This window comes from Ursus americanus, chromosome 12, assembly GCF_024610735.1.
Source record: "Ursus americanus isolate L20-20 chromosome 12, mUrsAme1.1.p, whole genome shotgun sequence".
Lineage (NCBI taxonomy): Eukaryota > Metazoa > Chordata > Mammalia > Carnivora > Ursidae > Ursus > Ursus americanus.
Genome location: NC_142138.1, coordinates 58,637,305 through 58,780,899, shown reverse-complemented (window position 1 = coordinate 58,780,899; position 143,595 = coordinate 58,637,305). Strand labels below are relative to the sequence as shown.

Below are 143,595 nucleotides of genomic sequence, written 5' to 3'. Positions count from 1 at the left end.
AGAAGGAGATTGCCAGCTCATGGAAATTTTTGTGACATTATTGCCTTACCCAGTCACTCCATGGGTCTTTAAGAGCATCTGTGCTCAAAAACACATTAGAATATAATTTTGTCCCTCATAAAAGCTGTAGCCCTTTCTCTAAGGTCCTAAATCATTCACAAAACTAAAATGGATAGTGATTCAGGCTTACAGCAAAATGCAAATGAGTCTAAGTTACACATATCATTTAGCTTTGCCAGAACAAAGACTTCACTGTTGAGCTCAACTGCACATCTTGGATGTTGAAAGGTATACATATGTCTGTGTGTACAAAAGATTCATGGGAGAAGGTGTGACTGGATCAGTGCACGTCTATCAGCACCCTGGGGAAAATGTATTTACCCTACAGCTGGTGAGTCCAGAGATGAAAACAACATTGTTATTTAGTTCTTTTATGGTGCTTTCAACTGATATTATACCACATTTTGGTACCCACCAACGGGGGTGACGTAATCACAAACAGCTACTCATAAGAGGCAGCATTATATCAGTTATTTCTAAATTTTGAGACAAAATTTCTGGGATTGAAATTTTAAATGCAGAGTATGAAGAAATTTGTTACTTACCTCTTTGGCATAAAATGTACTCAAGCAAGTGCTCTGGTGATAATATATAGATTCAATATATATAATACCAATCATTTTTTCCTTTAAGAACCATAACTATAATTTAATGACTTCCATACATTTAAAATTTCCACATTTTCTACAGCACTTCCAAGTCCTTCCCACCTCTCAGCTGTGAATAGAAGTGATAACCCCTCCCACTAAGAAATGCAAAGAAGCACAAGTGCCCCCCCACTCCCCAGTCTGAAGACTTATGGAAACACTGTGAGATAGAGGTGAGGAACGTAAGAATGGGGCAGAGGATATCTAGGGCTTGCATTTTAGGGTGGGGCTTTTCTTTCTGTCTTTTATTTCACCTCTTCAACAGAGGATAAGACTATTATTTCCGTGCTATTGATTTTCTGTATTTCGTTTGACAATTTTATATGTTAATGAAGTCACTTGTTTTCTATAACTTGCAGGGAATGGTTGAAAACCTTTGAGAGAGGGCAAATCAGGGGAGGCAGGAAGAAGGAAGGGAAGCCATGCAGAGCCCAAACCGTGTGCTATCATGACTCAGCTCCTAAGCTCCTGCCAGAAAATGGCCATTGCTATAGAATATATGAGAATAATATTCTTCATATTCTCACATTCACCTTGCAAATTTAATTTAAATGATTCAGACAGGTTAGAAAGTTTTCAGATATTTGTCTTTGTCTTCAGTGATGCTGTAAACTAATTTTGTCTTTGGAATTATAAAGAAAAAACATTTTACAAAGAAACGTTTTCATGGTTTTTCTCTTTCCCCCCACCTTCTTTGTACTGAATGTGTTTTTCCTTTCATTTCAAAGTTTGCACCATTAACTATCAAATACATTAAAGAGGAGATCTAGAAAAATGGCTCCATCATTTTCTTGGAAGCCATTTTATTATTGTTGCAGTCTAAATAGTGCTGAATAGGAGCTCTAGCCTGAAAGGTAAATCCTGGGATTCTGGTTGTTAGTAGGGTAGCATTAAATGAATGAAAAATGTTTCATTGTGTCTGAAGAACGTTTAGAATAAATTTGTGCGTGCAGGGCTCTGACTTTGCAGATACAGGGATCATACCCCCAACCTACTGGTAAAGAGTGGAGAGAAGCTTTTTCTTTTCCAGGGAGCCCCCGACATTACCCGCACCCCTTTCATCAGAGCACAAAGTCTCTTGGGAAGCTCTGTTGAGATCCCCACTGACTTTTTAGAATGAAAGCTAGCATTGAATTTATGTGTTATATGTCAATCAGCACTTCTATTTCACTGGTTTTTTGTTAAGTTTATTTTAAGCTCCTGTTCTTTATGGGAATTCTCTCTGAATCCTAAGGTTCTTATTTTTATACATTTAAACGTGTTCTTTAAATTAAAGCATGTGATTTAATTTGGAAGAGAAGCCAGTGAGGGTAATTTGTTACATACACACACACACACACACACACACACACACACACTCACACACCCCTCACCTGTTATTTTCTATCCTAAGATATATTTCTTTTCTGTCTACAGATCTAAACAGTCTAAAATTGGTGAATTTCCAAAATACTGGTTTTCATTCATATGTGCTGCACAGAGATTTACAAAGCATTTCTTATAGCCTTGCTTAAAAGGCAGATTTATTGCCTAGCATTCTCACTGTATTTATTAATGTAATAGTAGATTCATAAAAGTAGTAAATACATTCAGTCTGTCACTGAGCTTAGTCATTTCACCTCCAAAAAGTAATCTACTTTTCAACATCACACGCTACTATCATCTCTATCCAAAATAAGCGTGAAGGTCTCTTAACTGGCCTCACTACATTTCCTATTCTCCACCTGATAGCCAAAAGCATCATTTGAGACTCAAGTCTAATTACATCACCTGCCTCTGCTTAAAATTCTTTTAAGATCTTTTCCTTGTCTTTAGGATAAAGACCCAAAGGCTTAACACAGCCTTCATGGCCCTACATGATCTATCTCGGCCCTGATCTTCTAGTTAGGGGTTAAGCTACCTTTCCCCCTTAACCTGCGGGGGATTCTTGCAGATACTGCCACTGCCAGCTCCCTCTTCACTTCATTACCTTCTATTTTTGCTTCAATATTCCCTCCAAGATATCTCTCATGACTCTGGTTTTATCAATTCCCCTATTATGGTACATTTCATCAAATTTGAGGAGCCTTCCATTATAAGGAACGCCATTATTCTATGCGCCATTGAGAAAAGAAAAGCTGCCAATTTTAAGGGAAAGTACCAGGGATTTTAAGGTACATCCCAATTTCATAGATGTTCAAATCTGAAAAAGTATGTCTTAGAATGAACTGAATATAGTATTGCTCTTGACATAGCTTTCATTTTATATTTATTTGTGTTATATGATTAATGTCTCTTCTATGAGAGTAAGGACTGTATCACTCTTTGTTCATCATTGAATCCCTTCCCTTTTTCTCCCAAATCTGCTCCAAACAGACTTTCACCCCTGTCACTTCACCAAAAGTGTACTTTTCAAGGTCACTGGTGACCTCCTATAGCTAACCCCAGTGGTCATTTCTCAGTGTTCATTTCATTTGACCCATCAGAACCATTTGGTGCTATGGGATACTTCTTCCCTCCCGGGAAGAAGTTCTTCATTGGACTTCAGGGCATGACACTCTGTATTTTCTTACTACCTCTCTGGCCTCTCCTTCTCAATCTCTTTTACTGGGTCTTCCTCATTTCCCCTGAATCTTAATGTTTGAGAGCCCATGGGCCACAGCTTAGTCCTTAGACCTCTTTCCTTTTTCTTTAGGTCTTATTCTCATAGCTTTAGACTATCTATATGTAAATTTCTCTCTCCCACCTGAACGTCTCCCCTGAACTTCAGATTGAATGTCTCCCCTGAACTTCAGATTGAATTTCCAACTACCTACTTGACATCTCTACTTGGATATCAGATGGATATTTCAAACTTAATATGTCCAAAACTGAGCTTCCCTCTCCTCCCTGACCCTTGCCACCAAACCTATGTCTCTTGCCCTTTTCCCCCTCTCTATCACTGTAACTTCAATTTTCAGTTGCTCAAGCTAAAATCCTTGGAATTCTCCTAGATTCCTCTCTTTCTGTCATACTCCTTACCCAGGCTATTGGCAAATCCTGTTGGCCCCACTCTTAAAATGTTTCCAGTCTTACTTCTGCAGCCACTTATTCTAAGCCATCATTATCTCTCACCTGGATTTTTAGGGTACCCTCCTGACTGGTCCCCAGCTTCCATCCTTTCCCCTGCTTGAGTCTATTCTCAACATAGCAGCCAGAGAAAACCCTTTAAAACACTTGTCAGGTCGTGTAACCTCTTGGTGGCAAAACCCCTGTCTGGCTCTCCGTTTCACACAGGCACGCCCCACCTACTCTACCTTGCCTTACCCTTCTGACCTCCTTTCTGACTCCACTCCCGTTGTGCCAGCGTCCTTGCTCTTCCTCAAACAGACCAAGAGTGCACTACCTCGGGGCTTTGTACCTGCGGTTCCACCTGCCTGCAATGCTCTGACGTCTGATATCTGCATGGCTCGCCCCATCACCTCCTTAGGGGACTCCATCTCAGCGAGGCCTTCCCTGGCCTCTCTGTTTAAATGTGCAGCCCCCACAACACTCTCCTTCATCCTGTCTCTGCTTTGTTTTCTCCTCTAACATTAGGTATTTTACTTACTTTGTTTATTGTCCATCTGCCCTTCCCTTGCCTGAGAGTAAGGACTTTTTGTCTGTTCGTTGCTACTGTTTCCCTCAAGACCTGGAATAAAGTTGGTGCTTCTTAAGTATTTGCTCAAGGGGCACCTGGGTGGCTCAGTCGTTAAGCGTCTGCCTTCGGCTCAGGGCCTGATCTCAGAGTCCTGGGATCGAGCCCCACATCAGGCTCCTCCGCTGGGGGCCTGCTTCTTCCTCTCCCAATCCCCCTGCTTGTGTTCCCTCTCTTGCTGACTGTCTCTCTCTCTCTGTTAAATAAATAAATAAAAAATCTTAAAAAGAAATCTATTTGTTCAAGGAAGGAATGAGAGGCTGGAAATTCCGATTTGAGTGTTTTTAGACTAATAGCAAAATGTTCGTGTCGTGTATCTGTGCTTCGTTCTAGCACTGTGAGGCTTATACTCCTCATCATAGCCTTTTAGATAAAATTTCTTGTACCTGGTTCACTGGAGAAGGCTTCCATTTGGTAAAACATGCGCCAGCAGGTTTTCCCCCACAAAGTACTATCCAGTTAAGGAGTGGAACTCCTTAACATGAATAATTTAAATATAATTTAATATAAAATAATTTAAATATAACATTATATTAATCGCCATGGCTACCTGGAGTTGGAATGCTTCACAGAGACTGCTTCCTACCTAGCAGCTAATAAAGCACTATTTGTAAATGATACTCAGTAAACATTTGTTGACTCATTGGCTTACATAGTACAGCAAAAATCAGAACAAATAAGTGATATTTCCAGGAATTTACTATCTAGCAGACATTCTAAGACACTTTGCTATAAGGTCAGTCTTGGTTTTAGTTAATGGTGAGTCCTAAAATACCTATAGGGTTTTCATTACTGAAAGCTGATTGAATAGACATCAGATATTTCATCAATGAATCACCTTAAGGAATTACATTACTATAGATCTGGCCTTACACAATAAAATAATTTCTTTTACAAAATAGCTTAATTTTTTAGAAGATTTCACTTATTTGAGAGAGAGAGCACGAGCAGGGGGAGGGGCAGAGGGAGAGGGAGAAGCAGTCTCCCCGCTGAGCAGGGAGCCCCATGCGGGACTGGATCCCAGGACACTGAGATCACCTGACCTGAGCTAAAGGCAGCTGCTTAACCAAACGAGCCACCCAGGCGCCCCTAAAATAACTTAAATTTTTATATAATTGTCAAGTTATATGGGAGGATCACAAAGATTGGTTATTTTTTAAAGTGACTTTCTCATATATGAAAGAAGAGGGGGTTCTCAGAGTGACTTTCATTTATTTTTTTAAAAGATTTTATTTATTTATTTGATAGAGAGAGAGAGTGACAGCCATCGAGAGAGGGAACATAAGCAGGGGGAGTGGGAGAGGAAGAAGCAGGCTCCCAGCAGAGCAGGGAGCCCAATGCGGGGCTCGATCCCAGGACTCTGGGATCATGCCCTGAGCCGAAGGCAGACACTTAAGGCTGAGCCACCCAGACGCCCCTCAGAGTGACTTTTATAATGGTGAAACTTAGGTCATTTCTACATAAAATAGGTGAGAGGCACCAATAGCATATGTTGGTATTGGGAAATTCCCAGAAGCTTTGAAAAACCAACATGTGTAGTATGGAACCACTGAGACTAAATTAAAGCATTGCTATGAAGGAGGACTGCTGTGAGTTTAGGTAATATCATGACAGATGCACTTCCCTGTGCAGGAGGAAATGCGGATTCTCCGCATATGAACAGAAAGGAACCTTTTCCACACCCCTTCTGCATTTTCTCTTCTCCCTGGGTTTCTCAGGCACATCAGACCAGACCTAGGTCTGGGTGTTACCTCTGTACATCTACGTGGAACAATTTCCTTACTAAGCATGCCACTAAATTAAAGAAAACTAGAGCGTGTGCTTGAGATTACATATATAGACCAATAGAAGTTAGAAATTCATTTCACCTTCCATCACTTTATACAGTTAAGCCCACAGAGGACAGAGATCGTTTCTCTTTTGAGGACACGCTGTCAGGACTTTTTAAAGGAATGACACAAAATAGAGAATTGAAATGAATAATTTTCATTTCTTATTTTTTCATGGTTTTTTTTTCTGGTTTGGAGTGATGAATTAGAATGTTTATTTTTGTTATTTAACCCAATATGGGTTTTACTGGATTTTCTGTTATAAACTGGAATAGCCGATGTATTAGAAATTCTAAGAGGCAGTCTCACATGCCATTACATTTTATACTTACCTCATGTATGACTACAGGACAAAACATGTTCAGTTATTCACCAATAGATTACCTCTATAAGAAATTATCATAAAAAGCGTGTTAAACAAGGGTGACTCTATGCTGGATTTCAAAATGTAGTGGGTGACTGCAAACCACAGACAGAAATAATTTCTGCCGGTGAGAACCGTGTTTGGAATTGCTTTCTACCTCTATTCTAGAAATCTTTTACCTGCAAGCATCTTAACCGATTGCAAAAGATCAGTTTGTTTTACCAGGCCGCAGTGTGAATTGAGGATATTTGTTATTAGTAGACCTACATACTGCTCAGAGTAGCAGTGATTACACCTCAAACTCATTTTCCCATGACTTTCTACATTTTTGACAAAGCTCACGTCTTAGCACATTACCGACTTTAATTACCGAGTGAGTTTAAACTTTTTTTTTGCTTGCCAAGAGGACATAATTTCCAAGAAGCCAATCAGAGAATTACACATAATTGAACGAGAAATGTTTCTAGTCCTTGGGCTAATTCATTACCATTCCTTTGGCAGAAATTATCGAGCTTGCTGGTGTGCGGCCAACTCTAAGTGGTTTAGTACATGGCGTGGTACAGACACATTAAAACAAAGTTCCCATAAAGTTCCGTGCTGTGGAATGATCGCAGCCTCTTTCCCCGTCAAAGACAGAGTTAAGGAAGCTCGGTTTCTGTACCTCTTTTGTTTAGGCCTTGGTAGAGGTGTTACTTACGTCTTCACAAGCTTCATAATTAAAGAAATGTGACCGTTCTTATGCTCTTTTCTTGCTTCATATGTTAGCACATTTATTTGGTCAAATATCTTCAATTATAGGTCTCACCATTTTCTATTACACTGCCTCTCTGTATTCGTGGAGTTGATTTTGATATTTAAGTCAAGGGCCAATCTTGGTTCCTAGCCACTAATGTAAACATTATGATTACCCTTCACATGTCATTTTGATTTCTTATTTCTGTTAAATTGCAACTCCCTCCACACCACCAGTGCATTAGGATGCCGAGCTATACCGTACTTGCTTAATAGTCCCAAGAGCCTTGAGGCAGGTATTGACACATGAGGTTAAGATGTCATAGTAGCAAGACCAGAACAGCTTACTAAAACCATGTCAACGTAACCAAAGCTACAGTAGCATTGAGCAGAAGCTAGGCACTTAGGAAATGAAGTGGGTGCCAGATCATTCATGTGACTTGTAATTTCTTATAGTTAGTAGTCATTACTAGCTTTTTGACCATCGTAATTTTCAAATTCTCATCATGAAAATTAAGAATACTGTGATGCAGCGGCGCCTGGGTGGCACAGCAGTTGAGCGTCTGCCTTTGGCTCAGGGCGTGATCCCGGCGTTACGGGATCGAGCCCCACATCAGGCTCCTCCGCTATGAGCCTGCTTCTTCCTCTCCCACTCCCCTGCTTGAGTTCCCTCTCTCACTGGCTCTCTCTATCTCTGTCGAATAAATAAATAAAATCTTTAAAAAAAAAATACTGCGATGCAAAAGTATACTCCTGCTATATGGCCAAAGATTAGTGTTAAGAAGTTGTATCTTTCATGAAGGGTGATCGAGTATAAGTCAAGCCAATAAGGAAAACGTTTCACTAGGTGATTGCCCAGCACACAGTAGGCATACAGCATTAGGTTTAGTAAGTGGGTGATTCTTCTACACAAAGCACATTCAAGTTCCAGATCACCACCGGTAGGCATTTACCACTGAATTTCAGATACCCGCTAAAACCAGGAGTATATATGGGAAACAGTCTTCCCTATGTATTATGATGGATGATACTCACATACTGAAACCTGGAACTGAGTTTAGCAATTTCTATTTGTGTTTATAAGTATCCTTTCTACTACAGTTAGCAAGTTTTTGGAATACATGAATCTAGTTTTTATATATCCACTTATTCACTCAGTGTGTATTTCCTGAGTACTTGCTATGTCAGACACAATGCAGAGTGACAGGGATTTATTCATTCCTTCAACATACAAATTGTCTACTATGTCCAGACACCATTCTAGATTCTAGACATAGCAGTGAACAAGATAGTCGTGCTGCCCTATGCAATTTTTAAGAAACACTTTACTGTTGGCATTTCTAACAATTTTTTTCTAGTTGGTAGAGGAGAGCACCAAACCTTGAACTTTTATTTCTTGGTTCTCCACAGACCCTGGTTAAGCTCTTATTGTCTTAATTGTGATTTCTTGAAGTGGTACATAACTACGTAGAGTTTATATTCTAAAGAATCAACAGAACTGATAGTTATTTGTATAGTGACAAGATAGAGGATAGGCATGATAACTAGAATACAGTCTTCACTATAGTCATTTTGAGACTGTTTCTCCCGCTCTCTCAATCGCTCGCTTTCTCTGCCCCTCTCCTTCTCTCTTCACCCTCTCTCCCTCTCCTTCTCTCCCTCTGCCTCCCCCCCTTCCCTCCCCAATTCTCCATAACACTTATCTGAGCATGGGATTTCCATTCACTTCAAAAGAGTTCTCATCTTAGGTCACCGAAGTGGGATGAACTGCCAGGAAAGAAACCAACCCTTGGAACTACATTGAGAAAATTAAGACATATATTTTTTCTAAAAAACAGTAGGCACTCGAACGTTTCAGGTGGTTCTAAAGGTAAAGATAAATTTTTATGTTCAAAAAGCAAACAATCACATTGGTTTGGACTACCTTTGGAAGCGGGTATTAATAAGGACACAAAGTTCGTAGTTTCAGGGTACTCTGAAACTTTTTCTAGTTGATAAACTAAAAACTTTGATAGGTGCTTGATAAACTTAGAAAATTAAATTGGTTGAACTTTCAGGCTACCAATTAAAAAAAAATCCAAAGTTTTGAAAAGTATAGTGAATAGAATATTTTAAATTGACATAAAGTCTATAATTTTTTAAAACACTAAATATACAGTAAATTATTATTATGCTTACTCTGCCCGACAGATTCCTGAAGAGTCCGGCATAGAGAACCGCAGAGCGTCACTGACCAGTAGGAGGCTCATTTTTAAACCGCCTTTGTCAAGAATGCAGTGTTGGTTCTGTCGCTGGTGGGCGGTGATCTGTCTGCCAGCGCGTGTTGTGTTGTAGGTGACATTAGATAACATGGCTCTGATAAATGCGTTCTATAAAGGAAACAGCGCTAAGCCGGAGGATTCTCTTCCAACTGGGTGCAATGTTAAGCATAGTGATACAGAGATAAAGGAGAACATCAAAAAATATTAAGGGATCATTTCAACCTTTTGACATTTTGATGCAATCAAATCACTCAAAAACTCATCAGTACTGCTGATAAAGAAAACCTAGACGTTTGTTTGTAACAAGCCAACTGGTACTGTTTTCTTCTTTCAGTTAATCGCGGGACGATGTTGAATCATGAGATACAGTGACGTCATCGTCTGTGTTGGGGGTTATGCGCAACCTTATTTGTGAAGGTGTGGTTTGTACCAAAGCCTCTCCTACGTAGATTGGCCCGTTTTACACATAAATAAGTGAGGTCTACACTGTGCCCAGATGAATGGTATTAAACAGACTGGCCTAAAAGAAATGTGCCTTGCTTGATTAAACATTCTTTTATTTTTTTGATTCAAAATGATAGATGTGCGATTAGTCTCATAGGTAGGTTTTAGCTGAACGTAAATTTAAGAATGTATTAGTACTTATTATATGTTTAAGTTATCTATTTTAACTGAAATTTGAGTATTTAGTTGTAGTTTTCAGCAGTTCATATATAATATACTCATTCAAGTTAGTTTTCATGCGATGTTTGGTGTGGTGAGACAAAGCACATTCTTAAAGATATAGTATTTCATCTAATGTTTATAGAATTTCCTTCAAAATTATATCTGTAAAAGGTTTCTTGACTCATTTTCTATTTTTGTATTTTATTCCTTTAGAAATGGAACTTTTTTCAATAAGAAAAGCGCAAAGTTTTAGTTGGAAAAGAGATTTAGGAGGTCATGAAGATAATTTCCCATTTGGGGACATTTCACTTCTGTGCCATTATTAATGTATTTACTGTGACATTTCAGCAGAATGGTAGCTATTTGTATATTATTTAATAAGCCTTATGGAAAGTCAAACTGTGAACATTTGGTATAATGAAGACTTTTTTTCATTTTCATATTTTATTTTTGAAACATACCTGAACAAATGCATAAATAACCAATTTCCTGTCATTCAAGTGCATAACGATGCTAAGTTATAATAAGAGGGCTTGTAGAATTTTAATTACTATCAAAATATTTCAGTAGCAAAGCCAAGATTATAATACTTTTTGATGCCATGTAGAAGGAAATACACCTGATGAGTTTCATTGTTAATATATAAGAACAGGTAACTGAAACCGTCTTAGAGCTACTAGCAGCAACAGGTGGGTAGGGGATATAATCCAGGTAACTTTCTTTGAAGCAATGTCTACAATGAATTTTGTACAGTCTGCTGGTATTTTTTCCTTGGTCAAAATTGTGAGACCAGATCTCTCCAGGAAAAAGTGAAATAAAAGAATGCTAAGTGTCTCAGATTGGAGCTATGTGCACCTCCCATCTGGGCGATTTGTAATTCAAGTGAAAACATAGCCAAAGCCACCACCATGTGTTTGTTCTGTGTTAGCCCACATAGCAGGGACACTGGCCCAGGGAACTGTCAATCCATTCGAGCCACCTAATACTCATAACTGATGATCACAGACTGGTCCACTGTAAAGTACTTCACATCAGCTATTGGGATGATTGAAGCAAAGTAATTCACTGTCCTATAAGGTCTTAGTCATTCAGATGTTTCAGTAAGGATCAGTAGGCATTACAGACATAGACCTAAGTACTACCTTCAGGAAACACCAATGACACAACTTGAAGCATTATGTATTCTTAATATCATATCTGCATTATCACAGGCCACAGTTTCAAACAAAGACAAAACCCGGACTTTGCAATGAAAGCACAGAGTGGCACCAGATAAGTCAACTGTCATATCCAATACGGTTCACCGAATGAGTAGCAAAAATGTAACATTGGTCTAGATATCGTCAGACCAGAGTGCTTACCCACTTTCTACCTGTGGGACGACGCTAGATACATCACCTACCATTGCTAGGCTACCATTTCCTGAATTGCAAGGGGGGTGTGCTAGGTTAAATAATCCCCAAAGCCCTTTCCCAGCCTCCAAATCCTCATTTATATACATTTGAAAAGGCTTTGAAGAATACTTCAAGTACTCAGATTTTCTTATGCATCTCAGAAGGGCAGACTAAATTGAAATAAGATTTAAACCTTGAAAGTATCATAAATATACCATTCTTCAAATTGAGTGTGAGAAGAGGAAATAGGATTTTTTTTTTTCTCCTCTAAGAATTGTCACTGGCCTGTAATGGGATCATGAAAAAGTAGAAAAACCACTCTGCAGAATGGAAACAGATTAATGAAATGCTGGAAAGGAGGGGAGCTTATTTGTTAAATTTAATTAGATGTTAATGTGATTTGAAATTGCATACAAAATGCTAAAAACAGTACCAGAGCTTTCCGCACACTCAACATTATAATCCCAAAGTAGAAGGTGGGGAAAGGTTGGAGGGATGGGACTGTTTACCTTATGATCTCTTGAAATTTTTTTTATTTTTATTTTTTTTGCACGAGAGGTGGTTTGGTAGAGTTTAAGCGGGTGTCTGTGCTTTAGTGCTGGCTCTGCTAATAACCCATGTGCCCTAGGGAAGCCCCTTTGACCTCTCTGAGCCCCAGCTTCTTTATCTGTACAATGAAGACTTTAAATTTATAATCTGTTTCTTTACATCTTTGAAAATTCTAGAACATTTTCAGAATGTTCTGATACACATATACATGGTGCATGTTGCTCCTCTCCAGGCACTTAAGATGCCGCAGATCTCCGCTCACATGACTGAACAGACTGCAAATCCAAATATTCGTATTTCTAATTGACCGTAGCAAGACATTAAAAAAAAAAAAAAACTTTTAATTTTGGCCATGGCTATTATGGTCATCTGTTACAACTTATCATTTCATCTTTGAATGTTGAGTTCATCTAAACAAAATTTCTGTTCCAGTGAACCTCCTGTTGAAATTTTTGTAGTTTAATAAACACTTAGCAAACCAGAATTAAGTATATTATGCTTGCCAATGAACTGTAGCCGATTGCAAGGTGCATTTTTGTCACATTAAGAAGCTAATCCTGTTTTAGTCCCAGAATCAACGGCTATAATTTGAAGTAACATTCACAAAATTTCGTAAATTTTCGTGAATACAAAAGAGGCCTGATAGAGCCATATTATAATTAATTTTGCTCAGGAGTGAGAAACAAAATTCAGGGATAACCCAAACGCTTCTGTTTGGCTTTTGTGGACAGTTGGAAAAAGAACGGTTATAGCTTTTGTACAACATAGCTAAGAGATAATTATACCCATTGAAGAACAAGAGTATATTCTGGTTGCTGGTTTTATGGTAGAAAGAGATAAGGATAGAAAGATGCTAAAATATGAACACTAGGGAAATTGTTAAAATGATAGTCCATTTGAGTAATACAGAAATATTTTGTCATAATGAGAATATTTGTCCAGAGGTTTAGTCTTATATCCTTCCACTCAGAAAAGGGGGCAGTTTTTAAAGGCCTCTATCATAATAGGAAATGTATATTTTAACTAGCCGAGGAATTCATTAAAACATTTAATCTGATGATTTTTGGTTTTGTGAATACAGTTTAGGTGTAATTGAGTCTCTTATGTATTCGTGTTAGTGATATTTGTGAAAAGTAATTTTATCCACTTTTTTTAAAGTTGATGAAATTTGCTCAATGGTGATTCTAGCAAATTGTGTTGATATTGTATCTTGTAACAATTTGTGAACTGACCATACAGAAACAAACCATAGTAGTATCTTTTCCGGTAAATTGTATCCACGGTGTGATCTCTTAATGTTGGGTTTGGGGTGGGAAGGTTAAGTATTTAGTTTATTTAAAACTAATTGTCAAAGTGTTTTTCCTATATGCCATAACATTGTATGATTATAAACCAAATAGTAACATACTCTTCTTTTTTTTCAGTATAGGCCATTTTTGGAACTACCCCATAATATGGTATAATTTCGGTTATAAGTTCCTACAAGGGAAAGCAAACAGTGTATGTAGTATTTCTATGTTGTATGTTAAATGTAATAATAACAGAAATCCATTTTTGAAATCTTGGACAGTAATTACGCAGATACCCAAATACAGGTTTTTCGTAGGGATGTCTAACATTTGTTTATTATGTCATACTTTCCAAAGATCCTTCACATCTTATTTAATCTTTAACATATCCATAGGAAGTGATAATACCGTCTGAAGTTTAGAGATTAAACAACCGATAGAAAGATCAAGTGACTTGCCCAAGATCTTATGGCCAGCAAATGGCTCCAAATCTCATTTTCTTCACCCTGTTCTCCCTCTGTCATGTTCTTTTGCCCCTATCACTGCCATTATCTTTAAAAACTTTAACTGAAAGCTAATTCTAAATGATATGTTAGGAAATTTCAAGTTTGGAGGACAAAGTATTTTTTGCTCTTGTCAGACCTCAGATACTTCCAGAAGATAGCCCTCCCACAGGGTGAGAGCCAAACATTTTCCATCTAGAACGTGTTAAGTCTGCAAACCCTGACCACAGACACCAAATCCATGTGATGTCAGATTGCTAGACTGGAAAGTTATCTTCTTCACTGATGTGATTTTCTTTTTACAAAACCTACCATAATGATGGAACAGTTAAAAGAAGCAATAACCCAAGATACAGCAGACATTCTGATTCAGGGAAAACAATACTGTCGGACCGACCAGAGTCACTGACTTCCAGCCTGTGTTTCCCGTCACACGTATTCTGTGATTAGCAGAGGACAGGCAAGGGGGAGCGGGTAGAAAAACTGTCGTCATTTTAAGTAAACTCCTTATTTCTTGTAACTCTTCAAAAAGAATTGGTTATCAAATATTAGATAACTGTATTTTTACCATTTAGCCATAGTTCAAGTATACGGTAAAGTTCATCCACATATTAGGTAATTTCCCAGGTAAAATTAAAATCTGATGACTGCTCAGTTCGAACATGGAGAAGATTCATGTCTTAAATCATGACAGAATACAACATTTTTATTCTGTTTTTAAACAACAGAGAGGCACTGTTCCTGCTTTCCCTCGTAAATCAACAGTCCGTGATACATTCTGTACTTTTACTGATAGCAATGCAGTGTTTCTGCACGTAATTAAGTGGAGCTTATGCTATATTATATCGGAATTTAAAATTTTCTAACCTTGAATTTAGTTCTCTTTATCAGATAAGTCAAGCAAGTATTATTTTGTATGGAATGAAATAATAATAATTCTCAAATAATGGCATAATAACAAATAATGGAATTCTGAATAAAATGTAAAATCAAACACTTTTCTATATTCATCTTTCGATATTGAATTATGTTAATTTATCGCTTCTTAATGTAAAGTTTAAGTTCTTATGCTGCGTTCTCTAATGTTCTTGTCGTAATAAATTTGAGCCTTCTGTTAAGTAAATACAGTTAATACCTGTGAGTTGATTATGTGATATTTTTATCTGATCCATTTTTTTAAATTTGTCATTGGCTTTAAAGTGTTTTCATTGCAAATGTCATGTGCAGAACTCAATAAAATACCCAAAAAAAAAAAAAAATCCCGTTACTCATATTAGTTCCAAACTCTTTCTTTTCTCTCTCTATCTGCCTTTTCCTGTTTTATTTTTGCAAAAGAGGAAACATCGAAACTGGGGCTATTGTCAGCAGCGTAAGCATCGCCAATCTTTGCGGACTGTTCTGTATCTTCCCACGTGACTTTAGTGAGGGCTTCTGGGCATTACACTTAGCAAGGCTTGCAGATGCCAGCATTGCCTGGGTTTCTTCCCTGGCTCCCTGTCATACATTGTGAAGGGCCCAGAAGGATCTCAAGGAAGAAAACAAGTATTTGTAATAAGCCTGTACCTTCATACTTTGTGTCTGTTACATGAGAAAACGGAAGCAAAGCAAATGTATGAAGGTGGGTACAACAGTGCGCCTGCTCTCAGACAGCTTAGAGTCTAATAGGTGATGTGTAGACATATTTCTAAGCTTGTAGGTTAGGATTCTCATTAGTCAAGGGTTAAATAAGGACATTTTGCTTGCGATGTGTATTCGCTATTAAGTCCAGTATTTTTTTTTTGCACCATGACAGACTATAATTTCTACTAATCAGCCTGTCCATACCCATTGTTCTTATTTTGTGCTTAGCAATGTTGATCTTAATTCTTTTCCCTAATAGCAGCTAGTTACTCAAACGTGTTTGTGCTTTCAGAATGTCAACACATGCTACATCACCAAAACAGAGGCCCTCTTGTTTCCATCTGGAATTTTACTTTGTCTTAAAAAAAAAAAAAAGTGCAGATTTAGGCTGCCTTACACATGTAGCAATTAGCTACTAAAGAGCAAAACATATTTTTCTAAGCCTCTGGTTACTATAAGAAAGAGCTGTTTTTAAGCTTTCTGGTCGTGCCGTTTTGGTGGTGGACTCCATGAGCCATAATCTGTATTTCATATTAAGGAACTAAATCTTTAAAGCCTTCGAGAACATTGACAGAGTGAATTAAGAGATGTAGGATTACAAATATCCTCTTTGAACCAAGCCTTCCTCCAAGAGAATTCGCACTTTTCTATTGGACTTAGGAGACGCCAATTAGTACATGATTATCGTTGTTGTGCACCTTCTGTGGGTTAGGGCCCGCTCAATCCTCAGTTCACTTTCCTGTACTTTCTTTTGCGTTATAACCTTTATCAATATTGTGCCTTTCTCTCCCTTAGGCCCATTTATCATGTATTTATAAGTTCCATTAATCACAGCCAAATGGGTTACATTATTTTTTTAAAAAATCCTTCTTCATTCTCTCTAAATGGTACCTGATAACTTGAGTCATAGCAGAGGAGAAAAAGCCAAATGAAGAACTAAACCCTCTGGGAAAGACACTGTCTTTTAAAATTTAAGGTCAGTGAAACCATTGTTTTGGAAACGAAGCCACAAGGGGAGAAACAAAGAAATAACCCAGAAATCTGATTTCAAAGCATACCACCGACAAGGAAATGAGTGTATACGCATGCTCCCTCACCCGTGTCTGGTCCAATTTGGCAAAATAAATGCTTTTAGTTGAAGATGAAGAATGCAAGTTGATTCATAAGCACATCTCATTAACCTTTACAATGTTGGTGAGAAGCGGATGCCAGGTATTCCTGGTTTAATTTATACCTATTATGCCCGCTGCAAAAACAAACACACTTCCACATGACTCAGAATCTAAAAGCAATCAGGTACCGCGTGAGGGACATTAATCCGAGGGCCCAAGTAGGAATCTGGAAGCCGGGCTCAGTGATGAGAAGCATACCCGATGTCTTTAGTTTTCATTTGTCTCTCCAGAGGTGCTGCGGAACTCCGCAGAGGAGAGCGCTTGTGTTGCCTCTTGGTTTCTGGTGATGGAGATGGAAAGCATTAGGAGAGAGAGAGGCATGTGGCATTCATGATGCGGGTGCAAATTTTTGAGGCAGACTTAATTTTTGCCTTCTATTCTCTGGAGGCAATTTATGAAGCTGCTTGCATTTATATGTCTGGTCTTGAGAAAGTAACGAGTTTGTGATTTTAATACGCTTCTCCCTCCAGGCGCTTTCTACACCCGCAGGAATGCGCGCTGCACTCAGGCTGAGCGCTGAACACGTGTAGTCGCCCGGAAGGAACCTGGCAAACAGTATTCCAAGACCATGGTCTACACGTCTGGGTAGTTAGACAGGATTAGACAGCTCCACGGGGCACGACGCGCAGGAAGCCCACATCTTCTGCATGCCCGGAGCAGAAAGTAATGGGGCCTTACTGCTGTCCTGGGCTTTACAATAGTCACAATATTTTAAGTAGGTACAGGTCGATTTATGTTTAAAAGCAATCCGTAAGATATGTAATCTGTTAAAATAGGCAGAGAAGGTATTTTCACACTTCTTACAAATGAAGAAACTAGATGCATAGTTATGCAATTTGTCTAAGGTCATGTGATCAGGACATTTCAGAAAGTGACTGGAATCCAGAGTTTTCCGACTCCTGATCCAAGGGGTTTTTGTGCACAGCCACATTCTCCATCCCTCAGCACCCCTGCTATCTCAGATTCTGGCTGCCCTAAGAGTGAGCCCAAGAGGGAGTTACCATCAGGGTAACTTGAAGAAGAGCAGAAGGAAGGCTTTCCACTGCATTTGTCCTACCTGCATGCAAGCTGGCAAGCCTCCCAGAGGTCCTGCCCAGAACGCTCTCCAGACCCAAGCCTCCTGCCTGAAAGACCCCAAGGGGAGTAGAAAACTAAGCTCTGCAAACTGGCTCAACCACCACTCCATGAGTCTGTTCATTTAGGATTCGAAAATACTTTTTTTTTTAAAGATTTTATTTATTAATTTGACAGAGAGAGACAGCCAGCGAGACAGGGAACACAGCAGGGGCAGTGGCAGAGGAAGAAGCAGGCTCCCAGCGGAGGAGCCCGATGCGGGGCTCGATCCCAGAACGCTGGGATCCCGCCCTGAGCCGAAGGCAGACACTCAACGACTGCACCACCCAGGCGCCCCAAGGATTCGAAAATACTTATCCGGTGCCTCTTATTTGCCATTTCTCCCTCTCCCTTCAGTGGAAACGGCGTCCCAACCCCTGGAGCGCTGGTTCGTCCCATTCAACCTCCTCCCAAACTTGACTGCATCAAATATTGTCCATCTTGGCCGTGTACTCAATATCTCCCCACGCTGGGATGTTACTAGGAAAATGCTTCCTCCACCACGTGTCCATCTTTAGCTCTATTTGCCCCTTTCCACTGAAAGTCAAGCTTTTTAGACAGAAGTTGCGTCTGCTCCCTGCCCCTCATTTATCTGACATTTTATTATCATGTCACCCCAGTGCCATCTGGCTTCCCAGTCATCCCCTCACTGGACAGTCCCCCACTCTTGGTTTCCTTGTCAGCCTTTAGTTCTTGCCCTACCCGATTTCTGTAGAATCCGATACCCTTGACCCCTCCCTCCTTCAGTTTTGTGACACTGTCCTTCTTCTTACCTCTCTTTCCATCTCTTCCTACATGTTCCCTGACCTGTCTTCCTCTCGTCACTTCTTAAAGCCTGCTGCTCCCCAAAATTCTGATCTCAGCCTCTGACCTCTCAGAGTCTAAACTCTCCTCCAGGTTATCTCAACCAATACCTTAGTTTTAACTGCTTCCCCAAATCCTTCTCTCTGGCCCAGATCTAGCTCCCGAGGGCTATTCTTACTGTATCCAGGTATCAGTTGTTTTCTCAGCCAGTCATTTCCTCCCTGCTCACATTTCCTTCTTGGAGAACCTGCCACCCACAGTCTAGAAGGAACAGCCCTGGAACCCACATAAACCCATTCTCTGTCCACCAGTGGTCACCTAATCCACAGTGAGCCGGTTAGATTGTCTCTCCCTGGAATCTGTAATTGAGACTTGAAGACTTAGAGGCAGAAACAATTAAGCAGAGATCTAGGTCTTGTGGACTTGAGCCAAGGTCAGTCTCTTGACAACCCTAAATCCATGCAATCCATGTTCTGGTGAAGCCTAGTAGAGAAGCAAAGAGAATGAAATGGACATAAAGCGGAACAATCGAACTGCCTCAGGCAAAGACAGGCAGTAGCTACAGACAAATTTCCAGTGTGTGGGAACCCCAACTCTAGCTGTTGCTGCTGGGCTCACTGAAATTCTTCTACAACCTTCCCATGGACAGGATTTTGTTTCCCAGCTTTTATGGGGTTTTCAGACCCATACAATTTATCTTTTGTTATCCCAATCTCTTTGCTGGAAATTTCTGATTGTGTGGTCTCCAGGCTACCCAAGGTACCTCACTGTCAACATGTCAAGCCAGAGTGACTCACTTCCCACACTCAGTGCCACACAGCACCCTAACTGTATTTCGTAATCTGGGCAATGGAACCACTTCTCCTTAATGCTATTACTTAGAAGTCTGAAGATCATCTAATCTCAGACTTCTTCTCGCTCACACTTTTTTTTTTAAACATTTTATTTATATTTATTTGACAGACAGCCAGTGAGAGAGGGAACACAGCAGGAGGAGTGGGAGAGGAAGAAGCAGGCTCCAAGCAGAGGAGCCTGATGTGGGGCTCGATCCCAGAACGCTGGGATCACGCCCTGAGCCGAAGGCAGACGCTTAACGACTGAGCCACCCAGGCGCCCCTCGCTCACTCTTTATAGCCAATAAATTTGCCGCAACTTCCTCCACTCCCTCCACCTCTGAGTTGCTTTTGTGTCTTGTAATTTCTTGCCTATTTTGCGGCATAGCCTTGAAAATTTTTCATACTACAGCTAAAGTGATCTCTGGAAACCAAAAATATGCTAATGACTCTCCTGGCTAAAATGCTTCAGTGACTTGTCCTTTATCCCTTTAGAAGAAAGCCCAGATGTTTTAGCATGACATCCAAGGCCCTTCATCATCTAGCTCCTGTTGACCTTTCTAACCTCATTCCTTCTCACTCTATAGTGGATACTCTCTGCTTCAGTCCCCCTGCGTTACTGTGAATTCCTTGTATGCACTGTGCCCTCTCTTCTCTATACCTTCATATCTGCTGCTCCCTCTGCTCACAGGTTTTTCTGCCCCTTGCCACCCATCCATGCTGTTCTCCTCAGCTGGGCGATCGCTACTTCTCTTTCACGACTTACTTTAGGTGACATCTCTTCTGGAAGACCTCGAAAGTGTCCTTCTGATGTACCTTCGGTTGACCTCTATCAAAGAACCTAACACAAAATATAACTGTCCACTCTTCTGTCTCCTTTTCAAAACTGCGAGCAACTGGAAAACTGCCTCTGTGTCCTAGTCATCGTTGTATTCACGGGACCAGCTATCCAGTGGCTGCTTAAGAAACATTTGTGGAACAGATAGGGCACTGAGAAGATGGAATTTTTGTCCTCAAACACCTCACAGAATTAGTGGGAACTGAGAAAGCCTATGAGTAAGGCGTGGTGACAAGTTCTATACCAGGTAGGCTCCGGGTACTAAGAGAAAGAAGAAAAGGACAATTTGCTCAGCTCTGGGGCTTTCCAGAAACAAAACAGAAGTTCAGGCTGGACAAGTAAGTAGAAAGAACTGAGTGAAGCAGAGCAGACGAGGAGGGGGAAGGGTGTTCAGCTCCTTGCAGCCCGGGCCAGGCTACTTGTGCTGCACAAATTGCAAAGCCACATGTTGATATACCACTTTTCAGAGGCTCTCAACTCCAGGTTCATAAAACGAATGCACTCCGAGGACACGAGATGGTTGTCTTATCAGTGGAAAACCTTAAAGAACATGTCAAACTTCTGCAGTACTTAAAAATATTTTGGACTCAATAAAACTCCAAATACGTCTCTCTCTTGGAAATTCTCCCTCTTAATTTTGAAACACATGAGTCGTGCTGAGGAACTTCATCTGTACTTTCAAGTCAGCCACACTTACCTCATCCCGCTGCTGTTTCAGAAGATCTGTTTATTATTCCAGGAACCTTCAAGGTCCTCATTGTAAGCTTTTAGACTTAGAAACAGGAAATCAGATTTTATCTCTAGGGTAATTTTAACCTCAGCACTTACACATTTCCAGTAGTTTCTAGACTTCATCAGAGGGTTACTTCAAATCACCGAACCTTTGAAGTATTCCACTTGGACAAGAGCTCTTGTGTTCAAACTGTACAGAGTTTGCCTGTTGATATTTCTATAAACGCTCAGTCAAAATGATTCCCAGTTCAAAAATAGATACACATTCTCTTATTCATGTGGAATCTACTGGAAGCAAGCCTACAGAAGGCACCAAACTTTAGATTATTACAATCACTAAGCACCATTCACTTAAAGTGAGAGTTTAGTTACTGATAATTCCAAGCAAACGTCTTGACAAAATTTCAAATATGGGTTTTCCTGCTTGTGATGCAAGAGAAAGAATATAGATTTACTGGAAAGGAAAAACTGCTTCTAAAAGTTGCAAATGCGGGGCGCCTGGGTGGCACAGTGGTTAAGCGTCTGCCTTCGGCTCAGGGCGTGATCCTGGCGTTATGGGATCGAGCCCCACATCAGGCTCCTCCGCTATGAGCCTGCTTCTTCCTCTCCCACTCCCCCTGCTTGTGTTCCCTCTCTCGCTGGCTGTCTCTATCTCTGTCGAATAAATAAATAAAATCTTTAAAAAAAATAAAAAATAAATAAAAGTTGCAAATGGGTCTCAATCCATATTATTCATTGCAACTCCTTCAGGCCTATTAAAGAGGAATTTAGGGAACCAAAGAGTAAGATATAATTAATGTAACTTTGTGTTGGTGATTTATTCAGTGACAAATTATAAGGCTGCAACTGTAACAGGTTCCCACTAGCTCAGAAGGAACAAAGCTCTTCTGTTTTAAGGATGGGTCATAATAGCAATTCTCAGATAAATCTTGTTTCATTTTTCCCAATGGTTACATGTCAACCGAGGAGACTTTAATCTGGAATCCTATTTGTGTGGTTTCCATTTGAAAGACTTTTAACATCTAATGCTGCAAAAAAAGAAACCCTTTGTATTTTGAAATAAATATTATTGTCCATCTCTGCCATATTTGCCCATCTCCCGACCGGGTTGCACCTGCAAGGGTTACAGCTGACATTAAAGGGGTAGTTTCCCCTTTGTTGGCATCAGCATCTCTTGATCTGTGGGCCTTTTTTTTGTAAGATTTATTTTTATTTATTTTAGAGAGAGAGAGCATGGTGGGGAGAGGCAGAGAGAGAGGGAGAGAGAAACTCAAGCAGACTCTGCCCTGAGCACAGAGCCTGACTCGGGACTCCATCTCACAACCCTGAGATCATGACCTGAGCCAAAACCAAAAGTCTGACACTCAACCGACTGCATCATCCAGGCGCCCCAATCTGTGGACTTTTTGGAGAGACGACGCAGGCGTTATTTAGTAACCTAGTAGAAACGACTCTACAATGCTGCCTTGCACGAAAGGGGGGTAGATCGCTTGGCTAAAAGCCTAAATCCAACTGAGATGCTCTTTTTAATGAAATGAGCATGTATAGTCTTCCCATGCTGTTTTGAATTATGGCCAATCTCAAATTTAAAGGATACTTCACATTTCTTTGCCTAATGTCACATATTTCTTCAAAGATGGCCCATTCTCCAAAGTGAAGCTCGCAACTACTGGGATTTTAAAATCACACAACTGGTAATTGTGAGTCACTGGCTGATTCATCTTATAAAGTAGCTAAACCTCTCATCTTATAACACGGACCTTTAATTCCTCCACTGGTAATTCAGAAGTGAGCTTGCAGCTGTTACATAGCAGCATTATTGTTAGTTGTTACAAGCATGTCAAGAGTTTTGTTTTGAGGTTTTTTTTTTTTTTAAACAAAGCTTAAACTGAAATAACAGATTGCCAGAGATTTAAAGTAGGAAAGCAGTGCTTTTAAGCGGGAGTTGAAATTTCAAGTTAATGTTTTAATAATTATGTCTTTATTTGGCTCAATTTCATTTGGGTTTCGGTCCAACAATCATCTCTTCCACATATTCTGAATAGATCAATGCCCCCTCCATCCTAAAATGCCACGCTAAAAATGATGGGCTTTATTGGATTCTGAAAACACTTCAAGAACAAAACAAAGCGAGTAATCACACTTGAAAGCAAGAGGAAAGGGCTTATATAATGCAGTCAGGGCACCTCTGAGCTTTCTGGCCAAAAAGCCAGACAATTGCATACAGCTTTACTTGACTTCCTTTGTCAAAAAGATCGCAGGGAAAAAAAAAAAAAGAGGCTTCTAGCTTCCACTGGTAATTCTTTTTTTTTTTTTTTCAAGATTTTATTTATTTATTTGACAGAGAGAGAGACAGCCAGCGAGAGAGGGAACACAAGCAGGGGGAGTGGGAGAGGAAGAAGCAGGCTCATAGCGGAGGAGCCTGATGTGGGGCTCCATCCCAGGACCCTGGGATCATGCCCCGAGCCGAAGGCAGACGCTTAACTACTGAGCCACCCAGGTGCCCCTCCACTGGTAATTCTTAATCTCATTCCTTCATGAGGGCCCAGAGCTATTCCAGCTTTGTATGTGAGTAAGAAATGGGAGGCATCCCTTCCTCTAAACCCACGCCTCTGTTTAAAGTCATCTTTGGGAAGAACTGGACTCAAAAACCTCAGAATCTTGCTACTAAATGGTCCCCAAGGACCAGTGGTATCAGCATCACCTAAAAGCTTGTTAGAAATGCAGAATCCCAGACTCCACCCCAAACCTACTGAATTAGAATCTGAATTTTAATAAAATCATAGGCACCTGAGAGTTTAAGAAGCTGCTGCTATCAGAGGGCTACGACATCACCTCACCCAGAGACTTTCCACCTGTGAGCCATCAGTTTGGCTGAACAATGTCTTAAATTCAAATCAGATTTAAGCTAAAATAATCCACCTTGCTTCTATATAAATTTGTTTTTATAAAGTCCGAAAACAACATGGCAAAGAATGAGTACTTTCATTCGTGAGCACTAAGAATAGAAAAGCTACTACGTTTTTCCATTTATGATCGGATTCTAGTTCTCAGTGCAGTCTAAATGTTTCATCCCATAACAAAATGGCCCTCTTCCAAACCTACCCCTCAATAGATATAAACCCTTGGTAAAGCCCCAGGTTTGCACTAGCCTTCATGAGTGTTGATAAACTGGTAAAACAGTAGTTCTCGTGTATCAAAGGCCAATACTCAATGACAGTAGACACTTTACCAGGCACTGTTCCTAGTCTTCACCTTATTAACTTATTGAATTCTCAAAGCAACCCTAAAAGACAGATTCTATTATTAGTGTCCCCATGTTAGAGATGAGGAAGCTGATCCATGGAGAGGTTAAGTAACTTGCCTCAAGGCATGAAACTAGAGGTTGGCAGAGCTGGGATCTGAAGCGTCCTCTGGAGCCCAAATGCTTAGCCATGTGGCCATATTATCACCAAATGCCTGGGGTACGCTCTCTCTGCCCTACCTATAAGGTAGATAGTGTGCAGTTGAGAACACTGAGGTCTTAGAGCTGGTAAATGATGAAGCCTCTGTGTTTTTCCCCCATGATTCCACCATAGCTTTGAGCCACCTTCCAAACTGCAAATCCCAACTATTCCAAACAGGCTGCTCTATCTCAGCATGATACAATCAGAGCCCAGGACTTCAGTTTCCTCTGTCAGTGTAACAAAGGGAAGAACACCTTATCTCATGCCTCCTCCCTTCCAGCCAAATTCAACATGTATATTTTGTATGTATCCAGCGTGGGATATTTTACAAGCCCGGGTGTTCAGCCCTGTGCACTGTGGTTCTTCATGTATACAGGTCAAACCCTGGTCCTGAACACATATGTCTACCAAAGTGCTTGCCCTGGAGGGCCCCCTCACTGCCGCACTGGAAAGCCATGTTTTAGTCATTAGTATTCTGGTCAGACAGGAGACCTCCCTTGCAGAGCTGCGGTGGAGGGGAATGAAGCTTTGCGCACTATAAATAGTGATTTTATTAAAATGTAGAAAAATTGTTGAGAAACAGAAAAGAGGTGGGAATAGGGGGTTGCCACGGCAACTCAACCCTCCCTCAGTTTTCAAAGAGCAGGGAAGACTAAGGAATAGTAAATAGAGAAAAGGAACTAGAGGAAGTCTGAGTGACATGATCACAAATGGAATGAGACAGATCGGGAGAGACAGAGAGGAGTTTCAGACTGAGTGATGAGCTGGGAAGCAGAGGGTGGGCCTCATGAGGGGATGCCCTTCCTCATAGTGCAAGGAGCCTGGCAGGGGTAAATCTCTGTTATCAGCTTTACCACATGGCTCCTCCACACAGGTCAGCAAGTAACGCGGCCCTCGACCAATGATTTATGGATAAATGAATCTATCTCACAAGGAAGCAGGAATTCTCCTGCCATCCTCCAGAGAACTATCCCCCATGAACTCTGTGCGTATTTTTAGATACTGGTTCTGGAACCACCGTACTTCATCCCCACCCCTTACTCCTGGATGTTGATTGAGTCCAGGCAGATCAAGAAAGATCAGGACTGTCCAGAACTCCACTCACTCATTAGACATTAGATAAATTCACATATAACGAATCCAAAATATATTATTTCAGGAAACTAGGATAAAAAGATAACTTTTATTCAGCACTTTACAGGTTACCGTGTACTTTCACATTCATTTGATGCATGGGAGAGGTGGGCCAGCAATCTGGGATTACTCAACCCTACAGTAGCCCATGGAATTTGGTGTGCAGCACAGACTGAAATTAAGTGAGTACACTCTCTTGCACGCAAGCATTTCCCATCTCTCCTGGAGAATGGGCTTAATGCTGATGGCTTACATCATCTTCAGTCTGTCTTCGTCACACACTGTGACAGCTGTCCCCACTAATTAACACTTTCGCTTTGGGGATGGTGGGGTTGGGGGGTGGAAAGCGTTGGAGGAGAGAGAGAGAGAGATGTCCACATGGATACACACAGGCAGCTCTGCATCTGTTCTGCTCCTGGAGGGGAGCGGTGCTGGAGGTGCACAAGAGATTGTCCAAAAGTCATTTTTAAGACGGAAATGCATGAAATAAATGGTAGTGGAGGCTACCAACAGATATTTGAGTTAATTTTTAAGTGAGATTGCATTTTCCCCCATGCACTCTGAACGAGATAGCAAGAGGAAGTTGGTTAAGGGGAAAGTAGTCTGGGGTTAAAAGCTGGCCCCAGAAAACCCGCAGATCACCTTACAGAGCAGTGAGCCATGCCACATACACCTGGGGTACAGTATTCACATTATTGCCTCCTCACTGGTCAGCCCTCGTGCACATGGGGCAGGGCTCAGGAGCTCCAATGTCATGATGGAAGGGAGGAGTGTTGCCAGACCAAAAACCTGTGTCCCCAGGCAGAGTAAGGGATCCTCAGACTGGAAAAAGATGATGCATGAGAGCAGAGGTTCTGGGTGATATCAATGCATACTTGATCACCATATCCTAGAAAAGCACCCACCTGAGCCAAATACCTCGAGAGGTAAGTTTATTAAGTCCAATGGGCATTCAAAATGGTACATAGTAGGTCGTCAACAGAGAGGAGAAAGCCAACACTTGGAGAAGATAGATCATGAATTTGAACCATACTCCAAATCTTCGGTCTGATGCTCTCAATATTCCTCTCATTTCTTGAGGTAGGGGCTGGAGAGGAGGGGAATAGATAGTCATTGATTAGAACAGCATTGCTACAAAGTCAAAATGAGAGAAACTTGTGGCTCTGGACTATATATTTGCAGGTTTGGCTGGAGAGTTGCAAAGGGGCATCAGTACTCACAAGTGCAAATTGGGAAGCCACAATTTGGTTGGGTTTCCTGTACTGAAGTCAGCCCCTCAGTGGTGAGTGGAATCCATTTCTACCAGTCATTGAATGCTGTCTTTCCCTAGTTTTGTCATCTCTCCCTACACACACACACACACACACACACACACACACACACACACACAGATACACACAGACTTCTGTTATTTCCCTAATTTCCCCTTCTCTTCACTTTTCTCTTTTGTGAAGTCACACACAGTCTCTCACCTCTACATCTGCTGCATTTATCTATCCAGGGCAAGTGTTAGCATCTGTCCAGCTAAATCCCAGGGCCCTGACTGCCCAACTACTCTCTCCAAGACTGTGCTAACAGACAGCCAAGAAAAGCTTATAGTAATGATAGCCAGTATTTATGGAACACCTGCTTATAACGTGCAAAGCACTGGGATAATAGCTCTCGTGCATTCCGATTCCTGAATATCTCATCCAGTACTCACAACAATGCAACAGCCTTGGGAAGTGTTACCATCCCTATTCTATGGATGAAAATCTGAGACAGAGAGGGGTCAGTAACTCTCAGGAAGTCACAGCGATGGTCAAGGGCAAGGTTGGAGAAACATGAACTGCTTCCCTTCTGCCTGCCCAGAATTCTAAATATATTTGATATCATCTAAGTTGTGTTCCTCAAGAATATATGTTTATATTAAAATATTCTAACTCATTCAGTATTCAGTTCATAATCGGGCAATTCTATTTTGTAATTAATCTGTTTTCTCAATGATGAGTTTATATATGCCATCTCCCACTCTCCATTTCGGCCACTCACATCAATTTCTTCATATTCTGGTGTCCAGCAACCAACCAGCCATCTTCTCTTGTTCTCTTTTCTGATCTTAATTTCCTGCATTAGAAAGGTAGGTGGGACAGGGTGAGCTCAGCAGTGCATCTCTTTCTTTAGTCTACAAAGCCTCTCATGTTTCCCATAGCCCTTTGAACCACCTCTTCCTTACACTACCTTACTCTCTCACTCCTTACTTGCCCTTATTCTTAAATGCTCGGTCCTCCCAGAGTCAGTTCTTTTTCAATAACCAACAATTATTTGGACCCTGTCGACATGGCACCATCCCAGAACTGTATGTAGATGGCTCTCAGAGGTCACCAGCAGCCTCCACTGAGCCTCTTCTCGGCTCTTACCCTCTTGATGTCTCCATATTTTTGGCTTCCATGACACTGAACTGCCTTGCTTCTCCTCATTAGTGTTATTCCTCTTTAGTCTTCCTCATGGTTCCTCTTCTTCTGCTTGTCCCATCAGTGTTCTGTCACCAAGGTCCAGCCTTAGTCCTCTTTCCTTGTCCTACAGTCCCTTCCTGGGCCATGATTCATTCCCGTGGTGCGACCCTCTTTGGAGCTAGCTCCCAAATCCACCTCCCTATCCTTAGCCTCTCTCTTTAGTGCCTCTTTTCCAACAGTCTGCAGGTCACTGCCACTGGGATGACTCACTAGCATTTTCAACCCAAACGGTCCAAGTAGAGCAATTTCTGCCTTTTACTTAACCAGCGCCTTCTTCTGACTTCCCTATTTCCAGCAAATAGCACCGCGCCCTTAGTCACCCGGGTAGAAAATTATGTTGTAATCTTTGATTCTCTCATCCTCTTCCTCACCCGCTATATTCTATTAGTTTTAAAATATAAAATGGTTCGACCTCCAATATCTCTTATTACTACTCCGTTCAACGGCCCTCTGTTGCCTGTTGACAAAGTGCGAAGTCTTAATGGCTTTGCATTTCCTCTCTCCGTTGGTAGCCCAAACCAATGCTTCTTATTCCAGTTTGCTTCAACCAAATTAGATTCTTCCCTGTTCTCAAATGCATGCCAAAATTCCCTGCCTCCTCTGATCCATGCTGTTCTTAATACCCACAACATTTCCCTCCAATACACACAAGTCTTTCCTGACCTCCGTACCCACAACTTAATGAGTCTTCCTAAGTTTTTGTGGTATTTTTCATGGTCTACTCTTTGTTTTTATCTGTCTATTTGTTTTGCATCCTAAAGTAGACCGTGGATTCCATGCCTCAAGTATCTCTGTTTTCCCACAACCCTACATAACAAATGCTTGTCAGATTCTCATATATGTTTGATGAGTGGAACTGAGTTGGGACCCAGTGGCCATATAGAAAGCACCAAGTTGCCAGGACCCTCTCCTCTCCTAAAACCAAGCAAATATTCTCTTAATTGTCCCCATCCTAAAAATGAGCCTCCTTTTCCCCCTATGGCCTGAGCACTGCCCATGTGTCTCATGCTGTTCCAAGCATGCACCTCTTTTCACTTCTTGAAACCTCTGAGCAATCCTGTGAAGTAGACACTGTAATCTCTATTTTACAGATGAGGAAACTGAAGCAGAGAGGTTAAATGGTGTGTCTAAATTGAAACAGCTAGTATGGAGGGAGCCAGATTCTCACCCAGACCCTCAGGCACCAGAGCCCATCTCAGACCATATTGTTATAATGAAATGCAGATTCAAAAAGGGGGGATTTTTACTTGTAGGTTTTGATGGTCAAAATCTCAAAACCCACAGCCTGGGTAGGTCTTCCCACATATGGCCAGGTATGTACAGATGTGTAGCTGATGTGAGTGTATGTGCAATGGAAGGAGGGATAGGTCTGTCCTTGCATTTTGCTGTTTTCAGCTGGTGCTTGTGTATTTGCTATTATTTCCCCAACACAAACTTCCTAAGACAAGACAGTATCGTCCAGGACTTTATTCTGCCACTGGCGTCTAATCCAGGGCTTGTCATATAGTAGGTGACCCACAATTTTAGGGCTGAATGATATTTTTATGTATAAAATGCTCAAGCCATGCATCTCCGTTAAAGCTTCTGTTGTCTGCGCCCACTTCTCCCCGCCTCCTGACACACACCCACTCTCTCACAGAGCAGGTGCAGTTCAACAGAACGTAAGCAAATCAGCTCTGAATGTCAAAACAGGATTTTACTCAATTATTAATTTGGGAGAACCAGGAGAACAGCAAGTAAATATCCCAATGAGGTCATGCTATGAAGTATGTGAAACCCTCTCAGATCTAATATTTAATTTAGACTCTACTGTCTGAACAAACTTTCAGCTTTCCAGATTCAAGCCAAAGGCCATCAGACATGGCTTAGAATGATAACTCAGTAGCTATAGAAGCCCAATGCAAAGGCCAAGGCTGAATGAGGGGCAGCTTCCCAGGAACAGGTGCCCAGAGGGCAGAGGCTGAAATGCTTCTCCAAACAGACCAATTAGCTCAAGCACGGGAACCAGAGCCTGAGCCCTGACATCTGGATAAGTTGGGCTACAGGTCAGAGCTTGGCCTAAAGGTTCTGTAGGTGGCCAGGCTCTGGACCAGCATCGGCCTCCTGCTGCTCCGTGCTCTTCAGGCCAGCCAGAAAGGAGATCCAAGCACATGAAATGCCACTGAGGGCTGAGGCAAGTTGGCAGGTTCCTGACAGCTTCTCTCCAGCTGTAATAATCAATACATGTTGGAACCATAGTGAATGTCAAAGAGGACAGGGGAAGAAGACTGGAGGCATGGAGAAGCAATGAGGGAAAGAGATTCAGAGAGTGAAGGCCCTACTCATTCAACTCACCCCACTTCACCTGCCATCCTTGGCACCCATGTCTATAGCCACCATCCTCTGATCCCGACAGGCTGACTTCCTGTGGCCTCCAGACCTGGTGGTCCCTCCCCAGGGACCAAGCCTCTGCCCAGGCCTCTGCCCAGGCATATGTGTTACACACGAGCTGTCTCCCTTGTACTTCTTTGCTCATGAACTGTAGATCCACTCTCTCCTCTCCTCTGATACCTCCCTGAGCAAGGATGTGTCTGCTCTTAGCTCAGCATCCCAAGCACATAAAGCAGACTCGGCTCCTAGAGTCAAGAAATGCATGAAAGCTTAGGACGGAGAAACAAATCTGTCAGTCACCCCACATTGTTTCAGCAGGGGACTTCTTGGGAACCAGCCACCAAAATCTCTCTCATCAGACCTTCTGAAGGGCACCCATAATGCTCAGGCCCCACCCAGAGGGACACCCAGCTCCCAGGCAGGTCCTGACATACTGAAGGCTCTATCACAGAGCTAAGGGATAAGGATGGGTTTGGCTTCCCTGGGACTATTCAGTCTGCAGAGCTGACTGATGAGCTTATGCCAGCTACTGAGGGAGGAAATGCTGCCAGTTAACACAAAGTAATCTTGCAGCAGAAAAGGAAGTGACAGCTAGGGCCGGAACCCCACCTCACCCTGAGCATTTAACGGCCTCCAAGCAGGTGCAAGTTACTCGAGATAACACATTCTTTTTTATTTTTCTAAATTTTTTTGAAGATTTTATTTATTTGTCAGAGAGAGAGTGAGCGAGCAGGGGGAGCAGCAGGCAGAGGGAGAAGCAGGCTTCCTGCTGAGCAAGGAGCCCGACGCGGGGCTCGATCCAAGGACCCTGAGATCATGACCTGAGCTGAAGGCAGACGCTTCACCGACTGACCCACCCAGGGATCCCAAGGTAACACATTCTTTCATGCTCCTCAAAGTTCCTTTCGGACAAAATCTGATTTTCATGAGCATCAAGGGCAGCCCTAAACCAATACCTTTGACTTGGTCATTGGGGAAGGCGCAAGGAGAACTGGCGCATGACTCATTTATTTCAGACATCTTTGGTGGCTTTCCTCTTCTGCAATCCTTGGCTTCTGCAGGTATGGTGTTAATGATGGAGCCCCAAGGTTTGGTGAGACTGTCCCCTCCACTGCTGGACACTCCCGGGCAGCTGAGGTTGGCGAGCTCACACCGAGTGTCCCACTCTGTGTTAGCCACTGTCCAGATCTCTAACTCCATGTCTCTAACTCCACCAGGTCAGTCTTGTTATGATTCCCACATTCAGAAAAGGAAATGGTGGCTTGGAGAGGTTGACTCCCTTGTTGAAGATCACAATTGCTTAAAAGTAGCAAAGCCAGGGTTCAAACCCAGAGCTGTTAACTAGAGCGGGGTTGCAAACTGCGGTCCCTCCACTGTGCGTCAGTGAAACCATGCAGGTGTCAGAAAGGTGGGAGGAGGTGGTACCTGTGATGAACTGGGGTGCAGGTGCCTTATTCCGAGGAGGCAGCTGCCACCCCGGTACTGTTTATTGCTCCATGACAAAACATGTCCCTGGTGCTCAGCCCTTCAGGTTTTTCAAGAGAGGTTATAAATGTAGATTTATAAGCATAATTTCCCAATTTGTATTGGTTACCAATGCAATTTTTTAAAATCACAGTGAAGGTCAACACTGAATGGAACTCATAATCACATGTGTGAGCAGATTCGTGACCATACCCATTGAGCCCAGGGTCTTAACCACTGGGCTTTATTGTGTTAAAATGATTACATAGGTCTGTTTCTGGGGATTTGTAGCTTTTCTTCCTGTTATTTCCAACTGCTGACCTCAGTTCTGCCATCTGGAGCAACAAGGGTTCATTTTCTTCTGTCCTCTTCTCTAGACTAAACATCTCAACAGCCTCAAGCCTTCCCCTCCTGGTTGGTTTGCAGGACTTTGCCATGCTGGCCACTCCTCCAGGTGTGCCCCAGGCACGTTCCCACCTGCTCACATGACTCCCCAGATCCACTGCTTGGAACTGAGCCCTATGTTTGAGGTCTATGTATGACATGTAGAGCAAGGCAGGCTCCCTGCCCCACAAAGACTTGTCCAAGAATGGAACCCAAGGCCACTTGGCTTGTCGGGAGCTAAGGATTTGCCTCAGGTTAAGTGAAGAGACTCTGGTCCCTCTCGCCAGTGAAGGGCTTCTCACTCTCAGAGGTGATTGTCACTGTTGTGGGGAGTGACATCCCCAGTCACCAGCGCTTCCCACCATGGTCTTGAACAATCACCCCAGTCCTTGCAGGGACTGCTCCAGGGTTAGCAAGCTAACACCTATGGCTGTCAAGCCCACCCTTGGCTGACCTTCCTTTCAGAGAAGACTGCGCATGGCATCAAGAATCCATCCCCCTGTGTTGTGAAACAAACCTCACCTTCCTTCCCAGTTCCTCTCTCCTGATATCTGGGGGGAATTTTCCATGATTCAGCATACCCACCCTAAAATTCACCCCCATTTCCTGACCCTCACTGACCAGAGCATACCACGTGCAGTCTAAAAGCCTGGCTGTCACCACCTGTGGTCAGAAACAAAGGGGGTGAGTCAACGGTGAGAACCCAGTGGGTCTGAGGAATAATTCCAACAGCTCGGCCCAAACCCTCCGCACTCAGTAGCTGTGGGCTTTCCCATCTGCCACAGGGTGGGGGCCTCTTTGGTTCTAGACCCACCTCCCAACTTCCCTTCTGAAATCGGGAAATGCAAATCTGGTGAGCTGCTCTGAAAACTGAAAAAAGCAAAGTGGCCTATCTTCTACTCTTGCTCTGCCTGCTGGCCCTTCCCAGTGGCCACTGGGGCCGGGACAGAGCAGACCAGCTGGGTTTTCCCCTGAGCAGTGACTCACAGATGGCGTTTCTCTGGCACAGACTCTCACAAAGGTCCCAGCTGGGAAGGTTTCCTGGTGGCCAAGTGATCCCTCACAGCTGCCAGCCCGGCGACAAGGAATTCCAGCTGGTGCTAGGTGACAAAGAACAGGTCCAGGCTTTATCCCTTGGCCACAGGACCTGTCTGTCCCACTTGCTAGACTCAGGATGTAATTCATCATCGAGGTTACTGTGGAGCACCAGAGCCCTCAGCCCGTCACAACTACTTTAGGAAAATCAGTTTTCTGGAAGGGCAGCACGACCACCACAGAAGAGCGCTGGCTTTTCAGTGAGCTCAGTGCAGAGGGGTCCTGGAGCTGTCCAGTCACTCATCAAGTCATTGACACTCAAACTGACAAGGGCCCACAGATAAGGACACATGACCAAGGACACACTCTATAACACACAACAGCAAAAGGCTTATGCAGGCTAAGGACCAAGTGAGACCACGGATCTTAACATTATTTTGAACAACTGAATCCTCGCTCCAAACAAAATCTCATGCAGAACCACAGTATCCAGGCAGATCCAAGGGTAGGTGCTGGGGTGGACACCAGGATGGAGCCAGGAGCCCATCCCCACTCCGACTCCCTGCAATCCTGCCGGTAGGAAAAGGAAATGAATACACACGTTAGGTTAATTTCAATTTTGTCTCAGCCACTTTCTCGCTGCCTGTACTCAGGCAAGCCCCTGCATCTCAGCTGCTAGATCCAGCGCCACCTGCACTCCTCATCTTAAGGACACCTCACACTCCCCTACGGCCATGTAGTCTGCAGCCCTTTCAGATAACGATGGTTCATTGTCCCCCATGCCCCTCTTCTCAGAGCCACTACCCCCAGCCCTCCTATAAAAACAGCTGCTCTAGTGAAGCTCCTGGGACCTGGCTGAAGCACCAGCTTCCCCTCCTTGTTCAGTGTCTGTCAACAACCTGGTCCCTCTCCAGTCATGGAAAGCCTGGGGCCCTGGCCCTCAGGTCCAGGCATCACCTTGACATGAGGCTCCTGTGCTCTGTCCATTCAGCACCTCTACCTCTTCTACTCCTGGATCCCACATCCCAATTCCATTTGGGCTCCCCACCCAGGGTCACATCCAGGACTTTGATGAGACCTGCTGCTTCTTGGGAATTTTAAACCAACACGCCATCTCACCCAGCCCTCAAGCTCTCCCAACTCCCTCTGCTTGGCTTGGACACCTTATCAACACCCCCTACCTTTGATCACTCTCTTTTCCTCCCAGGCTGTCGCCTTCCTCCTGTCTTCACTCTGGCCAATAGGTGGCCCAGAGCCCTTGATCATTGCTTTAAGTGCTTTCTTGCTGAATTTTCAACTTTAATAACACTCATTGTATTGCTGTCACCCTCCCTCCCCAGCAAATCACACCCCAGAACTGGATGGAGACTACATTGGCTTCCTGACTCCTTTCCCCAGATTACAGAGTCCTGATGGAGAAGATGGCAGAGCCATGAGGATAGGGGTACTGCGCCGTCCTTCTCTTCCACCATGCTCGGACAGAGCTCAGTCTGCCTCAGTGAACAGCTTTCTGCTCTGGGCTGCAGAGCCCCGACTCCACCCCGCCTGGCTCTCAGCAGAGCCCACTTGCCTCTCTCTCATCAAACAAGTGCAACAGGTCCTACCGGATGGCTCTCCCTCCACCTGTGCTCAGCCAGCCTTCCTCCCTCTGGGAATTCTCTTTCCTTACTTCTCCTGCATCCTTAACTGCTCATCCCGTAGCCATTTCCCTCCATGCATTTCTTCCATTCCAAACCAAAAAGCCTCAAACAAAGAAGACTCTTCTTTATTCTGACATCCCCTTCTACCGCTGCCATTTTACTTTTTTCTTTTATATTCAGATTTCTTCAAAGGGTAGCTCTGAGTCCTTTTCCCTGTCTCCTCATATCCCACTCACCCCTTGGCGCATGGCCTAGGCTTCTGCTCCACACTGTCACCTGAAACCACGACCTCCTTGTTGCTGACTCCAGATGCCTGAGCTCAGCTGCTTTTGACTGCCCCCTACCTCTATTAGGACTTCTCCATCATCACTGCCCCCAATCTGTCTTCCGAATCTCTGGACCTGCCTTCTCCATTCCCCTGGCAGCTCCTCCTTCTCCTCCAGGTCCCTAAATGTCCCTGTTACCCTCTCTTCTGCAACCCTGCCGCTAGTGTCCTCTTATCCATGTTGGAGGTCTCATCCGTGCAGACTCCAGATCTCCTTAGGGATCCAGCCCCAGACTGTCTCCTGAGTTCCAGGCAACCTCTAAATCTCACTGCACTCCCCACTCAGGCCTGCCATGGACCCCTCAGACTCTGCAAGGTCCACCCAGGTCACTGAGCCTGTGACCCCACCGCTGCAGTATCTCTTACCAGCTCATGCCCACATGGTGTCTGCGGGGACAAGCAGTAGCTTGCCTTCTGGCTTCTCCTCTGGCCTCCCCACCTCCTGCACCACTCACTCCCATCTGTCTCTCAGCAGCCAGAGTGAATGTCCTTAACAGGAAAATCAAATCATGTCACCCCTCTGCTTAAAATCCCTCCAGGCTATTTGCTCCAATGAAAAGTCCAAATAGCCTTTGCAGAGCCTTCCAGACAGACACTATGAGATCTGGCTCCTGCTACCCTCTCCATGCACCTCTCTGTGTTTTCCTGCATGGGATGCTCTGGTCGTAATGAATTGCTTAAGATACCTGGGCCTTCTATGTTGTCTCCCCTCATGGTTTCACAAGTGCTGATTCCTTTTCCTAATTCTTCCTATGGCTAACTAGCTCCTGCTGGCCCTTTGGTGCTCAACTCCTAGTCACTGATTCTGGAAGCTTCCATGGCCTCCCCCAACCCCTCCCTTTCTGTGTTCCCACAGCACCCTGCACTTTGCTTCCTCATAGCACTTCTCCTGCTCCACAGTAATTGGCTATTCACTAGCCTATGTACCCATTAGGCTTTGAGGGTTTTGAAGACAGGCACTGGGTCTTATCTGTGTGTTCCTACAGGCCTGTCAGTGCTCAACACATTGTTCTGAATGAATGAATGAATGAATGAATGAGGAGATTGCATTTTCTTAGTAAGCCTCAGAAGGCACTAGATTTCCGAGAATAAAAATCCAATTTCCCCAGGGACTTTAGGCTTCTATAGTGTCCTTCCCATCCTGCTCACCAAAGAGCCTCGGGCGCACAGGGGATCTGGATGGTTTCCCCAAGCTTCTCTCCAGGGTACCCCCTGCTGTCATCCCCAGGTGCCATTCACAGACCTCCTTCTTTCTCTCTTTGGCTCATCTGTAATGATTTAAGGGCTTGATGAATGCAGGGCACAGGCCAGAGGAGGAGAAAAGAACTTGCTTTCCTTTGAGGAGAAAAACCTACTCTTGCTCTCCCCTACTGCTGTGACAGGAAACACCTGGAGATTGTTGGTAAAGCATCATGCAAACAGGTAAACCACCAAAGCGGAAACAGAGTGCACTTACCAAGAAAGCAAGTGCTGATGGGGCACTCAACAAGTAAGCCTTCATCTGGTGTCAAACTAGAAGACTTCCTTGAGGTGAGCTCTGGGCTGGGTCTTCAAGGAGGTGAGAGAAAAATAGGGGCAGCAAATAGGAGTATGATGGGTGGGTATTAACAGACAAGGAACAATGTGAGCAAAGGCAGAGAGGACGGGAGGTGTCTCATGAGCCATATTGAGAAACAACAGGCATAAGGTGGTGAACTTTGATGGGGACACATCTTAAGGGCCAAACAGGGGATTCTGGGCCTTCCCAAAAAGCAATATGGGGGTCTGTGGTGGAATGAAGTTGAAAGGAATGTGCTCTGGGAAGGGTTCCGAATAAGGTGACTCCAGAGCAACAGGCTGAAATCTGGGGATTGAAAATTGAAAGGAAGGGGCCAATACCACAGCATTGATTGTAACTCCCAAACAGCGCATCAAGACCAGAGGGGCAGGGTTGGTCCCCTCCTTCTTCAGTGTTTCAGACAGAGACCCTGCGCAGGGTGTGGACCCATCCCTGGCCTGCCTTGGGCCCCGCCATCAGTGGGCTTTGTGCTGCCATCTGGTGGTGGTGTCATGGAAGAACAGTCTTAGTGGTTCCAGGACTCGCAGACTCTTGGGCGTGTGGCCAGGGAGGGTGTTGTCAGTGGATGCTGGAGTTTGCTGAGGCTCTTTGAGCTGCGAAGGTGGTGATACTGGGGTCCTGAAATCCTTACTCTTTCTAAAAGGTGCAATTTCTTTGCTCTTTCAATTGTCTCTTTTTGGCCACTATTTAGCCCAGAGGCTGGCACAGAGTAGGCATTTTCTTTCCTAATAATAATAATAATTAACAACTGGTGAATGCTTACCATGCCCCAGGTACTGAGATATATTATTATCTTAACTATTCCTTATAACAACCTTGAGATGAGTATGTCAAGAATTTTTTAATAGAAGAAAGAACTGATGCCATGAGCAATCTGCTGAGTCACTTGGGAAATGTTTACTGAGCACCATTGTATGTCATAGTGTGCTAGGCACTGGGGACATGGAGGCGACTGCCATGCGTAAGGTCTGCCCTCCTGGAGTTAACAGCCTGGAGGAGGAAAAAGACATTATGCAAACAGTACCATAGTAATTAATTGATTTTATTGTGATTAATAGACTAAAAAGGAGAAAAAGTACAGAGTACTTACAGATGGTGACTAACTTTTGAGTCCACTTGATTAAAAAACGTACGCTTCTTCCAGCCTGACTTGCATACTGCTGCATTACATGAATGAATACTCTTTTCTCTTTTCTTCTTTGGCTTTTACTCCCCGACTTTTGACTCTGTCTCCTCATGGAATCTATATTTTTTTTCTCCCTCTTCCCAATTAAATCCTCTTCTCTGCCCATGCTATGTCTTCTGTCTGCCATTATTATCATTTGTTGACTGCGTGCCTGCATAAATGAATGAGTCAGCGAATTAATGAATGAACTCACGGACATGATTATTGCACAAGCACATGTCACTCATCCACTGCGGGTCAGACACTTGGTGTGCTTATGAAGACATGGGTCCTGCTCTCAAGTTGCTCACAGTCGAGTGAGAACAAAAACATGGCAAGAAACAATCACAAGACTGAATAAGCACACAGGAAAAAGAGAGCAACCATGCTTAGGTACCTAACTGAGCCTGCTTCTCCAGTGATCTGTAAATTCTGGCTGTCACAGCAAATCCTTTGCTCCTTGACACATGTCCTAGGATGGTTACCCCATTTATGTTGTGTCAGAGGTATGAGTGTCCTTCGTAATTTATCTTTCCAGTTTATTGGAATATCTCCCAAACAAGTGGTTCCAAAACTTAGAATCCTTGGGATCACTTGGGAATCTTTAAAAATCACTGGTGCCAGGCTCTTACCCATCCCAAACATTCTGATTTAGTTGATCTGAAACATGGCTTGGATATCAGGAATTTTTTTAACTCTCCCAGGAGATTCTAATGTGCAAGTTTGGGAACACTCTTGCAGATCCTCATGGATCTGGTCTGGGAGGTGAATGAAATCAGATGGGAGTTTGAGGAAAGCAGGTGAGGCCCTGCAGCCAGGCACTTGCTCCCAGGTTTGAAGGGCAAGGCCATGACTCCCAGAGGAAATGGCTCTGCTGGGTTCGAAGTCAATGGACGGCATTGTGAAGTTGTGTCCACTACTTAACAATCATTCTGCACTCACTCTGTGCCTGCTTTGAGCCCAAGTTAGTCCATCTCTGCTCTCAAGGATCTGGTTGGGGGACATGGGTCTAAAACATACAAGACAATCTTGTATGATTGCTGAAAAGATGTGGGATGTCCAGGGACACTACGATGGGACATCTAATCTGGGCTCCCTGCCCTTTACATCATCTGCTCTCCTCCAGCCCTCTACAAAGAGAACTTGACCAATAAAAAATATACAGGGCATCTGTTATATGTTAGGCACCAGGTGCCAAGAAGTGAATGAGGCCCCTGAGGCAGTACGAGGATGAAGAAGATAGATCCCTGCTCAAGGAGTTTACAGACTAGGGTGAAGAATCTTTCTCTTTCATTCCTCTCACACGAAACAGTTTGGGGTGAACCCCATCACAGAGTAGAAAACAGTGCTATGGAATGTAGAGGATGACCAGGTCAGCTCTGACATCTAGCAGCTCTAGATGCTCTGACATCTAGAAGGATCATTGGCAGCAAACCTTAAGATGGGTGGGATTTCTGAGGATGAACATAGAAGAAGAGGAAAGCATTTCACTCCTCCTCGCCTATTTTGCTAGACTCAGGACATGCCCAGGGTGGAGGACAGAGTTGGGGATTGCTTCTTGGTCTTGCATGACCCATGCCCACTAACGTTCCCAGCTGCACACTGCCTTTTCCTGCCCATCGGGGCACATGAGCAGCCTATAATCAGTGAAAAGCCCCATCGACCACAACCATTGTCTGGAAATAATAAGGCTTCATTGGGTAAGGCTCTTGGGAACTAGCAGTGGCTTTTTTTTTTTAATGATTTTTTATTATATTATGTTAGTCACCATACAGTACATCCCAGGTTTCCGATGTAAGGCTCGATGATTCATTAGTTGTGTATAACACCCAGTGCACCATGCAATACGTGCCCTCCTTACTACCCATCACCGGTCTATCCCATTCCCCCACCCCCTCCCCTCTGAGACCCTCAGTTTGTTTCTCATAGTCCATAGTCTCTCATGTTTCATTCCCCCTTCTGATTACCCCCCCCCTTTCTTTATCCCTTTCTTCCCCTACTGATCATCCTAGTTCTTATGTTCATTAGATGAGAGAAATCATATGATAGTTGTCTTTCTCTGCTTGACTTATTTCACTTAGCATTATCTCCTCCAGTGCCGTCCATGTTGTAGCAAATGTTGAGAACTCGTTCTTTCTGATAGCTGAGTAATATTCCATTGTATATATGGACCACAACTTCTTAATCCAGTCATCTGTTGAAGGGCATCTCGGCTCCTTCCACGATTTAGCTATTGTGGACATTGCTGCTATGAACATTGGGGTGCATATGGCCCTTCTCTTTACTACGTCTGTATCTTTGGGGTAAACACCCAGTAGTGCAATGGCTGGATCATAGGGTAGCTCAATTTTTAACTTTTTAAGGGACCTCCACACTGTTTTCCAGAGTGGCTGTACCAACTTGCATTCCCACCAACAATGTAGGAGGGATCCCCTTTCTCCACATCCTCTCCAACAATTGTTGTTTCTTGCCTTGTCTATTTTTGCCATTCTAACTGGCGTAAGGTGGTATCTCAGTGTGGTTTTGATTTGAATTTCCTTGATGGCTAATGATTTTGAACATTTTTTTCATGTGTCTGTTAGCCATTTGTATGTCTTCATTGGAAAAGTGTCTGTTCATATCTTCTGCCCATTTTTTGATTTGTTTATTTGATTCTCGTGTATTGAGTTTGAGAAGTTCTTTGTAGATCTTGGATACCAGTCCTTTATCTGTAGTGTCATTTGCAAATATATTCTCCCATTCCGTGGGCTGCCTCTTAGTTTTTTTTACTGTTTCCTTGGCTGTGCAGAAACTTTTAATCTTGATGAAGTCCCATAAATTCATTTTATCTTTTGTTTCTCTTGCCTTTGGGGATGTATCATGAAAAAGGTTGCTTTGGCCGATGTCGTAGAGGTTGCTGCCTATGTTCTCCTCTAGAATTTTGATGGATTCCTGTCTCACCTCGAGGTCTTTCATCCATTTGGAGTTTATTTTTGTGTATGGTGTGAGATAGTGGTCAAGTTTCATTCTTTTGCATGTAGCTGTCCAATTTTCCCAGCACTATTTATTGAAGAGACTGTCTTTTTCCCACCAGATGTTTTTTCCTGCTTTATCAAATATTAGTTGCCCAAAGAGCCGAGGGTCCATTTCTGGGCTCTCTATTCTGTTCCATTGGTCTATGTGTCTTTTGAATCTCCTTTCAACACCTTATCGAATTCAAGAAAAGGGGAAACTCAACATTGCCCAAGAGCAGCTCCTCTAAATATAAATGTTTCCTCAACGCACAGCACTACTTTCAATACCTCTTTCCCCCCATTCCTGTCCTTGCTATTTCACTTCCTGTCTACCTCATAGGGTTCCTGCTTCTCTCACTTCCTCCTGAAACCAAATCTGGCACCAATGTTTTCTATAATTAAACTAGTTTTTAAGATATCTCTAGTTTTATTTTAGTTTTCTTCTCCTACCTTTTTTCCCCCTTCCCTATTGTCTTTCTTCAGATTTAACTAATCATCAGATTTTCAATGAGCATCTATTAAGTGCCAGGTTTAGTCATGGAGTGTCCACACAGAGAAATGCAGACCTAGTCCTGGTCCTGAGCCCTTACAATCCAATGGATAAGGACACATAGAAGTGGGTAGAGATAACATGGCATTAGCTGGCATGGTAATTGTTGGTGATACCAGGAGGTTTGGGTGGCTAGGATTTTGCATTTCAGGGGAGGGAGACTTCTACATGGGATAGTAGCTGGAGTCTGGAACTACAAACCCTTTGCGACTGGACATTAAGCAAACACTTACTATGTGCCAAGCAATGTGTGGAATGTTTTCTTCCCAGTGTCTCATCTCATCCTTAACAATGTCTTCAAGCAGGAACTGTTTATTATGCCCATTTTACTGGTGGTGAAATTAAAGCTTCTGTAGAGGATGTAGCTTTCCAAAATCACAGAGCCAGGAAGAAGCTGAGCTGGGAGCCTAGCCCAGGCCCATGTGACCCCAGATATTTAGATTAAGGTTTGGGTCACTATGTGAGCCACCTCTGGCTCGAGTTTCCTGTGTGGGACATAGCAATTCCTCCCTCCTTGGTGGCAAGATGAAAAGAGATGTAAAAGAACACCTACCACCGTGCCAACCCAGAAGGTTCCTGGTAGACCGTGGTTCTAGCCATCATCGTCATCATCGTCACCATCACCATCATTGTCAGACTCCTTGTTACATTCTTCTTATTATTAAAGCCTCCCAGGGAAGCAGGAAGAGGGCTCAAGACATTATTGCTTGAGAGGAAGGGAATGGCACTCCACACAGGGAGGTTGGAGGAGCAAGATTCAGGCCCCAGAGCACATGGTGTTCTCAGGGACTCAGCACCAACCTAGTGTGGCTGGAGCCCGAGGTCTGGGCAAGGCTGAGCGGAGATAAAGCTGGGAAACTGAGACTCTTGAGTGCAGATTTAGGAGTTCATACCTGATCCTGTGGACTGTGGCATCTCAAAGTGGTTGTATGTATGTGTTTTTTAACGTCCACTAATGGTGACCTTTAAAAATAGGGTTGTTTTTTTTTTTTGGTTGTTGTTTTGAAGGGTAATGTTTCATATAGATAAAAAATCAAAATAATAAACATACACATTGATAAGTCTCATTCTCATGCTGCCCTGACCACCCCATTTTATAATCCCTAGAAGTAACCATTAGTTTAATTTATTTTATATCCTTCCAGTATTTCTTTGTGCAGATATGAATAAATACAAATGTATATTTTTATTCCACTTATATATTCAAATGGTAGCACACTAAATACCCTGTTTCCCCTTGCTTTTTTTTTTCACTTTATAATAAATCCAGAGCTTTTTTTTTTCTATATCCAAACATAAAGGCACTCAATCTCTTTTTACAGTAGCTAATATTCCATATGTACATAAACCACAGTCCGTTTTACCAATCCCCTAGTGACGGGCACTTTGGCCATGTCCAGTCTTACTATCACAGTCATTCTACCACGAATAACCGTGTCCTTCATCGTCATTCTGATGATATACGCGCGTATACTTGTAGGATGAATTCCCAGGATGGGATTACTAGCTCAATGGGTAAGTGCATTTGTAATTCGGAAGACTATTGCCAAATTGCCCTCCATGGGGGGTCGAACCAATTAACACCCCTATCAACAACCTACTGATGAGAGTCCCTATTTCTTCAAAGCCCAGAAAACAAAGTGCATAGTCAAACTTGAATTCCTGCCAAATTGATGTGAAAAAAACTGATGTCTCAGGGTAGCATTAATATGCAATTCCTCTTAATTATGAGTGAGAGGGTGTATCCTTTCACTACTGTTTACTATTTTCTATTTTATTCATTTCCACCCTACTCTTTTTTCCCTTCCTTTTGCTTATGTGGCGCTTCCTTTGTTCCCCTTTTTTTAGTTTCTTAAGGTGAAACGCAGGTCAATGGTTTGAGATCCGTTCTAATACTGGCATATGATGCCATTAATTTCCCCTACAGGCTGCTTTTATGGTATCCCACAAATTTGGATGCATCAGGCTTTTCTTTTTAAATTTATATTTTTTGTATTATTCTTTTAAAATAATATTCTTAAGCTATATTTGACTTCGTTTTTGAAGGATGTTTGAGTAGATATAGAATTCCTATTTGACTCCCCTTGCCCTGTACTTTGACTATATCGTTCCACTGCCTTGGAGCCTCCATTGTTTCTCAGGAGAAGTCAGTTCTTGACCACGTGTTTGCTCCCCTGTACATGATGAAGCATTTTTCTCCTACTGCTTTCAAAATTTTCTCTTCATTTTAGCTGTCAAAACTTCGACTTTCATGTGTCTAGGTGTAGATCTCTTTGTGTTTACCATATTTGGGATTTGTTGAGCTTGTCAGATCTGCAGATTAATGTTTCTGATCAAATTTGAGAGGTTTTCAGCCACTTTTTGTTCACACATTTTTTTCTGCTCTTTTCTCTCTTTCCTCTCCTTCTGAGAGTCTCATTGCCCATTTTGGGGGCATATTTGCCGTTGTCCCAAAGATATCATAGTTCTCTGTTCACTTTTCTTCCATTTTTTTCTCTTTGTTCCTTATAGTGGATGATTTCTACTGATCTTCGTTCATGTTAACCGATTTTCCAACATCTCAAATACACTCTTAAGCCTATTTAGTGAAACATGTGGTCCTTTTTTAGAGTTTCTATTTATTATTTAGATTCCCTACTTGTTAAGCCATTTTTATAATATTTTCCTTTAATTCTTTAAACATGTTTAATTCTTTAAACATTTGTAATAGCTACTTTGAAATCTTTTTCTGCTAAATCCAAAATCTGGGCCCACCAAGGACCATTTTTAACTGTTTTTTTTTCCTGAGTGTGGAGCACATTTTCCTATTTCTTTGAATGTCTTGTAATTTGTTGAAAACTGGAAATTTTTAGGTAATATTTTGTAGAAACTCTGGGTTCTGATTTTTTTCCTCTCAGAATTTTTATTGTTTTGGTTTGGTTTGGTTTTGTCCTTTGAGTAACTTGCCTGGGTTTAAACTGTGGTTCTTTGTCTCTCTGCAAGGTGCCTCACTGATGGGTCTGCTCAGTTGTTGTTTTTTTTTCCCCTTATTCCTATTTTTTTAAGGCTGTCTCTAGAAGGTCTACCCTTGGTCTGCATAGCTTAATGATCAGCCAATGATTGGTCAAAGACTATACCCAAGCTCCTGAGCCAGTAAAGCTTCCACCCCTTTACCTATGGGCTGAGGAGTGAATTCAAAGCTGAGGCAGGTTCTTAAGTCAGCTTTTATTTTCCACCAGATCCTTCCAGAACTTTCCTGTGCATGAGCACAACTCCCAGTCAGACAGAGATGTGGGGAGTGTTTATCTAGTCCCTCTGTGACTATCTTATTTCCAGGTTTTCCTGCTAAATTTCTGAGTACTCTACGGGTCTGCTGCCCACCCCAAACAGTGTGAAGCTTCAAGCAAACAGGGCTGTGGGCTTTCCCATTTGTTTCATTCCACATTTACCACTTCTACTGAAAACTCCGCTGAACACGGGACTTTAGCCCTCCTCTCCAAACCAAGAGCACCAGCAATGATACGGTTGGTTTTCAGAGCCAGCCACACTCTGGGAGCTCTGCCTCTCCCAAGCTTGGAGGTAGGAGGGCCGCTCTGAGCAAGACCACCACAGACTCCCATTGTTCTGACCAGGATTTCAAGAATTTTTTTACGAATAAACATTTTTCAATGTGTTATTTTGTATCTGACCAATGTTCAGAGCCCTGAAATGGCTCTGAACAATTTTGTCCAGTATAACATTATTTTTGATGAGATTTGCCAACCTCTTCACTCTGCCATAGCTGGAAATCTTACCAGTTGTTGTTTTTAATGGAGTTATAATTTTATGTTCCAAAGACACTCGTATTTTATTGAGCTAAAGCATTGTGCTACCTGGGATGGCCAGAGTTGAAATTGGCCCACTAATCCACTTTTTTATGGAAACTTGTAAAAAGTTAGCTAATGTACCCTTATTCACCCACCAAAACACAGCATTCTAAGGAGTGGGACTTTGGAGGACAGAACATGCCAGATGCCAAAGCCAGGGTCCACACTCAGGCATCTCCAGAGACTTGGTATCCAGCGGATAAGACGGCAGCACTCTAGTTATTTTAGAATTCCAAAAAGCCTGAGGAGAAGTCACACCTTTACTTTTAACAAGGCAGCCCAGGCACAACAGAATGTCAAGTCGCTTTACTTTGGGCTGAATTCTCACACTTGAGCGAGGCAGTCAGCAGCCTCTCATGCTGGCCAGAAGTTATGTTGGTTGTTAGAAATGTTCACATTGCTTACAGTGGATAGACACACTCATCGTTACATAATAAAAGCAGTTTGTTTTGCAGGCAAAATGATCCCACACACGGGGTTCCTGGGGGTGGGTGGGGAGGATATTTTAAAAGGAGTTTTCAGTGGGAATGACCAAAAAGCAGAGCTATGCGGAGAGTGGGAGTACCTGGGAGCCTGACTAAGCCCAATTCAGGAGCTACTTGGCCCCGATCCCATATTCAACTCCCACCCACATCCTCACCGCAGGACGTTATTTGGCGAGACCAACAGTTCACCACCTCACTCCCTGCCCTGTTCTGCCTGCCCACTCCCACTTTCTGGCCTTCTGCTAAGTGAAGACCCCATTCTCAGTGACACAACATTCGGCCCCTGAGAAGGAGCGTGGGACAGACAGGCGAGACCATGGGCAGCTGTGCCTGGAAGAGATAGTTTGCTTACCCTCAGGAAGTCATCCCACCAATCCCAGTGAGGACCACACCTGAGGACCTGGGATGGGGTTTCGAGCAGTGAGCAGTGGGTCCCCAGTATGCCGGATGTGCCCAAGAAGTGGGGAGGTACCACTAAGACACCGCTGTACCAAGGGCTCACCTGCCCACACAGGATTCGCCCAGAGGGGAAGGGAGGGGTCCTGAGGACAGACAGGAAGGGCGAGGACAGGGCGTGAGTCTGGGTTCTAGAGATGTCAAATTTGGTCTGGGGGCCAAGAAGTCTGATAGTCTCCTGGCTCTGGGTACTCACCGAGTGAGTGCTTGACCTCTCTCTCTCCCTCTCCCTGTCTTTCTCCTTCTTCTCTTTTTCTCTATCTACCCCCGCCTCGCTCCCGCTCCCTCTCGGGAAAGTCACACAACTATAGTTCAGAGCAGTATGTGCTATGGGAGATGTGCACATGCATCAGTGGCCTCCTGGGAGGTGAGACCCAAGTCAGCCTGGGGAGGCTGGAATGCTGCCCCCGGAGGGGTGGGTGCTTAAATACGTTCGTTGGGTAGAGGGGTTTGTGTTACTCGATTACACTAAAGCTCCAGTTTCTGGACATTATTTGCAGAACAGGGAGTGGCGGATTGCTGTCAGTAACATGACCTCAGGTCACTGGAGCTGCTGGGGTTTGGAGTTTGACAAAAAGTTGGGGGTGGGGACGATTTTTGACCTTCAAAATCTCACCTGCCTCTTTTTAAGAAGCCCTCGGTTAGCAGGTATCAGGGAACTAGGTGCTGGTTCAGAATGTCTGCTTCCCATCTCTCCCGCGCTGCGGGGTGGGCGGGTTGGGGGGGTCTGGCAGGGTGGCTCTGAGGTCCCCTAGCTGCTGCAGACACAGCCTGTGCCGCAGTGTGCAGTTGCCGCTGCGTGTAGCGCCCTCTGGTGGCCATGAACAGTACATGCATCTGGTCCTTTCTGCAGAGCTGATTTCCACTCTGTTGGAGGTCTAGAGGAACTGCTGGGCGTGGGAGCTGATTTCACAGCCAAGACAAGAGAACTTAGGCCAGACTATTATTCCATGCCGGTTATTAAGTCCTTCCTATATGCCAGGTACCGGGCTAATACAGGTATTATCATTCGTTCATTCATTCATTCATTCATTCATTTTTATACCTTCAGTATGTGCCAGGCACCTCCTAGGAAAGCAGGTATAAGCAGAAACCCCATAAAGGAAGCAAGTCCTGAGAATGTATGGGGAAAGAATCTTCCAGGGGGTGAGGATAGCCGATGCACAGCCCTGCAGCAGGGATATGCTTGCTGGAGTTGGGGGTAGGCAAAGAGGCAGCTGGCCCAGCCGAGTGAACACGGGAGGTGGTTGGAAATGAGGTCAGAAAGGTATCCAGGGCACAGATGGTGCAGAGCCTTCCAGGCCACAGAAGAGCTGTGGGTTTAGTTCTAAGGCCAGTAAACAACCATTGGATTTTGAACAAAGGCATGACACAACCTGATTTACATTTTTTAAAAATTCACTCTGGCTTCTCTACAAGCACGGGTAGGAGCAGAGAGACCTGTTGGGAGCGCAGGTGAGAGATGGGAGTGTCTGGTACCTGCCTCGCTCCTTGGAGGAGCTGAGACATCAAGAGTCCGAATACATTTTGAAGGTAGAGACATTAGGATTCACTGATGGCTTAGTAAAATGCTGTCTCCAGGGCTTGGGCTTGAACAACGGAGTGAGCAATGGTGCCACATAATGACAGGGGGAGGGTCAGGTTTGGGGGCGGGGGAGCAGAAAGGAGAATTCCAGTTTGGACATACCAAGTTTGAGCTGCCTATTGGAAGTCTAGGTAATGATGTCAAGTACCCCTGAGCAGGGCTTTCTATACCTTTTCTCCTCTCGTTATGTCTCTTTCATAGCCCTCCTGGGTCTTTTTCCCACTAGAGGGCCGCACCGCCTCCATCCCATGTCCCAGAAGGAAAGTCCACCCAGAGCAGTTATTCCAAACAGAAAGAGCAGAGGGCATCACCATCTTCCAGGGCCAGGCCTCAACTAAATGGCAAAGTCAGAGAAAAGCTTGAGATTTTGGGATCCTCAGACCCTCCAAAACATAATTAGAAGATAAGAAAACCCTTTTATCCCAAGCTGGCAGGTCTCTCTTCATGTGGCTAACCTGATTCTACTATGGGAGTGTGGACCCGTGGACCCCAGCAGGGAGCAGGTGGGACCCTGCGTTCCAAGGCCAAGTCCTGAGCCGTCTATGTCTCCACCCCCACAGCCACCTGGCAGAGTGAGTTGGGCTCCCATGGCATCCTTGCACCCATCACCGGATTTCTGCAAGTCTGTCTCCCCTGCCAGTCAGCAAGCCGTGGGAAGGAGGCAGCCACCACGTCTCCTTGAAGGCACAGTGCCCAGTACTCCCGCACTTGTCCTCTCTGAGCTCAGGTATTTCCAGGTCACAAACCCTGTTCAAAACTCCTCTGCCCCCCCTTCTCCAAAGCCCACATGTGGACACTGGGTCCCATCTCTAGACTGCAGTCCACTCTTGCAAATGGATGAATGGGAAGGATAGGGCTACTCTGGAGAAAACTCTGAGACTGCCAGTTTTCTAACATGCATTATGTTTAGCTCCACAGATGTCACTAATAAATGACTTCTTCCTCCTGAAGTAGAAGTGTTGGCCCCATTGTGGCACAAACATTGACCCTAACTAGGGACCCAGTGGTGTCAGACCCTGCTTCATCCTACACTTCTGTGTGGGAACGAGAGAGAGAGCCACGTGGCTCAGATGCTGTGGAAGTCATGTCCGTGGGGGAGGTGAGTGTGTCAGGGAGGCCCTGGCCCAGATGTAGCTGTCTGGGCCACTGCTCTCAGGCCCTCCCCCTGCCCCTCTGACCATGACTCCACGGGCTCCTCCCCCTCCTCTCTCTTCCTTTACCCATAATGTGGGTGTTCTTCTCTTCTCATTCCATCTACACTCTCATCCTGGAGGCTCTCATTCTCCCCCCACAGCTCCAAATAACCCAGCCCCAGCCCTCTCTCCTGAGCATCAGGCCAGCACTGTCACCTGCCATACCAGCCCTGTAACCCCCATGTGTGCCGGAATTGCCCCCCCTCCATGGACTCCATCCCCCAACACCCATATGAGCTCGCGTGCACAGAGGCGCACACACGTTCTGAGGCTCTTGCTTGGCCAGAGGCCCCGCTGCTCTCCCTCTCCCTCTCCTGAGTCCTGTTGACTCCCCTGTAGTGCCCCCCCCCATTGATCTTTTCTCTCTACTACCCTGACCACTGCTCTGTCCCTCCCTCCCTGTCGACTCTGCCCAGGAAAAGCAACCCCCTCCTCACTGGGTCCCTGTGTTTGCTCTCAGATCAGCCCCCACACTACGTCTTCATGACAAAACTCATTACGAACCGTATTACATTGCTGAGTTATCTTTCCAAAATCTAGCTGGATCTTGTCTCTCTCCTACACAAAACCCTCCAAGGTTCACGCTCACTTATAGGACGAGAGAAATCAAACTCCTCGGCATGGCCTTCGAGGCCTTCCCCAATCTTTCCGAACGACCTTTCCTGTCTCACCGTGTCCTTCCATGCTGCTTGCTCCCGTCCTACAGTATGACTCGGTATTCCTGGGACAGGCAACACGGCTTCCGAGCTCTGTCCCTCCCATCCCCTCATCCTGGAATCCACTCGTCCACTCAGGCATTTACTTTACAGAGATGGATGGACGACCTTCAGCATCCCAGGCACTGGGGACACAGGAAAGAGCAAAATCCTCAACATCTCACCTCTTAGAATTTGTATTCTAGCAGCAGGGAATCAGACAAAAATGGATGCGTGAAGAGCTAATTGGCAGGTAGAGATAAATGCTATGGGGAGAAGCATAGCACGAGAAGATGCAGGGCCGAGGTGGCTGTTTGAGACAGGCTGGTCCCAAGAGCGTTTCTGCAGGGAGTGAATGCAGGGGTGAGGTGTGCAGACGCCCCCATGCAGAAAGCCCCAACCCTCACCTCAATACCCCTTCTGAGGCCTTTGGACGTTCTTCTTAAGGACACCTCTCAAGCACCCCGTCTTTCAGGAAGGCTTTCCTTGTCTTACGGACTTTCGTGCTTTATTCTTGCAGTGAAGCCAGTTCCTTCTGCCGTGAGTCAGAGTCAGTTGCTGACAACTTGCTCCCCTCTCCAGCTCTCGGGAAGGATCTACTTCCACTAATGTTTGTGGAGCACCTCCTACAAGTCAAGCCCTGAGTGCTCCCCCGTGGTGCTGGGGTAGTGCCCGGCTTAGAGCTGGGTGTGGTGAGTCAGACAGACCGCAACCCATCTCCTGTGTCTCACACCTGCTTACTGGTTACGTGGCTGCCAGTTAGGCAACCTCGCTAAGCTTCGGTTTCTGTGTTCGCAGAATGGGAATGAAAATAGTACCCACCTCTGTTAGGTATTATCCTTAACATAATCCTGGGCAGAAGGGCTTCAATGAGACCCTCACTGCTAGGTGCTATTGAGTTTTTCTTAGGAACCATGCCGCCTTCTGCATGACCGAACGCTGGGGTCCCAACTTCTTTAGAGGAAGAGCTCTCCTTTTTTCCTCAAAGCTCATGAACTTCAGAGAAAGTGCAGCTAGGACAGACATGGTAGGCAGTCCATTGTGAAGTGACTTCCAGCCCCTTCCACTGCTGCCCCAGAGACCCCATTGCGCTAACCTCACTACAACCATGACCTTGACCATGACAAGATCAACCCGGGAGAGAACAAGCCGACAGCTCCATTCTCATCCCTTCATCACCCGAGAAAGGGGGCCTGGGGGAGGGGCTGCAGACACCCCTGTCTCTTCAGGTCCATGCCCAGGGGGGCCTGGGGACTGCTGGATTACGGGAGCGCTGGCTTAACCCAGCAGCTTCTAAGTGCCAGAGTTGAGAGAAGAGATGAAGTCCTCCGGGATGTGTGCACCATGACAGAACAGCTCCGCCTAGAACCAGACACCTGTGTGCCGTATCCTCAAGGGAGGAAGAAGCACAGAGCTTTCTATTTTTCTGGGAGCCTCGGTACTTTTCCTTTCTCCCATCTAGTATCAGTTTCCTGGGCCCGCTCTCTGCACCTCTCTCACATGGCCACTGGGTGGCACTGTTGGATGATCCCGGAATTTCCAGAGCCCAGAAGGCAAGCCAAGCTGGGGCTGGGAGTTTGCAGGGGCAGGGAAAAACACCGTTTCCAACTCCCTGTCCCTCTGTCTAGCCATCCCTCACCTCCCTAGGCCTCTGTCCACTCCCCTTCATTATTCCGGGTGCATCCTGGCTCTGCAACACCAGGAAGCTTGCCAAGATGTCTCCATCACCTCCATTCTCTGTCTTCCCTTTTCCCTAATTCAAAGCCGGGGCAGAGAGGCTGAGTCACCCAGATCCTCAGGTCTGAGCTCCCTGGACAAGGTCCTGTTGCCTCTCCAGACCAGAGCTCATTCCATTCAACAAACACATATTTGCCACCTGATACTCTCCTATCCAATCGTTTACTCCCCTGACTCTATCTCCTTAGCATTAGGGGGAAATCCACACCCACTGTGTGGCAGTCAGGCCCCTGCCTTGTTCTTTATGATTTCCTTGGGTCCCTTGGTCTGTCAAAGGTCCCATAGGGCCCGTCGTTATCCCCTGTCTACCCCATCTCTCTCGCTGCAAGGTCGGCCCGTTTTCTCTCCATAGGGCCTCAGAGCTGAAGAATCCCAGAGTTCCCCCTTGTCATGGCCCTTCCTGGATTCAGGCAACATCATTAAGATGCAATGAGCATCAGGTTTGCACTGTTTCAAATTTTTTCAGGACTCATTTCAAAGTGATTTGGCATCTCCAGAATTCCTTCCTCCCTTTTTAAGCAAGCAGTGAGATGTGATGGGGGCCGCTGACTTGGGGGTCAGAGGGGCCTGGGCGTGAATCCCCTCTAGAGTGAGCCTTGGGACCTTGAGTGGGTCACATGCCTCTCTGAGCCTCCCTGTCCTCTCAGCAAAATAGTTATCTGAGGAGCACTTACGAAACTGGTTAATGAGATTTGTCCATTGCTTGCACGGGCCTCTCATTCCTTAGCTGGGATGAGGTCGAAGAACCAGTCCTAACTCAAGAACGGGGTCCTATAGATCATGTTGCCCAGCTTTCCCATGTTACAGATGAGGAGGTTGAGGCCCAAGGAAGGGAAGTGACTTACCCAAGGTCAAAAACCCAAGGTCACCCAGGCAATGGCAGGGCTGGGGCTACAACTGCCAGGCCTGTGGATTTTCCATATTAAGTTGCTTCTCGCTTGTCTCCTCTATTCCCCTGCTCCATGGACTAAGGCAGTACAGAGGTGAAAAGGAGGACGTAGGGGTCAGAGTAACAATCAGGCCCAGATGAACCAGCCACGGGACGTGGACACTAAGGAGTCAGTGTGTGCCAGGCACATTCGTGCAGCAAAAGCAGTCCTAGCACCCCCCCCAACACCCCCTCTAAGCTCTGGGCTGATTGGGTCACATCTGGGTCAAAGGGCTCCTCCCTGGGACCTCAGTGTGAGGCCCACTTGAAAGTTAATTTTCAGAGATCGGCAAGGCCCCAAGAGCAATTGCCCTGGCAGTGCCCCAAGAGAAGGGCCCCAGCATTGGCAGAGATGCAGATGGGGTACAAAGGAATGGGGGTACTAAGCCATGGAGTACTTAGAGGAATGGGGGGGCCTGGGGATGACGGCTTCAAAGAAGAGAAGCTGCAGGACTCCTGGCCACTCTCTTCAACTGCCTGAGTGCTGATGTGTGCTGGGGGCGGAGGTGGGGAGGTGGGATTTGTGCTTCATGGCCAGAGGCAGAATGAAGACCCCGGAGTAAAGGCTTTGGGGAGGAAGATTCCAGGTCAGCACAAGGCCATGAAAAAGTCTTAACGACGCACAGCGGGAGGCCATCAGCAGTCCAGAAGGCCTGTAACAGCCAGAAGGTGGGGAAGCATGAGTCTAAGGGTCCTTGCAGAGCTTACAGCACAGAGGGGCAGGGGTACAAGATCCAGTCCAGCCCATAGGACGCCATGAAAGAACAGAGCAGAATGGCTAAGAGTGTGAGTCCTGGGGCCTGAGTTCCAACCCGGGCTCTTACCTGGACTAGCTGTGCGACTTGAGCAAGTCGCCTACCCTCTCTGTGAGCCAGCCGGGGAGCCACCCCCCTCTGGGGAACCACTCTGCCCCCTCTGCCATCCTCGGACGTAGGGGAGGGTGTGTTCCCCATGGTGGGGGCTGCTGTAAGGCCCGCTGTCCTTCTTGACCCCTCTCTGCAGATTAGGCCAGGGTCAGGAACAGCTCCTGGCCGGCCCTGCAGTGCCTGAGGGGTCTTTAGAAGCAGGGGCCTTCCAGAGATGCCCAGTCTGGGGGCTAAAAGGCAGAAGGGATTGTTAAGCTGTGGGGTGCGGCGGAGTCCATGTATCTGGTTCACAAACACTGCTGGGGCGATTGCTCGGTGCCTGGCCTGGACCAGACACGCAGATGCAGGCCGAAGACCCATGCACCTGTCCTCAGGATGCTCCCTGCCCAGTGGGGGGCAGAGATGGGCTCCCAGAACCCAATATGATAGGTCTGTGCCCTGGGCAGCAGGCAGGCCTTGCACTGATGGGTGAAGACCAGGGAGAGGGTCTCGAAAGGCTTCATGGAGAATGTGACATGAGTTAACTATTAGAGAAGGAGTCATTGGGGGGCACCTGGGTGGCTCAGTCGGTTGGGGGGCCGACTCTTGATTTTGGCTCAGGTCATGATCTCAGGGTCTTGACATGGAGCTCCACAGTCAGCAGGGAGTCTGCTGGAGGATTCTCTTTCCCTCCCCCTCTGCCCCTTTCCCCTCCTTCCTGCTGCCGTGCTCTCTCTCTCTCTCAAATAAATAAATAAGTCTTAAAAAAGAAGAAAGAAAAGTAGCCATTGGGGTGATGGGGGTGGGGGACCAGTGTGTTCTGGGTGAGAGGCTGCTAGCCACAGCAGGAAGCCCTAGAACCATCTGGAAGCTCATATTTCTTGAGCCCATCCTGCAGGTGAGACACTGAAATAAACACTCCGTGCGCATTGTCTCCTTTGGTCCCCAGAAGAACCATTAGGCATTAGTCCCATTTTACAGATTGGCGCTCAGAGAGGAAAAACACCGCACCTTGAGGTCACGTGAGTGGCAAGCAGCAGAGCCAGGACTCAACCCCAGGTCTGTCTGACTTCAGGACTTGATTTAATATATCTGTTTGGGGCCAGGTAGAGCCATCAGGGCCATTCAGTTTGATGCCAGTATAGATTTTTAAGTTGGGGACAATGGGGGAGGGAGGGAGGGGAACACTGGATCACGAAGGGCTCTGCTTACCTTCTAGAACCTGTAGTCTGGGTCACAGCAATAGGGAGCCAATGAGGAGTCAAGAGGTAAGTGACATGATTGGATTTGCACTTTAGGAAGATCACTATGGCAACCGTGGGGAGAAAGGACCAGGGGGAGCTCCCATGAGCCTGGTGGCTCAGACCCTGCCTGCTGGTGGCTGAAAGCAGGGTAGCAGGGGCTGGAAAGGGAATCAGAGAGAAGTGAACGGTTGCCAAGGCCAAGTGATGGACTGAGTACAGGGGATGTCGGGGTGGGGTAAGCAAAGAGAGCTGATAGGGCTCCCAGGTTTCTGGTTTGGGCAGCAGGGAAAAAGGTGGTCTTTCTCCCACCCAGGGGCACAGGAGGGAGACACAGTCCCGGGAAATAAGGCTGATGAATGCAGCTCTGAAGACAGGCCAGGCCTGAAGATAGAGCGCCCAGGGATCCAGCCGGAGGCAGGGCTAGGAAGCGGCTCAGCTGCCTGGAGCACAGGCGCAAGGAGCGGGTTGAGAAAACTGCTCAGGACCTTGACCCGCTCCAGGCCAGCTGGCTCACGTGATTGAGCTGATACAGATGGGAGCCCTCCGAGAAGCCCGCTCTACAATACGAACTGTCCCTCTAACAGACGGAAGGCTGGGACATTGAGAGGTACACCTCCACCCCCACCCCACTGATATCCAGGCCACCGCAGGCAGCCTGAGCAAGCCCCGCTGGCCTCAGACAGAGCCCTGAGTCAGAAAAGCCGAGAGACACAGAGATTGAGAGGGACACCGCCAGCTGGGGAACTGTCCTCCACAGGCAGCTGAAATGACAGGTGGTCCAGGGGATGAGTTTGGAACACCAAAGGCGTCCCTATCCCAGCCCACCATAAACCTCTCCCACTTCCAGTCCTAATAGAGAAGAAAAACACGGCGACGATGCTGAGATTGGTCTGCTGAAAGCAACATTTAGTGCGTGCGACGGGATAAGCCCTATTCTAGAGGCTTTACATCCCGGCCCCACGGTACGAGCTCACGGGCGAGGAACTGAGTCACAGCTAAAACACGGCAAGCCCGGGATTGGGCCCTGGACGCATCGGCGCCAGCGGGCTGGGCTGCACTTCAAGTGCTGCGGCTCTGCCTTCGGCTGTTCACAGCAGGGGCGAGCAGGTGAGCCCACCAGCACGATGCCTGACCTGGAATAGTGGCTCCACGAGGGAACGGAAGGTCCACCCCCTTCAATCATTCCTTAATATCCTCTCTTTTTTTTTTTTTTCTTTCTTTCTTTCTTTCTGGCCAAGACTTGCTGTACAGGAGCCAAGGCCCAGACCTCCACAGAGGAGTTCCTTGGAGGCAGCAGGAGTTAATCTCGGAAGGTTTCCTGCAGGAGGCAGCCCTCAGGTAAGTAGGGGGCTGGAATGATGCTCACTGCACTTCCAGGGGAAGTCCTCAGACATCAGACATGAGGCGCGCTGGCAGGGCACAACCGTGACAGCAGCCACACCGGTCACAAGACCAGGGGACTCTTTCACACTGACGAGGCTTCCTGCTTTTCCAAGTGCATTCCCATGAATTCTCCTCTTCGTCGCTAACAGATGAGATTTTAGTACACACTCACAATGAATGTTAGTGTCCTTCCTGCTTCCCTTCCTTCCTTCCACTTTCTCTTTAAACCCCGCGAAGCAAGGGGAGCCAGGGCACAAGTGCCATCCTTCCCATCTTACAAGTAGACCGAGGCAAAGAAAGGTTGAGCGAGTGACTTTGGGTCACACAGCTCCTCATGCCAAGACTAAAGCCCAAGGGTTGAGGGATGCTCAGCCCTGGGCCCTGCAGATGGGACAAGCATCAGTAGAGCTGCTCCCAGCCATGGCACAGAGTGGAGACATCCAGGTCCCGAGTCTTGCGCCACTGCCTTCACCGCACCACCACCCAGCTTCTAAAACAAGACCTCCTGTCAGGTTGGGCTCCCCTCAGCATGCCCTACAGGTCTGGAAGGTCCGCTGGACTGAAGCCATGATCCTAAGACCAGGAAGCAAGCCCAGAGGGCTGGCACCAGCCTACCGGTCGAAGCAGGCAGCAGAATGGAAGAGTGATTTGTGAAGTCAGACCTCTTGAGTTCCGTCCCAGCCTCACCGCTTACCAGCTAAATGACCCTGGACAGCGACTTGTCCTCTCTGAGTATCTTCATCTCTAAAATAGAGATCATGGCATCTTTCCCCCAAGGTGGTGCCAGGGAGTCAATCAAAGGACCTAAGGACAGCTGTCAGCCCGGTGCTTGGGCCCACGTTCCATGCCTCCCTGACCTGCTTCCTGTGGACTGGAAGGGGCTGTGCTACCATAGGGGGCTGGCGGGTTGGTGGGGGACCAAGCATCTGCAGAGGTGACAGTCATGCAAGGAAGGAGAGCCACTGCTCTGGGAGTGACACCTGAGAAGGGAGCTCACGGAGTCTTCTAAGCTCATGAGTTGTGGTGGGAAAAACGAAGAGACCGCCCCTCCTGGACCTTCAGCGCCTCGGTCCGGTCCGTGTGTTGGGGGCTGGGAGAGGGGGGCGCACCGATGCACCCGGTCATAAACTCTTCCTTTCAGTGACTGTAGTCACAGCTTGCAGGAAGTGACAACTTCGAGTCACTGGCAGCTCACTCCCAGGAAGGCAAGGCATGGCCCCCAAGCGGGAAACCCGACTAAAGGGCAAAGGAGTGGTCTTTAGGGGTTTGATCTGCCCCCAGGGAGGGATCAAGGGGGCACTCCAGCTGTTCTTTTGTGGCCAAAATTAAGAAACGGTGACCTCTTTAGGGCTGGAGAGAGCTAGCAGTGATTAAACAGCTAGGTTAAGCTAGCTGGCTGTTCACTGTAACTCATGGCATCCTGACCGTCCTGTGACTAGTTCCACTGTCCCACGCACCAAATTAGAAACTGAAGCTCAGAAGGTTTAAACAACTTGGCCAAGTTTACAGAGCTAGCAAGTGTCCGAGGTGGGAATTGGGTCTATGTTCTTTTTCTCACACGGCACCGCCAAACCAAGACAGACCTCTCAGGGCGGGACCCACACCCGGCGCCCTTGCACAACGGGTGTTATGTTTCTTTTTCTTTCTTTCCTTCTTCCCTTAATTTCTCTCCAGTCGTTGTTCACACTTAGATCAGGTTTTAAAAAGGGGAAGTAGGATGGCATACCCCTGAGGCCAATCAGACGGGGCGGAGGTCAGGGCTTGGAGGAAGACCCAAAGACAGAAATGAAATTAGAGGGCTGTTCGCTGAACAGAGCAATGTGGTGGGGGGGGGCTCAGGGTGTCTGTCCTAGAGTCACAGGCAGCCGATTCATGTCTAGAGCCACGGCTTCATGATCTCAGGCAGGTCGCTTCCCCTGTCTCTGCCTCAGTTTCCTTTCCCCTGGAACGGTACTGATATAGAAACTAGCTCACAGAGCTGTGAGGATCCAGCCTCCAACCACACTGGAGGTGCTTAGCACATGGTAGGCGCATGTTACCAATTAGCGCGATTATCCATTCTCCCCCAAGAGCTTTTCCCTGTCCACGGCTTTCATTTTAACAGTGGAGGACAAGGAAAAATGTAGAGATGTTATCAAAGGGATGTCCGTTGTGCTTCGGTTGACATGATGACCCAATGTAGCCAGAAGGAGAAACAGAGCCTTGCAGCGCTGGGCAGGGGAGGCTTCCAGAAGGAGTGTGGAGCAGGGACTGGGGGATAGTTTGCTGAAGGTGGTAGGAATGGCTGAAACCTCAGGGCAAGTGAGGAGTGGGCTACACTGGGAGGCAGAGAGTATGGGCCATTCAAACCTGCTGATTGGGCTCTTGGAGAAGTGGCCACAGTGAAGCTACAGGCTGGGAGTCAGGGAGACTTTCACAGGGAAGCAGGGTGGAGAAACCATCATTAGTGGAATTCCTTCCCCGGGGCTAAACTCTTCCCCTGAGCAACTTAACCCTCACAGCAGCCCATGAAGTATCCTCAGTTTGCGGATGAGGTCACCGAAGACCAGAGACCTGAATTAATTCACCTAGTACCTGGCAGGGATTTAAGTCCCAGCCTGGCTGGCTCCAAAACACTGAGGCCACCCTCAGCCTGGGACACCGAGTCTAGCTTCTAGAAGCCCTAGACCAAACCAGTCTTGCTTTAGAGTCATCTGTCATCCCCAGAGCTCACTAAAGTCACTGCCCTCCCAGACCACCCCCTACCCACCATGGCTCAGGGTAGGCCCCCAGTCTTAAAGCTACCTAGTAGGCTACCCTGATAAAATGCAGGAATTGCAACAGAGCCGGACCTTGTAGGCTCTCAGAACTTCCATCACAAGCCACAGGCCTAGAGAGGAAGTCTCTCAGCAAGGAGGCCCAGCAGGAGTCTCTCCCCCCCCCCTCCTGCACTGGAGCCCCTCTGCATCTATGTTCTGGGTCTGGGGCACTCTGGGCTCAACGAATCACTGTTTGGAACTGTGATTCTGACCCAGATCTGGAGACCAGAACTCCCAGGGGCATGGAGCTGTCATGCGGCTCTCAAGAGCACCCTGGACCCTCTCAGAGCCACCATCTGAGCTTCCCATACACTTTCTTCCAAAAGCCAAGGGCATCCTCTTCCGCCCACCCCCTAGTGCCAGGGCACCAGGAGTTGCATTTCCAATTTCTGAGCCGGGGGGGGGGGGGGGTGCTCTGTGAAAGTCGGTGAGGAGACCGGTTTGGGGAGGAGCCGGCCCTTCCCTAGGGCAGCTGCAGGGCGCGGAGCCCTCCGTGCCCGGCCCTGGGGGGAGGGAGCCCAGAGGGCCGACTCTGCAGTTCTGCCCGGTCCTGTGGCTCCTTGGCAGGAAACCCAGCAGCGAGTTTCAGCCACACTGCGGCCGTACCTGCTGCGCTCCCTTGCGAAGCCAAGGCTTTGGCCAGGTAAGAGCGAGGTGGGGAGGCAGAGCTGGAGGAGAGGGCGAGCCGGCGAGAGAGGGGGTTTGCAGATCCGGTCTGGCAGCACTGTAATAATAGCAACCCAACTCCCGCGGGGCTGGATCCCTCCTCGGGCCGGGGAGAGCTGCGATCGATTGTTTCCTCCTCGCCTACTTCATGATGTTGGCAGGAGCCTCCACGACCGCCCCTCAACTTCTGTCCCCGGCTCGCCGGCCCCGGCGGCACCCAGCTGAGCTCTCCACGAGGTTCTGGTTAGTCAGCCGGGCTCCGCCAAAGCATGGGGGTTCTCCCCGCAGGGTGGGGGCCGAGGCCCGGGGGCCCACTCAGCGGCCACCTGCTCCGCTCTGGGCCCCGCCGGCCCCTTTAATTCGAGTTCGCAGCCGGGCCAGGTGCGGCGCTGCGTGGCGCGGTGCGGCGCGGTGCGGCTGCGGGCGGCGGCCGGGCGCTCCGTACGCGCCGCCCGCGGGACTGCAGAGCCGGCTCCCGGCTGGCCGCCTGCACCCCTACCGCCGCCGCCCGCCGCCCGCCGCCGCCGTTCCGCCGGCGCTCGCGGTCACCCAGGAACATGGAGGCCCCGGGTGCCCAGCGGGAAGGGTAAATGGGTGTCGGGGCGTGGGGCGGCGCGTGCGGCTTCCCCTGCCCGGGCTGCGGCGCGCGGAGAGGCTGCGGGGCACCGGGCGGCGCAGCCTGCAGCGCGGCAGGCTCGGGCTGAGCGCGGGCCGGGCGAGGGGTGCCGGCGCCCTGCGGAAGGAGAGGGCGCGGAACGGGCTCGGGACCCTTGGGCTGAGCGCGGCGCGGGCGGAGGGGCGCCGCGAGGCGCTGGCGGGTGATGGGTAGTGCCGCTGACGGCAGAACAGGGTCTGGTGAAGAGCGCCGGCTGGTAGGACCCGCATCACTTGGGACGCCGGCCTGCATTCCCCTCTCCGGCTCCGAATCGAAACGGCTTTCCAAGCGGCGGAGCGGGGCTTTTCCGCTTCCCCGGGGTCGTGCGCTGCGGCAGAGACCCCGCGCTTAGGAGGAAGCGGAGATCTGGGGCAGCACCGTCCTCCCCACCCCCAGAGTTCGGGCTCCCGTGTTTTGGGGTGGAGATGGGCCCCAGGGGCGAGAGAGCTGGGCTGCGCTCGGGCCCGCCGCGGCCGGGCAGGAAGGGGTTAAGGCGGCGCTCGCCGCGGCGGCCAGCTGTCGGCGGGTCCGGTCCGCCGGCGCGGAACCGAGCGCGGAGCGCGCCTGGCGGAATCCCGGCCGGAGTCGGGGCGATGGCGAGAGGGCCCGGACCCCTCCCCGCCCTGGGGCCGGCGGGATTGGGCCGGCAGGGGGCCAGCCCGGAAGCCGGCTTCCTCCAGGCTCCCCCTCTCGCTGCTGCCAAGCCGCCTCGCAGCCAGGCTGGCCGAGCGTTCGTTCGGCGCTCCCTGCGGAGGAGATGTGAGGGCTTTTCTCTTGGGGGAGAGATCGGTGGTCGAGCGCCCGCCCAAATCACATGCCACCCTGCTCAGAGGGAAGCCTACACCCCAGGGATCCCCGAGGGAGAGTAAGTCTTGGGACCAAGCCAGCCAGCTTTTGTAGAGTCGACCTTTCCCTGTGAGGAGTCTCCCCAGATGGGCTCAGATGGAGTGTGCGTCGGGGAGGTCGGGGGGAGGGGTTCTTCCTCCTCCCAGACCCTGCCGGGGTCAGAGCTTATAGTCGGGCTGCAGTGGAGGAAGCCCTCCCCTTGGGAGCTGCCGTGTCCTGACCTGGGGGCTGGAGGGCTTTGCCCAGAGTCCCTCCTGATCGCTGCTGAGGACCAGGGGAGATCTGGCTCAGCCTTGGGAGGCCCCAGGAGGAGGCAGGCCCAGCCCAGCCTGAAGGCTGGTTCCCTGGGAGAAAAGGCTTCCAGCTGATGGAAACCTGCCCAGAGAAGGCGGGGAGGCTGAAGGGTAGTGCTCAGGTGTGACACCAGCATGCAAGGTGGGCATGGATGGAAAGCTGCCAGAGCCCTCCCAAATCTTGGCACCTGCCACCCAAAAGCCCTGGTTCCACCTTGCTGTTTTTTCCAGGCAACGTCACACCTCCTGAGGACAGCCAGGAGGACTCTGGCTTTTGCTGAGCTTCGCATCTTGCCTCCTCCTTCCTTCCAAAGGCTCCAGACCCAAGTTAAGAGTCCTCGAGTCCCGCGTGCCCCTGGCCAGAAGCTCCACCGCCTCTACCGGCCAGCCCAGTTCTGGAGCTCACCTCCAGGACCTGGAGCCTGCCCTCCTGCCCAGAATGACTCACCATTATTTCTCGCTCAAGTGAGAAGACGTGATGGGCAGTCGGGCTGCATATTGGTGTATCTAGGATTCCCACAGTATCCGATCAGCTCTTCGAGGAAGAGAGCTTCAGGTTCCTGCCTGGCCAGGTAAATCCATCTGTTATTTAATAGCAGCCGTGTGTCGAGTCACTGGAGTGGGGGCAGTGAGGGAGACCCAAGCCCGAGATTCACAACTGTGAATACGTCCCTGGGGGCAGGTGTTTGCAAGACATGAGCTCAGTGCCTGGGAGAGGGCTCCCTTTCAGCCTCTAGCATGGGGTTGTGCTTCTTGAAGCTTGTGCGGTGCAGAGGGGGCCAGTACCAGCCACCTTCCCCCAGTGCAGGGCAATCTGGAGCTTTCTTGGGAGACCGCCCCCTGCTTGCCTCTGATCCCCAGCCAGGTTACAAGGTGAAAGTAAGTTTTGCTTGGTGGTGGTGGTGGTGATGATGTTTCTGAGCTCTTGGCTCAAAGATACGAGACAAGGAGCAGACCCAGGTCGGGCTGCCAGTGCTGAGTGGTCTCACATCCTTAACTGCCTCTGTCTTTCAGCCAAGGGAGGCTGTCTCTCTGGTCCTCAGAGAGCCCTCGGGGCTCTCCTGCGGGAACCCAGGCCAATGCTTCTGTGCTTCCTGGGGCCGCAAGCAGCACCCTGAGCTCCCTGCCACCAGGCAGCTGGAAGGCATAGTGTGAGGCCCTTCTCTCAGCCCCCATTATGACAGTGGCCACCGGAGAGCCAGCGGACGAGGCTGCCGCCCTCCCCGGGCACCCACAGGACACCTACGACCCCGAGGCAGACCACGAGTGCTGTGAGAGGGTGGTCATCAACATCTCGGGGCTGCGTTTTGAGACCCAGCTCAAGACCTTAGCCCAGTTTCCAGAGACCCTCCTAGGGGACCCAAAGAAGCGGATGAGGTACTTTGACCCCCTCCGGAACGAGTACTTTTTCGATCGGAACCGGCCCAGCTTTGATGCCATTTTGTACTACTACCAGTCTGGGGGCCGCCTAAGGCGGCCTGTGAATGTGCCCTTAGACATCTTCTCCGAGGAAATTCGGTTCTACGAGCTGGGGGAAGAAGCGATGGAGATGTTTCGGGAAGACGAAGGCTACATCAAAGAGGAAGAGCGTCCTCTGCCCGAAAATGAGTTTCAGAGGCAGGTGTGGCTTCTCTTTGAATACCCGGAGAGCTCAGGGCCCGCCAGGGTTATCGCCATCGTGTCTGTCATGGTGATCCTCGTCTCGATCGTCAGCTTCTGCCTGGAGACCCTGCCCGTCTTCCGGGATGAGAACGAGGACATGCATGGCGGCGGGGTGACCTTCCACACCTACACCAACAGCACGGTCGGGTACCAGCAGTCGACCTCCTTCACGGACCCTTTCTTCATCGTGGAGACCCTCTGCATCATCTGGTTCTCGTTCGAGTTCTTGGTGAGGTTCTTTGCCTGTCCCAGCAAAGCCGGCTTCTTCACCAATATCATGAACATCATTGACATCGTGGCCATCATCCCCTACTTCATCACGCTGGGGACAGAGCTGGCCGAGAAGCCCGAGGACGCCCAGCAGGGCCAGCAGGCCATGTCGCTGGCCATCCTCCGCGTCATCCGGCTGGTGAGAGTCTTTAGGATTTTCAAGTTGTCTAGACACTCCAAAGGTCTCCAGATCCTAGGTCAGACCCTCAAAGCCAGCATGAGAGAGTTAGGTCTCCTGATCTTCTTCCTCTTCATCGGGGTCATCCTTTTCTCCAGTGCCGTCTATTTCGCAGAAGCCGATGAGCGGGAGTCCCAGTTCCCCAGCATCCCGGATGCCTTCTGGTGGGCAGTCGTCTCCATGACGACCGTAGGCTATGGAGACATGGTTCCAACCACCATCGGGGGAAAGATCGTGGGCTCTCTATGTGCAATTGCAGGTGTGTTAACCATTGCCTTACCGGTCCCCGTCATAGTGTCCAACTTCAACTACTTCTACCACCGGGAGACAGAGGGGGAGGAACAGGCCCAGTACCTGCAAGTGACGAGCTGCCCAAAGATCCCATCCTCCCCCGACCTGAAGAAAAGTAGAAGTGCCTCCACCATCAGTAAGTCTGATTACATGGAGATCCAGGAGGGGGTGAACAACAGCAACGAGGACTTTAGAGAGGAAAACTTGAAAACGGCCAACTGCACTTTGGCTAATACAAACTATGTGAACATTACCAAAATGTTAACTGATGTCTGATGGAAGCCTTGCCCCACCCCCGCATCTCCGCGGAACTAGTGCAGACACAGCATAATAATCTGCATTGTAGTCAGCGTGTGCTACAGTGTGTCTCTGGTTCTGCATGGAAAGCAACAGTCGTGCAAGTGAACTTTTGATCTTTTGATTTTTGATTTAGAACACAGAATATCTCTCCATGGCTTTCATGCAAAACTTCGTCACTGGCCCAGAGGGGTTTCCAAACAGGCGAGTCCCCTCTGGAGCCAAAGTTTCAGAAAGACACATTGGGGCCACCTCCTCTCGAACACATAACCCGCCACACCTGTGCCACCTTCCCTTCTGAATTCAATGTGCACAGCCCCTGGGAGACGCATTGACCCCACCCCTCCGGAGCCTCCGGGCCCCCAACCCCCTGGTTCCCACACGAGCCCACCTCCCCCGTTGACGGAGGAAGACCATGGTGGCTTAGCTTGAAAGCACCGAGGAGTGATTCAAAAGGTCATTTCCCAACTTTGCATTGAAAAGAACACACAGTCCTGCGTCCTGGAATTACTTTCCGTGTCACGGGCTGGGGTTTGTGAATTGCAGTTGCCAAATAGGTGCTCTGGAGGCTTGTGTTTCGTAATGGAAAATGCTGCATTTCGTTTCTCTCTGCAGTGTGGATGTGAGGGAACCCCAGGGGGAGGGACACTCAGGATGACCGAATGCGAGTTGTCAAGTTGCACGTTTGCTCTGAGGCCTATGGGGAGAAGCTAAGCAACGAAGGGACCTCTCAGCTTCAGATCTCACCATTCTCGCAGGCTTCAGGGTCACAAAGCACGTCTGACTTCGGCGTTGCAGTGGAGTTCCAGACATCTGCTTTCCCAACGCGGTGCTGGCGGCCCTGACACCGCAGCGCAAGTCCCAGTGATACGATAGAGCTGCATGGGTGTTCGTTGCATGAATCTCAATATTTAAAACACAGGAGATAACCTATTTTCTTAGTAGCCTACACAGTATTTAAATTTAGAGTATTAAGAGCCCCGGAGTGGCACTGAGCTAGGGGTTGTTTTGGTTTGGTTTGGGTTTTTTTCCCCCCATCAGAGGACAAAAGCCCTCAGTCAGGAGGGGAAAAAAAGAGAGAGAGGGAGAGAGAGACTATTGGGAATGGGGAACCACAACTTCCGGCTCTCCAGCCCATCCCATCCCTGTTCTTCCACGTGGGGGCGCGGACCTTTGCAAAACCCCGAAAGGGAGCAGGGAAAGCGGCGCCCGGACACCTCACATAACTGCACCTTATGACTGAACCTAGTCATGGGCATGACCGCATAGCTGACCAGGGCTGGTCCTGAGGGCAGGTGGATTTGTGGATCCAGTGTATATAAATATATATTGAGTATCTCTTTCACGAGTCCCTCTACCTAGCTAGCTATAGACAAAATTGCATTTGAACCTTGTACAAGCTTATGCAATATTTCTGACACAGGGCAACTTCTGCATGTGTTTGACTATGTGCACTAGCGTGTGTATGTATATAGTATGTATTATATACATGCATACGTGTGTGTGTGTGTATATGCACACACGCACACACAATGATATATATACATATATATATATTTTCATTCTCTGGAGTTCAGGCTCGGGAGCAAATCCACTGCTTGGTGGGTTGGTTGTCTGAGACGCCTCATGGGTTAATTTATCTCATTGATAACCCCACTGGGACTGGGTTTGCTGCCATTGCCTCAGACACTCCTGTGTGTCTTCATGGATTCTTAGATGTTAGAATTGTCTTTCTGCCCTCCACGTGCTGCAGCTTCAGTTACCCGGGGCTGAAGCTTGTCTCACCGAGTGCACAAGGGCCCGCGGCCCTCACGGCTCCCGCAGCCCTGGGCCGCACCCGCCCCAGGCCGCCTCTCCACAGCCCATCGCGTTCATCATCTCCCTTCTCATCTTCGCCCGCCCTCTTCGGTTTTCCTTGTCGTTTGGCTCTGCATCAGTCACTTTAACGAGCCTTGCCCTCAAAAGCCAGAACGGATCTCCCTGCTTGAAAACCAGGGACCCAGTGCCGCAGGTCTAGACTCGAAGGGAGCTTCCTCGGTGGGGAAACTTCGGAAGTCCCAGGCCAAGGGATGGAGACCCTAGATGATGTCCAGGCATCATTTCGATGGCAGGCTCCAACTCTCTCCCCATTGAACTGGCAACCAGAGCTGCTTAAACAAACCAAAGGGCGGGCAGAGACTCATTCCCCGCCCGGGGACAGACTGAGAATGAATGAATAAGGGCAGAGTTCAGGCTGGCCCTGGAATGGGTTGAGGTGGGGACGCTTTGGCCTCACAAACCGGGCTTCTTTGCCTTTCGATGTAATAGCTTACATTTTCCAAACACAGTGAGTTGTGTGGTCAGGCCGCCCAGCCACCGCTCCAGCCCCAGCCTCCCTGTTGGCTAGTTGGCACCAACAGTTACCTTGGGGGGTGGGGCACCAGCTCAGGGTGCTAGGCCCAGGGTGCTCATTAGTTCCTGGTCACCCACATCCCCAGGGATCTGCAGGACCTCCCCGCCCCACCATGTCCAGCGCGAAGCCTCTATGCTTCTCTTCCTCTCCTTCACGGGAGGTGGTGCTGAATTTCCAAGACATGGGATGGGAAGGGCACAGACCTGGGGAGACAGATGGTAAAACCACCCCTACCCAAGGCCTTGGTCAGGGGGAGATCTCCTATTCTGGCATGCACGCAAAATAGATACACTGTTGCCCCGCGCAAATACAAACCATGCAATGCAAAATGCACAGAGGCCAATTAATGAAAAGGGAAGACACCGATGATATGTAACTACACCCGTATCCAAAATACGCACATTCAGCCCAGACCTAGAACGTACTTACCGATACAGAACATATAACCCAGAAGACCTACACATACCACATCCAGGGACACAACCGCAACTCAGATGCAAAATCATAAAGACCACACGAACACAATGGGCATGTAAACACGGTACACCAAGGATACTTGATATTGTTTCTGCCCACCAAATACACGCAAACTCAGCTTATACACCCAGTGCATTTACTCCTATGGGGCTCACCACGATGCAGCACACACACACCCAAGCACGTACACACACGATTCACAGGGAGTGTGCACATATCCTTCGATCCGTTGCTCCGCCCCCAAAACTATAAATGAGTCGGCACAAACAAAAGATGGTATCTCATCACCTTTACCTTGCCTGCATCTGTACCCCCGAACAGCCTTCAAGAAGCCTCTTCCTCTACCCGCCTCTCGTTCTCCCACCTCCAGATTTCAGAGAAGTAACCCCCGAGGTTTAAAGCAAAAAGGGGAGCCACCATTGTTAAGCAGATCTCGGATGAAGACTGGGAATCTCATAGGGTTTCTTCTTATTCAGTTCCTCCCACCAGAACTGTGGGTGTGGAAGGACCTGGGACAGCCAGCAGCCTATTAACACACACCTTCTGGCCATGCCCTCGCCTTCAGAGCAAGTCCACATAGACAACCCCCTAAGCCAGGCTCCCCTGCTCCCAACCCCTGGGATCCCTAGATTCTGCTCCATTCTCTTGAAAGCAGTGATGGCTCATGAAACTGCAGGGTCCTGAGCCCAAAACCGGAGTGAAGGTGCCCCCAACATTCTGTCAGTCCTCAGACCTCCCTGCCCTTCCGTCCTCGATGGCTTTGTCAGGGGCGGGTCAGAAAGTCGAGACCACACGTAGACTTGTCTCTTCAAACGAGCCACCTTTCCTTGCTTGTGGCATCTCACTTGCTCTTGGGCATAAGCCCAGTGGGGTCAACTCCTGAGTCCCCTTTATGGGGGTTCAATCCCAGGCTGGCTCCTCTCCTTTGCCGGGTCTCCCCCTGGGTGCCCTGCCTCCCATCCAATTGCTGCGCCTTGAGGAAACGCACGCTGATTCAGCTTACGTAAAACACGACTGAGGACGTGAATGTAATGCCACCCGAGCAAGCAACAATTTTTTAGAAGGCCTGATTTTCATCCTGTATTCTAAGGCCGGATTTAAATGCTTTGTAAGATTCCCCACCGTTGAGGACGGCGCACAGAGCTGCTGCTTCCCACCGGGAGGACTAGCTGAGAGCCGGGTGCGTGTTGGCCAAGGCATCACCTCAGATGGAAGCCGGGGATTGAAGTCAGGCGTGGGCTCAGGCATGTCGGTCTTCCCAAGTACTGTGGCCCTCCCAAGTACGTCCCTCCTAACGACGGCCATAGCTCCTTGTCTCCACAGAGGAAGCAACAGCAGCAGAGAATGGACGTGTGGGGTCCAGTGTCCACGTTCAGGGCGAGATGCCAGGCCTTTTGCACGCTTCCAAGTCAAGGGAGCCATTTTCCCTTTGGCTTCAGCCGGCGTCTCCGTGAGCTCAAACTCTCAAATAAGTTGGAGTTTTCAGGAGGCTAAAGAAAAAGAGGTCCAGGAAAGGTGGGGTGATGACCAGGAAGAGAAGGTCCCAGTGCAGCGTAAACTTGGCAGGAGCTGAAACTTAGCCGAGGGACACAAGTAAGGCTCTGTGCTTCCTGAAGCTTCTGTGGTGTCTGACACACTGTCTTCTTTCCTCTCTGCTTCCCTCTGGCCCTCTCAGCTGGGCTTCTCAGGATGGAATAGGCATGTCACCAGGAGGTTAGCCTTTTGAAAGGAACCCCCAGGGAGTGTGCCTCCAGACTCCTTGGCTTGATGTGGAAAGGACTCCATGAGAGCTTTGTTGGCCTGAGTGCTCATGTGGCTGCCTCAGATGGGGAGGGTTGCAGGACCGGCTTGCCCTATCTGCTGTCCCTGGATCTCTCACTCCGTCGTAGTGAGGCCAACTTACTTTTTCAGAGTCGGCCATAAAATATCAGTGCTAACCCATGTTGAGAGAGGGCAGTGCCCTCTGAAGAGTCTCAGGCTGGGGTTTAGTGTGGGGCCCTGTAGGGGCGGAAAGAGGTGGAGGCTGACTTTCCCCAAAGGAGACTCTAGGACAGTTTGCAAATTGCATGGGAGGTTGGCACCAAAGACCCCACTGCGGGCGGGAGGAGCACGGGCTTTGAATCGTTTACCCCAGAGTGGGGATGGTGAGCTCTGCTCCAGCTCTGGCTCTGCTGGAGGCCGTTACCCTAACAGCCTTCATCTGGGTGACAGCCGCCTGGGCTGAGAGGCTGGTTTCCATAGGCTGTAATGCCTGGGCTGCTCCTTAGCTATGCAGAGGAGGTCCCCCAGCCTCGGCAATGCGTCCATTGCCGGGATTGAACTCATGACCTTAACCTCTAACATCGTTAGCCACCTGAGCCAACTAGCAGGGTGCTGGATGCTGGGAGGTGTCCCCGTGGCCAGCGGGACCATCACCCATATCTTCAGAGTCTGCCCTTGTCGAGATGAGCCCTGTGTCCTCGTCAAAGCAGCAAGCAGGGTTAGGGGGACGGGAAGGATTCTGTACAGGCTGGGATGGGTCTCTCCCTCGAACCAATCTAGTTCACTTTATCTTTTTTTCTGCTTCCCTTCCCACCAGAGCTCAACTCCATCTCTCCTAGTTTGTCTTCGAATATTTTTAACGAGGAAAAGTGCAATAAACTAATAGTGACTGTTTTCTTTAGCAATAGCTCTTTCAAAAAACCATGTTCTCAGGACTGAAAAGTGATAGTACCTGGATTATCAGATAATGCCCTCGGCTTCTGGCCGTTAAATCCCTGTCTGCGGTTCCCTCTTCTTCCCGCGTGTCACACGACTCCTGTCCTCTGAGCCTCTGACCCTCCTCGGGAAGGTCTGCAGAGGTGCAAAGGACGCCCGGATGCACGAGGAAGGTCCGTGAGAAGGCTTGCTTTGTCGCTCTCTTCCCCGTGTGCCCTGCTCTCCCGGCCCCGCGTGCGCCACAGTCCCTCTCTCCCTCCCGCCGGCCCCTCTCTACCAGCTCGCGCAGGGCATTCTCACAACCTGTAGGCACTGCAGCCTTGAGTTTGGGTGACCTGACGCCAGCCCCTCTCGTTGACTCTCAGTCAATCTGGCAGGGTGTAATGGAACCCTGCAGGAAAGCACTTACCAATAGATAAGAATAAAGCACCCTGAGCCATTACAGAAGATCATTTCCATGCACTAAAAGCCATTACTTGATCCATTTGTTTCCCTTCCTCCCCTCCCCAGGGAGACGGATGCTGGGGGAACGTGGCCTGGAGGTTCATACCTGGGATCGGTAGCCTGGGCCGATTTGGGGAAGGGCTCTCTGGCTGCCCTTCAGAATCAGCTGACTCGCTTCACCAAAGGGACTCCAGGAGAGCTGTGGAGAGAAGCACGTTACTGGGGGGAGAGGTCTACAGGGATAGAAAGTGGGTGCTTAGGGCATGACATCAGAGCAGCAAGGCCCCACCACCCACTATCGTGTGCAGTTGCACAAATATTTGCACACGTAACTGGAGGCTTCAGAAGAATCCCCCTCTCCCGAAAAAAGTCTGTGAGGTTAAATCTTCAGACTGGACAATCAGGGAAGGCTGGCAACCCCAGGGTCCTAGTCCATTCCTTCTCCACCTACCTTGCTCTATAGACGTGTGCACAGCAAAACCTCAGTTAACTGACGAGGAAATCCTCAGGGAAGGGAGCGTCCTGATCGCTTTACAAGTATGGTGGTTTGAGTGGGAATGGGACACCGTGTCTGGGTTCAACCTTTGCTATTGAAAAAAAAAAAACAAAAACAAAAAACAAAACCCATTTCCTAAGTAGGTTAGTATCAACTTTCCTGCCTTAGTAAGTAGAGTGTTTGAAGACGGCAGAAGACCTTGCATTGCTCAGGGTCAACTCTGTAAACCTCAGTGCTCATCGTACGGAAGTGCAGACGGAGGAGACCAAAGAGATAGGCTGAATGTACGCCAGCTGCCAGGCATACCGGAAGTTGGCCATTTGGGCACATCCTGGCTCATCAGATAATGCCCTTGCTGTCATTTGCCTCTTTCTACAGAAAGTATAGCAAGAAAACGTGTTGCTTGCGTTAATCGAGGTTTGGGTTCTTTGGTCCTAAGTTATCAGAGGTTTTCCATATATACATATATCTGTGTATATATATGTAGAGTATAGGTATATATGTATACCGTCGTTTCAGAAATTATACAGTGACCGACCCCCTTAGCTTCGCTCCTGTGGAATAAATTTGGCAATCCGAGGAATAAACTGCATTTATTTGAATTTTTAAATGACCTTCCTTTGCATTCTTACCACCTCTCCAGTTCAGCTCTCTTGCTTCTACGTAGGAAGCTCTCTAGAAGGCAGTTCTTTCATAACAAACGATCGGGCTCCAGGATTACCTCGCTCCTCTCCCTCCCAGGTGGCTGCCTGACTCAGGGATAAAAGGGAAGTCTGATCTAAGGCCAGGTGCTTTATCCTTTGTTCTGTCTGCCCTGGTTGGCTGTAACCTCATCACTGAAGCCAAAAAAGTTATTCCAAACTTTTGGATTGGGGGGAGAGGTGGGGGGTGGAAAGTTCGAAGACATGGCGGGGCCCAGGACTGTTCTGTTAGTCTGTTAGGCTTTCTCTTTGTCATGGGTGATGTCCTAGGCTTGAATTTCAAGAGCTCTACAAGTAACGTTTTTAATGAAGGACTAAAGAACACCGCTGCCCCACGGAAGGTGAGGTGTGTGATAACCAATGGAAGTAACACACCCACCCTGTTGTTGTCCTGACCAAATGTAGCTTGCGGGTCTGGGCAGGGGAGTGGCTATACGTCACTGGCTTCTTTGGAGAAAGAGCTAGCTCTGAGTGGAACCACGCTCTCACTCTCCATCTTACCCAGCAGCACGCATGGGAGAGAGCTCCAACCTCACGTCCTGCATGTGACTGTGCTGTCCTCCTGGACGAGGGTGGAGGGGTTCTTCCCTGCTGTCTGGGGTAACTGGGGCACTGCAGGGGTGCTTGCCACCTCCCACCACCCATGGTAGCCCTCCAGTCTAGCCAAGCTGGCCACGATCTGGTGGGAGAAGGCCGTCCTCCTGACTTAGCATGACCAGCGGGCAAACTGGGGCAGCCAAGGCAGCCTGTCTGGATGGCCGCTTCCTACGCAGCCTGAACCTCGGTGTGGAAACAGATATAACTCTTTGCTCCTCTGCACTCCTAAAATAGTCAGATATGTTCCAGATGAGTTTGCAGCTGAGAACTCCCTGCATCATTCCAGTGACGGATGCACAGGGCAGGTGTGGTTACATAATAATGTGGACAGCTGCTGCATCATCTAGATAATCGAGGGCAGCGTAGACACGGCTGTGTGCTAGGACCTCTGGTAGCTACCCAGAGGACTCGGTTCTGTGTCTCTTCTCAGCCCTCATGAGAGGATCGAAGCCCTGCTTCTCCCTAAAAAGGGGATTCCCTAGACACTGGCTGCCTTGTTTGTACAAGGGCTGCGAGAGAGAGCGAGAGGTAGCGCAGGGAGGAAGGGAATATTCAGGGGCCCCGCTTTGCTACCAAGCACTTTCCACGTCTGCTGCTGACGTTTTTTCTTTTTCGCTGGGAAGTGCGGGGTCAGGACCCTGCCCTGCCAGGGAGGGCTGGGAAGGAGCAAAGAGCGGCAGGCTAGGACATGGGGGAGAAGAGCAAGAGCCACCCGGCTGGCGTTGGCGAGGGTGAGTGTTAGCTCCAGAGGGTCTGAACATGCTCTGTGCTTGCCCCAGTTCCGCCTTCACGTGGGATCCGGCGACCCAGTTTCCTTTTGTTGTCGTGCTTGGATGATTCCTTCATTTGAAGGGCCCCAGGAAGCTGGAAAGTCCCATGATCAAGCTCCAGCCTGCTGAGCAAACAGTGCCCCGGCCAAACTGGCCTCTGCCCGGCTTTCTGCATGCCTGCACCCCTCTCTCCACTAAGGGTAGTCTTGGAACAGACGGGATTAACGGTGCCAGCCATCAAGGAGGATTCTCCACTTTTCAGCAGGGATGCTATTGCCTTCTCTAGACCTGTGTGTTTATGTGCGGATAGAGGCTGTCTCGGGAGATTCCATATATCACACGCATATATATAAAATGTGGACATGGCCGCTCACTTAGGCTCCCGCAGCACAGACTCTCACGAGGGTTTGCACCGGCTTCCTTGCTGCTCACGCCTGACTCTGCAGCTGTCCTCCCGTGTCCTGTCTCTAACAATCGCTGAAAACTCGGAAGGCTGAGGCAGATAAATAAGCCTCCCTGGGATCAATCGGAGAAGGAACTCCAAGGCTGATGGTAAAGCTTCGTAAGGATGATGATGCCGAAAGGGAACCGGGGTCTCCATGGTGATAAGAGGCTGGGGACCAATGGGAGCTGAAGGCGGAGCAGGACTTGCAGGGGAAGACTCATGGGAGTCGGGGAGGCGGTTAACCATTTGTTCACTCCGTGACACTTGAGATACCAGCTGTAAGTGCATGGTACAAGCTGTGTAGGTATTAGCATTCTTGCTGACATGTTCTGGAAGCTTTCGGCCCCACCAACACTGCCCCACCCAGGACTTCCGCAGCTGAGAGTTCCTGTGTCAGTAGGGTCTGATATTTGTACATAGGTTATACATATGTGTGTACATACATGCCTCAACGAACATCGCCTGTCCACCCACAATCATGGGTGTACCTAGACTTCATAGAGCTCCACGGGCTTTGTAAATATCAACACAAGTAAATAGGTATATAAATATATATATATTACTGAGGATTTATTTTAACATCATTCTGTGCGAAATGAAAAAATAAAATAAAATTTTTGACAGACACGGATGGATGGTCTCTGCCTTCTTGCTTGCGTGACCGGATTATCGTCCCTAGAACATGCACGTAAGCTCACCTCGCCCTCACTCCAGTTTCTGCGGCCGCGAGGGCCCAGCCAGAGACCAGGGCAGGACGGGAGAGGGCTCCCCTGGTTTCATCTTTGCCCGAGGGCGTAGTGCACACGAAGCAGAGAATGTGGATGGGACGGTGGGTGGGTGAGTCTGAGCTCCTGTCCCACCTTAGATCAGTGCTTCTCGCATTTTCTGTAGAGCTGGGGAGGTGTGTGGGGAGGGGGGACCCGGTCTGAAGACCACAGGCTGTCAGACCCCTGGGACTCATTTAACTCCAGCAGCACCCACCTCTGCCCATTCTTGCTCGTGCCCAGGGGTCTGGATCGACCACACTCTCAGCACCCAAGTGAGGAGGACCTTCTACCTTTGCCTCCCCAGGAGGAGGGACCTGGATCTGCAGCCACGCAGTGATGTAGTCGCACCTCCTGGGAAAAGATTCGGATACACACACACACACTCACACACTGCTGGGGCACATCTGTCTGATTTCTTCTGAGGGCTAATCGAGTCCCTCACTGGACTGCCCAGCATTCAGATGGCTCAAAAGTAGCCGTGGTGTGGGGTATGACCACAGAGAAGTCCTTGCCCTCGGCCACCAGCAAGCACGCTCCACCCCGCCCTTAGTCTCTTGTTAATGATGTCGCCTTCGCAGTCCGCCATACACTGCCTCTAGGAAACCATCCAGCTGAAGCGACTGGTCCCCCCCCCCCATCTCATCTGCAGAAGTGCTGTTTCTGGGCAGCAGGTCCCGCGGTGACAAGGGAGAGGGTGATAAAGAGATGAGAGCCGCCTGGGACAGGGCTGCTGCAATGGGCATTTCTTCCAGCACGGAGCTCTAGACCCCTCAGAGCAGTCCCAAGCAGACCAACGGTGCCTAATAGGGCTCCTTGCCCCCAAAGAAATGGGAAACTGAATCAGGCTCCCCAGGTCTGGTCTTTCCTGCCAGTTTCTCCTGCCAGACATGGAACTCTGGCCTTTAAAGAGCAGGGGGATGGCAGCTGGAGAGTTTCATCTGACCCCGACTATTTAGATTTTGTTAGGTAGATATGTCAAGGGGAGAAGTGAAAGGGAGTGGGGATGTGTGGAAACGACAACACCAGGGTCCCCCTTCTTTCCACCATTTGTGGCAGGGGTGGCTCAGCTAGTTCAAGTGTAGACTGGAGCACACTGGACCCTTCCCTGTCCGGCCCGGGGCCCCTGCCCTGTGCCTAGTGCTGCACAAAGGCCAGGACTCTGGGCTTTGCCCAGCTGGTGTCTCCCAAGGAAGAGAGGTACTTAATGGGGAGGGGAGGTGTGAGCCCACCTCGTCCTGGGGCTGGTGCGCTGGGCAGGACAAGCAGAGCTGTACTGAAACAAGTGAGAAACACAGCTAACCTTAGAGAAAGAGAAAGGGTCTGGAGCCAGAGTTTGGGGTTTGAATTCCAGCTCCAGGGAAACGAGTTTCCTCTCTTTGAACCTCTCGTTCTTCATCTCTGTAAAAGGCACCCTGATGCCCATCTTATCTTGTGAAGATTAAATGAGCACCTGGCACATAGTAGGAACCCAATAAAAATAGTGAAGGCATCTTCTCTCGTAGATTCCCATGCCTGAGAGACCCAGATGGGCCAGGATTCTTAGGCATCTGAGATGGACCAGCCGCTTCTGGTCCAGGGGTTCCCAATCTGGGCTAAGAGATACAAGAATTGACTTCAGAGGATCTAGAAAACTCCCCAAAACTATATGACACGTGGTGGTGTGGTCATTTTTCCAGGGACAGTGTCCACAGCTGCCCAGGGCCCCCAAAATCAAAACCATTAGTCAAACTTACATCCTACACCTTCTCCCCAGTGCCCAGGAAGGAAACGTCATTGTCCCAAAGTCATGGGCATTTGTTCAGAAAAAATTCATTTATTCAAAAAATATTTTTGTGCTCAGTGCTTAGGACTCTCTCCCAGGGGAAGCCCAAACTTAACCCACAGCGAGTTAGTGGCCGACACCGAGCTAACCAGACCCCCGGTCCCGGACGTCTCTTTCCCACCATGCTGGGGCCTCAGACCTGAAGTTTCCCTAGCTCCATTAGCACAGCAGCGGGGAAAAGACCTCCTATCCTGATATAAACTTAGTGTTATTTAAATGATATGCAAATGAGGCAAGTCTGCCTCTCTTCGACCAGAAGAGGCCTGGACGTTTCTGAATCTGTCAACTCTGATTATCTCTCCCTTTTGCTCCCCTAGGCCTCCCCTGACTCCCGCCCCACACATAGGTCAGTAAGCAACACATTCACAAGTGATTGGCTTTTCAAAAGAAGATCAAGGCTTTTTGGCTCCGCACCTGTTCCAACCGGAACCCTAGCAGGGCTCCGTGCTTAATGATTGTAGCGAAGTGAGAAGGGAAATCTCCCACCTGCATGGATTTCTGTACCAAGGAAAATCAGCCTCTTCCCACGTCTGTTCTGATGAAGATTCACACTCTTTCACTGATCATTTGGGGAGTTACCAACAACCATGTGAGAAGTAAAACCACTGCCATTCTGTGTCGGTAGCTTGTGGGGCCTTCTCTCTCGCAGCCAAAACCAGGCATCTTTAAATGTCTTGTGAATCTCTGAATCCCCAGCATCTGAGCCAGTGCCAGGCACAATAAATATTCATTGAATCAATGACTATTTACATCACATCATCACAATGGTGGCCAAGATATCCATGTCATTGGGACAGCAAAGACAGGGTCATGTTTAAGACCCCCTTATTTATGTATTTCTCTCTGGCCCTACAAGAGACCTCTAATCTCCACTTCTGGAGTCAGACTGGTCTTTACATACAGGTGGTCTGAATCACTGGAGGCAAATGGTCCGGGGTCAGGGTGCTGTGAGTCTCCGAATGCCTTGCCCACTGCAAACACTTCCACAGGTCCCAGAGCCTGCCCGGCCCCACAGCAGCCCCCAGGGCCAAACCCTTCCCCTTTCCCAAGGGACTAGAATCTAAAGGGTCCCTACAGGCTTCCCAAATTCCAAGACCGAAGAGATCTTGGTGCCTCAGAAAATGCTGGGCCTTCACAGACACATGAAAAAATGCTCCACATCACTGGGCATCAGGGAAATACAAATCAAAACCACAATGAGACACCACCTCCCATGGGTCAGAATGGCTAAAATTAACAAGTCAAGAAACAACAGATGTTGGCAAGGATGTGGAGAAAGGGGAACCCTCTGCACCCTTGGTGGGAATGCAAACAGTTGCAGCATTCTGGAAATCTGGAAGATAGTACGGAGGTTCCTCAAGAAGTTAAAAATCCAGTTACCCTATGACCCAGAAATTGCACTATTAGGTATTTATAACCAAAGGATACAAATATGGTGATTCAAAGGGGCACCTGCACCCCAGTGTTCATAGCAGCAAGGTCCACAATAGCCAAGCTATGGAAAGAGCCCCAATGTCCACGGACAGATGAATGGATAAAGAAGATGTAATATATATATATATATATATGTAATTGGATATTACTCAGACATCAGAAAAATGAAATCTTACCAGTTGCAATGACGTAGATGGACCTAGAGGGTATTACACTAAGTGAAATAAGTCAGTTAGAGAAAGACAAATATCATATGATCTCACTCATATGTGGAATTTAAGAAACAAAATAGACGAACATAGGGGAGGGGAAGGAAACATGAGACAAAACCAGAGAGGGAAGAAAATCATAAGAGAATCTTAATCATAGGAAACAAACTGAGGGTTGCTGGAGGGGAGAGGGGGTAGGGGGATGGGGTAACTGGGTGGACATTAAGGAGGGCACGTGATGGAATGTGCACTGGGTGTTATATGGAAATGGTGAATCACTGACCTCTACCTCTGAAATTAATAATACATTGTATGTTAATTAAATTGAATTTAAAGAAATAAATAAAAAAAAATACTGGGCCTTGGAGTCAGGGTTGCGTTACACACACACACACACACATACACACACACACACACACACACACACAGGTATAGTCAGATAAATCCTCACAAAGTCCTGGGACCTGCACTGATCATTCTTAGCTTAACCTAAGGCCTTGACCCTGAACACCATCAAATCAAGAAAAAGAAGGGATCCTTATGCAAAGTGGTTATTCAGTGAACACGCTGACTGAATAAACGATTCAAATCTGACCAAAATGTGAGCACCTTGCATCGGCATCCTGCTGGAGAAGTTGCCCGCCTCATCGCCTTTCATCCTTACAGTAACGGTGAGGTCTTTGTCTCTATCTCAATTTTCAGATGAGGAAATTGAGGCTCAGAGAGGCAAAGTAGTGGGCGAAACTCAAAAGGACCCAATAGGACTCAGATCCAAGAGAGCTGGAAGCCACTGAAACCAAGTCTAGTGCCCTCGCTATGCCATCACAGCCCCCCCCCCCCGGTGGGGTCAAGTCCAGCTGGGTCTTCCAAAGACATGGCGGCAAAACCCACCAAGGACTGCAACGCTGTCCCTGGAGCCCTCGGGTCCCAGGGAACCTCCAGGAAAATATAGGAATGAAGCATCTTGGGGAAGAGTCCGGAAGTCGAGGGATTATGAGGTGCAATGGAATCGGGTCACCCTCCTCGGGTGTTTTTGTCAACGGGAGTCACGAGGCTGCGAGGTGTGAATGAGCAATTGCTCTATTAAAACTTCCTAAAAAAGCCTTCTTCCCTTGAGCCTCAGCTCCTGATCGAGAGGAGGAAGGAAGTCTCCGGGATTCTGCACCCCTTCCCCCAGCCTCCTTCCTCAGTTTGCATTTTCAGGGTCCAGGAAGTGGCTGAAGGGATGGCTGGTTCTTCCTCCTCCTTCCCTCCTCCCACAGCCTGACCTCAGCTCCTCGTTCATGAAGCAGAGCTGGGGGTCGGGGGATAACTGCTCTTCACAGGGCAGCCGTGAGGATGAAATGTATATTGGAAGGCGCCTGGCACAGTGCCTGGTACACAGCAAGCACTCACTAAGTAGTACCTTCCACTCTGGGGGAGGAAGAGCCCCGGGAAGCAAGGAGCCTCAGTGCTGGGCTGGCAGGTCTGCCCAGAATCCCAGCGCTGGTTTCTGCCTGGACAACTGGGCTTATCGAAAGGTGGTACTCATGGAGCTGCTGTTGCTCTCGGGGAGCCTGACAGGTAACGGGGATCTACCAGCTGCTGCCCAGTGCAGGGGCCTCTTGGCTGCTCGTCCCCTCAGCGAGTGTTTGCAGGCCACCTCCGTGTGCCTGGTACTGCACGAGGCTCTGGGAATCCAAGGGAAATTAGACGCCCTCCGTGTGCCAAAAACACCTCCTGGTAAGACTGCACCTCCCCTCAGAAGGGGAAGGTGGAGGAAAAAATTCAGTCGGGGAAGGGGAGGACATGGACCTTGAACCAGTAATAGCACATGAGATGGCCCTTGATAAATGATTGCGGAAGGAATAAATGATTCCACGAACGGGTAATAAAAGCAAATGTTTATAAGGCACCTCTTCTGTGCCAGGTCCTGTTCTAAGCACTTTACACATATTAACTAATTTAATCCCTATGACTACCCGACGTGGTAGGTGCTAGTGATCCCCATTTTACAGACAAGGCACAGGGAGGCTTTCGTAACTTTGCGGTGGAGGATTTGAACCTGGGGCCATGTAACTCCAAAACCCATGCGTCTAAGTTCCCCTCTTATCCATGACCCAGACCCCACAGCAATTTCTCATCGATTGAGCCTCATGATACATGTATGGGGCGGCCAGCCCGGCAGGCATATCATTTACAGAAGAGGAAACCAAGGCATTGGAAGGATGGTAACTTGCCAAGGACACCCAGCGGGACGCAACAAACGGAACTCACATCTGTTGTCACGAAGAGTGAGGTGAGGGGTGGGGAGGTCGAGGGTGGTAAAATCCTGGATGGTCAGATCTAGACAAGGACTAGACCGACTGCCTCATTTTATAGATGAGACGATGGGGGCCCAGAGAGGGAAAGCCTTTTGCTTAAGGCTACACAGCCAATCAGTAATTGGAATGCTAGTCTGTCAACCGTCAGTCAAGCCAAGTGCTTCACATTTTTCTTCAAGAAGTCAAGAGCCATCACATTTGGCAAGGGAGACACACACAGTCAGGCAGCATAATTGAAGCCCCTATTCTGTTCCAATACCTCCCTTGATTTTATGCGGAATGCAAAGAATTGAACCTCTTCCCTTGCTAGTCTGGGAATATACATCAATAAACCAAACAGTGAGAGCTCCGGCTCTCCTGGGGGTTGGGGAGATAGAGAGTGATGGTAGGGCGCTTTTGTGTGCTGGGTGGGCAGGGAGGGTCTCTTGGATAAGGTGGTATCTAAGCAGAGACCTCAAGGAAGCCAGGGAGGTGGTCATGCAGGCTGATGTGGGAAGAACGTTCCAGGCTCAGGACACCGCAGGGCCAGAGTGCTCCAGGCGGGAGAGAGTGTGCCTTGGAGGCCGGAGTTGAATGGTCAGGGGAAGGCAGCAGCAAACGAAACCACAAAGCTTGGGATTGGGGATTAGGTGGGGGCTTGCAGATCCTGTAGGACCTTATAGCTCCAGAAGGGACTCTGGATTCCATCCTGGGTAAGGCGGGAAGCCACCAGGGGCTTTTCAGTGGAGAAGGGAACTGATTGGACATGCTTTTCTGTGATCACACTGGCTGTTGCGTGTAAAATAGTCTATAATGGGCAAGGATGGAGACAGGAGGACCAGTAAGAGGGTGCCTGCGATAAAGTCGGCAAGAGAGGCCGGCAGCAGGGAGGGCTGTGGCAGCTGAGGGGCTGGGGAGAAGCAGGTGGATTCTGGAGCTAACCCATGGATCCAACCTGTATGTCCCATGTTTGAAGATGGAACCAAGAGGACTCCCCGGAGGTCTGAGAAAAACAAAGGCATCCAGGATGACTCCAAGCTTTTGGCCTGAACATCTGGCATGAGAGAGCTGCTCCTTCTTGTGATGGAGAAATCCAGACCAGCTGATCAAGAGACCACTTGCCAAGGTGCTCATCTGAGGGGCTGCACCTTCTAGCCCCACCCTCTCCCCACAGTCCTAGCTATGGACGAGCGGGCACTGTTGAGGGGGTCTTCCCGAGCCACAGATGGAATCATGGTGGCCCTCTCAGCAGATGCCCCATTGGCCCATCTCCACCCAACCATAAACCCTCCGCCTTCACAGAGGCAAACCCTGGCCCGTCCCGGGAGCCAAGGGCCAGAGCCCAAGTAGGGTCAGAGCCCAGACGGTCAGCCAGGCCTGGCCCTGATTTAATTATGAGGTCCATCTGGCCAGCTGCCCCGCCAGCAGGAATGTCCCTGGGCCTCAGCCTGGCCAGCCCCTGGGGCGCAGCTCGCAGGCTTGTCAGAGGGAGTTAGCCTCATTCGCCACTCCCTGGGTCCCATCCAGCAGGCCTGGCTGGCTCTGCCACTGGCCTCCCAGGATCTGAGAAGAGTGCAGGCCAGGCCAGCCCTTGGCCACGGGATTTGGGGCTTGAACGGCGAGAGCTCCTGGGAAAGGAAGAAGATCACGAATCGTGGTCCTGCCTCCTGGCGCCCAGACTGAGGTGCATTGGTCTGGGAGGGTGCTGAGTGTTGGCCAGAGTTCCAAGCAATGCCCCTTACCAAGAGCAGGAGAACACTGTGGGGATGCCGGAAAAGGGGGCACTGCTGAGGGTCTAGGCTTCCTCCCAGGATACCCGGATGTAAGACAATATGATAGATTTCAAACACTCCTTAGGGGCGTGGGGAGGGTCATACCTGCAGGCGTGGAGAAGCTCAGCTCTTCCTCCTGGGATCTGAAAGTCTCCAATCTGTAGGATGAAGTGCCAACCTTGGGTACCTCCCTGAGCTCCTCCTTACTATTCTCCAAATAGGCTTATTGAGACACTGGTGTCTTCCACGTCTCTAAAGTGGGCCCACACACTGTCCATAGGGCCTCCCCGGGGGTGGATATACGTGGAGATTTTCCAGCCAGAGCCTCCGCACCAGGGCCAACTGACTCCCTCCGGGGCTTCCCCCAAAACAACACATCTTTTGTTTCTACCGAAATATAAAACTACACTTGGGGCTTAGGTGAGCTGTCTCAGCCATGAAGAAATAGAAAATCAGGGCAAGCGTGGACCTTGGAGATCAGACATGGGAAGGGACTCGTTCAAGAGCACAAAGTGAGTGGTTGATAAAACCAAGAGCCCGGAGCGCCTGACTCCCAGTCCAGTACTATCTCTGTGACCCCATCATTTATCAAGAGAGCCATAGGACCTTCCTCCCCCCACCCTCCTACGTGTCTCCCCAGATTCAAGACCCTCAGGGAGCTCAGGAGCTTCCCGGAGGGACCCCCTTTCCTCCAGCGACTCCCTCCAGGAACATTCCTTTCTTCCCCGCTCCTTCCCCCAGGGTCTCCACTCAGCAGATGGGGCCAGCCGGGCAGCAGTGAGCCCCATATTACCACCCCTCCCAGACACCCTTGCGGTGCTCATTGCTGACAATGCAGCTGGAATGTGTCCTGGGTCCCTCAGCTCTTTATACTGCTCTCCACACGCAGCAGCTCACCTGAACCGGAGGTTCACCGCCTGTCACACCTGTAAGGTAGGCATTAGTATCCTGTGTTAACAGATGGAGAAACTGAGGCTCAAAGAGTTTCCTGCCACTAAGAAAGTGTTGCCTGGGGTCTCAGACCCAGATGTGTCCAGTGCTATGAGCTGTGTTTTCTCCATGATGCAACACACTTCCGCGGTGTGGGTTTCCAGTGTGAAAGCTGGTTAGTTCCCCTCGGTTCCTTCTGGAAAACAAAGGGCTTCCATGTGGTGATTGCCTCTAGGCCCAGAATGTTGATCCTTAGGGATTTCTATGGGCAACGGTAGGCTCATGATGTTTTCCAAGTTTCTAGAGAAGCTTCAAGGGCCTTCCCTTGCACGGGCCCTCCTCCCAAGGCCCCTTCTTTTCTTTTCATTCTAGACCAATATTCACTTTCTTACCAAATGTTGTGTTCTTACAAAATGTCTGTCTTCGAGACTCCCCTCCTCTATCTCCCTCATCTCCTGCCCCTCCCCAAAATTAAACAAGCCTCAGGATCCACAAAACAAGATCTGCCTTCGGGAGTCAGACAACACTAGAGTCACATTCACTTACAGGCTGTGTGATCCTGGACAAGTTGCTTAACCTCTCTGAACCTGAGCCATCTTCTCCATGAAGCGCTGTGAGGGTTCACTGGCTCTCAGCGTGGGCCCTGAGACTGCTAGATACCCTCTCTTCCTTCCAGTTATACAGAGACAGGGACAGACCTAAGTCCCCTTTCCCTCAGGGTGAGTGACATAGGACACTGACTTCAACCAGTCACTTGCACATCTATGGAGAACTCGCTCTTGCTTGGGTAAGGCTCCGTTCCTGCCCTCACTGCAAGAGTAGCTCCAATTTAGCCCCTGGTCAATGTGCCTTGTCTCTGGGAGGTGGGGGTGAGCGCGACCCTGGCTCAAGCTAGGCTGCACAGCACTCGGGTTACAAGGATCCCCCTTATCCACAGGGGACGAGTTCCAAGACCCCCGGTGGATGCCTGAAACTGCCGATATACGGAACCCTACAGACACTATTTTTCCCTGTAGGTACGCACCTGCGATAAAGTTTATTTTTATTTTTTTTTTTAAAGATTTTATTTATTTATTTGACAGAGACAGAGACAGCCAGCGAGAGAGGGAACACAAGCAGGGGGAGTGGGAGAGGAAGAAGCAGGCTCATAGCAGAGGAGCCTGATGTGGGGCTCGATCCCAGAACGCCAGGATCACGCCCTGAGCCAAAGGCAGATGCTTAACCGCTGTGCCACCCAGGCGCCCCTGCGATAAAGTTTAATTCATCAATCAGGCACAGTAAGAGATTAACCCCCATCACCAGTAATAAACTAGAACAGCTATAACAACACACTGTGGCAAAAGTTACGTGAATGTCGTGTCTCTCGCGCAAAATACGCTATTGTGCTCTCCTCACCCTTCTTGTAATGCTGTGGGACGACAAAACGCTGACATAACGAGATGAAGTGGGGGGAACGACAGGGGCGTGGTGACATAGCCTCAGGCTACTATTGACCTTTGAATATGGCAGGAGGCTCACCTGCTTCCAGACCACAGCTGACCAAGGGTAACTGAAACCATGGAGAGCTGGGGACCTGGGGGGCTTCGTTGGTTAAGCATCTGCCTTTGGCTCAGGTCATGATCTTGGGGTCCTGGGATGGAGCCCCGCGGTGGGCTTCCTGCTCGACGGGGAATCTGCTTCTCCCTCTCCCTCTGCCTGCAGCTCCCCCTGCTTGTGCACTCTCGCGCTCTCTTTCTGTCAAATAAATAAAATCTTAAACAACAGCAACAACAACAAAAAACCAAAACACAGAGTGCAAAACCATGGATAAGGGAGGCGCCACCATACTATCACATTCTCCATCTCATCTGCACCTCACTATGACCCCCAAGTGGGTATTCTCGTACCCGTTTGGCAGATGTGAGAAAACCAGGGCCCAGAGACAAAGAGCCTTGTCAAGGTCATGCAGCTGGTTGGACAAGAGAGCTGGATTGAGAGCCACTCAAAGCACTTTCATACCCAGATGGCCACAGCCGTCCTGGGAGGCAGGAAGGGGACTCAGAGACCTCGTGTGTTCCCTGACCTGCCAAGGTCACCAAGCAGCAGGTGTTAGAGCCAGGCCTGGAACCAGGAGCCCACTTCCTGGACGGGTACCTCACCTGCCTACCAGGCTTGAAGGTCTTTGCGGTTAGCCACAGAGGGCTTTGACCCTGCAGCCTCCCGCCAAGGCCCCGGGCCCGGATCGGACAGTACGGTGACAATCCCAGTCACAGTGGGTGCCTTTCCCATGCCAGGCGGTGGGGTGGGTGCTTTATACCCAGTGCTACAATTCTCACGGTCCCCCTCTCTCACTTCCTTTTCACAGAGGAGAGCCAGAAGCTCGGAAAGAATCAGCGACTCGCCCAAGGTGACGCAGCTGACAGGGGCTGAGACTGGATCCCAGGGCTGCTGGCTCGACCTTCACCACGGGCACCTTTCTGTTCTCAGCTTCGATGGCACCTTCTCAGGCGGTCCTTCCCAAGCAGCCCTCATCCAGGCCGGGCTCCTGGTGTTCTTGGTGTCCACGCTCTGTTATCTTCTGAACATCCGTCACGATCTGCAACAGTCCCTTTATGTATTCCTGTTTATTTTCTGACACTTACACTAGAAGGTAAGCTCCATGTTTGTCTTGTTTACTGCAGAATCGCTGGACTGGAGCCATGTGGTGGTTGAATGAATGAATGAATGAATGAATGAATGAATGAATGAATGAGGACTGTCAGCACCAGCCCACAAGAGCACGGCTGAAATGCAGGGAGTCTGGCTGAGCCGGGCGTGTGAAGAGGAAAGCCTCGCTTGGCCTAGTGTGGTAGAGGGTACGTGGACTTTGGAGTCGGCCAGACCAGGGTTCTAACCTCCACATGTACTCTCTATGTGACTTTGGGCAGGCTAGAGCTTCTGGCGTTCTCGTTGATTCGATGGGAACAGTTAATACTCACTTTCAAGGACAGCTGTGAGGATTCAATAAGATCATAGAGAACGAGCACCCAGAATGGCTCCTGGCTGATCTAGGCTCCAGCAAGAGCAGCTCCCTTCCCCCTCGCTGAGAACGAGAGGCCTCGGGACTCCAGGCTGGGAACGGTCCAGAACTCCGCTTGCGTTAGGAGCCCGGCCTCAGAGCCTGGTAGTGCTCCCCACCCCGTGCAAGCAGCAGCCAGTTTCAAACTATGTAAATATGCCAGACTGCCTTCTCAGCAAGGAAACAGCTATACTTAGTGCAATTTGCATGTATTTTAAGCCGACTTGTTCCAAGCAAAGAAGCCGATTCATGAATTTAATAACATTCATAGATTCCCAGAATGTCAGCACCGGGAAAGAACGCAGCCCAGCCCCTCACTGGGCAGAGGAGAATGCCCAGGGTGGCGGTATGTTCAAGGTCATGCCGCTGGGATGGCATCGGCCCCTCAGCCTCTGATTCCAAGTCCGGGGCCCCGGCTCTATTTCCCTCTGGCCCCGTCCAGCATGCGTCTGAGCAAGGGTATGAATTTGCAGCCTTCAGATCCTCATGCCACCTGAACCATCGAAGCTCAAGGGGTGCAGTCGGCCCTCCCAGGTTGCCTTGCAGGCGGGGGTGAGGGTGGGGCTGTGGTCTGGGGTAAGCTGGGGACTGGCTGTATGCAAAGGACTAACAGCCCCATGGGTGCCCAGTCCGTGATTCCTTCCCTGCCAGGCCACTGAGGGGCCCGTAGGATGAGATCTGTGAGCATTCCCCACTCCCTTCACAGCCCATTAAGATGATGCATTAGGTCATCCAGGGATTTACCTAGAGCATACTTTTAACTCGGCAGTGATTGCGTCTGCCTGCCCGGCCAGCCCTCTCTCTTCTTCTGGTAACTGCGTGCTTCTCTGCTTTATGGGAATGGTGCCCCCCTCCACAGATTCCAGTGTGGCTGTCAAACAAAGGCCCTCAGGCTTTGCCACAGGGCCGGGCATGTGATCCAGCCCCAATCCGGTGAGTGGTTCAGGGGCGGTCATGTGACCCAAACAGTCATTTTGAGGAGTGTGAGGCGAGCTCGGGGCAAAGCAGTACAGCTCTTTCCTCTGAAGCAAGCCTGCCTGGCACCCCCAGCAGCTCGCTTTGCCACCACGAGGAGCAAACCTGCCCGAGAAAGAAGTCAACACGAAGGAAAGGGCTCGAGGACAGACAGTACGCTGATGCCATTGTCCAAGTGCCTGGATCCAGTGGTGCCTGAAGCCCAGCTCAATCCCATAGTCTTCCCTGTTTTTCAAGCTAATTTGGGTTGGATTTCTTCACCTGCATCTGAAAGACTCCTGACTCAGTCCCTAATCTGTATCATCTCTTGGGGTGATATCTCATGAGGTGACCCCTGCCATGTAAATGCCATGTAAAATTGTCCTTCTTTGGCGAGAGGGTCCTAAACAGACCTTAAGAATGATGAGGGTGTCCTCATGCTAGTCCAATGTATTTAGAGCCTATCTTGTGCCAGCTGCTTTTATATTAGGTCATTTAGTTACCCCAACAATTTTCTGTAAATTATTATTATTATTATTATTATTATTATTATTATTATTATTATTCCTATTGTAGAGATCAGGAAGTCCAGGCTCAGAGCGGTCAAAGAACTTCACCAGGATCACGTAATAAATAAACGTTGGACGTAGTCTCCAATTAAAGTAGCGGGACTCCAAACGCACTAATAAAAACGTCTGATGGTGCTGATAAGGAAGATTGCTCCCAATTCCGAGCACTTACTGTAGGGGCTAGACACCATGCTAAGCACTTCACCTACGTCAAATACTCCTCCCCACAACCTCGGACTTTTACAGCTGAGGAATCTGAGGCTCAGAGCACTTATGTAACTTGCCCAGCTGGTAAGGGGGAGCTTGACTGGCCCTCACCTCAGCACTGGGTCCCACTTCTCATTCCAGTATTCTAGATTACACGGGTGAAGTCTCTGTTCGCACTGCTCAGACTTCCTGAGTTCATTGACTCGACTCTCACCCTCTCAGCTTTTGCCTTTCCAGGCTAAGGAGAGACCCACTTAGCTTAGAGATGGTTCCAGTTCCTCTTCAGCTCTCCACCTGCCCCCTCCAGTCAGGCCTGGGCTGGCCAGGTTCACATAGACGCTGCCCACCCAGACCCTCACCTCCAGACTCGAGAGCCCAAGGGCAGGTGCCAGGGCTGCATCCAGACCCCTCCTTGACCACTGCTGTCCGTGAGGGGCCAAAAAGGGGCTGAGCGTGGATGGTGGAAACCCAAGCTAGGACCACCGAGAAGTTGACCATGGGTGGACTCCAGGTCTCTGTCTCTCTGGCCCTCACGTCTCTGGGAGCCCTGCTTAGGGGCACGCTGCGCTGCTGGTCCCTGGGGGATGCTGGGCAGTGGCTCAGAGCGAGAACAGTGCCTGCCTGAAACACTGGCATGCAGCCTACCTTCCAGGAATAGCTCAGTGACTAGGCCAAAGAGTCACCATATTTGGCAGAGGGAAGAAAACCTTTCCACAGAACAACAGAATGGTCCAGAATCGCTGCCCCTTGCCAGGGCCACGTCTCCCAGGTCCCACTCTCCCAGGAGGGACACCTCCTGTTCCCTGCCAGGCCCCCTAGGTATCCTCGCAGTGACAGACAGCTAATGAGGGGTCACGGTCTCTGTTGCCAATGCCCCATGTGAGATGCCAAGGGGAGATATAGGTACCCATCTGGCAGGCAGGAATTTGGTTTTTCATCCCCTAGTCATCCAGACAGCTTCCCAGGCCGAGACTGGTGGAAAAATTGCCAAGTCAGCCTTGAAAGGAAGCATCCGGGACAGCAGACACAGATGGTTCCATCAGGGCCGACTCAGTGAAATCCTGCTTCAGAGGCCACCAGGCTCATTTGTCCAGACCTCACCAGCCTCCGCTTCCTCCACGGGTGAGGAGTTATGAACTGTGTTTCAGAAAACATCATGGGGAGAACAACTCCATGGATTCTTTCAGCCCCAGTCCAAGAGTCGATTGTCCTTTGGCCTCATGGAAATCTACCTTTGACCAACCTCCAGCCTTCCTCGCTCCTTACCCTTCATCTACTTCCATCCAGTGCTCCCTGAGCCCTGAGTCACAGGAGATAGCTTTTTGGAGAAAACAGAGCACCCCCTTCAGTGTCCAGCCCGGGCTTGAAATCTCACCCTCCTGCCCAATAGCTGTGTGGCCCTGAACAGATAACCTAACTTCTCTGAACTTCGATTCCCTCATCCGTATATAAGAATACCTCCCTCCTTGCCTGGTGGCGATCTGCGTTAGAATGTACGTACATAAAGTACCTGGCACAGAATAATTGTTCGATACAAGACAGTCAGTACATTTTTGCTATTATTTTTTAAAATGTTTTCCCTCTAAAAGCCCAGTTCTTCCCTGCCGCCAGATCCCTTACCCCAGCAGCTTTCCCAGATGGACAGTTTCTAGAGTCCTCTTCTCATGCCCATTCAAGTTCTGTCTTCCCTGAGGTTTCCTGGAGACCATGTCTAGTACCAGATGTATGTCATATCCTACAGTGAGAGGTTTAAGGTCGCTCTCACCTCTCAGAAAGCTGGGCACGAAGACCTGGTTTCTTCTCTCTTTCCATCCTCAGACCCCTAGAAAAAGCCCCATGCCCCAGGAGGGGACTGCTATCCCAGTCCCAGGCAACCCTCTCCGAACACTCACAGTATATGCAAAAATTAATTCAAAATGTATCATAGCCTTAAAGGTAAAACACAAGATTATAAACTTCTAGGAGAAAACCAGGGAGAAAAATCTTTATGATCTTGGGTTAGGCAAAGAGTTCTTAGAGATGGCCCCACAAGCAGAATCTGTTTTTTTAAATGATAAATTGAGCCTTTTCAGAATTAAAAACGTTTGCTCTGTGAAAGAGACTGAAAGGAGAATGAAAAGACGATTCACAGGCTGGAAGGAAATGTTTGCGAATGTTGTATCTGACAAAGGACTTATACCCAGTGCACATAAAGAACTTGCAAAACTCAACAGTGAGAAAACAAACAACCCTCCTCCTGAAATAGGCAAGAGATTGGAACAGATGTTTTACTTAAAAAGGCATCTGGATTTTTTTTGTTTGTTTCTTTGTTTTGTTTGTTTCTTAGATTCTGCATAGAGGGACATTGTATGGCATTTGTCTTTCTCCGTCTGACTTAGTTCACCTTGCATGCTACCCTCTAGATCCATCCATGTTGCTGCAAATGGCAAGATCTCATTTTCTTATGACTGAATAATGTATAGAATTGGTGAATCACTATGTTGCACATCTGAAACTAACATGACATGGTATCCTAATCGTACTTCAATAAACAATAAACGAATAAATAGGCTTGGAAATATTGGGCTTCATAAAGAGAAAGAAAAGGTATATACGGATGGAAAATAAGCACACGAAAAGCTGGGGAGCATTATTAATCGTAAAAGAAATGCAAATTAAAGCCATAGTATGTGTGGTTTTGTGTCGATACCATTACATGCCTGTTAGAATTGCTGAAATAAAAAAATCCTGACAATAGCAAGTACTAGAAATGTGGAAAAACTGGACTCGCATACGTCACTGGCTGCAAATTGCTACCACCCCTTTACAAAACAGCTTAGCCGTGTCTTACGAAGCCACACATATACTTAACGCATAACTTACCAATCCTACTCCTGGATATTGAACCAAGAAATGAAAACGTACGTTAACATAACAACCACTATGTGAATGTTTATAGCCGCTTTATTCATAATAAAAACTGGGGACACCTCAAACATCCTTCAACCAGCTATTGCATAAACAAACTGGTACGTCTAAAGAACAGAGTACTAGTTAATTGCTAGTTATTAATTACATTAATAAAATGTAATTAACTCTGTAGATACACAGTGATGTGGGGAAATCCAAATGCATTTCTGTAAGTGAAAGAAGCCACACCAAAGGGCTATATAACATACAGCTGTATTTATATGATTCTTAGTGGAAAGGGCAAAGCTAAGTGGTAGGAGAACTGATCAGGGGTTTCCAGGGATTAGAGGTCGGGGCGGGAGTTGACTGCAAAAGGACAACACACGGGAATTATTTGGGGTGATGGAACTATTCTGTATCTTGACATGGTGGTGAATATACAGACCTAGTGTTTGCCAAAACTCATCGAGCTATATACTACGAAGAGTGGATTTTACTGTTTGTAAACTTATTAAAATGCTTCAAAAAACAAAAATGGGGATTATAAGTAATAAAAGAAAAACTAAGTTGGGGCGCCTGGGTGGCTCAGTCGGTTAAGTGTCTGACTTTGGCTCAGGTCATGATCTCAGGGTCCTGGGACGGAGCCTTGAGTTGCAGTCAGGCTCCTCACTCAGCAGGGAGTCTGCTTGTCCCTCTGCCCCTCCCCCCACCTGCTCCCGCACACCCTGGTCATGCTCGTGCTCACTCTCTCAAATAAATAAAATCTTAAAGAAAATGAAAAAGAAAAACTAAGTTGGCAGAGTTGAGGAAAGAAATGAAAGAGACAAAAACTCCACAGGTGTGAAAGCCATATTAAAAAAAATAAAAAATAAAATACACATAACTAAAATGGGATGGGACGGGATGGGATGGGTTGGGACGGGACAGGAGGGGACGGCATAGAGTAGAAGCAAGAAGTGAGTTAGGACCTAAGTGCAATAGTGCAAGGGACATTTGTGGTGGACTTACATCAGCATAGAAGCAGTGGAAGAAATGTGAAGTGGTCAGAATCTGGATATATTTTGGAGGTAGAGTCACCTTTTTTGCTTCAGGATGGAAAATACCAGAGAACGACTCCAAGGGAAGGGGGTTGCCTGGACAACCGGGTGACCAGTGGTGCTGTGTACCGTCCTGGGAAACGCTGGCAGAGGGACAGATTGAGGGAATTCTGCTTGGGTTATGTTCACTTTGTGGTTTTTTTTTTTAAAGATTTTATTTATCTATTTGACAGAGAGAGAGACAGCCAGCGAGAGAGGGAACACAAGCAGGGGGAGTGGGAGAGGAAGAAGCAGGCTCATAGCGGAGGAGCCTGAAGTGGGGCTCGATCCCAGAACGCCGGGATCACGCCCTGAGCCGAAGGCAGAAGCTTAACCACTGTGCCACCCAGGCGCCCCAGGGTTATGTTCACTTTGCACACAGCCTATTAGCTCCCCAAGGGCAGATGCCTCAGACTTCGCCTTAGCAACACCCCATCTTCAAGACAGGGACGTACTGCCTACAACATTCTGAGAAGAGACATACGTAACTTCAAGTAGAAAGCCAGCAGACAGACACCATCTCGCATGCACAATAAGAGCCCTTCCTCAGAAAAACTACCTGACAATAAATCCAGTCAACCAAATAGTGAATCAAAATCATCGGAAGAGAGAAAACTTATGGTTAAAAAACCGCCAAGGGGCAGAGAGCATTCCATCGTAGTCCATGGCCCATAGATTTAGAAACTAGACATTGCATTTATAGAGCAGAAAGTAAGCGTTACTACTTTGGACAATACGAAAGCAGTGCGTTTATTAAGCACCTTGCGTTGGGGAGCTAGGGGAAGAGAGTAATGTGCTAATTTTCATAATTCTCCTAAGAGAGTGTCACTGGATAGTGTCTCAAATTGAAACTTTGTTTAGAACATACTTTACTCTCCTAATATTTATGCTATTTGCTCTTAATTTTGAAGGCTATTTTAGGAACTAATGTTTCTTGTGGGGAAAATAATTGATCTGATGTCCAGAAATCCTGGGTCAGTTCATTGAGTTTCTTATTATGCTATTAAACATTTCAGTTAAATTCAGTTTAATCCATGTTTAGTAAAAATGCCCTGCACAGTATGATTCCATCTTGGCCAAATTATTTCTCTAACTACCTAAGTGCCCATGCATCTACTTCTCTCTCCCCATATGTGCATAAAGACATGACCAAAATGGTTATCACAGATTGTTAATGATGATTCTTTTTGGTAATATGAATGGGGTAGGTTTTTTCTCAATCAAATATTTTCTTTGGCTACCAAGCATTTACATGTAAATACAAAAGGTGATTAATTCTTAAAACTGAGTAGCGAGAACAAACTCAGCTGGGTAGTAAAGGACAATATTTGAAGGTTCTAGGAGAAAATCAACTGATAGTCCTGTGGTCATTGTCTGGTCCCAGCTTCCCTGGGTATTCGTACCAGCATCGTATGGAGAGGTCAGTAGTCAAAGATATGACACAGAGGGTTCCCCACACTAGGGACAAGCATCTGATAGTGCTGACCTTTGAGCCTGGAATTAGGTGTGTGTCCAGGACAAGGTGCATGTTGGGAGAGTCGGGCGGGGAGGGGCGGGGAAGGGAAGGAGCTCTGTCTGTATTTTTCTGTTTCTAAGCTCACTGTGGACAACCCGCAGTTCTCAGGAGTAGATCACAGCTGAAATTTCTGGGGGGTGGGGAATGAGTGTCCGCAGCTAGTCTGTCTGCGAGCTTCTAGAATGGCAAGCAGTGCCCACTAGAAAGCAAGTGGGCTCTCCAAAAACAACACTGCCCATCTCGCAAGAGTCCTTTGTGATGGGCCAGAAAACCACTGCTGTGCGATGTCAGGAAGACATTCAGGAGAGCCTTTCACGAAGTCCTGGGGACAACTTACAGAAGTCTTCAATGGAGGGTGGCCATGGAGGCTGCTCTGGGTCCAAGGTGTTGGCTCCGTCTTGATCAGTATGCCCACTGACCACTTGGATAAGGAAATGGGTACCATGCTGCTTCAACCTGAGGTGGCATAAAGCCAGGAAAGATGTCAGGATCAATCTTAGGAGATTCTATAGGCTGGGATGATGGACTGCAAAGTAACAAGGTCTGCTAAATAAATACAGAGTGGGAAATTCCTAGCTCGTCTTCAGGTAAAGACATGAGGGCTTTAGTTGACTTATCTTCATATTAATGGATCAGAGGACGGTGCTCCCAAAGCCGTAATTGGCAGTTCCCAAACATTCCATCCTCACTTGGGCTTTGCACAACATGTTGTTTCCTAGGTAGCCAGGTACCCTTCACCTTCCTCGTCAAGACACTCCTTCCTCAAGACTCAGGCGTCAGTCAGCTCCTCCAGAGGACCCCTGGCCCCCCACAACCCTCCCGCGATGTCTAAACCACGAGTCCAAACCTACCATAGCTTTTACCCAACATAATCCTCTAATCAGGTATCTCCTTTGTCTGTGCACCTCAACCCTAAGCTCCTGCGTCTTTGTCTTCTGTGTCCCCATCAGTCAGCATAGCACTGGGGACACACGACTGGTGAATAAATGCTTGACAAATGAATGGATGGGTAGGTGAATGAAGCACAGTGGACTCTCCAGCTAGAGCAGCAAGGCCAAGGGACAAATGGCCAGAGTTCTGTGACCACATCCTCTCTAGACCACACTCTTCTGATGTTCAGTAACCTCTGCACTCACTCCAAGCTCCAAGGGGCTTTGGATTATTGGTGCTTCTGAGGTTTTCTCCGCAGAGCTGAACTTCAGAAACTCATTTTACTCATTGGTGAAGTGAGTAGATTGGATTGACAGGTCTAGCCAGGGCCAGCTTCACAGGCTTACAATACAGTTGTGCAGGACCCGGGGCTTGGTTTACAGCTCTGAGGCCGCCATCTTGAAATCTCCATTTTTGAACAAAGTGCCCCACATTTTCATTTAGTAGTGAGCCCTGCAAATTATGTAGCTGGTCATATTCATCTATGAGCATAAAAGGACTCATTTTATTTTTACTGTAAGCTTAAACCATTTAATGAATATTAAAAGCAATGCCAACTTGCATCTAACCTTTACCAATCCATTGAACAAATATTGTCCTATGTTTTGTGTAGTTGTCATTAGAAAATGCATACAAACATTCATATTTACCCCTTCTTCCACTTATCATTATTTTGTATGTGTGTACTTGTCTGTGCCTTGACATGGTTCCCATATTTGTCATTTTTAAAAGCTCTATCATATTCTAGAATGTAAATACACCATGGGTTTTAAGCCAAACCCTGATGGCTGGGCATTTGGGTTGCTTCCAATTTTTATAAATAGCATTTCTAAGAGCAACTAAGCACAAATTACTTTCTTTCTTTCTTTTTTTTTTTTTCTCTTTTAAGCTATTTCCTTGGAGTATATTCTCAGAAGTGGAATTATCAGGTCAAAGGGTAGGAATAATTTTATGGCTCTTAATATTACTGGATTGTTCTCCTGAAAAACTGGACCAATTTATGGAGCCATCAGCAAGATACATGTGACTGCTTCTAAGGTTCTGAAATAATTATTTTTTACTAGTTTAATAGGTACATAATGATATCTCAAAATTGAGAATAGTTTAAATGTTCAACAACAAGGGAGTGAGTTTCAGAAACATGGTAAGTCTGTATACTTTTTTTATATGATCAGTAAAAATCGGGTCCACTGCTGGGCACATGGCCGTCCCCACTCCCAGCCTCGGCTACTTTGTGCTCCATAAGGTGACCGCCAGCACAGATCCCGCAGCTGGCAGAAGGCCCTCACCCCAAACCGGCACTACATAGGCAAACAGGACAAGCTGGGTCCCGGCCCCACCATCCCTAGTCGTGCACCTCCGTGAGCCTCTGTCTTTTCCTGTGAGCTTGGAGTGATCCCCTCCAAGTGACTCCCCGGGTTGAGAGATGATTCAATAAAATAATGTGGGGAGCAGGCTGTTTGAAAGCATCCAAGTTAGTTACTGGCATGATGGGTTTGGTGCTGGGAAGGAGCTGGCTGTGCAGAGCCACTGATCGGTCCCAACACCTCCATGGAGTCCCAGCTGCGCTCCAGGAGATAGAAACAATACCTGCTAGTGTGAGCCCAGCCAAGCTGTGTGCCTTCTGGGAGGGAGGAGCCTTGTCTGGCATCCGGTCCCACCTTCCCTCGAGCTTAACAGTAACACATATTTATTTCAAAAGCACTTACTGTGTACCACACACTGTTCCAAGGGCTTCACCAAATTAACCCATTTAATCATCCTAATAAGGCAGCGAGTTAGCAACTGTCCCCGTTGGCTCGGGGAGGAAAGAGAGGCAAGAGAGTTTGAATGACTTGCTCTTAACAAGTTTACAGCAATGGATGGCCAGTGGTGGAGCTGGATGCAGCCCAGGAAGTCTAGCTCTGTCTCCAGGATCCACACGCTTGGATCTGAGCTATACTATCTCTAAGTGAGTCAAGGGACACCAGAGCCCCATGGACCTGGATGTCATCTACCACCGCCACCTCATCTTTGAGATGAAGAAACTGAGGGCTTATCCGAGAAGCTGATCTACCCCAAAGCACTCAGTACGCAGTGACCGAGCTGGATGGAAACCCAGGTCTCCTGACTCCCAGGGCAGCGCTACCCAGCCCCAGACCACTGCCTCTCACTGTGGCTCATCTGTGGCCCCAGAATCAGTGACTGGGCTGAGAGGGGACAACCTTCCAGCCCGCATCCCTGAGGACCTAAGCCAGAGAACTGAGCAGCCTCAGTGCTGAGGGAAAATCAGACCAGACAAGTCAGCTCTGGAAAAATCAAGCTGAGACCAGTGCTTTCTGGAGGAACACCAAACCCACCATTTGCTCCGGCCAACAGAGCAGTTTCTTTCCGGCTATTTCTGTCCAGAGGAGTCAAGGGCTGGGAGAGAAAAGTGACAAAAGCACATTTCTTTTAAAGAACTTAATGCAGAAGGACCGGGGAAGGAGGATTCTCTAAGGCCCATCCCATCGACCCAGGAGAGGAACTTTCTGCCAGGACCCGTGCCAGGAGGAACCCCCATACCAAGTTCTGTCCTCTCTGCTCTCCCGGCCTCCCCAGGCCAAGCCTCCTCTGGCTCAGCCCTCCTTGCATCAGGACACCTCTGGCCCCTTCTGGGATGAGTTCTGTTGCTTCCTCCCCCTCCTCTGCTGACATGCACCTTCTTCCAGCCTCCACAGTTATAAATAAATGATGTCTGGATTGATTAGAGGATTGCTTTCCCTCTAGCAACAACCCTGACCTCTCACTTCTGAAATCTTGCTGCCAACCAGCGTCACTCAAAGTTCCTGTCGCACTGGGACTTTGGTGGAAAGAGTCCTCAACTGGGGACACAAGAGTACCAAACCTGGAGTAAGGAAAGGAGGGTCCCAGTTCTGACCCCGCCACTGATGCTCTGTGTTCCTCAACTCTCTGAGCCTCTGTTTGCTCTCAGTAAAGAGGACAGTCATTCATAGCCACCTTCCTGACAGAGTTATTGGAAGAAGGGACCAAGGTAAATGTGAAAACAGTGAATTGTCAGCTACAGAATAGTTCCACCTTGCAGCCCACCATCTCCCTGGCCCAGGGAAGTCCTGCCAAGTGCTATGAGCTTCACTTCCACCCTCCACAATAGAGATAAGCCCACGAGCTCTTCTCCAGTGTTGTTTGGGGGACACGAATGGCATATACATGGGAAGGCATTGTTGAACAATGAAATGTCCTGCCCTACTGATATGCAGTGATTATAAATGATGCTTATGGAAAACGTGCAACAAAATAAGGAAAGAAACGTGCTCTACGTGGAAAACTCAGGCTACAAAACTGTGTATACAGTTTACAAAGAAAGAACACCCAGAAGAGACAAGGAATGATGACAAAAGGCTAACAGCAGGTGTCTCCCATGATTAGGATGCTTTACCTGCTTCATGAACTGTTTTTTCTACAATGAGCAGGTATAGATAATAGGGGAGGGGAGCGATTAAAATGTTTTTCATTAAGGTTTTTAAGGAGTTATTGAGAAGTCTTGTTCTCAAGTTGCTCAAACAGAGATGGGGCACTAACTGCCAGATCAATGCTGTTAATGCCAAAACTGCTATGCACAGTGTGTTGGGGAGGAAGACGGAGAGGGAGAGGTCACCTCCTGCAGGAGGGAGGAGGGGAGATGACCAGACAAAGCCGGCCCAGCAGCCACAGAAGCACCTACCTGTGACTTCTGTGGGCCATCACAGAAGAGCAGAGCCGGCAAGCAGCTCAGAAAGCCCTAGCCTCCTGCTATTCCCCATTCTCACTTTCCAGATCAAAATCATAGGAAAAATGACTTGTCTAAGATGCCGAGTCTCATCTCCTGCTTCTCCAGCCCTTCTGTGTCATCTCTGGGGGACTGTGCCCACCCAGCTCAGTGTTTTTCTGCTCTTCGGATAACGTTCACCCCACTGCCCAGTTTTCTGGTCGGTGTATCTGCTGGGGAGTCAGAATCACTATAATGGACGTGGGCACAACATATTCACGCTGTGAATCTGCCGCACCCCTGTCGGGAAAACAAGGCCATTGCAAGTATAGCAGGTGCGTAATAAGATCATAGAAGTTAGGGATCCTAGAGCTTACTGCACTCTCTTCATCTTGCAAGAGAGAAGACAGAGGCACGGATCTTGAGTGACTTACGCAGAGTTACACAGCTAGTTTGAGGATGTGTCAAGTCATAAACCCCGCTGTTTTTATTCCTGGTTCGGTGCTCTTTTCATTATATTGTTCAGCCCCTCAGAAATGAATGAATGAATGAATGAATGAATGAATGAATGAATGAATGAATGAATGAAACAAACTTTGATAATAAATGCTGTAATAAAGAATCATTACAGATTGGAATGTCCAAAATGTTTGGACCATATATAATAATCAAAGAGCTAATGCCTTAATATACAAAGATTGCTTGCAAACCAATACAAAAAAGATAACCCAATAGAAAAAAAGAACAGATAAAAGATACAAAGATGTAATTAATTCATAAAGAAATACAAATAGCCAACAAACATATATCCTACCTTTGTGAGACATGCTTGTCATAAAAAAATTCAGTTCACCCAAAGGAGGATTGGACGGGAAAGCTTGAGGGACCTTCAGTTTTTACACTATATATTTCTGCATTGTTTTCTATTATTATTATTTTTTTTATTATTATTAATTTATTATCACAAACATTTTAGAGATTTTTTTAAGTAGGCTCCACACCCAGTGTGGAGCCCAATGTGGGGCTTGAACTCATGACCCTGAGATCAAGACCTGAGCTGAGATCCAGAGTCAGACGTTTAACCTTCTGAGCCACCCAGGTGCCTTTAGTAATTTCTTAAAAACTGGCCCTCCAAAGCAAAAATATATAATCACATGATTTCAAAGCTAAACGTTTCTTTGCTATTTGGAATTTCTTTTGCCTTTGTCCATCTACATTGTTAATATGTTCCAACAGCAAATAAGTGATCGATTCATGCCACCAACCAAAATTAATTCCAGGTATGTCAAAATGCCAGCTGTGAACAACTTTAAAATGTCACATGAAAATATAAAAGTCATGTAGGGCTGAGAAAGGCCTTCCTAAGCAAAACGTAATTCCTAAAGGCCATAAAGAAAATAGTTGACAGATGTGACAACTTACAAATTAAAACTTTTGTACAATAAAAGACTTCTAAACAAAGAAAACAAGTGAGAGGTTGGGAGGACATATTTGCAATATATATAACACATGAAGGATTAGTACCCGGGCCTCCAGGAAATAACCCAAAATCAATTAGAAAAGACCAAATATGCAATATACATAAAAATAGACAGAAATTATGACTAGGCGATTCCATAAAAAAATGTAGTGGTTAATTAATAATGTTTAACATATTCCACTTCATTTGTAATCAGAATACCCATCAAATACCCATTAAAGGTAGTTAAAAATTATAATCCATCTACAGAATGCTATGGAGGCATTATTTGTTTAAATTAAGGCCAAGATATCTATATGTACAAACATGGAAGATTTCCAAACATACTTCCCCAAAAATATGTTACATAAAAATGCAAATACTGTGATCCCTTTTATGCTTAAAAGCCTTCTCTCTGTTTTCATTCATATACAGACACATGTACATGGGTAGGCAAAATTCTGAAGGAACCACGTCAAATTGTTAACAGTAGTGTCCCTTTGGAAAGGAGTGGGATTGAAGGAGGTAGCTTGGGGACCAAGGGGACACTCCCCATTTACTTTACTTGCCAATGTGCCTACTGTTTGAATCTTTTGCAAAACGTTTGCAAAACCGCTGTGTATTTTAAAAGCAATAAAACAAAACAATGGAGAGCTCATCGCGGCTGTTTTCTCTTGAACCAGACTATCAGGAATGGCCTCAATGTCGGGAAATAATCTCTTGAGAGAGAATGCGATAACCAGCTTTGGAAGCCTCAGGAAGTTTCTTTCAAGTCCACCCTCAGTCTTCATGGTGCGGGAACATAGCTTGTTCCTGCTGGTTCAATGCTCAGAGTGCAGAGGAAAAGCCAAGCGCACTCTCACACAGAAGTGTCCCCCCCCTACCCCTCCCCACCTTCTCCACTGCCAGTCTCTCTCTCTCTCTTTTTTTCTTTTTTTAGGTTTGTTTATTTGAGAAAGAGAGAGAGCATTCAGGGGGAGGGATAGAGGGCAAAAGAGACAAGCAGACTCTCTGCTGAGCAGGGAGCCCTTTGCAGGGCTTGATCCCAGGACCCTGACATCATGACCTGAGCCAAAGGCAGACACTTAACCCACTGAGCCACCCAGGCGTCCCTCCACTGCCCATCTCTGCCTCTAACCAGTCTCCCTGGCCCTGGAAACCTCCGTGGGAAGGACAGTTTCAGGTCCTTTGCCAGGAAAACCTAAGCTGCAGGTATTTCAAGAAACTTTACAAAGTGGAGTCAGGCAAAACCCCAAGAAATGGTCTCCCAGAATCTATGGTCACTTCTATGACCCTCACCTGAGGAGTGAGAATTTCTCCTCCATCCCATTAAAAGATGCTGGACTCAGAATGTTCGTTCATTCACAGAGCACCTACCGCTGTGCAGATGTCTGGCAGACCTTTCATTAGGGTTCTTACTTCATTCGGGCCACACTGCAATCCCAAGGTGGGCACTACTGCTTGTCTACATTCTACCAATGAGAAAACCAGGGTCGGAGAGGGCATGTCGCCAAAGATCGGTTCACTGTCCCCAACATGTACGACTCAGGTACTCCAGGCACAGGTCAGGGTGTTTGGGACCCACAGAAAAATAGATGTGGTCCCCACCCTTGAGGAGTTCATCGTCTAAAGACAGAGGTTCTCAACAATGACGAAATCTTGGGTCTAAGCCAAATCTTGGCTTACGCTCTACAGGGAGGCCAGTGTCAGGCAGAGACCCATAATAAACATGGCAGTTTCACTCAAAAGTATGTAATTTGGGGGCACCGGGGTGGCTCAGTCAGTTAAGCATCCGACTCTTGCTTTTGGCTCAGGTCATGATTTCAGGGTCATGAGATCGAGCCCCCACCCCCAACCTCCAGGCTCCATGCTGGGTGCAGAGCCTGCTTAAGATTCTCTCTCACCCTCTGCCCCTCCCCCAACTCACTTGCTCTCTCTCTCTCTCTCTCTCTCTCTCTCTCTCTCTCTCTCAAAAAAAAAGGTATGTTATTTCTCCACATTGTACTGTAGAGTTTAGAGACAGAGGTAGGTAAGCCCTGGACATCAATGTATCCTAGCCCCGGGGTTCAGGGAAGGTGTCCCAAAAAAAGTGGTGAGCCAGGATTTGGACCCACGTCTGTGTGACCCCAGGCCTTGAGCCCTTCTCACTATGCCACACTGCAGAATCTATGTCTCCACAGTGAGGAAATCTGGGGGTGCAGATCCACACTCAATGAGAGAGGTCAGTGTCAGGCAAACAGATCATAATGAAAACCCATTTGACAGAGTTTTGCTCAAAATTATGCCCCATCATGAGCTATGATTCTGGGAAATTTCATCAAAAAGACCAGCGTTCTCCTTTAGCCTTGACCTTGGGAAGACAGACCTTCCTCACTGGATCTCAAATGCAGTTTTGGGGCAGACGTTGCTCTCTGCATAGCTTCGGGAACCCCAATTCCAAGCTGCCATCTTCCCTTTCCAGACCCACGTACAGACATTCCCTATACTCCGTCTTTTCCGCTTTCAACGCTGCAGCCCATCCTAATGGCCACTTCTTGCAACCTCAATCCGTTTATCAAGCAGTCTGATCTAATTTCTCCACTCTTCATCCCCGCCACTGGGACCACCCCCAGCACTCACCCAACTAGCGGCAGCCCTCCTCCATAGCCTGCCCCCCCTCCCCATATTGGCTGCACCTGTCTTATCATTCATTGAATCCTCACTCCGTGCATACGCTAGCCCAGCTTGGGGCGGGGGGGGGGGGGGCAGGAGCCTCCGCAGGGGCCGCCATGCCACTGGAGCCTTCAGTTAATTCATCACTAGTTCCCTTTACTACCAAACACATTTCTGGTTTCTCCTGCATCAGAGCACACGCACTTTTCCTGGCATCTCAGGTGAAGCCCCCTACCCACAGAGTGTGCGCCCTTCCTATCGGAGAGGGAGTTTCTCCAATCACAGACCAATCCAGAGGGCCTCTTGACTACTCTGGGACTTAAACAGGACACTCATCTGTCTTCCCCCTTCCTCTGCTTGTGCGCATGCATGCACACACACACCCCACACCTGCACACGCGCGCACCCTCAGCACGTGCCCGCCACATAGACACAGCTGCGTAGACAGAGACATTGTGCTTCAACGCAATGGAAGCCAGAGCTTCCGAGGAGGCTCCTCCCTCCCCCCAGTGCTTGGCTGCCTGCCCAGGAAGCTCCCCATCCTCTCCACACCCTGCTCCTGGGTCCTCCAGGAAGCCAGGCCCTAACAAACTGACAGTAGCCGCAGGCCACCCCACATCCCCCTTCTCAGCCTAGAGAATCCCATCTGAAGCAGACAGAGCTTTTTAACAAACAATTAGCTTGAATTTTTCATTAGCTGCTGCTTCCTTTGCAGTTCCTGCCTCTACCCCCTTGCACGGCCGAGCTATGCGCAGCCGGGGACGCCCAGGTCGTCCAGGGGAGAGCCCGGCCGATCCATCTCTGCAGTGGACCCCTAATGAAGCTGATTATAAATTAAACCCCTTTCTTCCATGTAGCCTGTGTGGGGGCTGCTTAAGAAACAGGTGTTTCCGGGGCGCCTGGGTGGCACAGCGGTTAAGCGTCTGCCTTCGGCTCAGGGCGTGATCCCGGCGTTGTGGGATCGAGCCCCACATCAGGCTCCTCTGCTATGAGCCTGCTTCTTCCTCTCCCACTCCCCCTGCTTGTGTTCCCTCTCTCGCTGGCTGTCTCTATCTCTGTCAAATAAATAAAACCTTAAAAAAAAAAAAAAAGAAAGAAACAGGTGTTTCCGAGAGCACCAGCAAAGCCCCTCCTGCTGCAAGAAAACTGCTCTTCCCTGGGGCTAAGGATGGCGACAAAGAGGATAACGAAGATGATAAAAGTGATAGAGAGGGGGAAGGCCTTTCGCTGGTACAAAATTCCACTGTTGGCAATGCCTTCACACCTTCCGACTCTCATGTGAGCCTCCTAACAACACGGGAGCTCATGACGATCCCGCCTCACAGCTCCTGGTTGACAGAAGAGGAAGCTGAGCTTCACGGGTAAGTGACTTCATCCAAACACACGAAGCAAGGGGGTGACTGAGGCAGGACTGAGGATGTCTTTCTGTGGTGATGCCAGGCGGGATTTTCAGAACAAGGAGACCAGTTAGTTCCTCTTTCCTCTTTGGGGTCCCAGATCGGGGAAACATGGTCTAGATGAAGGAATGGAAGGATGGATGGATGGATGGATGGATGGGTGATTGGATGGAGGGAGGGATGTTCAGGAATTGATACTCAGCAGTGTTTCTGGAAATGTATGAGAAGAGAGGGGGAGAGAGAAGAGGAAAAAAGGACCTTTCTCAGTTCCAAATCCACATATGGACTTCCAGTTCTTGCCTCCAGGATCACTGCCAAGGAGGTCTACCTGATGGCAGAAAGGCGAGGCTCTCCCAGATGGAACTCCTGTCTCTTTAAGGCCAGCGGGAGGGCAGGTGCCCTGGGAGGAGGAAGAAAGGTCTACTGAGCCCTGAGAAGAAGCTTAAGGGAAGACCTCTCCCTACGGCTCCCCACAACCTGAAGAGAGGGCCACCCACCTGCCACTCGTCTATCAGATCCGCCTTGTGCCCCCATTGGGTTGCAGGTTTCCTCGGGGCCCAGGGTAGGAGCAGAAGATGAGCTGGTCATTGATCCGGTTGCTCCGTGGTACCTAATGGACAGTCAATACATAATCACTGATGAATGAGTAAATGAGCGCATGAATGGGAGATCGGAGGAGGCCGCTGCACCCCCAACCACATGCTCTCCTCTCCCATCTGCCTCAACCTTACTCCCATAATTAGCACCCTGGTCTCCTGCTGCCCTCTCCTCTATCTCCTGGCCACAGCTCCGTGGCCTTGGACCTACCCCCAGTGCTCTCGGTAAGTCTCTCCCCCTCTGTCCCAAGACCTCTGTGCAGTTGCGAACACCCGTCCGTAAGCTCAGGAAACCAAGGCCCTTGGACACACCCTCCAACCGACGATAGAAGGGCCAGTGGATAAGCACACATCCTCGGATGGAACGTTCTGTGTTCTCCCCAGCGGTCTCAGTGGGGTCCAGCCCCATTCCCTGGAGCAGCGTCCTCCAGAATGCACCCTTATATTGGACTGTCCACCTTCCATCACTTTCCTGGGGGCTTCCCAACTATCCTACTTCTCGTAAGAGCCCTCAGAGGGTTCTCCATGCCCCTGGCCCTCTGCTATGTCCTTGGCTCCTGTCCACCGAGGGACACTCCGCAGCTCACTGTCCACAGAGGGCATAGGGACCATACAGCTGGCCCAGCTGGTAGACTGTCCCCATGCTGTGGCCTGGGCTGTGCCTTTATAGAACTTCCTTCCAGCCTTACAACGACCCCGTGAGGTACATAATACTGTTCCCATTTTACAGACTCACACACCAGGGTTCAGAAGAATAGGCCACAAGTCACAATAAGAGAGAGGCCACTGGCCCAGCACCATTCACCTCGGCTTACATAGCAGCATTGTAGGCCTGGCCCCAGAACATCAATGACGCCCCCCCATGATCTTGGAGACACACAGAGCCCTGAGTTTGAACCCCCATCACCCCCTGGCAGAGGAACACGGTAAAAAGACTAAAAGGTGAGTAAGAGCCAAGGGGTGCAGGAACAGCAAGATCAGAGCACAGGGGAGCAGACTGAGGGGCTGGGAAACAAGGCTCAGAGGTCCAGATGGCCGAGTGCACAGGGCCCTGCATGTTGGGGTGGGAAAGGTGGATTTTTTTTCCCCTCTGAGAGCAACGTGGAGCTTGTGAAGCTCGGACAAGCAACTGGCAAGGTCAGATTGCTGTTTTCGACAGCATTCTTGGGCTGGGTGTGATCAGAGTGGCTTGGCCAGCTGTCCAGGAAGGAGACCGCCAAGGCCAGAGGCAGGGCAGGTGAGATGGGGAGTGCGGCAGAGGCGGGGATAGACCAAGAGAACCGGAGGCGAGGAAGAGGATGGAGTTGAGGATGTCCTCAGGGCTGGCTCCTTGTCCCCACCAGAGAAATCAAGGCCAGCCCGGTCAGTAGCTCTGGACAGCCTCTCCACTCCCCACTCCCCACTCCTGCGGCGGCATGATCCAGAGCGTCTGGGAAAGGGTGAGGCTCCCTTGAGCCCCATCCTGGGGTCTGCTGGGCCATCTCTGCCCCCAAACCCGTAAAATATTTACAGCCCACCGAGCAGGGGAAGCGAGGGGGAACTAGCCCATGAATTATTGACAGCTTCACTTTCACCCTGGCCCGGGCTGCTGGGCTGAGCAGAGACCCAGGGGAGCCCCAAGGCAATCTATAGGCATTAAGCAGAGTTTTTGAGGAAGCCAGGGGTAGAGGCTCCTGACTGTCAGGGGGACCAGAGGTGGCCAGAGTAGCGCAGCCCCCGTCCCGGCCCCTTGCGGGGGCCCAGTGTCAGTAAGAGGGGAGTGAGCAGAGTGACTGGCAGGGAGCCCAGCGTCATCAAGCCTGGCCTGGGGGCCCCCTCTCCTTCCCTGGCTGCCTCCCAGACACCCAGGGATTGGGGCTGCCGGGGCCCCACCCAGTCCTCTGCAAGCTGCTCGGTTCCCTGTCATGACAGGTCAGCTGCCCCCTCTGCGGATTGTCCCCGGTCTTGCAGGGTCCCAAACCCAGGGCGCAGCTTCTGGAGAGGCCCCGGAAGGGCCGGCCTCTTTTCTCCCACACTGTCTCTGCTGAGCCACAGCAGAGAAGGCTGAGCCTTCCACACAAACTTCCACAGAACACCCCCTAGGAAAAGACCCCCAGGGTGACTGCTCCCTCCACACAGGTAGGCAGCCCCAGCTGCCTGCCTTCCAGGAGAGAGCTGGATCGTGCTGTCGAGGAGTGAGCACTGGAACAGGAGTCAGAAGGCATGGGTCTGAGTCACAGCGCCACTAGTCAGCCATGGCTCCAAGCCTCGGTTTTCCTGTCGGAGAAATGGATGTGAATATGGTGCCCCCAGCCTATCCCCAGGGGCGGGCAGGCGTCTCCAGGAGACCTCATGAGGACAGGCTCTGCAGCCAGAGGTTTTGTTCTTACCAAGACCCGGTCTCCCCCCAGCTCTGGCTGCAGCCAGGGCCTCAACCTTCCCAGACAGAGAAGACCTGACGGCCAGGGTGACAGGCCACCCAGCGTGTGATCCCTGTGATCCTGCACCAAGACCAGGGCCTTTTTATATTTTCACATTTTGTCCTTCCAGGACACGTGGTGTTGAGAGAAGCGGCTCCTGCCAGGCTCCCCCCACCTCCTTCCTGGCCTGTCTGCACATGACAGCCTGGTCCTGAGGTGAGGGAAGGAACCAACATGGCGGTGGGGGTGGCGCAGCTCTGGAGCCCACCCTGGGATAGGCAGCATCTGGGCCGCTGGCCTCCCTCATCGCTGAGCTGGGGGGCTCACCAGGCTCCCAGGGGCCTCTGATTTTCTGCTGGGAGGCCCTGGAGGCCCCGAGCCAGTGGAAAAGGGGAGGATTTGCTGCCACACATTTCCCAGAAGCCCAGCTCCTCCAGGCCTGTGGTCCAACCTCCCGCTGCCGGAGGGAGCCAGATGGTGTTTCTACTTCTCACTTGTCACCTCCCTCCCCACAGCCCAGGGCACTCCGCGAACTTCCAAGTTAGCGACTTTAGTATCTTCCAGAGAAGAGAAGGAAGAGAGAATGAAGAGGCCACTAGAGGTCTGGGTGTGTGCAAGGGAGCAGGGCTGGCCCTACAAGCCCTTGGATACAATGTTCCACTTGGCTAGACATAATATTTCCCAAAAGGGACACTACTGGCCTTCAGAGTGAGATCATTCTTGGTTGTACAGGATTATCCTTCATTGAAGGACACTTGGCCTCCTTGGCCCTGGGCCCCCGATGCAGGGCCCACTTCCTACCATACTGTTAAAACCAACTCCCCACATTCCAATGGTCTCTAAGGACACAGTCCCACCCCATTGGGAACCACTGGTCGAAGCTCCCCAGAGAAGCCTCTCTTCTCTCTCCTGACTGCTCCTGCTGCCTGCACACCTAGTACTCATCTCAGCCAGTAACACGCACACACAACGCGCCCCGCCCACACGACTCACCGACCCACTGTCCCCTCCAGGTGACTGTTGGAAAACCATCTCTACCTGCCAGACAGACTGACCACCCTGCTAACTGGCTGACCAGTCAAACTGAGCAGTTACCTGCTTCCGGCCAACAGAAAAAAGAAAGGCCTTTCTGGCATAAGAATTCTGTGAAATCTGACCCAGATCTGTACTCAGCCACACTCTGTGGGGTGACAGACCTTCCTCCACCTCTTATAGGGGGATTCCCACTTGCCCGGGTTCCCTTCCTACGGGACTTCTCTGCCAACCCCCTTGAGGAGCAGGGGCCATGGGCCCTGGCTCCGAGTCTCCAGACTCCCTCCAGTGAAGCCCACTCCCCAACAGCCCACCTCCTGCCCTGACTCAGCCCCCTGCTTGCCCTTACACCGACCTCAGGGATGCCCCCCTCCCAGGGCCTTCCCCACAGGTGGAAACATGGCGAAGCAGCACTTCCCCAAGCCTCACCAGGGCGAGATCCGAGGGGCCTTTCTCAGACGACCCCACCCCCATTCACACCTCGCTGGCTGGCCTGTGTGAAATTAGCTCTCTCCTGCCCAGCCTCCCTCCCACCTGGCCTTCTCCAAACCCTGGCCTTCCTCCACACGGGGTAACGGCCATCCATCCCCCCAGTTCTTCACCCATCTGACCATCCACCCACCTGCCTGCCTGGCCCACAGTCCTCCATCCATGTATTAAACCATTCACTCCACATGCGGTGTCTATCAGGCAGTAATGGCGCCACACTGGGCCAGTGCCAGTTGCTCTCACTTGACTAGCCCCTCGTTAAAAATACTTTAAGGTTACTTTTTTCACACCGGATCCCTCGGAGTCTGGTCTTTCTGCTCATTCCACATGCATTCATTGAGCACCTACTGTGCTCCAGGCACCGTACTAGTTCCTGTGGCTACGAAGATAAAGGATATGGTACCCGCGTGCCAACAGCTGGTTTGTTACTGAGGAGACAAACAAGTAGACAAGCCATTGAAACAAAATGCGGTCCAGTTTAGGACAATAACCAGCAGAGCGTGTCAAAGGAGAATGGGGTAAGAGCCATCCCCAGCCCCCATGCAGGGCCCAAACGTGTCTGGCACGGTTCTGAGCACCGTGAGGATGTTAGCTTCTCTAATCAGAGCGGGGCACCTATTCCAGGGGGAGGGGGATCCCAGAAGGAGGGAACGGTTTGTGCAAAGGCGAGGAGGCCACATAGACCGCAGCCTAGAAGGCAGAGAGAGGAGCCAGAGATGAAGCTGAGGCTGAGGGCAGGGGAAACACTCATTCTTCCCCCAAACGTTCATTGTGTGGGGACCCAGGGATTCAGGGATTCTCTGTGCAAGACAGAGCCCCAACCTCACGGAGATGTAGTCTTGTCTTAGAGGAGGAGCGGGGGTCCGTGCACATCAGAATCTACAAAGCGTGGTTTGAAAAGGCCCCTGCATGATTCCGAAATGTACCCAGACCGAGCATTATTGTACTAAATGACCCCAAACACACTTCTGCTAACATTCTGTAAAGAGGTAGATTACAGAAAGGAGCCAGATCCTTCTGCCCCAGGAGAAGGGGAGGGGCTGACGTTGGTCGTGGGGCGTGGTCAGGGGTATCAGACACTGCGGGAGGCCCCTCCTGCTTCCGTCATGATGGGCAGAGGGGATGTTGGGGTTCATCACCCAGGTCTCCCTCCACACCCCCCGCGTCAGGACGAGGCGCTCATTCCCACAGCTGCTGGCAGTGTTTGGCTGCTCACAGCTCAGAGCTGAGTCCCTCTCCGGGCACTGCCTCCACGGAAGGGCCCCCCTCCCCTAACATCACCCCAGAGGAGTCCACATCCAAGGACTGATGGGAGGGCATAAAGGACCTGCTTCTCCAGCCTCAAAGAGGGATCTCTCGGAACGGTTATCCCAGCTCCAGAGTTCCCCATGGCATCAGCTGAGACCTCTACTGCAGCTGATCACAGCTCAAGCTCCCCTCCTGCCCGATTTCCACCCCCCATCCCCCCATCAACGTGTTGCTACCCAGTGCACTCCCCAGTAATCCTCCAGCATGCAGATCTCTGTCTCGGAGTCTGCTTTCTAGAGAAAGTGACTTGCGACCCTGGGCCATACTGCGCAGGGCCACTGGGATGGTGCTGCCTTGACAAGCTGACCTAGTCGTCCACTCTCCAATCGAAACTCCGGCTCTGACTTAGCCCCACTGAGGAGACCTGCTCATCATTCCTTACACATCACTCTCTTTCAGGGTCTCCATATGCCAGGGGTCACTGCCAAGTTTCTCTTGCCTACATTTGGTTGTCCTGACCTGGATTTTATCACCACTACCACTATCCTTTTCTATGCACTCCTTTTCTAAACAAACAAAAACTTGCTTCCTCCTCCAGGAAGCCTTCCTAGACTACTTTCCCTGATTTTGACGACTCCAGAATCTTGGAACATTCAAACTTCCGGCTGTTGTTAGTTGTTAAAGCTTTTATGTGTTTATAGACGGATATGTAAGCCATGCTTGTGGGTTCCTTTGAAGTCTACATTTGTGCATTTCTCTCAGGAATGTGTGTTCTGCTTCTCCGATAAAGGGGGATGGAGGATCCCCAAGATCAAGGTCCTCCTTCATTTGTGTCTCCCCCAGTCCTCTCTGCTTGGCAACCACTTAGCTGCCCACACAAGTGACCAGTGAGAGTCTGATGACAGCCCAGTCACTCGAAAGGAACTAGAAGTAGGAACGCAACATACTTCTAGCCCTTAATTCCCATCAAAGACCTGCATGCACAGTCTTTCCAGAACAGAGGAAAGGGCAGGCAGGATAGCTGTCATTATCTCCAGTTTATAAATGAAAATCCCAAGGCCAGAGAGGGGAAGTGACCTGCTCAGGGACACCCAGTCAGCAGGTGGCAAAGCCTGGGCTACAACCTGGGCCTCCCAACTCCCAGCCCAGGGCTCCCCCTGTCCCAGTCCACAGGGAGGGGCAGCCCTGTGCTGGTGAGACAGGTAGGGTATGGGAGCTTGGGAATCTGGTCCCTAGGCAAGAAGCAGGTTCCTGGTAGGTGAGGTGGTCCGTGCCCACCAGGGGCCTGGGAGATTCTGGCAGACACTTGTGGAGGCACCCCAAGTGCTACCCTTTTCCCATATGTAAAGAGCCCTAGTCCCAAGAAGGACTAGGGAACCGGCCATAGGAGGAGCCTACAGAGTCCTCCAAGGACATGGCCAAAGGTTGAGCCTGTCTATAGGAAAGGGGGATGTACCAAACTCACAGGACTTCGTTACACCACCTGGCAAAGGATCCCGTCCCTCCTAACATCACCCAACAAAGGTTCCCGTCCCTCCTAACATCACCCAGACCCCGGAGAAGGGCACCAAGGGGCGACAAGGCCTCACAGGGTCACAGCACCACTGAAAGTGTGACCCTTGACCCTTACTGAGCTAGGAAGAGGAGGAGAGAGAATGATCCATCAGCACTGTTCTCTGGCCCGAGGCCTGGCCGTGGGGGCGCATCAGTCCTGGTGTGGGGGAGGGGGGGATGCCTTCAGAGGGGCCTCCGAGAGCTCACTACCTCCATCCCTGCTGCAGCAAGGACCACCAAAAGCTCCGTGGTCAGTCCTGAGCTTAACTAGCAGGAGCCTCGCCTTGCCCTTGACAACTTTACACGTGACTGAAAGGACACTGGGCTTCATCATCGTCATCACAGCAGTTAACACGAGGGTAGCACCGGCCCCACGCCAGGCTGTGCCCTGACACTTCACCAACAGTAGGCTCACTGAGCTACCCCCACCCCCCAGCAGGTGCTATTATCATGCCCTTGTCCAGGTGAGGAGACAGGGAAGCGGGCTTACTTGGCCAAGGTGACCAGCTACAAGTGGCAAGGGCAGGGTTCAAACCCAGGCAGTCCCCTAACAGTCCGCTCCTTTAACCTCCATGATCTATCTCCCCTTCCGGTATTCTAGTGTGTTCTTGCCCTCAGGTTCGGTCCCTAAGCCCACAGAATTGACCAGAAAGGGACACCTCCACTCTCCGCACCCCCCTCATACACACGAGCTTTGGGATGGGATTCGGAGGAGAATGTCCAGGCCAGAGTCCCAGGCAGCAGAAAGCCTCCCGTTGGCGGACAGGAAAATCCCAGACCCGCTCCTGCAGAGCGGGCAGCGAGCCCACGGCAACCACGGCGCGCAGCCCCGGCCCCGTTCACACCTGCACCGCCCAGCCAAGGGCACCGGGCCCCCCTTTGGTTAAAGGATGAGAACCACGACCTTCTCCCGCAGCCCGGCCTTCTGACTTGCGGGGAAACACCTGGCCAGGATGCAGGGGGCCGGCCGCCCACGGGTTCTGCGCGGCAGCCTGCTCCACATCTTTACCCAGGCAGCGCCCTCTGCTGGTCGGGCCGGCTACGTGCGGCTGGGAAGGCGCCTCCCGCCTCCCCTCCCCTCCCCACGCCCCCCCCTCCCCGGGCCCCCACCTCCTCCAAAGTCTAGCAGAAGCCTCCACCTTCCCCCCCCAGGGCAGCCTCCAGAGCCTGCTTGGCCAGTCAATGAAAAAGTAGAAAAGTAGAGCCGCATGGAGATGCTAATATACACAGGCTTCCAGACCGGATAGGCCCAAGTTCTGTTTGCCCCAACCTCATGGAAGCTTCTTTGAGCCTCAGTTTACAGATCTCTACAATGGGAGTCATCATTCCTCCGCCCTAGGGCTACTGGAAGGGTTGAATGTGATGATGTCATTAAGGTTCAGGCCAATAGGAGGTGGTCATGGTTACACAACCCCCCACCCCGCCCTCACCCCAGCAGAGACAAAGAGGTGACCCACACTGCTGGGCTGCTGAAACTCCTCTCATCACACCTCCCTTCCCCCTAACCATCAGGGTGCCTCAAGCAAGCCCTCTGAAGAAGGTCCTTCCTGTGCGGAGGTCAACCAGCTCTCCATGTGAACAACCAACTCTCTTTCTCGAGGCTTCACCATCAAATGAGGGAACTGGACAAGACTTGTGGTTCCCAGATACTAGACTACCAGCACCTAGAACACGGAGGGAGCTCTTTGATAATCCGGATTCCTAGACCCCCACCTCCTGGGATTCTGATTTAGGCAATCACCGTGGAGCCTGGGGATTCGTATCTAAACACCCTTCCGATTTACTTAGATATCCAACCAGGTTTCAGAACCATAGTTGAGATGTTCATAAGGTCTTCCCCAGGTTCAAGATTCAATACCCTTAGATCTGTTGAATAAAAAGCCTAGATTGATCCCTGAGCCTTGTTCTGTAATCTGGAAGAGGACACCTTCCTCTCAGAAGACAGTCCGAAGAGGTCTCTCTCTGTCTCCGTTTCTCCTTTGGAGAATATTGGGAAATGGCCCCTGGTTAGCAGATATACTTGGTGGCTTTCCTGAAATTCATTCCTCTTGCCTTCCTTGGTAAGAGAACGCTAGTCTTGTTCAACTGTCTCTTCATCACAGAAAGTGATGTTAATCCTGATTCATCTCAGCCAGTTCTGGTAATCCCATTTCCTTGGCAGTTATTTATTGAAGAAGCATCATAAGAACCAGTTTTGGCCAAGGAACAATGAAGAGAAGTTTGTGGGGGTACGTAGGGGTTGGGAAAAGTTTACTTAAAAAGAGATACAGAAACAAAGACTCCTTCTTCTTTCCCTGGATATAGTCATGACTACTAGATGTGATGTCTGGAATGTCAGCAGCCACCTTTTGACTATGAGGGGATAGTTTGAGGACAAAGCCCCCTAAGTAGAGTGGAAAACTGGAAAGAACCCTATTCCTTCATTACCCTGTGAAACTGCTATGTTAGCCAACTCTGGAGCCGCTTTCTTCTAGGGGTTGAGTTTCCTGTTATTTATGACGGAGAGCATCCTTACTGATGCTCTTAGCTTCTGGAACCAAAGGAAAACCTATGTACGGTGAGTTGTGGGCAGGTTTCCTGTCAAGGAATCATCCTTCTGCCAATTCTTTCCATTCTCCAGGCTTGTCAATTTTATTTCCTAAATAATTCTCCAATTCATTCATTTTTCTACATCTCCACTGCCACCATCCTATGAGAACTGTTGCACTTACTTCTTAACTGGCCCCACAGATGCACCCTTCCCCCTCTCCCGACGAGTGTCCCCCCCCCCCTTGGTCAAAGTGTTGACGATGTCACTCTCCTCCTTCAGATCCTTCAATGGCTTCCCTTTCTCCTAGAACAAAGCCCATATACTTTCCACATCCACAAGTCCCTACATCATCAGCCCCTCTCTACCTCATCAGCCTCGCCACCATTTAGGTGGGAACTGGACTCCCATCATGCTTTGCTTCCACCACATTCAAAGCTTGTCTTCACCTGGGAGCCCCTGACTACCAGGATCCCTCTGCCTGGAATCCTCTTTTCCACCCAGTCTCATTCACCTACCTGACTCTTCCTCCCCTTCAAACTCCCTCTGAGACATCACTCCCTCAGGAAAGGAACCCCCACACCAGCGCAATGGGGGTCCTGTTCTCCCCACGAAATGTTCTCGAGACTCCTGAGCTTTGCTTTAAAACATTCATCATCAAATTGATTTGGCCAAATCCTGTCCCCCTGGTTAGACTCTAGTACACATAAGGTCAAGGACTGTTTTTCTTGCTTATCATTTAAGCCCAGCCCCTCGCACGATGCCTCACATAAATCCCATTCTCAGTACATCAATGCCAAGCAAATGAATAAACAAATTCTGACCTTCCCAAACAAGGATGGTGCTAACTTCTAAGCTCCACCCTCAGAACTTTGGGGACTGGACTCCTCTTCAGAGCAACCCTCTTCTGTGTAACCAGAGAATGTCGGTGCTAGATGAGACCCAAAGATTTTCCAGACAAGCAGACAGAAGCCTTGGGCATTCACTGATTGTCCGCAGTCCCTACACATCCTCTCTCTGCCGGCTGCTGTGCTGGGTGGTGAGGACCCAGAGTTAACTAGGGCAGGGTCCCTGTCCTCTCAGAACTCCCTTCGGTAGATTTTCCCAATCTTTTCCTCCTTTTTGCCCTCCCCTGACCCAGTTCTCCATCTGTCTTCTGAGGCACTAAAGGCAAGGCAAGTGTGACAGCAGGACACCATGGGGCCCTGTTCCTGCCTGGGGGTACCCTGGGGACTGCCCAAAGCTCTGGTCTGAAGGACAGAGAGGTGTCAAGGCAGTGCTGACCAGATAATGAAGTGGAAGACTTCTGGCCAGTCCTTCTTGCCCATCAGCCAAAGGAACAAGATATCATGGAGAGTTTCCCATCTACAATGGATAGTTCATAATTACCTCAGTTTCCCCAGGCTGACTTTCTCCCTCAGAAGCTGAGATTTCTGGAGGGTCATAGGGGGAGAAATCAAACTCCATTTCAGAAGAAGTTAAAAATCCCATGGAATGTTCCTCAGCTCCCACCTTGGTGCCTCTTTGTTCCTCTCTAAGAGGAGACCAACTCTACTGACCAGAGTAGAGCTGCCAAAACCCTCAGGCCTGAAGCCGGGACTGACAAGGAGACTCGGGGTAGGGTGGGGATGGCTGGAGCCCAGGCTCAGGGTGGAGTTGAAGAAGGACGCTGAGGGCAGAAAGTCATGTGGGAGAATGGGAAGGAGCTAAAGATGAGAGCTGAGAGCCTCTCCAGGCACCACCCAACAGTGGACTCTCCAGTTGGCATATTTACCCGCACTCAGGCACCATCGTCTAAGCTTCTCTGTCCACCAGTGCCTAAGGTCCATGGTCTAAGCTTCTCAGTCCACCTTTGCCTCACCCCCTCACCTCAGCTGCCCCATGGAAGCTGCCGCAGCATCAGAGAAGTCTCTACTGAATGGCAGGCATGGAGGGCTAGAAGCAGAGGGAACATGACCCTGGAGAGAAAGCCTCCGGCTTCTTCCCCTGATATCTCAGGTGGTTAGTCTTGGCAAGGTGGGCTGGAGGCAGCAACAGACTGGGAAGAGAAGAAAATTGGGAGGGAAAATTCACTCAGGGAAAGAGCTGCTCTTTAATTTCCCAAATAGATTCGTTCTTTGCTTTCCTCTCCTTACCCTCCCCCCCTCCTCTCCCTCCTCCAGCTCTCCTTCCTCCCCCTCCCTTCTCATTCCTCCCCCCACCTCCTCCATCTTTCCCTTCAAGCACAGACAGTCTTTATACAATTAAAGTAGGACAGGAATGTTTTCCAAGGCTTTAAAATATCCCTGTTAAGGAAATTCACTGGGAGGAAGAAACCCTGCTTAATTTCTTGGAAAATAAAAAGCATATGGTGAAAACTGCTGTTGTTTGTCTTGTCCTCCAATCCCCTCCGGAGGAGAACACATCTCAGGCTCACCTGTCAGGCACACCAGGCAGGTGGGGCCTGGGTGGTGATGGCCAAATCCAAATTTGCCGTCTCCCATCTGGCTGCTGTTCTGAGTTCTGCTTGACGGGTGAGGTTAGGGACCAAGAAAACGCCTTTGAACATCTGCGTGCTAGGGGAAGAAAGTAACAACTGCTCCCATCTCCCCAAGTGGTCCTTCTCCCCACAAGGCAGGCCAGAGCTTTAGTTAACCACGTGGGCCCCTCACTGTGCCCTGGAATTGTCACTGCGAAGGCTTGCTCTGGAGACAGAAGCCAGCTTGGGGGCCCACACCTCAGAGATCAGGCAGCATCTGTATCCGTGTGGACTGAAAGGCTCAGAAATGGCCCAGAAAGGGTCACTTGAGAGTAAACAGAATGGTTAGGTTGGCAGTACTTAACTTTTCAGGGTCACTCTGGGAATCTGACAAAAACTAAGACTTCTTCCCCCAAAATGAACTAAACACAAAGCAACAAGATTTTGCACCTAATTTCAGTCCATTGAACGCAGGCAAATAATCCATGGATCAGCAAACAGCATCCCCCTTAGACCCAGCCAAGAGGGGACCCTACCTCATGCCTCAAGCTTTATAGGGCTCCACTCTGGTCCTTCTTTGTCCCTATCCCTCCCTATGGGGCAAGGTGTCCTTAGGGCCAAGGGAGTGTTCACACCTGGAGCTCTCATCCCCTTCTGAACCGTTTTCCAGGTACCTGGGACCCTTCATTCTTTGCCCAGACAGATCCAAACCCACTCCCAGGGCTCACCAATTCATCCTCTCAAGGATGGAATTTGCCACCTGTGTGCTGGTCCCTAGACCCATAAAGCAGCTGTTTGGAGGGGAGAGTGGAATAGCCACACTGTGTGCAAGAACCTTGTGGAAAATGGAATAATGCCCCCCGCAAAGATGTCCATGTTCAAGTCCCAGGACCTGTGAATATGTTACCTCACACAGCAAAGGGACTTTGCAGATGTGGTTAAATTAAGGATCTGGAGATGGGTGGATTATCCTGGATTATTCAGATGGCCCCAATGTAATCATAAAAGTCCTTCTAAGTGAAAGAGGGAAGCAGGAGAGAGAGATTTGAAGCTGCTACACTGCTGTCTTCAAAGGAGGAAGGGGCCACCAGCCAAGGATGTGGGCAGCCTCTAGAAGCTACAAAAAGGAAGCAAATTCTCCCCTAGATCCCCCAGAAAGACACGCAGCCCCACCGACACCTTGATTTTAGCCCAGTGAGACCCAACATCCGACTCCCAGAACTGTACGAGAATAAATGTGTGTTGTCATCAATTATGAAGTTGTGGAAATTCACTGCAGCAGCAATAGGATACAGACGGTCAAGGTGCTGGACAGAGCCAGGAATGGGAAGCAAAGGGCAGTGGGTTGCAAGCTGGGGACAGAGGGGCAGAACGTTCAAACACATTGTGCCATAGAACATCAAGGAATCTGGGAATTCTGAATTTGAACATGTCCTCCAAGGTTGTTCCAAAGTACACGTGTCAAGGTAAGATGTGAACATATTTTATATAACAGTTGTTAACTTGACTTCTAACTTCTAAATATGTGGACACATGGCTCATGGGCCACCATTTGCACTCTTGCCACAGGCGACGCAACTGTTTGCAAGAGTCCCCCAGAGGAAAGGCTCGGGACAACTCTCTCATGATCACTGACATTTAGGCCACTACCTTCCATTATGCTCATCAGCCACGATGTGCCATTATCTATGGATGGCCACACGAGAAATTTCTTTAGATACTCTGAAGGCTTAGGCTGTCCAATGTCACAATTACACTAAAGTTCAGAGTCAAGCAGAATGCATGTGCAATGACCTTCATTACCGTTTCTGGGAAGCATGGCAGTTAGACACAAATGGTAGTGTTTTGATTATATTTTTCTTGTATTTATGCTGCCAAGCCCCTTCTTATAGTTCTCATTTCCTTTGATACATCTCCAGCATTTATAACTGACATCAGTGGAGATGTTACCTTCTCATACCAAGCATCAAGGAATTCTCATCCTATACCGACACTCATATATGGTAAGAAATAATTGTCCTTCCCATCTTCCCCATAGCCATGGTGGCCTGCATCCTCCATGCCTCCTTTTCTCCCAGCTCCAAAACATGTCATGGCCAAGTCCTGATGTTCCTGAGCTCTCTGCCACCCCCTCCCAATCCTCAAGTCCCTCTACCTCTCTGTCCCACAGAAATCCACCTGCTCCCACTCTCCATCTCACAGCTGGTGGCCTGGTTTCTAGCCAGCAAGACGTGGCGCCAGCACTGAGCCCTCGTAGGGGTCCCAGCTTAGCAGCAGCAATGTGAGGACCATGGTGAGAGGCAAAGCATCCCCAGATGCTGCCTTCTCCTTCTGTTCTGTCTTCTTCCTCCTTGGTGCATTCCTTCTTTCCCTATAGCTTCCTGCTCTTTGCATTAAAAGTGGTGTCAGCTAATAACTATTGGGTACCATTGAGTACTCCCTATATGCCAAGTGGCTTATGCTTACATTGTATCTTGTGATCCTCACAGTAAGCCTATGAAATGGGTCGTCTTATATCCACTCAACAGGTGAAGAAGTGAACAGGCCTGGGGAGGTTATGTTTTTCCCCAAGCAGCTAATCAACTGTAGTCAGTTTCCTTCTCAGAGCTTCTGCCTTCCAGCCCAGTTGGCTTCCCACTACTTTGTATTAAGTGACCAAAGAATGATCATGGAATTTCAGGCTACAACCTACCAGATGGATGAAGCATTCCAGAGGCCAGAAAGGTCTTGGAATTCCATTGCAAAGTTGGTCTCTTTCCTCTGTTGTGTGGGGACTTATGCATGGTCATGGGTGGTTTGCCTGAGGCTCCTGCCCAGTCTTCTGGAAGAAGCAGACCCACGAGAGCTACTGTTAGGGTCCAGGTAGTAGTATCAGAGCTCACAAATGAAAATATAGGATGTCCAGTTAAATTTGAATTCCAGATAAACAAAGAATCATTTTTTAGTATAAGTATTGCATGGGGCATACTTAGATTAGACTACACTAAAAAATCATTCATTGTTGGGGGGAGGCTCTGAGATGGTGGAGTAGTAGGGGGATCTTGAACTTCCCTCGTCCTTTAAATACAACTAGATCAACCTCGAACTATTCTGAACAACTAGGAAAGGACCAGAGGAGTACAGAAACAATCTGCACATTGGGATGGAGTGACTCTGGCAAAAGCAAGGTTCGGAGCCCTGAATCGAGGAATTGGGAAAAATCATTCATTGTCTATCTGGAATTAACTGGGGGTCTTGTATTTTATCTGGCAACCCTGGGCCCAGACCACTCCTGTATGGGCTTCAACTGAGCAGTCGGAGAGGAAGGGCAGCTGCAGTTCCCTCCACTCACCACAGGTGGGCAAGGAAGGTCTGGAAAGGCAGGGTCCAGCCTGAGCTGCTAGGGAAAGGGAACAGGAAGCCCTTTTACTCCAAGCTGCCCTTTCCCCTGCTGGTTCCTTGTGCCCTGGGTCTCCTCCTGCCCATTGTGTGTGGCTCACTTTCCAGCTTCCAGTCTGCCCCACTGCCTGCAGAGCTGCCCTACCCCAGTGGGTTCTCTTCTGCTGATCCCAGCACACCCAGGCCTGAGAGCCGAACATGCAAGTCAGCCATCTGGAGGGTGGCCAGATCTCAGGGCCAGCACAGCCTCTTTCCAATACTGGAAAGTGCCTCTATGGCAAACCCACTCATCAGAGCCTCCATTCTTGTTCCTGAGAAGCTGAGAACTGTGCTTGGTAGTAGAAGGATCTGGATCAGAAACCAGGGCAGGCAGGCCAAAAGTTCGAGCCTCCCTGGTGCACTCATGTTCTCTCCACTCTGGTCCCTGGAGAACTGGGCGGGAGCAAGGGCGGAGGGGAGAAGGCAGAGGTCATTCCTATTTCTCAAAGGAAACCTGAGCAGTTAAAAGCAACCTGCTCAATCCAGAGAATGACTGCTATGGACTGAAATGTACCCTTCCCCTCCCCCCATTCATATGCCGAAGACTTAACCCCCAATGTGACTGTATTTGGATACCAGGTTTTTAGTAGGTCATTAAGATTCAATGAGGTCATAAGGGTGGGGTCCTAATCGGATAGGATTGGTGGCCTCATAAGAAGAGGAAGAGAGAGAGATGTCTTTCTCTCTCCATGTACTTGCACTGGGATAATGTCATGTGAGCACACAGACAGACAGTGGTCATTTGCGAGCCAGGAAGAGAGATCTCACCAGAACTTGACCATGCTGGCACTGGATCTCAGACTTTGAGCCTCCAGAACTGTAAGAGAATAAATTTCTATTGCTTAAGCCACCCAGGCTATGGTATTCTGTTACAGCAGCCTGAGCTAAGGCAGTGACCAACACATGCTGGGTCCCTAGAGCATGGCATCTCCCAGGCACAGGGACAGAAAACCACCTGGCAGTGGAGCCTAGTGGCCAAGCACATGGGCTCAGACCCAAAGACCCTGGAATCAAATTTCAGCTTTGTTACTACGAGTTGTGTGATGTTGGGCCATTTACTTAACCTATCTGTGCCTCAGTTTCCTCATGTACAAATCAAGGCTCATGATCGTTGTGGGAACTAAGTGAGTTAATGAACATACAATTATCTACCGAATGCCTACTCTGGGTCAGGACTTGGGCTCTAGCTGTCAAAGCAGAGAAGTGTTCCTGCCCCCATGGAGTGGCGGAAATGGATGCAAGGAAGTAAATGTGGTAAAGGCTAAGGAGATGAATAAAGTAGTGAGGAGGGCTAGGCTGAGGTGGGGGCTGCAATCTTAGGTAGGCAACCAGGGAGGGCCTGATGGGGGTGGCCATGCAGACATCTGGGAGAAAAGCACGCCAAACAGAGGGAAGAGTGAATACAAAGGCCTTGACCTGAGTGCACGTGGCCTTGTCTAAGGAATAGCAAGAAGGCCGATGAGGAACAGACTGGGCAAGGGGGAGAGCTCTGCAGATGAGAAGTAGTGGGGCTGGATCATTCACGACCACTGAAAAGGACTATGACCCATAATCTGCTATGTGAGCCATTGGAGGGCTTGAAGACCTGAGTTCTGTTCTTCGGGGATGACCTTGGTGCTGTTTGGAGGAGAATATACTGTGGGGGTTGGAGAGCTAATGCAGAGAGACCAGCCCGGAAGCTACAGGAATAATCCAAGTGAAGGATCATAATGGCTAGACCTAAAGTAGAGCGGAGGGAGTGACAAGATAGGTCAAGTTCCAGCTATATTTTATAAGTAGAGCGATATGGCTTGCCATAGATTGGACGTAGAAAGTGAAAGAATGAGAAGTCAAGGAGAGCACCAGAGCACCAAAAGAAGCCAGTTTGATGGGAAATGTCGGAATGTCCACTTTGGACTTGTTAGGTTTAAAATGCCTGTTAGACAATGAGCAAAGATACAGGGGAGGCAGTTAGATATACAAGCCTGGAGTTCGGGAGAGAAGTCTGGGCTGGAGCAGTTTGGGAATCACCAGCATGTAGAAGGGTTTTAAAGCATAAGCTTAGATGACATCACCAAGGGAGCAAGTGTAGATGGAAAAGAGGGGGTCAAGCGCTGAGCCCTGGGTCTCTCCCACGTTAAGAGCTCAGGAAGCCCAGGAGCAACCAGCAAAGGAGAGTGAAAAGGAGTAGCCAGCACAATTCGCTTGATTTCGTATTTGTAACGATTCGTGTTTATTTTGTTCGTTGTGATAGGCTACGTGGATGCAGCACCAATCCTAGGTGTGGGTGATACTGTCTAAAACTAACAGAGGGTGCCTGAAGTATCTGAAAATCCGTAGAATGGCTGATTTTTTCATCAGACCAGAAGAGGCAAAGAAAAAAAAACATATACTTAGTTGTGTAGTGATAAGAGGTGGTACAAGAAGGATGGAAGGTCTTGCCAGGGAAGGTAGAAGCATTCCTCATGTATAAAAGGAAAAAGAGGAGAAAGAAGGGGAAGTCACACCCCCTCCACCCTCTTCAGCCACCCCCTTCCACCCAGCTGAATGACAGAATAACAGGAGACAATGAGAAGACATAGAATTTTTAAACTACTGTCTTTATTTTAAGAGATCAACAATAATCATATAATTAGGGTGCCTTGTTTGATAGAAGGATGAAAAACCATTTTTGATTGGGATAGGAAATCATTAAAGAGACCTCTTAGGAGCTGTTTCATAACTATCTGGCCCCTTTGACCTATATCCTGAAGGCACTTAGGAAACTGTGAGTGTTTGGCCAAAGCGTTAGGGGTTGTTGTGATCCACAGAGGATGGGAGACATCCCTGAGGACGGCCATGGAATGGATATGGAGATAGCCCTGACACTGAGAGCCCAGGTAACCTTCCAGGTACAGAGCCAACAACTCATTCTACACCAGGTGAGACCAAACGATCCATCTGCCACCACCTACAAGATGACAAGATGTGACAAGATTGCTAATGTATCCTTGGGAGAAAGCAGAAACCATAAAACTAAATGCAACAACCTCACAGTTCAGGGAGGCAGGAGGCAGATGAAAGATAGGATAAACGTTAAGTCACTTGGTTACAGTTCTCAAGCAATCCACACATTATATATACATCATACAGAGGTAATAAAGAGCACTGCCTTTTATTAAACACTCATGGGCACTGAACTAAACTCTTTACACAAATTATCTTCTTTAATTCCAATAACAATCCTATGAGGTTTTTACTCCACCCCTTTTATAAATTTATGTGTTTGGGCTTAGGAGGGGTCAACTGACCTTCCCAAGGTCACAAAGCTACCTATTAAGCAGCTAAGTTGGGCCTTGAACCTGGGGCTTCCTGGCTCTAGAATCCATACTGGTAATCCCATACCACTGCTTCCCTTCCTGACGTTTCCAGGCAATCAGCCCTTACCTCTCAGCCCTCCCCCACCACTTTATGGTAGTTCCTGCCACTGCAGCCCTCACTGCCAGTAAGCCCTCAGCTTCTCCCTACCTCATGGTCAAAGCACATGATAGATGCATGATAAGTGCTCGTAAATAGTTCCTGAATTAAATATCCAATATCAGCTTTGAATTGGGTTCTCCAGCATTGAGAGTGAGGAAACTCAATCTCAAGGGAGGCAGAAAGCCAGAGCTTTTGATGAATGCCAAGGTACCTGAGATGGGACCCTTCTTCACATGGCTTTGAGAAACACTCCTAACAGAACCACAGGTTGTTTGTGGGCCATTACTGGCCTCCTGCCATTGTCCAGCTTCTCCACCCAGCATCAGAAGACTGATTCATTAATCAGGTGACAATCTCCATTCTGTCACCACTATTGTGTCAACCTTGTCAGAGCAACTGGTCAAGTAACTAGGGGTGAGGGGCGCCTGGGTGGCACAGCGGTTAAAGCGTCTGCCTTCGGCTCAGGGCGTGATCCCGGCGTTCCGGGGTCGAGCCCCACATCAGGCTCCTCTGCTATGAGCCTGCTTCTTCCTCTCCCACTCCCCCTGCTTGTGTTCCCTCTCTTGCTGGCTGTCTATCTCTGTCAAATAAATAAATAAAATCTTTAAAAAAAAAAAGTAACTAGGGGTGAGGGAATGATCACCCAAGCCCTCTTCTGCTGTGTAGATGCCCCAAATATCACTTGTCTTATGTTTTCTCCTGGTTAGTTCTTGTGTGATATTGAGCAGGCATGACACATGTAGAAATGCTTATTTCTTTGTCTTCTTGTCCAGGGAGTGGGAGCTCACATCATAACCTTGGAATGCCTTCCACTCACAGAATTTTTTTTAAGAAAAAGAAGAATCCTGGCAATTCTTCTTCTAGAAGCTTTACAATCTCAACACAAGAGATATCAAACAGATAATATCTATGCCAAGGTGATATTTTAAAGCCAGAAATCTAGACATATCATTGGACCAAAGCTTATTAAACTACTTCCATGAAGTAGATACAACCTAGAGGTATGATCAAGTTGGCAAATACTAGAATTTCAGAGACATTGCAATGATTTATGAAAACCATGTGATAAGATGTTTGAAGTTAGAACAGTATCAGAAAATTCAGGATATTTATGGTTATACTATCAAAATACAGACTGTTCATGGAAGACATTTTGCCAAATCATCCTGCAGGCCTGGAGAATACAGATCAAATTCTGTAACAAATGGTTTATGAAAAATCTTCAAGCTTCAGGTCTATTACCTGCTTACTGGAGCAATATTTTAAAATCCAAATCCTAATATTTGTCGAAAATGCCAATGGTGTCCATGTTCTGTGAAACTGATTCTTCTTTCCTGAAGCTAACCAATGATACAATATCCAAGATTCAGCACCAAGGATAGAGCTCACTTAATCAGGGAGTAAAGTTCAGTTTTTCAATTCTGCAGACAAGAAATTTTTGTGAGTTCAAAATGAAACCAGAATATTAGTGCTAGAAGCAATAAAGTAGTGCAACATTTTCATTACACAGGAATAGTCTGGGTCCCAAAGAAATCAGATGATCCCAGAGCCAGAGCACCAGGACTCAGGCTTCCTAGCTCCAAGCCCTGTGCTCTCCTTGCACCATACTGAGGCCTGCTGACAAGCGAACCCCAATTGTAGAGATGGTCATGGCAGGGTAGGAGAGCCTGATGGCATGAAACAATCCAATGCTTTAACTCATCTTAGACAATTTCTCAATGTTTCCATCATTTGGCTCAAGATCATTCCCTTGCTCCTTTACAGAAAGCTTTCCAGATTTTTCAGGGTTCCGTTAACATCAGTACCAAGAGTAAATATATTTGGGGAGAAGAAGCAAGGTAGAAAACACAAAGGATTGAAAAATCTCCATGGCTCCTCAGTCAGGAAAGCTTTTCTTATTACCTTCTGGGAGTGCGACCAGTTGGAAAGAGAGTTCAGGTAATGAAGTACAAGTAAGTGGATTGTTCCTGCCAAGATCACAGCTTGAGAGAATGAATGGCAGATGGGAAGCCCTAGCCAGCCAAACCCAAGACTGAGGAACAGGGTCTAGGGACCATTCCCCCACCCCAAACTTCAGCCAGTCAGCAGCACATGTCGAGACCCCCAACAGACATAACAATAGCAGCTTCTTGGTGTTAAACACAGGCATGGATTCTGCCCTGAGAGATACACTCAGGCCAGCATGCCAGATCTCTGTTGAATCAGCCACACCACAAGAAAAACAAATCTGTGGCTCTCCCAAACGGAATCCTCTTGTATTAGGGATTCAGGGACTTGTGAATTTGGACAACTTATACCAACTCTCTGGGCCTGAGTGTCCACTTCCATAAAGAGAGACATTGAACTAGATGGTCTGGACTTTGTAAATTACCATCCCAGGATTATCTTTCTAAGTAAGATTCAGGGGACTGGAAAGATACCATTAGGTAGTGGGTGTTTGAATCTATAGGTCAAGCTTAGTGCCTTCCTCCTCCAACTTTTCCTACCAACCAAGAGCAGTCACTGCCCTGACCTCCCTGGAGATTTGTATATACCTAGATAACAACATTAACCATAGAATTGGAAGGAAAGGTGAATATTAATGCAGAGGCTGCATGAGGACAGCTGGCTGGACATCAGAAGGCAGCTTTTATTCTGATGAGCTTGCTACCAACGCGATTCTAGTCTTCATTCTTACAAACCGATAAACTCAAATTCTATCAGGATCCCAAATCAAATTTGGGAATTTGAGAATACCGATGTACACTAACAAACCTTATAGGAAGATCAAGGAATGAGACCAGCATTTCAATTAAATCACAGTGAGAAATGTAACTGTCAAGTGGATTGGAAATTTACTTAAGCTGACCGCAACTTCTCCATGGGAGCCAAATTATAGAAACACTGAGGAATTGGCTAAGATGAGTTAATTAGATTACTTGATTGTTTAATGGCATCAGACTCACCTACCTTGCCACGACCATCTCTACAACTGGGGTGCACCTGTCAGCAGACTAGCTTCCCCCAACACCTGCCAAACAAGTTAGGGATTAGAGGGACTCTGTTCCTTTTATCTGACTGATTGTCCCTTCTGCTTCAGTTTCTGACTAATTTCTCTTCTGACTGACACTTTCTTTGTATGTGTGTAAATTCATTTACCACCAAGTCTTTTAGGTCTTGTTGGCATTCTCTTCCTTTAAAATTATCTTCATGTCCCTGCTCTGATCCATCATATATTGGCCATGTAGTTTGACCATTACCTGTTTGCCAAGTTTGTGAATTAGAGGACGGGCACTGTATCAGTTAGATATGGTAACATCACAGACAACCCTCAAACTCAGGCTTGAAACCACAATCGTTTATGATTTCTCATGCATCTTTGGGTCAGCTGACCTTGCTCAGACGTGTTCCTATATCTACGGGGTCTCCTGGAAATCATCTGATCTAAGGTGGGCTCAGCTAAGGCAGCTCTGGTCTTCATGGCTCTCACTCCCCTCAGCTAGCAAAGGCATGTTCGTCTCAAGGCACTGGAACTGCAAGAAACCAAGAAGAAAGCCCCTAAGTCCCCTAAGACCCACGGTCACGACTACTTCCTTCTCGTCTTTCTTTTCAAAGAAGTCACATAGCTGAACCCAAAGCCAAGGGATAGGAGGAACTACAAAGTCACATGACAAAAAGTATGAATATAGACAAAAGTATAGAATGAAGTCAACGACACAATCTACCATAGGCACTTGCTTCTGTCCCCATGTATTTCCTAAAGGAATGACCGCACGAACATTGTTGGGACACTTTTTTGTTTGAAAGTACTTTAATACATATTGTCTCATTTGTCTCACAGCAACCTCATAAATTAGGACTTGACATGGACTTCCTTCTCAAATGAGGAAACTGAAACTCTGAAGGATTTCAGTAAATTGAGATCAAGGGGCTTGATTCGAATTCATCTGACTCCAGATGAATGCTCTTCCCCCACTACTTCTCTGCTTCCTCCTACCCAGGCAGGGCCTTGATGCAGAATCAGGTGTCCCCTGTGCCTCTTGGACTCTGTGATTGACCCTCATGTTCCTGTGCCAGATCCCAGACCCCAGGTTCTGAGTCAGCAGCCCCTGGCTGACCCCTTGAAGTTCTTGTCTCGTACCTCCCCACACTGCTCCCTCCTGCCCCTCCGGTGCACACACAGCCTGGTGTGGAGAGAGTGTTCCCTGACTCAGTGTACCATTCTGGGGGATATCCTGGGCTGGTGGGCTCTCTGCCCCACCCCTCTTTTTGCTGATTTTTCTAAGGGTAGCCAGGGCTGAAGGTGTCTTGGCCTATGCACCACAGACTGCATGACCCAGAGAGCCTGGAGTGCTGAAACTGTTCTAAAAAGCAGAGAATTTGGATCTTAGGTTGAACTTTCAGGAGCTTCCTTCTAGACCATTCTATAGCTACACGGACATAATTCAAACTCAGAGAGAAGAGTTTTCTGGTGACAGAGACTTGTGCCTCTCCTGAGGTCCCATCAAATCTCTTTGGTCCTTCCCCAAAACCCATTTTCATTTATTCAGCAAGAATGGATTAGAAGCTTACTCTCTGCCAAATGGCTAGTTGGAGATAATGTAAAGATGAATTAGATATTGTCCTTGGACAAAGGAAAAGGAGACATAATTACAACATGACCAGTGCTATATTCAGAAATGTACCTCGTTCTGTAGGAGAACAGGGGAAGGAGGGCCTGAGTGACCTAGTACGACCACAAAGAAACTCTGAAAAGAAGACGATGCCATGGCCGGGTCTCAAAGGACCCAAGGGTTTGCCAAATGCAGGAGGTCCCAGGGAATGGGGCTGGGGAATCATCCCAGGTGAAGGGGACAACATGGGCAGAGTCTGGGGGCATGTCATCCCAGTAGCAATGAAATGTTGGGCAGCAAAATGAGGTGGGACTGGTCTTCTGTGCTGGGTTGGGTTTGACTGCAAGTGACAAAAACAAAGTGACTTAAACAAGGTAAAATATGATTTCTCTCTAGCATAAAGGCCAGATTTGTGATCCAGAGCTGGACTGGATTCTACTGTCAGGAGTCAGTCTCCTTCTATCTTGTTGCTTCCCTGTGCATGGACTTGACCTCAGGATCAAGAAAGAACATTTTATTCCAGCTGGCAGAGAGTTAGAAATAGACAAAGAAGAGAGCAGAGAGTGTGTGAATGCAGACTCATAAAACGAGGTGCCCAGCAAGCTGCCAGGTGACACCTCGCTTACTCCCGCCTCAGTCACTTGACAACACCCAGTGATGAGGGCAGTTAGAAAATGCAGTCTTTGTTCTCGCAACCTCCCACCTAGTCAAAAATGATGGGCTTAAGCAAAAAGGGAGAACCAATATTCAGGGACAATCAGCCACGTACACCATGAAAGGAGTTTCAATTTTGCACCATAGCAGACGGTGAGTCATTGAAGAATTTTGAGGAGGGGAGTGACAGATGTGATTTGCATACTGGAACAATCACTCAGGATGCTGTGTGGAGGAAAGACTGCAGGAGAAGGCAGAAGAACCTGTACCAAGGCCCCTTCGAAGCACCCGTGGCCAGCGGAAGAAGGAAAGGTGGGGCAGAGACAAAAGATACAGAAAATGGGGCTGGGGAGGGAGTCAAGAGGGACCCCAAGGCTCTAAATTTAGTCAATAGCAATGCTATTGTAAATAGCCATGCTATTTGTTAAATAAAGAAAAGCATAAGTGAAGAGTGTTTGTGAGGGATTAAATAACATTTGCAAAGAACTTAGAACAGCGTGGAACACACCGTAAGCCCTCAGAAAGTGGACGTCAAACCTCTGGTCTCAGAGAAGACCCTAGGTTAACAGTCTGTCCTACACAGCAGGACCACCTTCTATTTAAAGGGTCCCCACTCCCCCACTCCCTTCCTCCACACTCCAGTTGGAGTGAGGAATCAGGCAGTGTCCTGGCCCTGATCAGATGGGGTGCTGCCAGTGCTGGGTCACCAAACAAAGGTAAAGAGAGTGACCGCAATGTATCTGGGCTCTTCAGCCCCTTCACAAAGACCTTGCTGGACCCGCCCAGAACGGGCAAACCATTCTAATTTTAAACCAGTGGAGTGGGAAATACCAAGCCCAGGGGATTGTCTCCAGAGCCAAGGGCTGAGCAGGTGGGTGCAGGACTGGCATCACTTGCTCACAGAATGGGGAACCAACCTTACTCCAACCCTTACTCCAGCCAAGGCAGCCATATTTAGAAGAAGAATGTTAAGAAACGACTCAACTAGTTGAGAACACGACAGTTGTCTTTGTTATTCTCTTATTTCTCACAATTTTTCTATTGTGAGTATGTATTGCTTTTTAAGTAAAATTTTAAACACACACACATACACCACAGCCCAAAATGCTGGCCAGCTGTAGCTCTGATGAAAGCCGGGACCCCTGGCCAAAACGAAGCTTACTGCTTCTTGCCAACCAACCAGGAAGAGGAGAAGCCCCTCTCCCCTACTGAACCTCTCTGCCAGGAGCTAACAGACCTTGCTATTGGCCTGCAGGACGCTCCCTTCATCCTATTGTCCAGCGCTAGGCCCCGCCCCGCGCTCCAAGACTCTGTTAATTTCATCGGACATTTTTCAGGTGCCTCCTGTGTGCCAGGAGCTGAGGATGCAAAGATGACTAAGCCTTGGCCCGCGGCCTGGAGGCGCTCACACGGAGAGACCTATTAGGACGGGCCTGCTCTGGCGGTAGGAATCTGGCTGGAGCTGAATGTTCGCACTCCTTTGGCAGATGGAGATGGAAGGGTCTAGGCCAGAAGGCAGCGCCTGCAGGGACAGAGCTGAAAAGGGAGCTCAGATTTTATATTACCAACCCCAACTCCTGGGGGAGGCCAAATTAGAGATAAACAGAGCCCTGGCCTTGCCCTGGGGACAGAGACCCAAAAGGCCGTGTCTGTGTAAAGCACCTTCCCCTTTCCACCTGGGATTTGAGGGTGAGGGGGCTGCACCTGGCCACCAATCTTGCTCACGGCTTCAGTGTTAGAAGAGGGATCTATGAAGGCTGGCACTGAGGGCTGCCCTACAAGCCTCCGTGGGCATTTTTCAGAAGTGCACCCCCCCCCCAGGACACTGATGAGCCTGTAACCGCCACAGTCACACCTCCCCATCTTAGCGCTTCCTCAGAGCTGGGCCTCCTCCCTCCCCACCCTGCCACTCTTGAAAGGGTGCCAGTTGGTCAGTGGGTTGCTTCGTGAGGGTCAGGGAGGGAAGCGAGGCCTGCTGGGGGGACTGAGCTCCCATCTGCCTTCATCACACAAGAAACTGAGCCACTCAGAACCTGATCCAATGTGTTTTTTTCCAACCCAGTTTGATTAAAGTCAGTATCACCTGAAACCCGAGACTAATGGAGGTCCGCAAGGACTCGCAGGTGGCCCTCTCCACCGGGACACTCTCCCTTCCTGCAGCCCCTTGGAATCAACCTCAAAAGGCAGGAGGCGCCATTACCATGGGGGCCAGGAGCCAGGCCCTCGCCGAGCCAGACCAAAACGCCACTCTGGAAAGTCTCAGGGCATCAATATTTCATGCCGCTGGAGCTGTCTTTGTTTTTATGCAAATTGCTCAGGCTGCCAGATGGGCAAGGGCTGGCAGCATCATCCATCACCAGGCTGTTCCCTCCTTGCAACCTTGCCTGCTGCCAGGGCCCCGCAGGCTGGCCTCAGCTGTGGCCTGTCCTCTCCCTGAGTCCGCACGGCGGGCCAAAGCCCTGTCCTGAATGCTGGGGGACGCAGAGGAAGCCAGAGGCCAGGTCGCTGCCCTGGGGGACTCACGGACGCAAGGACCTCAGGGTGAGACAGAGGCGGCTCCTCACTTCAGTACGATGTCACCTCGCTTTTATTTTAACCCTCAAAGAACCTGGGAGGAAGGTATAATTTTACCTTATGGTTACCCTCAGTTTGCAGATGGAAAACTGAGGCCTGTGGGGGGTAAAGGAATCGCCCAAGGTCACCCAGCAGGTTGAGCAGCCGAGAAGCAGGCACACGTCTAATCCGAGGCCACCGTGAGCCCTTGTCTGGAGGCTCTGCCCTTCCTGTGCCAGCCCCTGGTGACCTGCTTGGCGCCCAGCGTTTATAGCCTCCCTCCCCACAGCCAGGCCACCCGACCCTACTAGCCGCCTCAGCCAGGCCACAGCTCACGCTTGCCAGGTTCCCAGGGCCCGAGCCCACGTCCAGGACTCTAGCCAGTGGCCCCTTCCTCCAGTATGGGGGTCTGCCTTGCTCTTGCCAAGCCTTGGCCCTCTGGATCGGGAACAGGAGATACCTCCATGCTGACTGCTGCCTACTGGCTCCATCCATGCCAGGATCCCATGGGATCTCTGGGCCCTGCCCCGTGGTGAGGCCTCACCACCTCTGTCCCGCCTCCAACATGGACTCCTCAGCTACAGCTTTGGCTTCTTCAACCTGGCATCCTTCCTGAAAACTACTGCTGGCCTACCCCACCCCAGTCGGTGGGTTTAGTCCCACCAGCCCTCCCCAATCTGCTCCTTCTGCCCCGGTGTCCCTGACCATGCAGGGACAAGGCCTCAGCCACAGCTCTCAGTCCTGCCTGGTCCATCCCATACCTCCAGCGTTTCAGGACAGTAACCGTGATTTGAATGACACACAGTGCAGGACCCTCCAAGCACCCAGCCCTAGATGCTGGGGGCGGGGGAGGGGGGCGGGGGAGAGGGGGGACCAAACCTGCAGGGATTGGTCAGTTCACTGTGATGTCACAGAGTGGAGCCAGCCCTCAGCATCTACGTAATTCCGGTTAGGATCAGTGATTTCCAAGTCCCTTTCTGAGTCTCTACATCTACGAGCCAGGGATCCCTATTCCTAATCACTCTCTTCTCCTTTTTACCCCTCCCCTGGAACAGGGTCAGGGTGAGCCAATAAATGGCTACAGCCAGGGCCGTGGTGGGCCAGTGACCCTTGCATGAGGACAGAAGTGCCTTGCAGAGTCCGATGTCACCTCTGCAGCAGTAGAGGGACTCCCTGCATTGACAAGAGACTGGAGCAGACCACTCCTGAAACCTCCTAATTCCAGAATTCAGAGTCTCAGGGGCTGCACCTCATAGAAGAGATAGGAGCAAAGTCCCGTGGGCCATGACCTCTGGCTGCGTTGTTTCCTGCAGCCCCCACATCACAACAGACTAGCAAGATCAACAGCCAAATCCCCTCTGCGGGTGGGGAACTGAGATTCAGAAAGATCACAACATGCCCCGAGGCCACACCACTAGAATTTGAGGCTGGTCTGTCTGAGTCCGGAGCAGCTCTCCACTAAGCCATATAGTATCTAAGGGGGCCTGATGTCATGCAGGCAGAACATTCCTGAGTTCAGAGTTTGCCAGGTAAACAAGGCTTTCACAGGCATCTGTGCCTTCCCTCACACGTGCTATTTTTACACATGCCTGGAATGCCCCCTTTTCCATATCCCTTCGGCTCCACGAACCAAACCTCTTCTCTGCTTTGGGACATCCCATTTATCCTACAAGACCCAGTTCAGGCTGCTCCTAAGAGACGAGATCTTCCCCTCCCCCCTTTGCTTACCTCCCTCCTCCCCCCCAACCTAAGTGTTCCCTCCTCTGTGATCCGGTTGCAAATGCTTCCATTATTTTCTCAGGTAACAGGCTCAGAGCTGGGCACTGGGCATGCCACGTTCATCCTGTCCTGTGGGCCATTCTGTAATGTGGCTCTGGAGATTTCCATGGACCCACACCTTTTTGGCTTTTTGCCCCCCACCCCCACTACACCTCTGGGCCCACCACTGAGCACAGTACCCAGCATGCTTTATGTGCTGAGCAATCACATGTCGTGCGGAGAGAACCTGCCCGCACCGCTAATGGCTTCAGGTGCTGAGAGACGGAGCAGGGCCGCACTACAGAAACGTGAGCCTGGGCCATTCAGACCGGATGGTAGTTCGTTCCCTGACCTGAAGAAAGCAGCTTCTATCCACTTCCGTCCTTGACTCACCCTGCCCCTGCCTCCAGGCCACCTCTCCCCACCAAGTCCAGTCCCAGTGCAAACAGCTGGGGTAATGGAGACTCCCCCCGAGGTGTGCACAGCCCTGCTCATCCTTTGTTCCAGAAACTGGAGTGCGGGAGTTAAGGTCAGAAGGGCGAGCCCAGGCCGAGGTCTGAGAGGCCCTGGGACCTGATAGGGGAGTTCGTTTTTCACGGTTCGGTGTCCAGTTGGTCGGATGGAAGCCCTGGGCCTCAGGCCTGCTCCCGGCTGCTGCTGGTAATAGAGCCAGAGGTCAAAGTGGAGAGCAAGGTGATCAGGTTCTTGGGCAATGACCCGATTGGACTGTGTCACTTGCCTGCACGCTGCGGAGAAGGAGGCCAAAGTTCATATCCAGGAGGGGCGACCGGGGCGATCAGGCAGGTCAGAGCTCAACTGGGCAGCACTGGACAGTAATGACCAGTGGGTGTCAGACTGTATTCCTAGGAGCTGAAGAGGCCCCAAGGAACAGGGAATTAAGGGCCCCGCAGGTAGGGCTCAGGATCCACCCCACCCCCACCTCAAGGAGAACAGCTTCTATCTGTTTTACATATTGAAGCTTCATGCAGAATTTAGTAATATGATGAAGAGGAGAGGTGGCGGAGGTTCCACCAGGGATCGTCAATGCCCTGGGTCTGGGACCTCAGCCCCTTCCTCCTCCCTGTCACCCAGCCTCAGGCTCGGCAGGAGGAAACCAGCAGCAGACGCCCCAGATGGTGAACTGTGGTGCACACCATCACTCTACAGCCTGTGTGGCCTGTGTGGACCCTGCCGAACGTGGACCCCTATCTTCCTGAGGGCCGCACACTGCAGTCTTCAGATGATCGCTCTTCTGGGCCTTCCCACCACTGCGCTGGAAGGTCCTCTCTCTGTGCCTTCTCCCCTTCATGCCTTTTCCCCGCCTGGACCACTGTTCCCTCAGCTCCACGGCTGCCTCCCCAGGGAGCCCTCACTGACTTCCTCGGGCACGGGGAGTCCCACATAGAGCCCACGCCCGCCTGCCACCCCACACGTCGCACACACTTACCGCACACAGGTCAAGCCTACACGTCTGGGTTCAGCTCCACCATCTCGGGAGCTACATGACCTTAGCGAGCAAACCGCCCCGTGACTCAGTTTCCCCAAACTTGAGACACGAATAGTACCGACTGCTATCGCCAGGGTGGGGGATGGAATGAGACATGATAGCTAAAGCAGCAGGCCCTGTACCTGACCCAGAGCAGATGCTCCGGGGACGGTAGCTGCTGTGAGTATTCTCGTTGTTCAGTGAGCTCTTGCAACCAGTTCCAAGCTCTGTTTCCTGCATCTTGTGTCCACCGTGACTTTTGCACGTGCAGCTCAAATACATTTGAGCTTCTCAGTGGACTCTTTTGACAAGAATGACAAGAATGACAGGTTGCTGTGCCAGAGAGAGTGCAGAAGACAAACAACGTCGGGAAGAGAACAGAAATGAGAAAGGCGAACTTTTTTATGGGTTTATAGCAACCAGGAGAGTCTTGTTTTTGTCTACCCTTAGAAGCCCTGGTTCTCACCCAGCATTTATGGCATTGTACTTTTTAGCCATGACACCCATCACCCCATCTTGCCTGCAGGCTGCCGAGCAGCGGGGTGGGGTGAGGGGGAGCCGTCTTCTCTGAGGAGCACCCCAGGCACACATGGCCCCGCAGACAGCAGGATGTGGGGCTGCAGGGGTGCGAGAGACCATCCTGGACACACACACAGCTGGGCCCTGGCATGGGCAGCCCTCTCCCACTCGGGACCCCTTCCACTCCTCTGCCCTGCAGATTACCTGCCTCCTGCTTCAGGTCTCAGCCCAGAGGAATCGGACCCTGGAAGCTGGGTAGGTCCGCCCCGGCCCCGGAACTTGTCTGCAAAGTAGCACTCATCTACCGGTGGTGAACTTGCCTCTGGCCTTTTGTTGGGCTGCCCCCTGGACATGAGCACCTGGAAGGGTGTTCACGTGTGTTCCCTCTGTAACCCAAGAGCCCAGCACAGTGCCTGTGCCCAATAACTGGCTGTTGGCTAAATGGACAATGTAACCAATTGGTAAGTCACTGGAGGTGCTGAGGAGCCAGGGAGCCTCCATCCCCATGCCTCTGAAACTATGATTCTGTTTCTGGAGGCCACTTCTCAGAGCCCCCAGGGTAAGGAGGGCCGTGCCCCAGGCAGGCTGAACCTAGCTACCCAGATGGAAGGGGGCACCCCAGTATCCTAGGCCAGCTGTTCCTGTGCAGACTCAGGGCTGGCTGGAAAAGGGAAGGGGTTATTTGGTACTAAATGGAACTGTATGCTAAGTATGGCAGGACGTCTGGGTCTGAGAAGTGGGGAGAGTTTGCTCTCTGAACTTAGGCATGGCCCAGTGCTGACCCCAGTGTCCACCACCCAACCAACTGCCCCAGCATCCAGAGCCCGGTGTTAGCATCTCTCCCAGGTTCACATACCCCCTCAGTGCCCAAAACGCTGGACCAGGCCTCTGCTCTGGCCACAGCTGTGCCCCAGGATGGCAGCCTGGAGGTCAAAGCTGATGACTAGCTGTTCAGCCCCGGTAGTGACATTGTAAAGGACCATATCCTACTGGCTCAAGGAAAACAATGTTTAGCTGTGGTCACTTACAAAGCATCTCCCCTTCCCCCAACCTCTTCTGTGTGTCCTCAGGTACCTGTCCTTGTCCTCCAGCTTTCTCTTTGAGAAAACAAAAATACCCTCTCCCGGAACCTAGGAGCATCCTGGAGAGATTCCGAAAGATTCAGCCAATCTGGGATTGCTTGCAGATGCTCTGTCAAATTGTAGGGATCATTCCACCCCCACAGAAACAAAAGCATAAGTTCATGCAGAGACTAGGGCATGAATGTTCATAACAGCTTTATTTGCAACAGCCCCAAACTGGAAACAACTCGAAGGTCCATCAACGAATGAAGGGATGAACAATTTGTAGGATAGCGGCACCTTGGAATAGTACATGGCAATACAAAGGCAAGGAGCGATCGATCCACGCAACAACACGGACACATCTTAAAATAACTCTGCCCGGTGAAAAGAGCCCGACAGAAAAAGAGTACATATTGTATGATCCCATGTGTATGATTCCATTTATGTAACACTAGGAAGTGCCAACTAATCTACAGTGACAAAACAGATCGGTAGTTCATCGTGAACTGGGGTGAGGGGAAGGAGGGAGGAATTACAAAAGAAATCAAAGAAACTTTCGGGGTGAGAGAGATGTTCACTACCTTGATTGTTTGTGATGGTTTCATGGGTATATACTTATGCCAGGACGTATCGGATTGTACACTTTTAATATGTGCAGTTTATTGTATGCCAATTATCTAAATAAAGCTTTTTTGGTTTTTTTTAAAGATGTATTTATTTGCGAGAGAGTGCGCATGCGTGAGTGGGAGTGGGGGGGAGGGGCAGATGGCGAGAATGTTCAAGTGGACTCTGCACCGAACAGGGAGCCGGGCACAGGGCTCGATCCCAGGATCCATGCCATCACAACCTGAACCGAACCAAGAGCTGTATACTCAACTGCCCGAGCCACCCAGGTGCCCCTAAATAAAGCTGTTTTTAGAAAACAGGGAGGCGGTGGCACATTGCAAGATAGGTCACCCGCACAGCCTCAGCAGCACCGGAGGACCCCGCTCTCTGTCCCGGCTCCTGGCTCCGCCGGGGGCACATGGGGGCACAGCAAAGACTGGTGTCCTTAAACTGAGTAAGTGACTCATCCGGCCGGGGGAACCGTCTCCTCCTGGCTTAGTCACATGTGCTAAGATATTTACAACACTCACCGCTTTAGGACGATGACTCTGATCCGTATCGACTACCCAAGCAGAACCGTGAGCAGAGCTTCTGTCAGCCCGCTCCGTGCCTCCCTCCATCGCCCGCTCCCTGCCCTACAGCCGACTTGCCCCTCAGGGGCTGCTCAGAACCCCAGTCCCGGTCTGCGAGAGAAGGGGGTGACCAGGAGCCGTCCTGGCCACAGCCTGCTGCCCACTGGGTGGCCAGGACTCCTGGGTCCCTCACACTGTGGGATCCTAGCCTCTTCTCCACTCTTCACAAGACAAGGCCAACTGAAGGGGAAGCAACAACAAGGAAGGGAAAGGCAGAGGGAGCAGGGAGGACATCGCTGACAGGGAACAGACAGGGCATCCTTTATTGATGGGCTCATTAGCTATTGATGAGAGCGGCCTTTGTGTGGGTCCTGTTGCCTGTCCCGGGGAGCTGAGCTGTGGTGGGGCCAGGGCATTCACGGTGGGCCTCAAACGCTTGCTGAACTCAGATCCTGACTCAAGGAACCGGTAGGTCACCAGGCTCTGTGGGGCCCCAACTCCACTCCAAGACAGAAGCCCACAAAGCACCAGGCTGCTCTGTACGTAGGAAAACGAGCCTGCCCGCCAAGACGAACGGCAGAAGATCTATTACCCAGTATGTCCTAAAATACCCATGGGTAGAGCCTCGTGTGGAGTAAAGGCACTGGGCATCCACCGATCCCTGCAAGTACGAGCCACAATTTCCATAGACAATTTCACCAGGCGGGGCATCGATCTAAAAGCTTCATATGTATTAATACAGTTAAATCTTACAGCAACACTGACGTATGTACTCTTATTCTCATCCCTGTTTATAGATGGGAAATGGAGGCTCAGGGAGGTTAGGTCATTTGCCCCAGGTCACACAGCTAGTGGCTGAGCCTGGGTTTGCACCCGGCAATCCGCTCCAGAGCCTGGTGCAAAGCCACTGCACGTTGTTCCCCCAGAGAGATGAAGGCTTGTGATCCAGTGAGCAGCTAGTAAATATAAAACCCAACCCCAGGGGCGCCTGGGTGGCGCAGTCGTTAAGCGTCTGCCTTTGGCTCAGGGCGTGATCCCGGCGTTCTGGGATCGAGCCCCACATCAGGCTCCTCTGCTGGGAGCCTGCTTCTTCCTCTCCCACTCCCCCTGCTTGTGTTCCCTCTCTCGCTGGCTGTCTCTGTCAAATAAATAAATAAAATCTTTAAAAAAAAAAAAAACCCAACCCCAAGTCTTCTAGCACCAACTTAGTCTCATTCCGCCTCTCTGCCCCTCCTTGCTGCCACCCAAATGAGGCCCCTTGGGATGGCGAGCGCAGGGAGCTGGCCGGTTCCCTCTCCCCTGCCATGGCCCTGTCGGAGTGAGGGGTCCCCTCTTCTCCAGGCCAGAGCTCTCCCAGGGAGCCTGAAGGGATTCAGTAGAGTCAGGGAGAGGACCCTTCCCCAGTTAGTAGGGTCAAGGTTCTTGTAGCCCCCAGATCCAATGGGACTGAAGCAAGTGCCCAGCTGTTCCCCCTACCCTGGCCGTTCTCACAAATCCATGGTGGGGGAGAACCTCACCTAAGAACTTGTCCTGAGAACCTCCCTGCCAGGGGTCACTGAGGAGCCCAGCAAAACCATGCCTGACTTGATCAGCCTTTTATGGGCAAAGGATCCTACAAGCTGGGGGTAGCAATGGGGAGACACAAGCCCCTTGCTGTCACCCTCTGTGTCTACACGTTATCAGCGGCTTTTCGGAAACAACTAATTCAGCCTCCGGGTCAGTATCTGATCTGTGCTCCATCGGCCACGGAGGCCGAGGGGCACCCCTTCCTAGTTCACTTTGCCTGGTTTGCCGTTGGCGCCCTGCACCTTCCCCCTGCCCACCAACCCTGGCCGGATCCTTTCTCTCAAGCTTCCTCCAGACACAGACACAGCAAGGCGATCCTGTTTCACGGAAGGATAGGATTTCTGCATCCCGGGCATCAATCGGGCAGGCTCCTTCCTGCCAGTCCCCCGTCTGCCCTGAGACCAGCAGATGCCCTCGGCCATGGAGAGCTGACCTAACTGGAGCGCACAAGGCTCCCGCCGGCTGGACAAGAAGCACCTTCTCCGTTGCTCCTGCTGGTGAGTTCTTGGCCGTGTTTCCCCCTTTTGCCCACACTTCAGTCTCTGCAACTGGATCTTAACTACCGTATCAGAGGGCCCCAAGCATCTTTCTCCTAGAGTTCCAGAAGCATTCTGGGGAAATTCAATTGCATTCATGGCAACCAGCATGAGCTACCCAGGTTGGCTTGTTTCCCAGCATGCTCTTAGGGAGACACATTATTCTTATGGTCTGCATTCCTACCTCAATTTGCTTGGAGCCTTCCAAGAACACCAATTTCAATCCACCACTTAAGCTTAGGCCTTCTCTCTGTACCAGAAGAAGGCATAGCTGTCCCCAGATTTCCACCCACTATGTCCATTTCTGCTCCAGAAATTCCAGAGCCTTCCTGAGGCTTAAGGAGGCCCCAGAGCCCCACTGCTCAATGCCCCACTTTGGTCAGGAGAATAGACAATGGCCTCTGTGGTATTTTGTGAGGCACGTAGGCAGCTTCCACAGCCCACCCCAGCCCACAGAGGCAGATGTCTGCCATCCCACCATAAGTGCTTTGTTTCATTAGCTTGTGCCTTTGTGTACCAATCAATGAATTATTCAACAAATATTTACAGAGTTTCTTCTATGTGCAAGGCAACATACTAGGTACTGGAGTGATACAAGGACATGACTTCTTCCCGCAGATCTCTCTGTAAGCACTTATTATTATTATCCCTGCTTTACGAATCAGGGAATTGAGGCACAGGGAGGCTAAACAACTTACTCAAGGTCACACAGCTTAGTACATCCTGGAACGTGGCTAGGGGGTGGTTCTTTGTGGGGGGGGGTCCCAAGAAAATAATACAAGATTGGGGTATTTGCAAAAAGGAGAGGCTGGCATTTGGCATTTTGCTGTTCAGTGTCGGCACTCAGTCACAGGACATGCTCCCCTGCTTCCCTGCTCCTGGCAGCCTGGCAGGGAAAGGAAAGCAAGGGAGAAGGTGAGGCTGCTGGCTGTCCGGTGGAATGAGGCCACCTGATCCTCCCCTCCTGTTCCCTGAAGGATTCCACATGTGTCCCCAGACCCCTGAATTGGCTGCAGAGACTAGATGAGGCCAGGGTCCCAACACAGCATGGGAGAAACAGAGGCACAGGCAGGATGCTTGTGTCTCGTGCTGTTCTAAGTGTTTGACAGCTACTCACTCCCGGAATCATCTAGACAGCCCTACGATAAAGGTCACCTCCCCGTTTTACAGATGCAGAAGCTGAGGCCCAGAGAGTAAATGAGTAGTTTACTGGCTAGTTGGTCAGTTACAAATCCAGGCCTGCCGTGCTTGTAACCACGGTGTTACACTGCCTCCCAGGAGAAGGAGGTGAGGGTGCGGGGAGGGGACGAGGCAGGTTCGGGCGGGCTCGAGCTGCTCCTGAGACAATCCAGGAAGCCATGGGAGTGCATCCCTCGCCTTGAGTGAGGCTGGCCAGCAGTATGGGGTGAGTGTTAGGCCTTGAACCAGACTGAGGAGGCTTGAGTCCCTGCACCGCCACTCGCTACCCTTACCTCTCTAGGCCTCAGTTACCCCATCTGTAAAAGGGAGACACGAAGAGAGTTCCGCCCATCTCCTAGGTCTGTTGTGAGGGTCAAATGAAAACAACTTCAGGAGTGGTGGAGATGTACGAAGGTGAGGTGCCGCACAAGATCTGGGGGGGGGGGGGGGCGCGACAGTGTCGTCCTAAAGGCTCTCCATCAGGTGCACAGCTCTGGCCCAGGCCTGCGAGTCTCCATCCCTTGTGTCCTCACGAAGATTCTGATGCCTATTATCTCCCACGTGCTTCACGAACATTCATTCAAGCCCCTGCCATGTAGGGCACAGGGGTGGGCAGGCAGGGCAGAGGTTCTGATGCCCACTTTAAAGATAATGGGACTCAAACTTTGGAAGCTAACGTGACTCTCTTAAAGGCACACGCTGGTGAGAGGTAAAGGCAGACTTGAACCAGGTCTACTGACCCCACATTCTCTGCTCCTTTCAGCTAACAAACTGGCCTCATGAAAATCGGTGGCTGAGGGCAAGGCTGGCAGTAGAGACATAAATAGAAATGCTCCCTATTTTGCAATTCTAGCTAAAACCATCCCGTCTTATACTCCTGGGAATGCCTAAAAACCAAGCCCACCTCCTGGGGGGCGAGCAGGAGAAGGTTTACCAGCATGTTAGACTTATCAGTCCCTCCCCACTCACACCCTGCAGTCCAGCTGGCCCAGACGGGTGCTCTGTGGAGCCTCCTTCCAAGGCTCTGCGACAAACATCAGAGTGAGAGGCTGGATTAGGGACCTATCTGAGGACAGGGCATGGTGTGAGTGTGTGGAAGAGTGTCTGGCCTCAGTCTCGGCTCTCTACAGTCTTACTTCCTGGCTGCTCACCGCCCCGCCCCCCAGGACCTGCCAACACACGGAACTCTGGACAGAGCCAGCCCAAAACCATGATGCGCTTTCCACTTCCCAAAGCCCAAAGGGTATTGCAGTGGCAGACTCTGACAGAAGCAGCATCACGGAAGGGGTGGGCACTGGCCAAAGCAGCCCCCCAGCAGCACCATGCATGGGCAGAACCTTCAGGAAGCCTCCCAGGGCTGTGACTTCTATGCCATCTCTTCCTGGTACCTGGAAACGGCACCTGTTACCATCAGAGACAGAGGCATCCTTCTCTCCAGGGCAAACAGAGAGGCAACACGGGGCCTCGATGGTGCACAAAATCAAGAGGTCCAGGAGTCTTGCCTCCAGTTGACCTCCAGAGCAACAGTATATCCCCCCATGTCGGAGCAGAGGGCTGTTCCAGTCTCCGTGGTTAATAGCAGTTACACTGTAAGCCCTTATATTCCTGCTGGAATGAATTATCCTGTGATCATTCTTTCCAGCATTGCTGCTGCTCAGGGTTTCAGTGAAAGAGCTCCTGCCCATATCATTCTGCCTCTTTAGGAAGACAGCTCTGTCTCTGAGCAGTCCCCGCAGGGAGAGAGACAGACGGCCCACGCTGTGCCCACCCCGCTTTCACAAGGACGCGTGCCATGTGACCGGCTTCCCGAGCCCCCTCCGGCCCTCCTTGTCTTCCTTCAATTGCTCCAAGTAACCGAACCTCCTCCTGTCCCCAGAGGCAGACAGACTAGATGCGAGAGGGGGTGTCAGGGCACCTGGAACAGAAACATCTGTGGATGTAGGAGGCTTCCGGGGCTGCAGCTTTGTGCACGGGGGCCCGCTCGTGAGTGTCTGCTATCTGCACTGAGTACATGCCTATCCGTGTTTGGGTGCCTGGGTGATTTTATGTGGAGCAATTATGTGTCTGTGACCGGCTGTGTGTGGCTGTGAGTGTGTGGCCATGTGTGTGTCCGTGAATGTGTGTGTGTGTGTGTGTTCCTGGCTGAATGAGCATAGGCCATACAAGGCAACAGGTGTGCTAGCATGGGGCTGTCAGAGAGAGGGATGCACATTGGTTTTGGAACTAGAAAATTCGGGTTTAATTCACAGCTTCATAACTTAGTGGCCAAAGGACCTTTGGCCAGTCACACACCTTTCTAGACCTTGGGTCCCCCATTTGTTAAATAATCCCTCCCTGCCTTAGGGGCCACAGTGAGGCCGAAATCCTGTGTGGAAACACTTGGCTGGGAGAGCTGACTGGAGTGGACGGGAAGAAGCAGTTCCACCACACGCACGGGGGCTGAGAGTTGGGGCCCTACAAGCCGTGCGCAGCCTCTGCTGCCCCCAGGCCTCCCCCTCCCTGACCAGCACGCTTGCCCCAGCAGGCTCGGCCTCTGAAAGGGCCTGGTCGCGCCCCCGGAGAAGTATGACATACAGGTTGTACCAGCGCCAGAAGAGGGAAAGGAAAAATGGCCCCCCAACCCCATCTCTAACCCCAGTGATACTAGCCACCAGCGTCCGTCAAGCACCTAATACATAAGGCGTGCTGTCAATATGGCGGCACTTCCTCACCAGGAACTCATGAGGCAGGTCCGAGTAAGGCCACTTGTCCCGGTCACACAGACAGAAAGTGACCGAGCTGGGATTGAGAGCTGGCCCTGCCGTCTGCCCCAGAGCCCAAGCTCTTCGCTAGGATGGAGAACCTACCTCAGGTTCCCTGGGGGGCTGACTTCCTGTGGACCCCAACCCCCAGCCTGCTGACTGCTCTCGCTTTCTCCAGTTCAGGTGTCCTGGCAGGACACTGCTCCTGGCTCCAAGCTCTACCTGTCTGATGCCTCCAAGGCTGCCATGTTTGCCCCCTGCCTTCTACTCAGGGAGGCTGGGAGGGCTGGGTACTGGGGTACCTCCCCACAGGGACAGGCGGGCTCAGGTGACAGCTGAGCCAGTATGCCTTGCCTAAGACTCCATTTTACTTTTCCCCAGTTGTAGAAACTGAGGCTCTTGAAGGGTGGGGCAACATCATCCTTACCACTGCTGAGGTGGAGAGGAACAGAACCAAACTCCTCGGGGTCCTGACTGAGGCTGGGCCCATGGGTCAGGGTAAGCTGATGTCATGGGGGACAGACTAGGGGCAGGCAGAGACCGGGAAGAGGGTGAGAAGGGAGGCAGCCTGGAGGGAGGATCAGCAAGACCCAGGCCTGGTTGGTGAAGAGGGGAAGGGAGGTGGCACTAGAGATGGAAGGAGGGGGCCCCGTGGAGATTTACACAGTGGGACCAGGGACTGCTTCTGGCAGGACAACAACGCCCTCTTCTGACCAGCCAGGAGTAGCGCGGACGTTGGCTTCCCCACCCCACCGTCCTCCCTGTCCCCTCATGCACTCAGCAGCAGACCTTGGGAGCCCTTGTGCCAGGCCCACCTGCCTGCCTCCACGTCCCCCCACCTGCTGCCACCCCGTGACATCTGAGCCCGCTGCGCAGCCTCCCCTGTCCCTGGGGCTCTCTGGGCCCCGCATCACAGCGCACACAGCTGTCTTCATGTGATGATTTCTTTCAGCCGTTCTCTGACTCAGAGAGGCCACAGCCTCACCTGAATGTGCGGGAGGTGCTGGGGTTGCTAAGCGACCCAGGGGGACTGATGGGGAAAGGCCATGGGGGGAGCTCAGGACACAGACTGCTCTCACCCTTCTGTGACCTTGAGGAGGCCGGCCCACAGCCCGGCTCCCCCACCGACGTCTTTAGAACATCTGCTCTGGGAGGTGCACAGGACTGAGCCCCCACGAGGCCCTGCCCGCAGGAGGCGTCCAGTCTGGCCAGGGAGGAGCCCATCAGCACCACGAACCACATCTGCAGACCACGTACAAGCAGGTGCAAGGAGCTCAGGGAGGCATTTGGGGTCAGCATGGTCTACACCAGAGGACCAGTGTAGACCAGGGAAGGCTTTGGGGTGGGGGGCGGGGCGGGGACGTTCAGACCCTTTTAGAGAGGAAATCAGAGTTCACAGACGTGGTGATTGGCCCCCAGCCGTCTGCCTGGTGAGTGCAGAGTTGAGATCCAGACCCAGGCCTGCCTGGTTCTGGGGGAAGGGGACAGAGCTAAGGAAGGGGTAAGACGCCCTGGGCCAGGCTGTCCCCGTGTACAAAGATGCCGAGGGACCCAAAGATGACAAAGCCCATGGATCAAATAATGGTGTGCCAAAACCTTGTCTAGGGACTTCCCAGGAAGGCAAGAGTACCGTCGTCACCCGGCCTCCTTAGGGAGAGCTTCACCGTCAGGTGGAGACAGAAGTGAGGGGTGCGGGTGTCAGGAGCTGTTCAGAGTGGCCAGCGGGGAGGAAGCACATGTTGGGGGGGGGAGTAGGATGGAGGAAGGGGCTGCTTTAACCCAATGCACTGTTTCGGCACCGTGCCAGGCAAGCACAGAGATGATGAGCGGAAGTAGACATCGTAGAAGACTCTTGAATGCAGCAATCACTTCAGCTATGGCTGAGAGCAGAGCAGGCTCCGGGGCCCTGCCCAGCGTGATGGGAGCTGGCCCACAAATCCCCCTGCCCGCAGCTCCCCCTCACCCACTCAGAATGTCTGTCTCCTCCCAGG

At 49.2% G+C, this 143,595-nt stretch overlaps 2 protein-coding genes across 12 annotated transcripts in view; both read left to right on the top strand.

The window, feature by feature from the left end:
* The window catches only part of KCNA3 (potassium voltage-gated channel subfamily A member 3), an 18,280-nt gene extending 5,774 nt beyond the window's left edge, over positions 1-12,506 (top strand). Inside the window, exons 2-3 of one of the 3 annotated variants that reach the window (XM_087866161.1) lie at positions 751-880; positions 9,883-12,506. The gene's annotated coding sequence lies outside the window, so the exon portion shown is untranslated. Of the gene's footprint in view, positions 1-750; positions 881-9,477 lie in introns of all 3 variants that reach the window. The other 2 variants (XM_045801536.2, XM_087866162.1) reach the window with 2 other exon arrangements.
* Positions 12,507-31,133: 18,627 nt separating this feature from the next.
* KCNA2 (potassium voltage-gated channel subfamily A member 2) lies at positions 31,134-89,958 on the top strand. Of its 9 annotated transcripts, XM_087866158.1 has the most exons (8): positions 31,134-31,377; positions 36,737-36,884; positions 54,609-54,657; positions 54,947-55,240; positions 55,481-55,740; positions 55,872-55,971; positions 61,506-61,846; positions 62,289-73,618. In XM_087866158.1, the coding sequence occupies exon 8, from the start codon at positions 62,452-62,454 to the stop codon at positions 63,949-63,951; it is 1,500 nt and encodes a 499-aa protein (XP_087722284.1). In that variant the 5' UTR covers positions 31,134-31,377; positions 36,737-36,884; positions 54,609-54,657; positions 54,947-55,240; positions 55,481-55,740; positions 55,872-55,971; positions 61,506-61,846; positions 62,289-62,451; the 3' UTR covers positions 63,952-73,618. The 9 variants fall into 9 exon arrangements, 8 of the variants coding, with proteins under 8 accessions (XP_087722284.1, XP_045657497.1, XP_087722285.1 ...); XR_006780327.2 differs by lacking the exon at positions 62,289-73,618 and adding an exon at positions 84,552-89,958 and having other exon boundaries at positions 54,609-55,240; XM_045801538.2 differs by lacking the exons at positions 31,134-31,377; positions 36,737-36,884 and adding an exon at positions 53,009-54,448.
* The last annotated feature ends 53,637 nt before the right edge of the window (positions 89,959-143,595 follow it).

Bases quoted from the DNA above. Each gene is read 5' to 3' on its own strand.
- KCNA2 (XM_087866160.1), top strand. From the start codon at position 62,452: ATGACAGTGGCCACCGGAGAGCCAGCGGACGAGGCTGCCGCCCTCCCC.